This window comes from Cebidichthys violaceus, unplaced genomic scaffold (genome assembly GCF_023349555.1).
Source record: "Cebidichthys violaceus isolate CVI_PGR_0920_01 unplaced genomic scaffold, fCebVio1.0.p SCAF_22, whole genome shotgun sequence".
NCBI lineage: Eukaryota > Metazoa > Chordata > Actinopteri > Perciformes > Stichaeidae > Cebidichthys > Cebidichthys violaceus.
This window is the reverse complement of record NW_027176395.1, coordinates 8480658-8624836: the sequence shown is the minus strand read 5'-3', so window position 1 is coordinate 8624836 and position 144179 is coordinate 8480658. Positions and strand designations below refer to the sequence as shown.

Genomic DNA, 144179 nt, shown 5'->3' with positions numbered 1-144179 from the left:
TAAACATAATGGACTCGCCCTTTAAGAGTGAGGGGGTCTGCTTATTTCCCCACCAAAACTTTTGATATGCAAATAGTTATATATACCTTCAAGTATGTTTTACAATGCTCCCTGTTATACTACATAATTGAAGTGTTTTAAGAAAAAGCACAGAATCTTGAATTAACTGAAAGTAGTGTAGGAGTTAATAGAGCCATTACCCAATCCAATCTTCCAGGGTGGACATCATAAAAACAACTGATGGTGGGAAATCTGTTAATGAGAAATTCAGCAAAGCGGGATAAAGAACATCCATTCCAACAACAATTGATGTGAATATTGCCGGCAATTTCAAGATACTATATCACTGTCAAGCATTAGTGAGGCAGTAATGCAATAAAAATCTGTGATAAGCAATTACTTCAGTGGACTCTCTGTGCTGTTTTTATCCAGATAAGATAGCCATCCCTGACTTTGGTACTGGTGCCATGGAAAACTGGGGCCTCATCACCTACCGGGAGACCAACCTGCTGTACGATGTCAACCAGTCATCGTCCTACAACAAGCAACGAGTGGCCAGTGTCATCGCCCACGAGCTGGTTCACCAGGTATCGTTGTCTACTTTTATTACTCTACTTATTTTAGTTGTGTATGTTATCCATGCAGTAGTTTTAGAGCAGTTATACTTATGTTTCATAATTCAACCACATATGAAGATGTCACTCTTGCTTTGGCAATGGTATGATGTTTTTTTTAATCTTTATTTCACACAAAAGAAAAAAAGGGTTCACAGTTCAGAATTGTAAATGTTTAAAATCTTTTATGTGCTATTGTTCAATCTTTTTATGATGCACGTCTTTCGGAGATATCAGCTGTTTTCCTGTGATGGGAGATAAGAGGCCTTGGGGAAGTCAATAAAGTTTTATGATCTTCAAATAAGGGATCAGCATGTTTCATTTGTGTGAAGTAGTCTTCTGGGTGGCAAGCTGTTCAAGGCCCTCTAACAACAATTAACCTTAAACCTGTACATTATAGAGTTAAAAGTATGATATGTAGTCACATTGTCAGTTATTCTTTGTAAACACAGTATTAAAAATCAGCCCCTCCTCTCCAGCTCAAAGAGCAAGGGAGAGAGAGAGAGAGAGAGAGAGAGAGAGAGAGAGAGAGAGACAGAGAGAGAGAGAGCGAGAGAGAGAGCGAGAGAGAGAGCGAGAGAGAGACAGAGAGAGAGAGAGCGAGAGAGAGACAGAGCGAGAGAGAGAGAGAGAGAGAGAGAGAGAGAGAGAGAGAGAGAGCACAGCGGTGGTCGAGCGAGCTAAAGAGTGAATGAATAGAGGGAGCGGCGTCAGTAAGAACAAACTTGTGAATCAGAAAAATAATATGTTACTTTCTGACAAATAAGCACATCCACACTTCCTCACAAACCCGTCCAAGGCACACTTCATCCTTCTGTGGCCTGTCTGTGTCAGGCCTATGAGGTCTGCGAGCGTCGGTAAACTCAGGGGGAGCGCGACAAAAGCGACGTTTTGACCTGGGAAGGAGACTGAACTGGTGCTCTGAAAATGTACATTATATTGAATTTATCCAGACGACATAAACATGGAGGAAGTGTTGGGTTTGCAGGTCAGAAAACAAGGAGCCTTCCGACAAAAATATTATACAATGTGTTCTTGAAGGCCCGTCTCAAACAAAGGCCTGATTCTCTCTGCAGGCCGTCTTAAGTATGACCAATCAAAAGTAGCCCACGGCTCAGTTTTACACCTTGTAAACCCCTAGCAGGTTTTTTCCCAGCAAATTCCACATAATTTCCTTTGTTTGGACCCTCGAAAGCTCACATCAGTTATCTTTTTCCCAGTGGTTTGGGAACATTGTGACCATGGATTGGTGGGATGACCTCTGGCTTAATGAGGGCTTTGCCAGTTTCTTTGAGTACATCGGTGTGGAGAAAGCTGAACCCAGCTGGGGCATGGTGAGTTCTCCTAACGGTGCCACAATTCATCCCACTGTCAGTTGACAGGTTGGTCCTGAGGACTTTCCCTTGTGTCCCTCCTGTGGCCTACAGCGAGACATCATGATCATCAGTGACGTGCTTCCTGTCATGGTGGACGACGCCCTCCTCTCCTCTCACCCGATCATCGTGAACGTGTCGACCCCAGCAGAGATCACCTCCGTGTTCGATGCCATCTCCTACAGCAAGGTACGACTACTGGATGCAGACAATGAATTATCATGCAGCGAAAAATACTGTCTAATGAAAATTATCCAACTTCATACAGGGAGCGTCCATTCTCAGGATGCTGGAGGACTGGATGGGCAAAGACGTGTTCAGAGATGGCTGTCGAGTAAGTCAGAGGCGGCTGCAGGTTCATGGCAGATATTTAACAAATGGATGCAGCTCTTTTGATTCATGTTCATTAAAGTTTGTATTATCTTCTTCCACCAGAAATATTTGAAAGACTACTACTTCAAGAACGCCAAAACAGCCAACTTCTGGGCATCTCTCGCAAATGTATGTTTGAACTTTATCGCTTTTAAATCTTCCAAGGCTAGATTAAGTCCTCAGCTCTGATTGGATGTTTTTCTTCTGGCGCGGTGCCACAAGAAGCACTAAAAGGAGGAAGAGGAACCTGCTGTTTTCACAGATTATCTGACTCATGTACTGCTGTCAGATTATAGTACCAGTTTGAGCAAATATGCCAAAAAAAGTTGTCTTTATTTAAGATAGCGACTGCAGCTTTAAATCGAACCAAATGTGAAAAAGTGCATTTATTTTTATTATATATTTTCAAATGGACAGTGTCAGAATAGCTGTTTCCCTCTTTGTCCAGTCTTTATGCTAAACTAGTCTAATCACATCCTGACTAAATTTCTCTTATTAATTGATAGGCGTGAGATTGATTATGACCTCAGCATCTCACTCTCAGAAAGAAAACGTAAGCATATTTCTCCAAAATGGTGGAGCATTGCTTTAGGTTTTTTCTGTGAATCTTTCTGAGCAGTAGCCGGTTCCTCCTCTCTGTGACCAGGTGAGTGGGTTGCCGGTTGCAAACGTCATGGATACATGGACCAAACAGATGGGTTATCCTGTGCTGGACTTGTCTGTCTCGGAAATGGATGCCAAACTGAGCCAAAGGCGATTCCTCCTGGATCCTAAAGCTGATACCAGCCAGCCTCCTTCACCTCTAGGGTCAGTAATACGAAAAAGATAAAATTGTCACCTACTGTGTAGTTCCCCTCAGCTTTCACTTTACAGTTTTGTTTTTTACAGCTCTCAACTTCACTGTTCTTGTAACGGATTGTATATCAACCCAAATGCAGCACACAAGATTCCAGGTTAGCTTTTATTATGAACTTAGCAGGTAGAGAATGATACACAAAGTCCTTGGCAGAGCAGCAGACACAGCAGGCAGAATTAATCCAAATCAGGAACAGAAGGCTGGTGGGTTTACCGGGAGTCAAGCGAGACAGGTAGATCAGAGGTAGGCAGGGTCGATAACAAGAAATCAGTCTGTGATGCGCTGAATCAGTGCGCTGAAGAGTCTGACATTGAAAAGCTAAGACCATTCTGGCAATGTGTGTCTGAGAGGCAGGAGTCTATATAGTGGCTTGATTAGTGATCAGAGACAGGTGAGTGAACAGGTGTAGCGAGTTAGTCTGATGAGGAGGGAGTGGCTGACAGGTAGAGTGAGGAGGGTGTGGAACTGAACTGTGACAGTTCTGGCAGTCAGCTGTTTTCAGTGAAAAAGCTCCAATAAAGCCACAGTACACTTCCTGCTCAGCACCCATTCAAATCAACATAGGCCAAATCCCAATGTCCTCCCTAAACCCTAAGCCCTGAACCCTCAAGAACTTAATTGGCATCACCTGGTAAGTGGTTGAGTGTGAGAGGCTGCAAGGGCTCGAAATGGTAAAAATATGAATGGGACAGCACTTTGCTGCAACATCACGTTACCATGAAAATGACAAAAGATATGATGTATAATTGTGGGTATTTATTTTATACTTTGTACTCTCTGATTTGAACGTCTTCCAGGCTCTTTCCTCACAAGATGAGTGGTAACTTCATATAATCTATTTACTCGTTTTTGTCAAAACATCTTCGATGACAAAATCAAATATTTGATGGATAAATAAATAAATATCCTCTGATTACATGTTTATTTTTTGTTTCATCTTTAACCCTTAATGTTTCTGTGTAAATATAATAAGACAGGCTGAACGCACGTGAGCTGTCCTCTTTGTTTCCATGCGTCCACTGGTTACCCCGTGTTTAACGTCACATTACTATGACTTGTGGGTAATTCCCTTAGGCTAAGTCAGCATACCATGCTGACTTACGGAAAGGGTTCCTAAAGTGCTCAAAATGTCTGCAAGAGAGCCTCAAACACTTGACGATTTGACAGTGGGACATCCCTAAACCCTCATGGACTTTGCGGGAGCGCGCCTCAAAGTCCGTGAGTCCGTAAGGGGGGACATTGGGATTTGGCCATAGAAGGACAGTCAGAATGGCGGCCATTTTTATGTGTACTGCTGCCATTGCAAAGACCGTAGCGAGGCTAACTTTTGCAAAAAGCTTCTGTATAAACCGACTTGCGGGAAGTCGCAAATGCCAACGTGACGTGTAACACAACAGCATCGTTGTTTTATGTGTAGGTTTGGTACATCGGTGCATTAATAAGAAAGGATGTGTTTTTGTTCCAGGTACAAGTGGACAATTCCAGTCAAATGGCACTCTGTGAAGAACGACAAAGATATGTTGGCGATGTTTGACAAGAGCAGTGCAGGTAGTATGCTCAGCTTAAGTATATTGATATCATCTTGAAAACATTCAAAATGATAAAACATTTAATCAGTACAGACTTTAATTCAGCCATGGACTTCTGTCAAATTTAATCTATTTTCTCATTATGAGGATGAGAAAATGGATTGCATTTGCCAAAAAAACTACTCAAATCAGAATTTGTATTTTACAACAGAAATTGACAAGTGCAGCGATTTTTCCTTCCCACACTTATTCTCAAAATGACTGTTGGTTTTCAGAGCATGTCCTCAGTAACTACTCGGCCTCAGTGGACGGCCTGCTGAAGGTCAACAACGATCACATTGGATTCTACAGGGTCAACCATGACGACCACATGTGGAACGCCATCAGTCAACAGCTTCAGGACAACCACTTGGTGAGCTGTCGTCAGAGATCTAGAAGCACACTGCACATGTACACACTACCCGGCATATCTTCAGGTTTAGATGTGTGTATTTCAGAATCAGAATCAGAACCGTTTATTGCCATAGTATGTTGAACATACAAGTAATTTGACATGACGGGAGGTGCATAACATTTAACAATCAACAACAACCAACACAGTGCAAAGTATATAAACATATAAAAATGTACAGAGAAATATAAAATAAATTAAAGTATAAAATAAAGTGCACAAACGAACAGATAACAGGACTATAAACAAGTGAGATGTAGTTGTAGTGTAACAGTGTCAAGTGTATTTAAATAACAACCTAGAAGGGATGTGCAGGGGAGTGACCAATAGGAAAATTGTCCTGGGAATGACAGAGTCAGTGGGGGACCCGTGCTCTATTAATGAGCCAGAATGCGGATGGGAAGAAACTGTTCATGTGGCGTGAGGTCTTGGTCATGATGGATCGCAGCCTCCTGCCAGATGGAAGGGGCATGAACAGTTTGTGTCCAGGGTGAGAGGGGTCGGCTACAATCTTCCTTGCTCGCTTCAGGGTCCTTGAGGCAAACAAGTCCTGGAGAGATGGCAGATTGCAGCCAATCACCCTCTCAGCAGAGCGAATGATGCGCTGCAGTCTGCCCTTGTTCTTGGCAATGGCTGCAGCGTACCAGACCGTGATGGAGGAGCAGAGGATGGACTCAATGATGGCTGTGTAGAAGTGCACCATCATTGTCTTTGGCAGGTTGAATTTCTTCAGCTGCCTCAGGAAGTACATCCTCTGCTGAGCCTTCTTTGTGATGGAGCTGATGTTAAGCTCCCACTTGAGGTCCTGGGTTATGATGGAGCCCAGGAAGCGGAAGGACTCCACCGAGTTGATGGGGGAGTCACACAGGGTGATAGGGGCTGGTGGGGCTGCATTCTTCCTGGAATCCACAACCATCTGCACTGTCTTTAGAGCGTTGAGCTCTAAGTTGTCCAGACTGCACCAGGTCACCAGATGGTCAGTCTCTCACCTGTAGGCGGACTCATCGCCACCAGAGAAGAGTCCAATGAGGGTGGTGTCATCCGCGAACTTCAGGAGCTTGACGGACTGGTGACTGGAGGTGCAGCTGTTCGTGTACAGGAAGAAGAGCAGAGGGTAAAGAACGCAGCCTTGGGGGGGAAGCGGCGCTGATGGTCCAGGAAGCTGAGACGTGCTTTCCCAGCTTCACGTGCTGCTTCCTGTCAGACAGGAAGTCTGTGATCCACTTGCAGGTGGAATCGGGCACGTGCAGCTGGGAGAGCTGCAGGAGTGGTCCAGGAGTGGGTCAGTGAGGGTTTTAAAGTGTGACAAGACAAGGCGCTCAAAAGACTTCATGACCACAGAGATCATGGCGACGGGCCTGTAGTCATTAAGTCCTGTGATCCTTGTTTTTTTGGCACGGGGATGATTGTGGAGGCCTTGAAGCAGGCTGGTACGTGGCATGTCTCCAGGGAGGTGTTGAAGATGTCTGTAAACACCGGGAACAACTGATCAGCACAATGCTTCAGGGTGGAGGGGGAGACAGTGATCGGGCCGGCTGCTTTGCGGGGGTTTTGTTTTTTAAAAAGCCTGTTGACATCTCTCTCCAGAATAGAGAGAGTCGTCACTTGGGAGGGGGGTGGGGGAGGCACTGGGATAGGTGTTACAGAGGCGTCGGCCCCTGCTGGGCTGGGGGATGGGGACCTGGTGGTCTGGGGCTGGTAGATGGAGCTGTGGGGGATGGAGTCAGGGCTGTCCCATTGTCCATCAAAGCGACAGTAGAACTCGTTCAGCTCGTCTGCCAGGCGGAGGTCATTCATGGAGTGGGAAGCTTTTGGCTTGTAGTTGGTGATCTGTCTGAGGCCTCTCCAGACAAAGCAGAGTCACTTGCTGAGAGCCGGTGTTGCAGTTTCTCAGAGTACAGTCGTTTAGCATCTCTCACCGCCTTGCTAACCCTGTATTTTGACTCTTTATACAAGTCCTTGTCCCCACTCCTAAATGCCTGATCCTTGTGCAGCCTTAGCTGTATGAGTTCCGCTGTAAACCAGGGTTTGTCGTTGTTGTAACTCACCCTGGTGCTTGATGGAACACAGCTGTATTAATCTCTCAAACGTGGCAGGGGCATTGCAGAGGCCAAACGGAAGGACATTAAACTGCCACAAGCCCCCATTAGTGATAAAGGCAGTTTTGGCCCGAGCTTCAGGGCCGAGGGGGACCTACCAATACCTGCTCCGCAGGTCCAAAGAGGAGTACCAGGATGACCCTGCCACTGTTTCGAGGCCCTCGTCGATGCGTTGAAGGGGGTAGGGGTCCTTTTTGGTCACTTTGTTGAGGGGTCTGTAGTCCACACAGAAGCGCCACTTCTCCTGCTGCTTTTTGGGGACCATGACGACCGGGGAGGCCCAGGGGCTGGTGGAAGGCTCAATGATTCCAGCTCGCTCCCTTGCAGGACTTTGCCTGCTGGCGTCGAGGTCTCATTCTAATCGGCTGTGCATCTCCTGTTTTGATGTTATGCTGGATGAGATCTGTGCGGCCCACATCAGAACTTGATGTGGAGCTTGATAAAGCATCACCCATGAGGCACATCGCTAGCTAGAGAGCTTTTTCGTAGTGGACCATTTACTGGCCTGAGCTAACAGTTCAAATTGTGCATGTCCCTGCGCCGTCCCATCTTTGTCCGTCACTTTCTTCTTCCCGCTTAAGCTCGAGATGGTTCCCCGACCACATGTTTCTCACTGCTGATGAACGTTAGCCACTTAGCTTCTCCGCTGCTAGCCGGCGTGGCGATGTCGATGAATGGCGAACGTTTTAATTCTGACACCAAATGTAGCGACCCTTGGTAAGGAAAGCTACGAGACGTTATCTTACTTGTGTGTTTTATTAGCGGACAGTACACAGGCTACTGTGGGCCGTAGCCTACGCCAAAACAACAGTCAATCCGTTAAACGTTCTCTAACATCTTAACCCTCTGGTCCCGGTCATAGACTAAGGCTACATCCATACTACTCCGTTTGGAAACGGAGTTTTCAAACGAAAACGATCTCCATCCACACGGCGTTTCAGCCATCGTTTCCGAAATGATCTCCTCCACACCACACGCCTGAAAACGAATATCACGTGACTCTTCACGTACACTGGACATGCGCAGATGTAAACAGGAAGTATATTGTCGTATTTTGTAACTAGGCAACCAGAGTAATAAAGTAGTCTTTAATGATCGTAAGTACGTGTTTGATACTTAAGATCTTCTCTAAAATCTTCCTCTATAAACTCAAACAGATACAGTTCGTGGAAAGTTGTATAAGTTTTATTTTTCAGACTTAACGTTAGTTACAACGCTGCGGGTCTCTCTCTCCCTCTCTCCGCTCACTGATCTCTCTCTCTCACGCTGTTCACTGATCACTACAATAACAGCTGTTTCCTCCGCAGACATGCAGGCTTTAACTGGACAACAGCTGCTAGTAAAGACAACAAGGTCAGCAATGCCTGTAATCAGTTGTCCGCGTTAAATTAACCTGGTAGTCGATCGCGGGTGTCTACGTCATCGTTTCCAAACTTATGCGTTTCCGTCCGTCCACACGAATACGCTACCCGGAGTTTTCAAAGTTATCCGGCTTCGGGATCGTTTCTAAACTTCTCCGTTTACGGTGCTTGAAAACGCCGGAGTAGTGTGGACGCTCAGTGTAAACGTAGCAAAACATATGCGTTTCCAAACGAAAACGGAGTAGTGTGGATGTAGCCTAACTTTCAACAGGCTAGCAGCACAAACAACAACATCCCACCTCACTTTCTCTGCCAATCCCAGGTACGCTCATGTGTGCCACCCACCCCCATTGGTAGCTAGGATGATTGACAGGTTTTACAGCTTCACAGAGCATGAGGCCTTCACTGACCTCCGTAAATCCAATAACCAATCGTATCTAGAACTTCTTCCTGTAAACACAATAACACTTATAACATAACGTGTCACTCAGTCCGTTACAGTACTTTGGGATTGTTTGAATTTGAATACATCAGGAACACCAGTGGGAAGTTACAGAATGATGTAAAAATCTGGTGATTGTGTACTGTTAGTTGGCTTAGGTGTTTTGTAAGGGTGAACATTGACACCAAAATTATCCATTCACATCAGCATGTGCTGTGCTCTATTCTTGTAAAAGTTTGATTTCTTTCCTCAAGATATTACAACTTTATTCTTGAAATCTCTGTTGCACCATCTACATTCAGCCAGTATTACATTTAAAACTACCAGACACATGCGTGTTTTGAGCTGAATTTTCTACATTATGCTTTTTACCTTTGATGCCAACTTCTTAGCTTGAAGTGGAAGAGTAAGAACACTGAGAGCCAGAACCTTTAATGACACAATGATCTATCATCATAGACACCAAACTCACTGTTACTGTTATGGTAACCTTCTCTTTGACTCTGTCTTCAACAGGAGTTTGATGCAGCTGATCGCACAAGCTACATTGATGATGTTTTTGCTCTTGCAAGGTAAGATTTCAGCCCAAAACACACTGTATCAACATTGATGACATACTGTATATACAGAGATGCCAACGACTGTTTCATCCCACTGTTTCAGGGCAGATGTTATAAACTACGGTAATGCCTTTAATCTTACCAAGTATCTGACTAATGAGACTGACTACATAGTCTGGAACCGTGTGGCCTCCTCTATTGCATATGTCAGGGACATGCTGTCAGGCAATGCTGCACTCTACCCGTTGTTTCAGGTGAGGGAGCTGCTAATCCTTCAAGTTTAAAACCTCATTAACCTTGTTTATCTGTGATCAAAACAAGCCACCTCAGCAAAATAAACAGCAGCCTTTTTTTTACAGAGCCAGAGGAGGGGGTTTAATATTGGGTGAAAAAAATCTGAGATAAAGTCAATAAATTGCGTTAATAAAAAATCAGAAATTGTGCAAAAAAATGTGGTAACGTGAGCGATTGTATTTCATTCAAATTAGTAAGCAAGGAATATGGATGACCTCCGAGCAAGACAAAGGTCCTGAAAGATACATATAAGCGTTTCCTTTCATGTTCTTGTACCAATGCCTCCACAGACTGGGACAGGTAGCGTGTTCTACTAAACCTTATGTTGGTTAAAACCAAGATGATGACATTTTCAGAGTCATTAAGCCGACAAATACATTTATACATAAGATTTCTTAAAACATTTTTATTACATTTATTATTAATATTATTTTACCTACAATGGCCCTAATTGGTGTATGTAACAGCTACTGAAGTGGAGATTTCTGGCTCTGAGTCAGTCAAACTCATTTAGAGAAAACAGCCTTTAAAGATATGTTTTGTAAGTTTACATACATTTTGAAGACACTACAGGTGAATAGAGGAAACAAAATATGAAACTCACCCAGTTAATTACTTACATTAAGACAATTATTTTTGTTTTTAAGTTTTCTGAAATGTTGTGTTTTGATATGCAAATAATGTACTATCTAATGGTAACTTTAGGTGAATTTAGCAGAGATCTACAGACACGAAGGGGTAAAATAAACACCTAAATGTATGTTTTGGATGTTTTCCACTGGTCTAGGAGAAAACATGTTGTGAAAGCAAAATAGACCAAAATCTCAAAATTGACTAGTGCATGAAAACTGGTTCTGCCTGTAGTGTCTTGTCTTAACTAAGAACCATGTTGTTGTTTGTTTTTTCTAGAAACTGTTTCGTAACCATGTTAAAGCACTCACAACGCAACTTGGATGGACTGATAGCGGAACACAGACGCAGAGGTACAAACCGCAGTCACAATCCCGTTACTGTTACCAACACGTGTCCTTGTTCTTTTATGCTAACCCCATGCTAACCCATGTGCTAATTTACCCACCAATGTGAAATGGGTGTCATGTGTTCTGCTGGCTGTGTGTGGCAGGTTACTGAGGGAGACGGCGCTCAGCATCGCCTGTCAGATGGGAGATCAGGAAGCTTTGAACGAAGCCTCTCGCATTTTCGACCAGTGGATCAGTGGGGAAATTGGGTATCATTTTTCAAAATATCTTGTGTCATAATAGTCATTTTCACCCACACCTGACATTTTTCAAATAGCAAGAACATTTAAGCAGGGATGCCATGGCCACCCTGTAAACATTTCACCAGTTGTCTGTGAGAACAAGAAAAGCAACACCTCAAACAACATCTTTTAAACACAGCTGTTTGTTTCAGAACCTGACATTAACATTTGTTGGCTTTTTGACCTGCAGCAGCGTGGCAGTGAACCTGAGGCTGCTGGTCTATCGATATGGCATGAAGAACTCGGGCACCGAAGCAAAGTGGAACATAATGTTCCAGCGGTACGGAGACACTTCTTTGGCTCAAGAGAAGGACAAGCTGCTGTATGGACTGGCTTCTGTGGAGGATGTGGAACTCCTCTACAGGTGATTAATAACAGCTCATCATACAGAGTGGTTGACCTGATAACCTGAAAACACTTTGATCTCATCACTTTGGCTGTGATGAGATCAGGTGGCCACCTCCAGTGGCAATGCTGAAGTGTCTTAAAGCTGCATTGTCTCTAATGACCATCAGGGGGCGACTCCTCTGGCTGTATAGAAGTCTATGAGAAAATGTCTCTACTTCTCGTCAGACCTATGAAAGTAAAATCTGTGTTGTAATAAACCATGGTTTTCCGTTAACAATGCACTAGACTGGGTGGTGATGTGGTGAACGGATTCATCCTTGGGGACTCTCGCTTCCTCTGCATGGACTGTTTCAAACTGTTTTGCAGACACTTTTGGACTCCTCATGGAGTCTTATATTTTGCCCGCTCACCCTCAGTTAGATGAGAAAATCAATTCACTGCAATAGAGTGAGATGAAACTTATTCCTCATATATCAATGTATAGAATTTTTAACATGAAGGTTCATTCCTGAACTTGGGAACTGTAATGTTTCAACTGTATCTGATGTAAGTTTTAAACTTTTAGTTTCTAACGTTCTATTGGGACATTCCTTTGTGTTGTCGCACCGCTTTTACTTTTAGTCTCATAATATGACTGGATTTTACACACAAGATCATCTTTAAAATCATTATGAGGAGTATTTATGAGGAGAGAATAACCTTTGTTCGGTCCATCAGGCTCCTGGAGGCCTCTAAAAATGAGAGTGTGGTGAGGAGTCAGGATCTGTTCACTGTGGTGCGATACGTTTCCCTTAACCCACTGGGGCAGAACATGGCCTGGGACTGGACCACACTCAACTGGGACTACCTGGTCAACAGGTCAGTGCAACAAGGACCAGAAATGACGCTGCTGATGCTCGGAATGTGTGGGGAAGATACGATTAATTGATGCATCTTTTTGCCAGAGTATTATCGTCAAAATGGGCCTATCACAAATCCCTCTTTGACCTGTTAAACCTCTTAAACAGGGCTGACGGGTTCATGTAAAAATGCACTCATGCAAAATGCCCCAAAAATGCACTCATCAGGAATGAATATAATGATGTCGCATACCAGATTAAACAGCAGAGCCTGGGCTACAAGGCTCTGTAAGCCGTTTGTACACACTCCAAACACAACTCAAAAACTAACTAAAGTATTACCAAATATCAAAATCCATATAGCGCCACCTAGGCAACCCACTCGCCACTTTTGTGGCTCTACCGCTGTGGTATTTTATGCAATACGCACACACGTTACCTCAAAAGAAAGCAGATACAGATTCTGGACATGTGCATCAAATCCAGCTCGAGCAAAGCATCACCGAGATTTGAGCCAACAAACACCAGCAATACACATCGCTTCATCAAACGATTGTTGTAAAATTTCTCTTACCATAGTCGTTTATCCGTGATAAAATCATTTTGCCGGTAATTTTTTCACCAGATACGTTACAGCTACGTCCGGTCTTACATTTAAATGAGTCCGGGCGTCCCTAGGTGATTGGCAGAGAATGAGAGGTGGGATGGAATTTTCGTGACTCACAGCCAGTACGCGTCACAGAACGGCACTTTGCTGATTCTGATTGGCTAACAGTGCTGTCAATCATTTCCATGTGTGTATAGCTCAATTATATTGGCTCTAACGTGTCGAAAGAGGTGTTAATCACTGAAATCGACCAATGGGTTGCTGAGACAGGGCTCTGCGTAGTGGGGAGGGCTGGAATCTGAAAACAATCGAGTAAACAGAGAGACTCAGAGAGGATTCTGGCCCTTCAAATAAAGCCAAAACTGCTGTATTTGTATATAATGAACACCATTAGTGATATACAAGTGAAATATATACTTTGGTACATGAGAAAATTAAAATGACACACATTGTGCCAAAATGACCAATTTGGAGACCTGGTCTGAACTTTCTGTACTAAAACCTCTCTAATTTTGTTGTGCTTCACTTTATCAAAGTCACACTTTGCAGAGAGACTGTTCACATATTGTGCTATGATTTGGGAGAGGTTTAAACCTTCAGCTACATCATTCCAAAGAAATAATAATCCTGAAAGTGTTTTTTTTTCTTTTTTTAGGTGAACATTACATTTTTCAATTTGTGCTGTGTGCCATCTTCATTTACTCTTAACGAGTAACATATATACTGATATTTACACATCTGAACGACTCTTTTTAGTATGGGTACACAATTTTTGAGCAGAGGCCTAAAAATAGGGTTAGGGTTCAAGAGGTTAACCAATAGGGTGTCGCCGGTGTATGGTTCAGTGAGTGCAGACTGAAGATTGTTGCAGATACAGGAAGTTTCATGACTGGATGAAAACATTGCGTGAAACCATTGAACATGTACCTTAACAGGTGTACAGGGGTGCTTCGCTAGTCCGTCTGCAGGTGTGGTTGGGGTGTGGGGGGCAGCTATTCCTGGTGCAGGCACCAGACACCCTGGTAAAGAATTGGCCTTCTCTGTTTGCCACGGCTTTTTGGGAAAGGAACATAAATTGAAGGGCGTGTGTTGATGGGCTGAGGGTCGATGGGAGGAGGGGGTGCTGCTGGAGATAAACGGTTAAATACTGGCGAGATACTTGAGGAAGAGAGATTTGAGAGAGGTGGGTGAACAATTACTGTGCATGCTCTGGCGGGGTGGGAGGCGGCACTACAGGAGAGGGGTCACCGACCATAATTCATTTTCTTTCTCAACAGGTACACCATCAATGACAGGAACCTTGGTCGCCTACTGGGTCAGATTACCACCACCTACAACACAGAGCTCCAACTATGGAAGGTTGGCACTCACTGTCCTTTTTGTGCAACCATCTCCTACTTTGTTTATCATTCTTCAAATAATGGTATCTTTTTAGCTTATTGATTTGAACAATCTAGTTATTTTTACTGAAGAGCGGGTAGTTTATCTTCATACACAGTTCTAATGATTCTTTCTTAAAGAAATTCTCCACTAAAATCTTTCACAAAAGTAATAAATACTCCCAGTAGGCCTCAAAGGTGACTGTGCCCACTGACTGTAGTCAGCTTGTATCAAAGTCTTTCAAAGTGGATTACAATGGTGAAAGTTTATGCAGGCAAAATTAATGAAAAGATCTAGTGCTGGGCGGTATGACCAAAAATTTGTATCACGGTATTTTTTAAGATTCTGGTTTCACGGTATATCACGGTATGTTCTTCTCTCCCTTGACTGTGTTTTTATATAGGTTTATTGTGGCTTACTCTACTGTCAGTAGTACATAGAATATAAAAACATTTTAATGGCATCATGTATAAAGGCCCTCTATTACTAGAGGGTTTGCTTTACCCCACAAAATGTTAAAATATATGAAGGAATCAGAATGTATGAAACAGTTTCAGAATGTAAACAATTTTTATTTTGCAAACTGCAACGTAGTAAAAAACAGAACTTAAAGTTTTACAATTTTAAGATAGTTGTATAAACACTATAAACTGACCTACACTGTAGAAAAGTGGGAGACTGTACATAGCTCCGCTTCCAGCTTGCTTCGTGTTGTTTGTATAATGTTGGGATCGCAGTTTGGCTGAAGTATTTTCACCCCGGTAAGACGTACCTTGAATCCAGTGTTTTAATCATTGCTCTGAACCCGTATTTTTCGACTGTCTGTAGCGGGTCAAACACTTCCAAGCAGCAGACACAGCTCCTCTCTTGGGCACATTGTATTGGTGCATCTCCGGTCTCTCTTTGTTCATCCTGCAACACTCTTTTCTGTTCTTTAATGTAACGTTACTGTAGCGACGGAACCTCTCCCAGCTGTTAACAGACTGGCTAACGGGCTAGCTAGCGAGCTGTACCCAGCATGCCGTTCGGCGGTGTACTTTTATAAATGTACAATTATTAGTGTTACAAATTGTTTATGTGTCACAAACTGTTGTGTGCCGTGGTGTTTCCCTGTTAAAGAACGTTAGTTGTGGGTTATTAATTGTTGTGTTATAAAGTTATAACCTTAACTTCGGTGTCCCTCTCAATACAAAAGTAGCGTTAGCTCCGACCTCAACGCTTCCTGCGGTAAACAATATATTTAACTGCCTGTTGAAGAGTTACAGCAGTTGTTACGGCTATGTACCGGTATAACAGTGTATGAAAAATTCATATCATACAGGAAATTAAAACTGGTATACCGCCCAGCACTAAAAAGATCCCAAAACCCCTCACGGAATCTAACTCACTTCCCAACACAGATTTAGTTGGTTGGTTGAATACACTGCTTCTGTGCTATATCGTTTGCCTGCCTCAATGTTTATAAATTCTGCCAAAAGGTGTGTTTTGAGTCTTATTTTAGAGAAAATTATAGTTTCAAACCCACTGGGTGGATGGATGAGTTTCTATAGACATTTTGATACATTTTCCTCATTGTGAAAACCTGTCACCATTGTATTTATGAATTAAGTCCCCATAAGGATGGGGTATTTTCTACTGATGGCTGAAAAAGGGGATAAAATGTTTGATTTTGATTCAAAGCATGTAGAGGTTGACCTGTTTTCAGGCCTCTTGAAACACATTTCTCCGTGCCTCCCTTGCAGATGGACCACTTCTTCAGTTTAAATCCAAACGCTGGTGCCGGGGAGATGCCTCGGCAGCAGGCGCTGGAGACGGTGAGGAACAACATCGAATGGATCCGGGGGAATGAGAACGAGATCAGAGGCTGGCTGGAAAACAATGTCGCCTGAAGCGGCACCAGCGTGTGAAACACTTCAGGAAGTGCTACCCTGAGGCTTCCACTTAGCACTTATTGTATTCATACTAGCTTGTTGCACTTATTGCAGGGGTATACAATTAACATTCCAAAAGGTCCAGATTGAGAAAATCTCCTTGGGCAAAGGTCCGGAACATTACAATAATATCTAACTTGCGCTATTTAGTGCCATATATATATATATATATATTCAAGAAGCCTAGTATTAGTAACAACGTCTCTGTGTAGCCAACAACTGTCAAATCAAATAAAGAAAGTACACATCAATTATATTTTAACAATTATTATTCTCAGTTTTCAAATTTAAGTGGATGGACTATAAATAATACATAAAAATACATAAATAAATGTTCTTCTCATTTCAAGTAAAATTAAAGCTGCAAGCAGCATTGATCGGGCCCTCGCAACTTCACGCACGTCGAGGGTACTGGCAGGACTCTGGTTGACGCGGCCATGCATTTCTGTGACCATCATACATTGCGTGCACGAGTTAAACAGTATTTCCTGCCTCAACCAGCAGCGTAGCAAGATCATGTTGCCAGGTCTTAAGCCTCAAATGTTTTGAGTGTACCTCCGATACAATCATAAATGTAAGCCTGTTAAGATCATTAAGAAAATGAATATGTGTGAATGTGTTTCAGTGTTTATAAAATAACAGACCGTCAGTTTACTGGGATGGGGTTCAACTCCCTGCAGTGTCCTGCTGATTGTATTTGAACTTACATGAAAGTTAACAGAACAGTATTGTCATTTGCTTTTACTTTAACACTTTAATTTAACACTGTTTTCATTTTAAGCTCTTCTATAACTTTAGATTGTAGTGTGAAGCATTCATTGTAACATTTAACGTGATTTTCATGTAGAAGCTCTGGACAGATCATTTATACTAATGCCCACTGACATGGTTTGAGAACCACTGTTGTCTAACTTTTGCTCTCCATGCATCTTAGTTTGCACATATTTAGATCAGAGAAGTCTTTTTCTCATGGTGTGCACACGAACCCTTTAAATAAATTCAGTGTTTGGGCTGCTGTAATTAAAGAATCCTGCTTACTTCTGTGGTTGCCAGTAGGTGGTGCTATGACTATGAGTTAATATTGGCATGCAAAAGTCCTAAAATCATGACGGTAATCAAGCATGTCAAGTTCGGGACAGTTTTGTCAAAGTACAGTTGAGTTACAACAGCTTGGTGGATGATGGCGAACCATGTAAAATAGCTGCTACACCAAGTCCATGTTGTTTGATGAAACCTCAAGCTTTTAGTAACTTTTAATCGCTACGGTCTTTAGATTGTTCTGACCAAATTCTAAGTTGATCGGATTAATTCCCTAGGAGGAGTTTGTAGTACAGCACATGGAAATGGAAAAAAACAGGAGAAATTCATACAAAATTCAAAATGGCTGACTTCCGGTTGGGTTTAGAGCATAAACCCCTAGACTTTTTGTTAAGTCTACATGTGATACATCTGCTTACCAAATTTTATACAGCTAGGTGAAACGTACTGCGAGGGCTGCATCGTCAAAAAATTGTAGGGGGCGCTATCGAGCCAACTTGCCGCTCTGAAGCATTAAAATCACATCAGATAACAACATTCAGGATTTTAAATGTGTTTGACAAGTTTGGTTACCTTTTGAGCATTTTTAGCCCCTCAAAAACACTTTTGTTTTTCGTGGCGAAGAATGCGTCGCCACGGCAACGGCCTTTCACGAAACAACAACCTTTGAGTAACTTTTCATCACAAAGATCTTTAGATTGTACTGACCAAATTTGAAGTCGATCTGATTAATTCCCTAGGAGGAGTTCGTTAAAGTAGAGCCCCTGGAAATGTCTAAAACGACACTAGAAATTCATACAAAATTCAAAATGGCTGACTTCCGGTTGGGTTTAGGGCATGGCCCCAAGAGACTTTTATTTAAGTCCACATGTGATACATGTGCCTACCAAATTTTGTTAATCTATGTGAAACGTACTGCGAGGGCTGCTTCGTCGAAATTTTGTAGGGGGCGCTATTGAGCCGATTTAACACTCTGATTGAATAAAATCATATTATAGAACTACATTTTGGCCTTGTGATCTGTGTGTCAAGTTTGCTTGTGTTTTAAGCTTTTTTAACCTCTCCAAATGACCATCGTTTTTCACGCCGAAGACTGCGTTACCACGGCAACGGCGTTCAACGAAACATCAAAAGCTTAGAGAACTGGCATTATGAACTTCTTACATTTGTGTGGAACAAATTTGATGTTGATCTGATTTTCCAACTTAGAGAAACAAGCCAAAGTATAAAGACTTTAACTTACTGTTGCCAGTAGGTGGCGCTATGACTATGATTCAAAATTGGCTTGCAGATGTCTTCAGGCCTGGAGTTTAATCAAACATGTGAAATCTGGTAAAGATCTGATGATGCAGAGTCGAGTTACATCAGTTTATTCGTTCATGGCGAAGGATCGAAATTCGCAGAGCCGCCACGTCGCCATGCTTCGACAACTTCCTACAATTTTCACAATGAAGCATTAACAAGGTCTTAAGGCTTTTGTGACAAAATTTGAGAGGGATCCGATTAATCTGTGAGCAGTAGGGTGTCAAAGTACACAACCTATGACTTCCTGTTGCCACTAGGTGGCGCTATTACTATGATTCTAAATTGTCATATACATGTGTTCAGGGTCAGGATGTTATGACATATGAGAAATTTGGAGCAGATTACGCAATGTACAGCCGAGTTACAACAACTTCCTGTTTCATGGCGAATGGTGTTTTTTTGCCGCCACGCCACGGACACATAGTTCGATAACTTTTTGATCTTTGAGTATCGTTTCACTGCCAAGGTCTCAAGAGCATACTGACCAAATCTGAAGGCAATCGGGTTTAATCTCTAGGAGGAGTTCGTTAAAGTACGGCGCCTTGAAACGGTCCAAAAACGTCATAAAATTCAAAATGGCCGACTTCCTGTTTGGTTTAGGATATACCTCCTTTTGACTTTTTTGTACGTCCCATCACGTTCCACATACCTACCAAATTTCATACAGCTAGGTGAAACCCAAAGTTGGGGCTACTCTGTAGGGGGCGCTATCGAGCCAAAATGTCATGCCGCAGCTGGACACCCCAATAATACTGGAATTTTCACCACGATTGAATTTTGTGCCAAATTTCAAAAGATTCCCAGTATCCCAAGCACCTCCTTTTTGCGATGAAACTGGTACGATAATAATAATAATAATAATAATAATAATAATAATAATAATAATAATAAAAAACATTAGAATAACAATAGGTCCTCCGCTCCGACTACGTCGGTGCTCGGGCCCTAATAATAATAAAAAACATTAGAATAACAATAGGTCCTCCGCTCCGACTACGTCGGTGCTCGGGCCCTAATAATAATAATAATAAAAAACATTAGAATAACAATAGGTCCTCTGCTCCGACTACGTCGGTGCTCGGGCCCTAATAAGTACTTAATTTTAGAAAAATGAATTTCACTGAATTGCGTTGCAGCTTTAAATTCAGTTCATTCAGGTGTGAAGTGAATCAAAAAAGTCTCATCTTCTAACAAGAGAAATGTGTGTGCATGGACTTTATCTGTGGTTATTAAACTACTTGTTTCAGCTCTATTCTCTCAGTTAACATCATTGTTGGTCAGTGAATTAATGTGTTAGGATTCTGATCATATTGGGCTCTTAGGTTTATTTTCTGTGTCTTCATTTCAGATGTGAGTGGGTACGTTTGCTCAAAAGGGTTGTGCTTTGTCTCGTAGTGGCGCTTCACATTACCGCTTTTAATAATCGTCACGGTCTCTGAACATATGAGACACACTGGTTTTAAACTGTCCGTGGGAAGAATTAACATATAAGAGTCTGTTCATTATTGGTTAAAGACTCTGGTCTCTCTGGTCTCTCTGACCACTTTTCTCTTTTTGGAAAACGTCAAGTGAAATACCTTCTCTGACTCACGAAATAATTCTTCCACTCTTCATTCTCTTTCCTCGTCTCCCCGGTGTGTGTACATCTCACTCGAGTCAGGAAACCTGTCAGAATACCCATATTTGATTGGCTGAGCTGCATCACGTGATGTGATTTACGCCGCTGAACAAGTGGCGTAAAGGCTGAAAAAGCTGCGCCGGTTAAAATCAAAGCGCACCGTCAAAATGTAATAATTCTCAATTATCTATCGGTTTTAGGTCCTGGGTCCGGATACAACGGCGTCTGGGTCCGGATCCGGACCTGCAGTCCGCCTATTAGTGACCCCTGACTTATTGTATTCATATTACTTATTGCACTAACTGTTTTTCTTGTTTCTGCACTGTACTTTGGCTCTGAGTTATGCTCTGCTTCATGCTCTTAGATGCTTGTCTGGAAAAGGAAATGTACTTATGACTTCTGGTGACTAGTAGTTCTTTTGATTACCAATGTTGAATGCACTTATTGTAAGTCACTTTGGATAAAAGCGTCTGCTAAATGACTGTAATGTAATGTAATGTAATACCGTACCTGTACAAGACCAGAGCATCCACAGTCCCCTGTAGATACGTAAGGCCTTTTCCTATTCAGCACATTCAGGATGAGGCTCGGTCGAGTTTGTGGTCTTTTTGAAGGGCTAACGCAGGCGGCTGCTGATCTGAATCGACATTGCAGATGATCAAATAATCACATTCTTACTTGTAATCAAAATTCTCATGTCACCTGATCAACTAAGTGTAAATCCCATTTTGCAGATTACTGTAGTCCTCAAAAGTCTGCATTCCAGTGTCGGCTCATTTAGCAGAGTGTTGTTCTAGGCTTTAAAGAGATCTTTTCTTAAGTATCCAAAACATCCACTCCACTGCCACGCACACAGTGAGTCATTTAGGAATTGAGTTATGAACGGGTAAAGTTCCTGTCTATCTACTGTAAACTGACTCTTACAGTTCAACATCACCGCTGTTCTACAATCATGGGGCTAGTTCTACTGACAATCATTTTCACTTTATTTCTGATCTGGTGCTCATCACATGAAGGATATTTATGCAGCTGCCTTCTTCTTCCAGTAAACATTTATTACAAATTCTTTAATATACTTTTGTAAATGTAACTTGTTGCACAATGAGTTTTCTATCGCCAGCACAGTGCAGCCATGATGATCAGACCCACGCTTATAATATGATGATGCATTCTGCCTTTGTGTATGTTTGTATTTGTGAGCAATAATGGAAGTGTTGGATGGGTAACTTGCTGGAGGTGAAGAGTTGAATGAATAAATATTTACTGAAATTACTTTATGTGCACCATGACTTTTATTTCATGTTATTTTGACCCCAGCAGCAGCAAAGCAGCAGTGTAAGAACTTTACTTCACTACTATAGTCAATATTTATATTGGAGATTAACATTTTGCATTCAAAACATGAACAGAAATGAAATGTAAATACTTCTTGATGTAAAATTGATAATACTTAAATGATATGATAGTGACTATTATGCCACCCAATACTTTGTACTTTATATACTTGTCCTACTCTAGATTTCATAGGGAAATGTACCGTAATTATCTGACTGCTACTTTGCAGATAAATATACAAAACATATGATCAGTTTATATGATTTGTTTTCATTGTTATATAATTGTTATAGTTATTAAACTACCCAACACTATATAAAACTTGTAAAGTTAAAGTTAAAACTCCACCTCAATCATCTAAAATATAAAAATACTGCTATATTAATGCATCAACAATAACAAATAAATATGACATAATATTAAAACACTAACAAAGGACATTCTGAAGTGGTGTCCTGGGCCACATTGAAGGACTGCCTACTCAACTGATGTCTTTGTGTGTGTGAAGGTCACTTTTTTATGCCTTCGCGGCGGTGACAGATGTGTCCAGAGGCGTTATGTTTTCAGGTTGTTCGTCCATCCGTCTATTCTCAGGAATAGACGAGATATTTCAGGAACACCTGGAGGGAATTTCTTCAAATTTTTGCACAAACATGGGGTCCAATCACAAGCGATCCCTGGAGACGCATTCTAATACCAGGTGTAAACAGGGCCTAAGAATACAGGTAGTGACACAGAATCTAAATTAATTTCTATCTACGGCAAGTGGAATGTACACAGTAAACACCACAGTGCATTAGATTATTAGGGAGGGAAACACTGATTCATGTTAATTCACCGTAGCAATCTTCTATAAATGGTTTTAATGCCAGGATACTTTAATACAATGGGATTTCACCTCACTGGGTCAGGGGTTGTTGGGAGGTTGTCATGGGAACCTGGGTATTGATGGTGATTCTCTGCCTGGTTTGACATCGAACCATACCTATGATGGCTCTTCTGAACCTGGAGGAAGAGATCATCCACTCATTATCAATTTAAAATACAGTACATCATTAAAACATTACTCAATAATTACTGAACAGGAGTACTGCCCTTTTTGTATGTCTGTGCCAAGGGACACACAGTCTCATTATGGGCCCATGATCCCCTCTCTATCCTCACAACTGCCTTTCAAGTACATCTACATACACATGAACTATTATCAAAGCATAATGACGAGAAAAACACTCACTTTTTGTTGGCAATGACATAAATGCAGGGGTTGTAAAAGGTCGAGGACTTGGCAAAGAGTGGAGCGATGATAGCCATGGGGGCAGGGATGGTCTTGGGGTCACCAAAGGAGGCCCAGAGACATACCATGGAGTATGGAGACCAGGCCACCAGGAACATGACAATCATCACCATGGACATCTGCCGGCCACAAACACAGAAACACAGCTTTCATATAATACAGGCAAAAATATTGTATATAATATAAAGGAGAGAGTAAATTGAATGATTCCACATTTTTGCTCACAGTCCAATAGCATAACTACATGTGTAAGATGAAACAGAATATAATTGTCCTTTTAAGAACTTTAAGACACCAAGTCTGTATTTTTCATCCAAAATTGTTGCACGTTTGAAAATAAATGCAACCTCATGTTGTGAAAATCCCATTTACACATCGTCCACCATTAAAGTTTTCTCAATAAATTAGATTTTTCTGGGTTATTTTGCATCTGTCAGAGTTGTTTGACCGCTCAGAGCTGCCCTAAATGAAAACTTCAGCATTCAAAATGGCATCTGAGCTGATTCAGTGGATTCATTCGTCTCCCACCACAAAGCACTTTACGACAAACAGAGTCATGCAGAATTTAAAAAACAGATTGTAGAAGCTGAACAGAACAGCTTGGAATCGGAGATGGTCAAAAAACAAAGGACGTAGGAAAGGTTAGATGGTAATCATTGTGCTCTAGGCAGCTAAACGATAGCTTCTTGCTAATGTCATTCATTCATAATTAACATAATTAATTAAGTATTAATCAATTCAGTTTTGTCTTGTATTGTGAAATAAAAAAACAAATAGCATTCAAAAAAACGCATCGGACTCAGTGAGCAAGGTTTCTGTTTGTGAAAACAAAAATATGGACCTGGCGTGCAAAGGCCTTAAAAAACATTTTGGGTCATCGTTACGCTGATAAAGTGTGAGTTAATACATGGTCCATAAAGACTATATTGATTCAAATTCAATACAGATGCATGTGAGACAGACAACCAAAAAATGCCTTTTAGCAGTTTGTTTAACTGCTAAAAAGATGGGCTAACTAAGCAGAGTAGAGGAAAGAAGAGTGAGCTTGATGGCTCAGTGTGGTTCAGCTTTCACCTTGGTGACATCCATCTGATCTGACCAGTCGACGTTGATGCTGTCCAGGCAGTTGCTGGCTTTGTATCTCCTCACAGTGACCGACACGTTGTAGTAGCAGTAAAACATGGCGGACAGAGGCAACACAAAGTTCACAGCGATCACAGCCATAGTGTAAGAGATGAAGGAGCTGTGGAGGAAAAGTTGGTTAGTGTCTGCTCAAACATTGATATACTGGATTATGTTTCATCTTTGGTCTGGGTGACTATTAAAAATCAGAGTTTAAAATCCTAATCCTTTCCAATCAATTTAAAGTTGCCTTACAGCATAATTACTGTTGTAATAGTAATAGCATAACATAGTAGTAGCAGTATAATATTCTCTTCTGGCTTCAATCACTGGAGCCAAACCATTTAAAATGTTCTAAATATGGCCAGTGTATTTTGTTCCAGCACTATCCAGAATTCCTGGACTATCTTACTGTAAACTGCATCAATATTTGTTCAATGCTTGTGAAACATAAATTGGTCTGAAACTTTCCTGCTCATAAACAGAGATATCCGTTTGTTCAGTTGAAACTGTCGTTTCTGTGAGTTTAGTTGTACCTCATGATGCTGCTGTGACTGCTCCATGTCTGAAGGCCCCTAGTAATCAGATGAACTTATGAAGGGCTTAAGCTAAGACATTCTTTACATTTCAGCAGTGTAACCTGATGTACTGTTGTAAATGTTGATGTTAGTATCATTTGTTTGCTAAAGAGCTTAATTTCTGCAATAAACCAATATCCAATGGAAAACTCCCTTTGGTTTTTTGTCGAAGAAACCAGGGCGATGTTTGCTTCTGGCCTTCAAAAATACGTCATCCCTGGAGCACTCTATGATCCAGCGAGTGTCACATTGAAAATTATGTCACGGCAATTTCATGCAGGAGCTGCTACGGCTAAAATCCCGCCTACAGAGAGGGTACTACCTGCAGTGCAAAACGAGACAAAATACCTGGTACCAAAAGTGAGGACTCAGCAGAGCTGTACCAGGCCGTGGAAGTGAGGCATTAGTGTGCTTTTGTATTGTTTTTAGGGTGGATCTTCTTCACAGATATATTTAGTATAGTTTTATGTTTTATGTTTGTTTTTTTATGGTTTTAGTCTGTGAAAAGGACGTACTGTTTTTATGGATAAATAAGTTGAGACACAATAACTGTGACAACTCAATATCATCACAGTAGCAGCAGTATTGGTAGTGGCAGAAGTATTTAATTGTCATTATAAGTGGGCAATTTTCTCAGTAGTTTTAAAACAAAACAATATAGTTTCTGCCAGGTGTAAAGTATGCAGTAACACCTGCAGTCTGCTGATAACTCACGCGTCATTCTGTCTCCAGTTGATGGTGCATGTAGCTCCGGTGGGGTCGGGGGCATAACCAGCCCAGCCCACCACGGGCATGGAGGACCAGAACACAGCATTCAGCCATGCTGCCAGGATGAGAAGGTTGTATGATTGCATCGTCATTTTCTGCCCTGTAGAGACAAAAGACATGTCCATTCACAATGAAAGTTCAGGAGGGTCAGTGTGGAGATACTGGTTTGATTTGGTTTTGATTACAAGTGAAAAGGTTTATCCCATCAGAAACATGAAGGTGTTCTGGTAATCCCCCCGTTACAATTGATTTTGATGTGTACAAGTAAGATCTCTTTTTGTCTGGATGGCGGCTCTAAAAGAAAGGCCAAGGGTCACAAATAACCCTGGGGATCAGGAATTATTTGATGAGTCACCAGTTTATAAGGTACACCAAGCTAAAAGTAATGTACTCCAAATTAAGGGTCTTGCTATAAATGCCAGTGAGGGTAAAGGCTAAACAAAGCACCACTCTAAATGATAAGTTACAGTTAAACTACATCATAATCTACATCCTCCGAAATGATCACACAGTTGGATCAACATCTCTCTAAAATTGTAACCTTCATCAAGGGAGAATACACTGCCAACTATAGAAATAGGAAGTGAGGGGGATATGTACACCATCCCCAGTTGAAATTCCACCCTTGCATGGCGAGCAGAAGAGCAGGAAATAGATACCTATGTCTGGTCTGCAGATGGTGAGGTATCGGTCGATGGCCACCACCGTAAGCAGGCCGATGCTGGCCATGCCGAAGAAGATGTTGAGAGCTGCATAGATCTGGTCGCAAAAACACAAATATTACAAATAATAGCTAGTTAATGATAATGTTAGTGTAGTTATAATGGGCCTTGATGTTTCCTTGAGGTTTAATGATTAAAACTAGTTGCATATTTTTTCTTCTTTTAGGTTTTTAGGTTTTCCGTAGCAGCCGGGGGCTGATACGCCAGGCCAACCTAACCAGCATGTTAACTAATCCTTTAGTTGAAGTAAAGTATTTTTATCTTTCAACATATTCTAACCACCTTAAACAAAGCCATTGGTTATCAAAACTTTAACTAGGTCAGCAACCAACGATTATTTTTCATTACCGATTAATCTCACGATTATCTCGGATTAATCAAATACACGCTTGGTCAATAAAATAATTTGAATCGTGAAAATATTCAGAAAAGGTGCCCATCCAAATTTCCAAAAGTCAAAAACACAAAGATATTAAATTGATGTTGATTCATGACAAAAAAAAGCAGCATGTCCTCATATTTGAGAAATTACAACGAGCAAATGTTTAGACGATTAATGAATTATGTAAATATTTGCCAATTTCTTTCTGTCAGCTCTCATTTTAAATCTGCTATAACAAATGAACTTGTGCAGAATCTAAACTCATTCCAACGTTGCTGAGTAGAATCCATCAACTATTTTTTGGGCAAAGTTACAGTATTATTGCATACAAATCCAAATGGAATGTTTGAAAGGTTTGCAATGAACCACACAATGCTATCAAACTGGTACATATTGATATGTAACTAAGGCAACATTAAATACAGATAAGTATGTTCACTGTGATGGAAGTCAAACAAGTCTCAGGTTTCCCATCGTTGATTTTACAGCGCAAATAAACTGGACCACTGTCTACCTGGAAGATAGAGACACATCCAGCAAGCTACTGGTTTATTGTAGCAGTATTGTTCAGCATACCTGATTTCCAGTGGATGGATACAATTATTGTATCATCCGTTGTGCTTTGAGGAAAACTGACATTGATCAGTACAATCTGACCCACTGGAGGGCATTGTATTGATTGACTGAATAGATGTAAACATTTGGAAAATCAGTTGTAGTAAAGGTACACAGTAGGCACTACATAGGATCCCCCCACTGCCCAGTTAAAACTCTCTGCTTTCCCTGCTCTGCTTCTCACTGTAGAATAACATCTATGGCACAATATAGCTGTGCAATAACAAAGGCTGAGGGGAAACATAATCTGCCAAAAGAATCCAAACTCGTGGCCTTGTGCAGTGTAGCAGCTGATGAGAACGTGCCTCAGCCTCGCAAGTAGATTGTTATGTTAGGCTCAGAATAAGTCACGTTAGTTAGTGTGACATTTTAAAGGTTGTAGAAAGCATGACGACATGGAGAACTACAAGGCTGGTGAACCTTCTGACTGGGTCTTATGAATCATTCCCATATATCTACCGAGACCGTGGCTAAGTAGATAGCTGTCTTTCAATCAGAGGGTCAGATGTTCGATACCCGGCTCCTGCTCCACTAGTCTCATGTCAATGTGTCCTTGAGCAAGACACTTAACCCCAAAAATTGCCCAAAGCTGTGCCTATGGTATATAGATAGATACTGAATTGTAAGTCGCTTTGGATACAAGCGTCTGCTAAATGACTGTAATGTAATCTACACACATTTTGGAAAAATATGTAGAATATATGGCATTTTCAACAGTTTTTTCACACCAGGAAAAGAAAAACAGATAATTACCCTGTTATGATGTGAAAAGTTTCTTGTTATAACAAAATGTTTTCATGTTATTACAACATACAAACTTATCACGTTATAACGAGACACTTTTCTTGTTTTAACAATTAACTAGTTATCTTTTTAACATTTAACATTTCACATAAAAAAGTGATAATTTATTGTATAAAACGTTTAACACAATAACATATTGTTATAACATGATAACTTATTGTTATAACGTAGAACCTTCCACGTTATAATGTGATCACTTGTTGTTATAGTGTAAAACGTTTCACGTTAGAACTTTATATGTCTCAAGCACAAAGTGAAACTTACTCAAATTGTGTAAATGAGCCATATTTGTTATAACATTACAACGTGAAACAATATAAGTGATCATGTTATAACATGAGACTATCTTATTGTAACATGAACATATATTGTTAAAATCTAAAAAACATCTTGTTATAACCTTAAACTTCACATTATAATGTGATACTGATCTGTTTTTCTATTTCTGGCGTGGCAGCAATACACTGCCATAGAAATTAAACAAAACAATAAAGAGTCTGTTTTTTTATGGAATAATTAAAAACTATCATTCCATTTTTAATGCTGCTGAAGCAGTTCACGTAAGAGGGGTCGGTAGAACCTGTTCACACAGTTAACCAGTCTGCAAGGGTTACCTAGGCATCATTCAGTGTAGACTAGTCATATAGTATGGGTCCTTGAAGAAGAAAAAAAATTGGCAGAACATTCACCTCCCGTAATCTCAACATTAAATGTGGTTCCATTTGCATTACTTTTTTATTGTATATGTAGGTTGCTCTATAAGTAAAATAATATATATGTGAAGACAAATTCCACCAACCTGACAACCAACGTAGCCAAATTTCCAGCTGCCGTGGATGTCTGAGGCAGCTGACATGGGATAGCCGATACCAGCCACACCAATGTCAGTAAAAGCAAGATTGATTATAATAAAGTTGGTGGCAGTGCGCAGCTCCTTAAACTTCACAAACATGAGCAGCACAACAATGTTGCTTAATAAACTTATGACACCTGTGAAGAGAAAGAAAAAAAATGGGCAAAGTGTGAGGTAAAAGTCAAACTTGCAGCACCTCTAATCCTATATTTATTAAGTCACATTAACAGAAGGGTAAAGAAAACACAAGCATTTTAAGCTACATCTCCTCTGATGGCTCCAAGACTGTATTCAAGTCAAGTAACTCAATGATCAATTGATTTTCCGTTGTTATGGTTATTCGTTAACATTTGTTGTAATAATTATATGATCTGCTGCAAGTAGTTGACCACATATGAAAACCGTCAGATGCATTACATTATGATAATGATTTTTTGCGCCGAGCTATCATCAGTGTCACTAATTCCACCTGTGCTTTTCTCTCTATGACAAGTCAACCTAGTCACCAGAAAACATGTTGGCATTGTACTTTTTTGCAAATCACAGAATACGTTGAATGTGGATGTTTGTGAATCAAAAATACGTTTCATATATGTTTCATATTAGCTTTGTATCAGAAACGTGCAATGACACATGGTTAACACTGTGAAACGATTGGGTAGGTTTAAGCCATAAAACTACTTGGTTATGGTAAAGAAGATCATGATTTCTGTTGTTATAGCGTAAATATATAACAACCACACTTAGCACACTTTCATGCAATGTTATGTAACAAGCGTTACAATATTACTCAAGAAGCATAAAGTCAATGGTAACTTTTGGTTTCACACAGGACTCAAACAGTGGTCTACTAGGTGAAAGTGCTGTGTTTGTTTGACCTATATGCACACTTAGTGGACTTTCTCACTTGTTAAACTCTTTATTACACAACGTAACTTTCATACCACGCAACTTCTAATAACGGTTGCTCTATATACTACTTCACTTGATCTGATCAATGCTCATTGTACTCTGACCGAATGCAGAAAAATCGACATTCAACATATAGCAACATATAGCAATAGGATACTGTATCCTATTGCTGCTTGCAACTAAATAATTTCCCCTCGCGGGATCAATAAAGTTACTATCTATCTAGCTATCTATCTATATCCGTGGTTTGCAGAAACGTAAAATGCCAACATGTTTTCCTAGCAACTTGGCCGGAAAAAAGTCAAATATCTGCTGTGAAAAACTTCTGTGAATCTGATTCATTTTGGGAATGTAAACAAAAAAGGGTGCTCTGATGCGAGCAAGGCTAAAAAAATGCAGGCAAGAAAGACTTATGCACACAGCAAAACAATACAATGCAAGATGGACAGAATCTTAAAAGAGAAGACAGAAAAGAAATGGTAATGCTAATTAAGAAAAACATGTCAGTCACTTTCAGTCTTAATGAAGTTGCCATGAGAGAAATGCAAAGTAGGAATTCAGAAACAGGTCTTGGAATACAGTGCCAATACCTGGATCAGTTACATAATGCTATCAGAACACTTTTTCAAAGGGTAACAATGGACTAGTTTCCTTTCACCATCAATGGCCTGGCAACAGTCATGTTTTCTTTACCCCTCATGTTTTTAAAACTGAGTTTTCATAAAAATCTCATTCTTTACGATGAATGAATTTGTCACACAGCCAATAATACTCCAAATTCCCATTTACTCCCAGCTTACTATTGATGGTTTGACACTTAACTGTAAGATGTGATGAAAGTTAGAATAAAGACTGAATGCAGGCTCCTGAAATGCCATTGACTCCAGAGAGTTACACACTTTGACTTTCTACAGAAGAACATTGATCAGAGAATTCACAACATTCACATTATTCATCCTTTATTTCTACTGCCGTCGGTGGCCTCATCTTTGTTACCTGCAGTGATAAGATATCCAGCCACTATGTTGTGCTCCAGTTGGGTAAAGGCACTTTTTCCCCCGTAAAGTGCAACATCATCTGAAACATTGACTCCAGAGTCAATCCCCATTTTTCGAGGTGTTAAATAAGACCAAAGCTAAAATGTCCCTTAATTGAAGTAAACGGTCTTCCCACTAATGGTGTCGGAAGGAAAATTACACGGAGAGGCAATAAAAAAGAGAGAAGAGATGTAGAGAGTCGGTATAGCAAAATGCTTCGTCAAACTAAAATCTGTTGGGTATTGTTGTGGAGTTGGGGGGGGGGGGGGGGGGGGGGGATTATTACATACCACTGGTCCCCTGTCCCCAGTTAGCAGAATGGCAGGGCTGACCAAGAGAGGATTAACACTCACGTGGAGTTGCATGGCTCTGGCCAATAAGCTTTGCCATTACAAAACTGTAGTTGAGTTAATGCCTGAGCCCCAAACTGAAGACTGTACACTTCACATACTGTAGATATAACCAAGGCTGGATTATCAACTGGCAAAGAGGGGCACCTGGGACCCCCAAGGCCCCAGGTTCACTGTGTGGCAATTACTTTGATTAATCAATAATGATTAATTAATACAAACTGTAATGGAAAGGGCCTTAAGGTGATTCTGCATTTTTACCTAAGCCCTCGCTTGTTAATGTCGAAATCTAGTTTTAGAGAGTACTAACACCCAAAGCAGTAAACGTTTACAGCTACTGATACTACTGTACTACTAGGCTGACAGGTGAAAACCCACTGCATCGGACCCCCGCGAAGGGGAGTATCTAATGGTGTGAAGGCGTTTTGGCCAGGTGGACACTCATGACCCTCGCAGACGCACCAAACACAAATCGGGCATTGTTTGTCACACATACAATATGACTAGTTGTTTAGTCAAGAGTTGAGCACAAGTTTTGCCTCAACATCCGCCTCAGTGCTCTGCCCAGTGAATGAAACCTGTAGGAGGAGATCTGTCTGACACATTAACAGAAAAAAAGGGATGTACTCAAGCAGATTGATAAAGACGTGGCTAACTGTTGGTGATCTACTTTCATTTCAACTTTCACTCGGAGCATCTGAGCAGGAGACTTGACCTGCCTACAATTTCAATAATTATTGTTCAGTTCATCATTTATCACTTTTGACTGCCGGTTTAACAGTTGCTGTATATATGTATGTATATATATATATATATATATATATATATATATATATATATATATATATATATATATATATAAATAGTATAGTTACTATTTTATTTTATTTTATTTTAAATATAGTTGTTAAGAACATATATATATATATATATATATATACACACACACACACAAGTAAAGGACAAAAACCTCAACATTTTATAGAAGAACAGTTGTTAAATCTACTTTCCACCACTGAAGAAGACGGACCGTCACACCTCGATGTACATCCACATCCAGGACAGTAGGTGGCACCGTACGACACGCTAGTAATCTCTTGTAAAGAGAAGAAGAGTAACGACCTTTGCATTGATCCATTTCCGCTTTACATCATCGTCGCTTTTCCATTCGAGAAGACATCGCTTCAGCCTAGCAGAGAAACATGTCGGGACTCCTGAGGACCATTGCTAACCGCGTTGCTCCCGTCCTGCGGGGACACACCGTCACTCAGCGGGCTAATCTCTACGCTGGCCCGGCCAAGGAAAAGATTGGCACAGTTGTAAGTCTTATCGCTGGACCACTTTGGGCTCATGTTAACTCCATTGCGAGCTAGCAGCCATTAGCTTAGCTGTCCTTGGCTGGCGAGGTCAACATTGGTATCGGTAAAGTCAGCTGTGTTAGGTGTACGTGTGTGTTTCGCTATAAAAGCCAACGTATCTAATTAACCCAAATAACTGAATTTAAACTGCTGCATGTCCGGTTAAGTATTTGAAGTCTTTGCTCATTATACGGAGCATAGCTCAGCACTGTATGCTGTTCTACAGGAGAGCAGGGCTGCAGTATTAGCATGCTGAAATGGACTAAACAAAGTAAAGAACAGTATTAATAGGATCAGCGTGCAGGTGGCTGTGTTTTAGCCAGTAGAATGTCTTGTAGATAGTGGAACGGTCGGTAAGCAACTTTAAGGGTTCATTGTGTTCCTCGGTTTTGTACATTTATGTTAAGTGCAACTATCCGGTCCACTTTGAGAGCAAAATGAAGAGACTAGATCTATGAAGATCTCAGTGCTCTTTTTCTAATGCTGCTGAAATTAATCTTAATACATTTACTCAAGTGCTGTACTTAAGTCCAATTTGTAGGTACTTGTAGCCCTCTTTACTTATATATGTATTACTTATTTTATGTAACTTTATACTTCTAGTCCACTACTTCTCAGGAAAATATTGTACTTTTAACTTCACTACGTTTATTTGTTATCAATGTCAATATTGGTTACTAGTTAGGCTAGACTAAGTTTGCAGATTGTTAATCTGAAATATATATCAACTATTAGACTATGATGTATTAATAAGTAGTATATAGCCTAATTATTAAATATAGTAAAGTAGTAAAAATTAGCTTGACCTTTACCAGCTGCAACACTAAAGTGACAAACGCATTAATGTATCAATAATTATTATCCAGTGATATGGTAAATACTACTGTAAATACTCGTCGCCCTGTCTGTCTTTGTCTCGTCTGTTTATTGAAAAGCAACAAATGCAGCATGTCCAAAAACATGTGCATGTTATAGATTATAATGTTATAGATGATAAAGCACACGTGTCGCTCCTCTTGTATGAGAGCAAAGACCGATGGGACCGCAAACATGGCTGAGTGACAGCTTTTTAAGATAAGCACATTTAAAAGGAAAAATAGTTCAAACTAATACAAAACTATGGTGTAAAATATATATATATATATATATATATATATATATATATATATATATATATATATTTATTTATTTATTTATTTATTTATTTTTAATTTTTTTTTTTGAGTTATGTGACAGCTGACTGAATCTTCTCTGTCTGTTGTCCAGGAAACTGTCATTGGATTGAGCCTTTTCTCCCTGGCCATTCTGGGACCATCAGGATGGATCCTGGCCCACCTGGAGGACTACAAGAACAAAGAGTAAAATGGATGTTTTAACAGTCTTAACTGCACCCAAGTCTCCCGTCTCCAATGACAACCTGGGACCATCCTGTTCTGCTGCAGAGAAGAATCTGGAACACGTTTTACCTTCACTCTTCTACCTCTGACAGTTCCACTCCACATCCCAGATGGAAACCAGCTGTTTCCCAACACTGACTCTGATACATTGAAAAGTGTACTGTGGATCTTCCCTCTTAAACAATGTTACAAGATTAAATTTTAAACACAACTATGTTGCTAAATGTGTATATTCAATGTGTGTATATGCTTTGGCTACAGCTTTTTATTTAAACATTACAGATTCTTGTTTTTAAATTTAAAGGTGAATTTCAACTTGATTTTTAGGGTGGATTTGATGTCCCCATGTTTCAGGGTTTCATGCTGCCAGAAGACTCTGTTTAACGGGTCCGCTGGTGGTCAGAAGAGCCTAAAACTAATGCTGCTCATAGAGAGGGAAAAAGGATCAAAAAGGGAGAGTAATGGGCAAAGACTTGCTGATAATTCTGCAGGTTAACCACACCTGGATAAAGTGAGGACACTCAGCAGTGGTGAAAGCAGATCTTTACTTAAATAGAAGTAGCAATGACACAATGTAAAGAGAAACACAAGTAAAAGTCACGCATTTATAATCCACAGAACAAAAAGATTAAGAGCAAAATGTACTCAACGGTGAAAATAGTCTTGCAGAAGAGCCGCTTTCACCATGTTTCATATTACACGTGTTTCATATTTGAATTTAGAAAACTGGATGTTTTCTAAATTTAAAGCGGTAAGGCATATTGCATCTGTGTGATGTCTTTTATTTGTGTGTTGTCATATCATTTATTTGACTAAAAACTGATCTTGGTGTCATGTAGAGTAGACCAACAAGAGAAGTCCATTGTCAGAGTGCTGGTAGGCTTTCTTTGTCCACTTCAAGGAACCAAACAAAAGAACAAAGAAATCATCACTCCTGCTGCCTCTCTTGGTCAGATTATAAAAAGACACAGCCCTCCAAGGTGCATGCTGGTCCTGTACCTGCCTTAACAACAATCTTAGGTGCCTATTGCCCAATTTTTATAAAGAAAACAAACAAACAATATAAATAGCCCTACACTGGTTAATTCTGGTGGGGGTTTTTGCCCATAAATAGTGTGATGCATTTTCTGCAAAATTACAACATTACTAACATTAGAAAATAAAATTGCATGTCTTGATAAAGGGGGAAAGCGCTGTATAAATGCAGTCCGTCTAAGATTCAGGTCTGCAAAATTCATACAAGAAAACATGAGTGCAGGATGGAGGGGAGAAAATAATATCCCCTCACACAATACTCTTACAACACCCCTCCCTTTTCAGGTGTGTTGTAAAACTTTGGTGGACTTCAGGTCACATTAAAACATGAAAGTCTCTCTAGAGCCAGTGTTTGGTTTGTTTCAAGGCTACTGTAGAAACACTGCAGTCAGTAGAATATACACTAATAAGAATATAGTTATGAAAATTATTTTTCCATTTCTGTTAATAAATCGTTTTAAATCCTGCGAGCATTGGCCTCCAAAAAATGAGAACGGGCAAGCTCAAATCGTGGCAGCGGCAGCTAGTAGAGGCACTTTCTGTGTCAAGCTCAGCTGCCAAAGTTGTGGCAGCTGCCACGACTTTGTGGCAACATTGGTTTATCTGTATGTATGGCAGCTGCCACAACTTGTAGCACATATACTGTGTGTATATATATATATCCAAGTCAATAGGTTATATGGGTTGTCATCATTGTAAACAGTACAATGCATCTTATCCATATTTACAATTTGCATTTCTTCAGTCTGCTGACTGAAGGTCTTTATCGTTGCCATGGGCAACAAGTACCAACTGACGTTAGCCTATATTAGCTTAGTTTAATAAAAACGAGTAGCGATACTATTACAATTCGGCATTTGTTTTATTAAACCAATTACAACTACCAACAGTCATACCTTCAAAGACCTTAATGTATTGTCACATATTGTCAAATTACGAAAAATAAAGGCTAAACTGTCGCGGCACCTCTCCCAAAAAGTGGCAGCTGCCGCGGCAAGCTTGCCACAGGAAGTGCCTCTACTAGCTGCCGCTGCCACGATTTGAGCCAGCTCCTACTGAAAAAAATTCTGATCGGTCAAAAAATGATCGTCTTTTGTTTTTCAGTACAGGGCTACATAGTTGTCGGATAATATGACAGTAAATACAGACTGAAGGCCTCTATGCATGGCTTTCTGTCACTTGAAGGCATTTTCTAAGTGCACATTATGGCGGTTTTACAAAAATGTAAGCACTAGAAAATTAGCAGAACATGGCTGCTGGACATGCCTCATTTTGTCCTAGACTAATGTCCCCACTCTGGAATGAATTAAGTGACCCAGACCTTAGATGTCCAAATCATTCCAGATGTACCTGGCTGCTGGAGAAAGACCAAGCATGCCAGAAATAAAGCGTGGATCCCCTAATTATAAAACCCATCATCCCACCATCACATCTATGTCACAAAACACCGGACTATTAAAAAAAGAAATGTTTTAATTCTTTAAACATGTATTAAATAATGGAAAGCTACAATTTTTTTCATAATATGATGATAGTAACATTATTTCAGGGATAATTTGCTTTAAAGGTGTGGTGTGTAGGAATTGGCGGTACCTAGCGCTGAGGTTGTAGATGGCTACCAATCGTTTGGGACAAATATTGTGGCTAATGCAAAAATACGTAAACACAAATTGCCCTATTCAGTGCCAGTGTTTGGTTTCTCCCTTCTGTGCTACTGTAGGAACATGGCAGTTTTCTCCGTGATGAAATATATAAACTACTCATTCTAAGGTGACAAATACACAACAATTCTCATTTTCAGGTGATTATACACTTAAGAAAACACATTTGATAATATTATATTTCATGTCTGATTCTACGACACACTGTACCTTTAAGTAAAGTATTCATTGATTGTTTCCTAAGAAAATTGCACTTTGTTGCGGATGAGAGACATAGCCACATGAAAGGACAATGTTAATAAGAATGCTGATACAACAGTTAATCAGTTGACTTTTTATTTATGTATACATATGTTTACGATTTGAGTCATACCATTATGACTGATTTCATTAAATGTATCTCTATAAATCATAAAGTACTATGACTCCAATACAGTAGGTGGCGGAAATGCACCTTTCACTGGATGTCATCCGCCATAATACTTAAAATAAGAAGAAGAATAATGTACTACTATTATTATTTATTTTATTTTGGCCCACACGGACTTCCATACCTTCACCGGCAAAATCACTTGACCGGAAGTGTTTCACGTGACCAAACAGACGTCGTGAGACACGTGACTACTCTTCTAACAAACAGCGTATTTCTTTGCAGGTAAAAACGCATAACTGATTAACTGTGTAGTCAATGCTAACAACTAACTAACTAATAGTTGCAGATGATCTGAGTGACATCAACCGACTTGTCAGTAGTAACTGTACAACTTGGAACTAAACTTGGCAGAATCTGCTCCTGTTCACGTTGCTTCGCTTGCTAATAATAGCAACTGCCTTAAGAGCAACAAGTATGGACAATGTTCGCTAACTGTGACGGGACATCTGTTTCTGCCTCAATAGTAGATAACAGCCAGCTATATTTGAGAAGGTATTTTAGAGAAATGACGCATTGTGCCACAATAACTTTGATAAGCAGCTAACGTTAGCATAGAACACATCTACACATCATAGAACGTTGGCTGTTTTTTGAAGGGAGTTTGGTGTGGTGTTTTTCTCTGTGACTCCTGTAAAGATAGAACTTTGTTATGTTCTTCACATTAATTTAGCGAGCCAACACAATGAGGCTGGTCATTCTGGACGACTTTGACCTGGCCAGTGAGTGGGCAGCTAAATACATCCGCAACCGAATCATCCAGTTCAAGCCCTCTGATGAAAGATACTTCACTCTGGGCTTACCTACAGGTGAGCACCGTTCACACAAACCATATTGTTCCTCTGTGTGCCCATTATTTCTGTAACTTTTATCAACATTAATGTGTCTCATTGCTTTCAGGAAGCACTCCCTATGGATGTTACCAGAAGTTAATAGAATACTACAGAAGTGGCGATATATCATTCAAATATGTGAAGACCTTCAACATGGATGAATATGTAGGTGAGTTAAAAGCTCACTAATTAAGGGTAGGGTAGGTAGTCTTCTTCAATTTCATCTCATTACATCCTGGCAGCAATCAATGGATCAAATGCTCTGTCCAAAATAATAATGCAATAAATGAGATCTGTGGCAGTTGGAGGAGGACAAAATACAGCTTACTTGTATTTTAAGGTTATTTAAGGAGTTGAAGAGAAAGTGCTCTGGATTTAAAGTTGAGGCAGGTTATCACCTTCACATCCTCTTACAACGAGCAATATTATCACTCTTGTGTTGTTCCATACACGATTCAACTAAGGCTTTTAACCCTCCTGTTATGTTGGTTTTTTAGGTACAGCCATAATGTTCGCGGGTCAATTTGACCCGGTGCATGTTTAATCATCCAAAAGTGGTCAGAAACCAAAAAATCCTAATAAATATATTTTGTACCTCATCACCAACTCAATTACTATCAATTCAATCAGTATTTAGTGGAATGGAGTTATTCACCCCTCCATAGATCATAGTTCAATTAGGATAACTCACTCGTTTTCATGAAAAATACATGTTCAAACATTTTTTTTGGTACTTTGGAAAAACCTAGATATAAATTGCATTAAACTACCATAACATGTATTTATTTCTAAATTTTTTGTACATTTTGAAACTTTCTTTTTTTCATGGGGCGATGTAGATAAATAGAGATGAGACACCTCTGCTGTTCAGGATCATATTGACCCGCTCACTCAAAATAAAAATACAAAAGGATTTGTATTGAAAGTAAACTCCATTTATGTTCATTTATAGTGTTAAGAAACAGACATTTACAAAAATTAACAAGAGATGAGCACAATGAACGAGGTGTGTGTCTGTGTGTCTGTGTATCTGTGTCTACATAGCACACGAGTGACATGTCACAGTGTGCTTTGTTCAAATACATTTTGTCTTTATAATATTTTCGGCAGGCAGTCTTGGCTGACATGTATTGGGTGAGGATGACCACTGTATTTTACAATTTATGACACAAATGTCTCGCTTGGAGGAACACGTATATCAGTTTCCTCATCTGATGGTTCATAATCAGTACCATTATAATCTGAATGGACCGCAAGATGGTCTTCATCTTCAGACACATCCTCCTCTATTTCACTGTTGTGATCAAGGATGTGCTCCAGAGCCTCGAGGGCGGTCATCCTTTTGTTTCTGTTGCTCATGTTGTCCTACAGTAAGCTGCTCTGTTGTATGCATCTGCAGAGTGTAATGTTGGTAGGACTCTCAAGCAACCCTCCCCTGCTAAGTGTGGACGGAGTTTTCTTGCGGGAAAATAAAAGGTTCCCGTCAAAATAGTATCTGTATTTCTCGCACAGGTGGGGTTGTGTGTGTGTGTGTGTGTGTGTGTGTGTGTGTGTGTGTGTGTGTGTGTGTGTGTGTGTGTGGTGAAACATGGTGGGAGGGAGTAAGAAATACTTTGTCTCACGTTTTCAAAGAAAGAAATGGTCTAAACTAGACACTTCTGACCCCTTATAGCCTCCATTTTCAAATTGCCTTTCAAACTGACCCGAACAACATCTCTGTTATATAAACCTGCAGGGGGTTGTTGCAAATGCATTTTTTTTTTTTTTTTTAAACGTTGATTTCACTAATTAAGGCAAGCAGAAGAAGTTTCATACAGAAAAAGTACTTTAAAATATTTTTTCTAGATTTTCAAACTTTGAAATGGGTCAATTTGACCCGGAACATAACCGGAGGGTTAAAGGAAGTGCTTGATATTTTGGTATTTCAATGGCCGGAGAATATTTAGAGACGAGGGTGGCCTATGGCCGATATATAATGCCAACATGTTGTTTTTTGTTTGTTTTGCATCTGATTGAAAAAAACAACAATTAAATAATAATACGAAATTATAAATTGCAGGTCATACTTTATCCAAGAAAACATTTTCCCCATCAAACCTGTTCATGAAACACCTATATGATTATAAAGACTAGGTGGAAACCTAGTATGTGTCTGGACTGTGCTAAATTGTGGAAAGCTGTTGCAGACGGCAACCTCCGGTTCTGCCGAGTAAAGCTGACGCGGAAGGGTCTTAACTTGCATTCTCTCTACTGTCCATCAGGGGGCGACTCCTCTGGTTGTATAGAAGTCTATGAGAAAATGACTCTACTTCTCTCTTGATTTATTACCTCAGTAAACATTGTAAATCTCTAGTTTAAAGTCTTCTTCAATACAGCATGATGTTCATTTAGTAAATGATGGTCAATTTAGGACGGGGCTACTGTGATTGACAGGTCACAGCCGCTACCAGAGCCGTATATGTCATCTTTACGTCACTGCTTCGCATTCCAAATATGGTAACTTCTATTCATTGGTTGTGAAAAAACATCCCGTTGACTACGTCTACTTCTTATAGACAGGCTATGGTCTTTAGTCTTCAGATAGTAGTGTCCTAGGCCAGCAGGGTAATCTGAATTAGCCTACCACGGTCACTGAGTGGAACCTGCTTTAAAAGAGGATGTAATTGAGGACTCTCCACCCTGCGCTGTAAAAGTCTCCTGAGGACACAGTTGAGGACGGTTCACACCTATCGGTGAAACTCCCAACACTGGTCTGACTGGTTGTGTAACTTCCTCAATCACTCAGTAAGTCAGGTGCAGTCTTTTGTGCTCATAGGGCTGCTGTGTTCACAATCCGATATGACTCTTTGTATTATTGATATTTGACAAAAACAAACACAGCCACTTTATTATATCCCATAGGAGGAAAGTGTCTTGGATAAAGGGAGTTGATGCATCATAGCTGAACGTCCCAATAAAAAACACATTCAATAGAATAAAAAGATATGTTACAATATGGCAATTGGCATAGAAGCAGCTTTCATCTGACTGCAAAAGTAACATTTAGATGAATCAACACAGCAATCCTGTATTGAGTTGAGAGGTTCATGCAGTGTGTGTTTTATTTTTAGCCTTATTCGTAATTGTGTACCTTCCACATCCTTGTGGCCCCAAAGCACTAGTGTCTATCTGGCCCTTAAGACGGAACCAAAGATCTGCCGTCTTCCTCTGAAGGCTGGATTCATGGCACTGCAGCACTTTAGTAAACATAAAAAGTTGATCCTCTTGTTCCCCAGGTCTACCTCGTGCTCATCCCGAGAGCTACCACTCCTACATGTGGAACAACTTCTTCAAGCACATCGACATTGATCCGGCCAACGCTCACATCCTGGATGGAAACGCAGAGGATCTGGATGCAGAGTGTCAGGCCTACGAGCAGAAGATTGCAGAGGCTGGAGGAATCGAGCTGTTCGTAGGAGGTCAGACACATGGGTCATGGGTAAAGACAGGTGGAGGGTCGGTCAGTCCGTCTGCAATAAGAATGATTGAAGTGACATGAACCGCGTAAAAAAACAGACAAACTGCATAATTTGTAGCTGAAAAAAGGTAATAAATCACAATAGATTGCAATACTCGACATATTGCAAAATGTTTAACCACGCAATTCGGATTGTATCATGACTTTGTCTGCCGATTACCACCCCTAATTTCATCTCTTGGGTGACTTAAAGCTTCTCTTTAGTTCTGTCTTTGACCGGTTTCTTCTCATGTATCTTTCTGTAGGTATTGGACCTGATGGTCACATAGCATTCAATGAGCCAGGCTCCAGCCTTGTTTCCAGGACTCGAGTGAAAACCCTGGCGAAGGATACCATCGTGGCCAACGCTCGCTTCTTTGGCAACGACCTCTCCAGAGTTCCCACCATGGCCCTGACTGTGGGTGTCGGAACGGTCATGAACGCCAACGAGGTCAGATTAACAGGCAGTTCATGTATCCCTCTGTTGTCCTGCAGTAACATAATCATATGTAACCACGTTAAGATATTCTAAACCGTACATGCACTATATATACTCTTAATGTTCCTTCTTTCCTGGATCCATGTTCTCTGCTCAGGTAATGATTCTGATCACCGGAGCACACAAAGCCTTTGCTCTGTATAAAGCCATAGAGGAGGGAGTGAACCACATGTGGACCGTATCTGCATTCCAGCAGCACCCACGCACCATCTTCGTCTGTGATGAGGACGCCACCCTGGAGCTACGAGTCAAAACGGTGAAATACTTCAAAGGTACCAACACCTTTGAAGTGTGTGTGTGTGTGTGTGTGTGTGTGTGTGTGTGTGTGTGTGTGTGTGTGTGTGTGTGTGTGTGTGTGTGTGTGTGTCTGTGTGTGTGTGTTCTCTCTGAGACTCACCTGACATCGATATATTCGGCAGTACAATTAAACTGGACTTGGCTTAACTCAATTGTCAATGAAACATAAGACTTTAACACAGGACACCGGTGTCCGCATCCCATTTCCAACAGACAGTCAACAATGTTTTTGTTGAAGCATGAACACAATCCTTCCATAACCTGAACCACTTGGGTATTATTTTAACCACGATGAAGAAGCTCCCTTAATAAAGTAGTCATTTTAACCCAAACCTAAAGAAGGTTGTTTTTGTGTCTTTACCTAACCAAACCATAACCATAGTGGTGTCACATTATAAAACAGATTTATTGTTCAACAGGGATTTGTAATGGTTTTGGAAGTCACAGACAGATGGTGTGGTCCTGCTGATGGGGGTTTCAGATCAGGACACCTCCAATACAATAAAGGAGGATGTAACTCCATTTATGGTGGTCACAGCATCGAATGTTGCTGGTCACAAAATATGAATATGACTTTGGTATGCGCCAACAGCTATCCAGTCGCCCAAGGCATAATATCTTGGATGCAGGTGATACTAATCTTTATGTTTTGTTGATGATCAAGACATCTGTTGTGCAAACAGACCCAACAAAACAAGCTACATTTAAAGCAGCAGTCTGGATTTTCTACCTGTGAGGGATCAATGACTCCCGATTCATCACACTGATGTAGTAAAAAAAGTGGAAACAGACAGATGCTGTTGTTTTAGCGGAGACCTTGGTTAGTGTGATGTTATAGGTGGCATTCAAAATAATAACTGTTGTGGTGCTCACTTAATATCTACAGTAATAAATCATTTCTACTGTTCATGCTGCTTCCAGCAAACTCATTCTTCATGTGGACTGGAGAGTAAATGGCCTTTTGTTCTGACCCCCATCAACATCCACCCAGAGTGTAACAGAGACTCTGAGTTCTGGATTTAATAAAGTCTTTCAAACACATGAGTTTATTTGGGATAATTGGAAGGAGGTTAAACCGTGTATGAACGCAAAACTGTTTTGTTTTTTTGTCAAAATATATGTCCCCGTCCACTGATAGCATGATCATGTATTAAGCCAACAAATGCTTATTTATAATGGTGCTGTGCTTGTGGCAGCCAGTTACTGCAGCCCTGTTTTTCTTTCTGAATTTTATTGTGTATTTTATGTTTGTTTGTGCCTCTTTCTAACCCTAATCTCCCTTGTTTGTATGTAACTATGGATGTGCAACTGGTGAGATTACTGGTATGCCTTTTGCTTATTTTTGACTACTTAAAACCGTACCAGCAGACCCATCTAACCACGACTCAATTGTTTACACCCGAGAACAGCTGTTGCTGCTGCGCCACACAAGGACACTCTGAGTAGAGAGAGTGTCCTTCGCATATCTCGAGAATGGTTCATCCGGTCTACTTTGCTCTTGGTAGGGGTATTGATGGGGACCCAAGGACAGTGCGACACATTCAGTATTAAAAAGCTTTGAATAAACAAGCGATAGCGCTCTGTGCAGGGGCGGGGCATCAGGGCTCTGCAGACCAGCATGTCGCCTGCAGTCTTTACAGACTCATTGACTGCAGTTCACTTTTGCTGCTGGATGTACTAATGTAACAACCAAACTCTTCTTCACTTCCCTGAAGTCAGTGAAAATGTTGTGAACATGTCATTGGTGTAACTAAATCAGACTTATTATATAGTAATTCATTCCCATCATGCTGCTCAGAGTAATCACAGTATCACTCGTCTGCTGAAAGCACGGTGTCTCACCCCAACACAGTCCTGCTTATAACGGAGCTAATGGCTAATGTTAAAAGGTTGCATTGACTCGGAATATGATACGTTCAATATATTAAGTAAAAATGAGTGTTGGGCGACGGTAAATTATAACGCTATACTATGTTGAAGTGTAATCTTGTAAAATGTAGTTTTTTGGAGAGAAACCTGAATAAATCCAGGTGTTTGAAGGAGAGGTTTTCACACCATAGAAAAAAAGGTGAATTATGACCTGTTTAACTTCAAGTAAGTCTGGAGTGTTGTTGCCGCTTTTTAGTTTTTAGGGAAAAAAATTAAATTGGCTGGTCAGAATTTAAAACATTGGAATTGGTCAAGAAAATAGCAATCGGAGCATCCACAGCAAGCGGCTCTTCTGGGGGCCAAGCAATCATCCCGCTGTGGACAGAGCGACGACTGACTGAACGGGTTCAGCATGGGTCGAATGGGATGCGGGCGGGACATTGAGTGAGGCTACAGAATGGTGACTACAGTCAGAGAAAGGCAAAGAAGCACATTTTTAACATGTTCAATCTTATCAGCCATCGTACTAAAAGAAGGAATGATTCCAGTAAACGTAAAATGCTTAGAATTGCAGCTGTTGTTTGGTCGATCCTTGGTCTCATTCTGGTTCTGAGCAGACTCCGGTGCAGTTTGTAAAAGCAAAACAGACCAGTCACAGGATTCTGTGATTGGAAATATGTGACTTTTAGAATGAATTTAAAAGAAAAACTAATAACTCCTGCGCTCTGTAAAAGTGATGCACATATTTATGCAAGATATGTGGTAACCATCGGCATGTGATAGCTGGGCTTTTCAGAAAGGGTCAAGCAGTTTGAACTGAGGTGTGTTGTGATTTTTACAGTTCCTTGTTAAGTGAATGAAACAGAGCGACCACACAGTAACTATCCTCACTATGGGATCTAATAGTTTCCTCCTGTTTCTACCGGTTAGTCAATAAGATGAATCTGATGAGGAGCAGTTACAGTCTGGACTAGTGATGCCAGTAATAGTCCGTTATCTCAGTGAGTTCTTTGTAGAACCAGAGGAGATATATAAGCACATCAGGTTCAGTACAGTGCTGCTAAACCACAATTTGATTTTCCTCTGTGGGTCCAGAAAGCACTGGTGATGCAGGATGACCTCACCAATGAAAGAGTCCTATGACTTGATGTTTGTGCCTCTTACTTTGTTTGTAATAATTCAGTGTGTATAGGAAACCGACCCAAACTAGTCTGGGCTGCGCAAAGTGAACCACATTACAGTTTCCTGGGCTTTTTTCCCAGCATCCTGGAGAGAAGGCCAGAGTTTACGAATCAGCCTGTTGTCCATTACATCAAATGTGACTACAAACAAGCAGAATGCTGCCTGAATCTCACAGATCACAGTTGATATTGAACATGTGTCATCATTTCTGATCATTATCTAAAACTGATCAGTGCTCTGAAGGGGTCTTCAATTTTATGAAACACTTTGTTATCTCTGTACACTTTCCTATTCTCAACTACAGTCAACGCTTTACTAATGGTGTCATAACATACAAGTGACGTTTTTTGTAGGCCAACCAGGAGTTAGCATCACACTGGTTCTATCAACAAAAAGCCAATGGGAGTATTGCAGAAAATAACAAACATTTATGATACATGTTTTGTTACACAAGATAATCTTCAAATGAACACCACTTGATTTTAGCAACCGCCTTTTGTAAGACACATAAAAGCTTCTAAATTCACCAGAGGATTATTTACTGACATATTTGATATCATAGAACAAAAACATTAAAATACCTTCAGCTTGTGTTAACCACAGAGCTTTTTTTATACATCCTTCAAGAAAAACCTCACTGTCTTTGAGACGGGGAACCAGAAGTGCAAAAATGCTGACTCATTTCCTGGTTTTAGGACTCATTCCTGCAGAACTCTATAATGCAAACAATATTAGTAATTATCTGTTTGTGTGTATCTGACATGCTGACGTTATCCTTTTTGTTTTCCATTGCAGGTTTATTGCATGTTCATAATAGACTGGTGGACCCAGTGCTCAGCATAAAGGACCAGTGAAGGAAGAGAAGTGAAGATGATATCCCTGCATACAACATGAGTGGGCAGCCTTATTCTTCTGGTACTGTGTCTGTGAATCTGTTGAGCCGGTGTTTGAGTGTATGAATGTCCTGGCCTGTGCATTTAGTTCATGCCTAGCCTTGAACTGCCTTTGGATAGTGTCAACAGATAATGAATGAGAAGTAAACGATAAAAGGACATATTCCCTCAGAGGTTCTTTGTTTAGCAGTTTCCATTTAAAGGGATAGCACCAGTTAGCTGGGTCTAATCACTGCTGGTGGTCTTGTTTGAGGACTAGATTTAAAGTCATGACGGTAAACAGGAAGCCTTCATTCTGTTTGGTACGGGAGGAGAACACAGACTGAATGAAACTGTACAGTATATATTTGATAACTCTTCTTTATGTTAGCTTTGTTTTCATCTCCCTGTTACTGATTGGACAGATGAATATATAAGATAAAAATACTGCGTGTATGTTGGTAATATCTATTAAACCAACACAAATAAACATGTCAGAGGTGACCATTGACTCTGGTCATACTGTTGCTGTCGTATAGTTTGCATAGTCACACTAGTCACAGCCCCACAAATCTTCCAGTCTAATGTCACAGAATAATCACAACTCAAGGGCCACTTGTTAGCTTTGCCAGAGCTTTTAACCAAATCTAAGGGTCTTCATAGGTGAATGGAGTTTGCTCAGTTAGTGAGTGAAACTTCAGTCACATGATAACAGGCAGTTGTACATGGGGGGGGAGGTAGAGATGGTCTGCCGTGTCAGATCCTCCAGGATCTGCCTCCGGTCCTCGACCTTTGACCTCTTCCCAGTGGCTGCTGGTACTGGTTCTGGTCTGGTGGCTCTGAGGACTGTGAGATTTGGTTGAAAGCTACAAAAAAAAAGCTAGTTTGAGAATCTTGGGTTGAGATTATTTTTGTCACATACTGATGCCGACGTCAGGTCTGAACTTCTGACCTCAAAACGCCCCTTTAGTTTAGTATCCTAGCTAAGCAGCTGAGCTTCACATGATTTGTAAAATATATATGAATATTATTTTTTTCAAATGGCATTCAATTGATTGTTTTTCTGGACGTAGGTAAGCAGCTCCACTGCAGCAGGCTGTGGTCCGGTGCATGCTACGTGAATGTTTAACTACTGTCAGTACTGCTCTACTATCAGACAAAGTGTAATGTAGACATTTACTGTCAAATTCAACAGCATCTAGATTCACGATGCGTCTAAGGGAAAGGCTGCAAGAGTTGACGAGAGTACTGCTGTGATTCATTTCCATCTTTATAGTTACAGCATCCTGTTCTTGGTTTTCTTTCATTCTAATGTCACTCCTCGTGTTACAGGTATGTTTTCTAGTCAGTGTTCGTGCACACATACTGTAGTTTTTTTACTCCTTATTTTCTAATGACAATAAAAAGTTTGCTAAGAATTCTTTGTTTCATAATTGTCTTTTATGAAATGCATATCTAAAGGGAAAGGGGATAATGATCCTTTTTCCAACAGAAACAATTTTTCACAACTTCAGAAGTCACTTGATCCCAGTGGCAACCCATGTGTACTCCCATGAGATTATATACACTGCTCAAAAACATTAAAGGAACAATCTTTTATCAGGGTATGGCATGAATTCAATTGCACTTCTCTGATAATGATGTGGTCAGGTAAGTAGCAGAGGGGGTTGTTAATCAGTTTCAGCTGCATTGGTGTTGATGGAATTAACAACAGGTACACTAGAGGGGCAACAATGAGACAACCCCCAAAACAGGACTGGTTTTGCATGTGGAGGCCAATTCAAGTTTCTCCCTCTTGATCTGTTTGACTGGTTTTCCACAAGTGTTGGTTTTAGCTAGAGTCATTATCACTACTGGGAGCATAAGGCGATTTCTTAACCCTACAGAAGTTGCACAGATTGTCCAACTCCTCCAGGATGGCACATCCACGCGTGCCGTTGCAAGGAGATGTGATGTGTCTCCCAGCACAATCTCCAGAACATGGAGGAGATTCCAGGAGACAGGCAGTTACTCTAGGAGAGCTGGACAGGGCCGTAGAAGGTCCGCAACCCATCAGCAAGACCGATATCTGCTGCTTTGTGCAAGGAGGAACAGGTTGAGCACTGCCTGAGCCCTGCAGAATGACCTCCAGCAGGCCACTGGTGTGAATGTCTCTGCCCAAACAATCAGAAACAGACTTCATGAGGGTGGCCTCAGGGCGTGACGTGTGCCCTGTGCTCACTACCCAGCATCGTGGAGCTCGATTGGCATTTGCTATAGAACACCAGAATTGGCATGTCCACCACTGGCGCCCTGTGCTTTTCACAGATGAGAGCAGGTTCACTCTGAGCACCTGTGATAGAAGTGAAAGGGTCTGGAGAAGCCAAGGAGAATGCTATGCTGCCTGCAACATCGTTCAGCATGACCGGTTTGGTGGTGGGTCAGTGATGGTCTGGGGAGGCATATCCATGGTGGGACGCACAGACCTCTACAGGCTAGAGAACGGCAGTCTGACTGCCATTAGGTATCGGGATGAAATCCTTGAACCCATGGTCAGACCCTACGCTGGTGCAGTAGGTCCTGGGTTCCTCCTGATGCACGACAATGCCCTGCCTTACATGGCAAGAGTATGCAGGCAATACCTGGAGGATGAAGGAACTGATACAATTGAATGGCCCTCACGATCTCCTGACCTAAACCCGATAGAACACCTCTGGGACATCATGTTTCGGTCCATCAGACGCCGCCAGGTTGCTCCTCAGACTTTACAGGAGCTCACTCATGCCCTTAGACAGATCTGGGAAGACATCCCACAAGACACCATCCGTCATCTCATTAGGAGCATGCCGCGACGTTGTCAAGCATGCATACAAGCACGTGGGGGCCACACAAGATATTGAGAAGCATTTTGAGTTGCAGAAATTTAATTTTGGCAAAATGGACTAGTCTGCCACATCATTTTTTCACTTTGATTTTCGGGGTGTCTATAAAGTGAAGCCCTCTGTAGGCTGAAACTTTTATTTCCATCAAAAGATGTGGTATCCTTTCATTCCTAAGACTTTAAACTGTCCATATCAGTATAGATATCCAACATAATTTTTTTTCACATTGAGATCTGATGTGTTTTCAAAGTGTTCCTTTAATTTTTTTGAGCAGTGTATATTAATATTCACAGAATAATCAAATCAACTGTTCACTCTCTACCAGGGCAGAGAGTGAACAGTTAGCCTTTCCAAGTCGTGAAATTCACTGATTTAATTTTTTGAGGATTATTCCTCATTCCAGATTATTCTGTTGCAGTGTGTATTTATTAGGTGTTTTTGCTCTACTGCACTACAAAAGACCTTAACTCAGTGTAGAACTGAGAAAAATGACTTTAAAGTTGTTTTGGTGTCAAGTTAAATTAATTTGAAATGTGTTTTTTATTGAAGTTGTTTATCTACATAGAAATCTTTAATCCCGTATTCGTAAATGAAGGTACTCTGCCTTTGCATTGTCTGCAACATAATAAGGTGGTCCTGCCAGAGGCAAAAACGGCATTCACTTCCATTTGATCTCTCACTTTGTATTTAATTACAGTTGGCACTATACTGTTTGATAATACTTTGACTACTGTTAGCTTCTGCTGAGAAAACTTCTTTCATTTTCTATGGTTTACGATCATTACCTGGTTGCTTTGAACTCAGTTCTGATTTCATAAGTGAGCATGTTTCTAGTTCTGTCTCTTAGCTAACAGAGTTGGCTCACACAAGCTTTTCATTTCTGCTATGATCAGCTAATCTGGTTTTAGCGATCCTTCACTGTTCCAAAAATGACGAAAAAGTTATTTTGAACCACAATGAAGGTCTTTTGCTTTTTGTAGGGCAGTGCAGCTGTAGTAAGTGTTTTACAGGTGCTGATAAATGGCAGGGTTGAGATATGTAGTCCTTTGCATTGTTGTTGTTCAATAGAGAGTTGAACCACGTGGTGGGTGGATGGACTGGAATCCTTGAACAGAGGAAATTACATAAACTGATAGATGGAGTCACAGATGAGGCTTTGCTGATGAAGCCGTTTGTATCATTGAAGTCTGGTTTAATGTCTTATCGGCTATAGCCCCGTTCAAGGTAGAATCTTTGGAAAGAAGTGCTTTTGTATGTCTTCCCCAATTTTTTTTTAAGATGTAACAATTTGTCTTTTTTTTTTCTTTTGACAGAATTGATTTGCAAGACATTTCTCTGATTTATTATTATATTTAAAGTGGTCATGTCGTTTTTATTTGTCATCTCGTGCGTATCTTATTTATATTTTTTATATTCTCTCTTTGATTTGTAGTTTCCTCCATGTCCTGCCTCGTTTTTCTTCTTGTTGGATGAATATGACATTATTTGTTAGTCAAATTTATTTGTGAATCTTTCTGTTTGCATTTGTAAATCTTTCTGTGTGCATTTGCAATTATTGAGACTGATCTGACCCCATAGATAAGGCAGGGTATGCTAAATGCAGCCTCTGCTCCAAAGAGATCAACTCCAGCAACAATGGCCCACATGCCCTCTCATCACACTGCCAGACAGAAGTGCACCGGCAAAAGGTGTTCACTGTAATGACTACAGCCAGTGTACAGTTGCTCCCAAGGGCCCTGAAGTAATGAGAGAGGGTTAAGGTGCCTGTACCTTAATTTCAGTGGGTTGCTATTGCAGAGGTGTGTATAGATTGGAAGCTTGCAGTTAAATCACAGCTCTTATTTTACTCTTGGTAAGATACCTTAGCCAGAGTAGATTATCATTTTAATTTAAATAATTGACCTGGATTGAATGCATTTTAATTGCAAATAGAAGATAGGCTACAATTCTAAGAGCTTTACAGTAACAGTAGAAGTCCATTAATATTAAGCCATACAGTAACAGGGTTCAATGAAAACTAATCACTTTTTTGTTCTCGCTACTCTTGCTGTCTTTGTTTTTATATGACTAAAACTTTTGAAAATGAGACCTCGGTCTCAATGGATTTTGTCTAAATAAAGGTCAGTAATAATAATAATATTGATATTGATTGGAAAAAAAAGCTAGCTAGCCAGCTGTTCAACTAGAGCTGAAATACTGATTAATAACTGAATAGTAAATTAGTTTTTTGCTTAAAGTAAACTTAAACTTAATTTTCTTCTCAGAGTACACCAGAATGCTACATTTTAAAGCTCATATTTAAAATAAAATTTTCCCGGGGAATCATACTGTCAAAAGAGATATTTTTCCCAATAATAATTCACCATAATTAATAAAAAGAACATTTTACCAAAATAACTGTTGTAGTTTAACAAGGAGCCCATTGAGGTATGAAATGATTTTGGTCACACTACACTTCATAACAGTGAAGTTATTGAAAATGTTTTAGTGTGTCTTTTCGGCGTTGCACTTTGTAGACGGTCCCTGCTCACTCGCCTCACAGCCTGCTATCCTGTTATTGTCCAGCCCGGAGGAAGGGTTAGGGTTAGAGTTTGAACAACATATCGCTAACGAGTTATTGATCCAGGAAGTCCCAATCTGTGAATATCGTTCCAACTTTACCGAACTAGTCTGTCAGTTTATGTTCAAAATGATCGGTGCTCAGACGATCTTCTAAATAGCTCGACTACACACCCCGAATCAGTAGACGGCGGTATGCGATCCGCTGCGTAGAATCTCTAATTTTGGAAGCTTTCTGGCATCTCTCTCAAGGCTGCAAATAGCCTTGCTCCAGGACGTTGGACTTTGTAAGGTAAGAAAGTAAAGATTTAAGAGCCAATAACGACTTATGAGTTATTCCCCCAATGATGGCATTATATACCCATATCAGATATTATTTCTGCTTACCGACATTAATAACCACTAAATAGAATAAGTTTAGAATTATTTTTAAGCGCTATCACTTATCAAACAGACTTCATACAGAGCACTTCAGTGGCGTTTGAAGACTTTGAACATTCACATTTAGACCATATTTCACCCGGATTTACAATAGTGACATCCTTTACAATATACATAGTAGGATATTGTATATAACATGTCGTATTTTTAAGGGCTAGTAGTTTTAACCCTCCTGTCGTGTTCGGGTCAAATCTGACCAATTTACAACTTTAATCAATCATAAATATTGTGTTTTACATCTGATTGCCTCAAGGCTTTATGATATCCTCCACAGATTATGTCCATTCATCAGATGGAAAACAGCCCCATACACACACACACACACACACACACACACACACACACACACACACACACACACACTTGTGTGAACACCTGTTCACAGCCCCATATATAAAGTTGTACACATTTCAAACTTCAAACAAAAAAATCAGGTGTTTGTTATGGGAACCCATCTCTATCCCGCACTTATGGTCCGTCCCATCCCCCCACGTGAACCACACCTTTATAATGGTGGTTAACCTCTCCTCGCAGGAGGCCGCGGACCTCTCGCTCTGATGTAGTTTGAGTGACGAAGTCATGCCAAAAAGTCAGCTGGATCCGGTTTACAATGAAAAAGTATTTCATAATTCACAAAAGCTAAAAGACAGTTACAAACTGAATTACACTATCGATAGTAAGGATTCGCGAAACCGAGTTCTAACGCTCTCCTCCCCAACAGGCCGACAAACGCCAGTCTGCTGTAAAAGAGGAACGCCATGAAGAACTGAATTACGTCTCTCCGAAGAATGTTTTTATACCCGAAAGTCAGTAGTTTACTTTCAAAAGTCCATTATCAGCTTTGTGATTGGCTGAAATCCGATTGTCTTCTCCTGTACTCTGACAATGCTCTCCATTGGTCTAAGTGATCTGGATAATGTCTGAATAGTGTCCGCTGGTCTGACCTGTCCTCCTCGTAAAACTGCGTGCACCCGACCCCCGCGCTTTCTTAGGGCTGTATTCATCAACATCTCTGCTTGATCAATACATCTCCTTCCCCCACTGTTCACATCTCACATTCCTGAAGCTGGCTCTCCAAACTCATCTCATTACCATACAGTTGTTTTCGGATCTGAAAAGCCTGTCTCAAAGGTATCTCTCTTTCCCTCAAAACATTCAGTAACTGTATTTTATAGTTTAATACATATAATGATTATACTTTTATGATTTAACACTTCTTCAAATAAACATGTTATAACATTATATCCACCACTAGGTGTGCTTATTAAACACACTAACATTGCTTTTTAAAATTTAAATTCTTCACACCTTCCAGACTAAACAATGTTTCATATCTTCTCACTTTCACCCTATATAAACCTTTATTTGTGCCTTGCTCTCATTTTACTTTGTGAGCACAATGAGTAGACGAATGATGAGGGGATTTTCTGTCAGGGGCTCTGGACCTAATTTTTGAACCAGATGAAGAGGAGATTGAACCGGAGATAGAGGAAGATGTCTCAAAAAATTGAAGACAACATTGATCCTGATTTCGATCCGGACTTATATGAGACTGACCAGTCAACAGATGGCGAGGAAGTGGCACCAGAGGAACAGGCACCTGAGGTGACATTCCAGTCAAAGGGTGGCAACTTGCTCTGGTATTCATCCTCCCAGGACAGAGGAGGAAGAGCGAGAGTTGAAAACATAATAAGGATGATGCCAGGGCCAACACAATATGCAGCATCTCATGTGGATGACATCAATCCAGCTTCCTATTCTTTTTACCAGAGTCCATTGAGAGTATTATACTGGACATGACAAACCTGGAGGGGAGGCGTGTGTTTGGGGACACGTGGAGAGCGTTGGACCAGGTAGACCTCCAAGCCTACATGGGTCTGTTGATTCTAGCAGGAGTATATCGGTCAAACAATGAGGCTACAAAAAGTCTGTGGGATGCGGAGTCCGGGAGGCCTATATTCTGGTCAACAACGTCCTTAAAACAGTTTCATTTAATTTAGCGATATCTTTTCAGTGTCTATTCTTTGTATATTCACAGCAGTTATTTGTGTAAACCACTAGTCTGAGACATTGTTTACAGCTTAAAAAGGTTGTAGGAGCCAGGTATGGCCTGTGCCATTTTTGTACACCCTTTTTCGTCACTTCTGTTTGTTGAGTCACGTGGTGTTGGGGATAGCCACAATGGGGTTATCAGCTGTTCAGTGATGTTGGTCTGGTGGAAGGAATGGAAGGAGAGGGGGTGAGAGAGGGAGCCTTATTTTGTGTTGACCGCTTTATACACGCTATTTTTACACGCTACAAACAGTACTATTGTCATTGTTGGACTTATGACTGTATGCTATCCAGAATCTAAAGTAAGGGGGGAGAAACGAACATGACAGGCAGTTAAGGCAGTTATAACTACAAAAACACATTAAATGTCTCAGTTGAAGCCAGTAACCATAACCGCAGCAGTGAAGCTGTGTGGGCGCGTGTTGCTGTGGATCAGTGGATCACGCCTGTTACAGCCATGTGGGCTGTTGTTTTTGTGGTTGTTCTTGTCAAGTAGTGTCACTCTCTGGCCATACGAAAGTAGTTTTCATTTGCTGCCGCGTAAGCAGTTAACCGTTTTGTTAATAAATACTCCTTTGTTAAACCTCATCCGTTGCGCATTCTCTTTCCCTGGGAATTTAACACCGTTACTCCCCACATCCCTTAGATGCTTGTGGTGGAAAAAAATCCTATACCCGCTTTGCGTGAGTCTTCTAATGCTGAAATACATAATACCAAAAACCAGGTTGTCTTTTAAGTATTTATTCTCTGCGCAGAGAAGGTTCAATCATCACAACAGAATGCATACAGTCTCAGTGAGGAAGAACCTCGAAAAAAGTGAACAAGCTTTCTTTATACAGAATGAGCAAAGGTGGGGGCCGATGGCCAATGTTACAGACATCTCGGTCTCAGACTTTTGGTCTCAGACTGATAGGAACAACAAGTGAACAAGCAGCCCAAAGGCCTTGGCATGGAACATTCTCATACAACACAGTTAGTTATCTATGTGAACAGGCAAGGGAGAATTATTCTTTTGCACAACAGAGACACGGTGAAGTTCAACAAAGTCCAGAGCAAAATTACTTATGCATGAATACAATATACTGAATAGAAATATATACTACGTAAAAATGACCATTACATGCTACAAGGGAACGTAACACCAGCTTTGGGCACCTGCCCTTATTCCTTTGCGGGCTATACACCCAGACCAGCTCCTCGACTTTGAAATGTTGTCTTCTAACGTGCACATAGTAGTTCCTCTTTTGCCTTGCGCCTGCACTGCGCAGCTGGTTTCTGGCAAACTCGTGGGCAGACTTCAAGTGGTCCTGGAGTTTCCTAGCATAGTCGAGTCCCAGGGTACCTGAAGGGGCGTCAGGTTTCCCCACCATCATCTCAGCTGGCATCCGAATTTCCCTGCCTAGCATGAGAAGGGCAGGAGAGCAGGAAGTGGAGTCCTGTACAGCAGACCTGTAAGCCATCAGCACAAGAGGTACATGGTCATCCCAGTCACGTTGGTGTTTTGCTGTCACTATGGCCAGCTGCTGCGCCAGCGTAGGTTTAAATCTCTCGACCAGTCCATCGCTTTGTGGATGGAGGGGTGTGTTGCGGGTCTTGTGGGAGCCGAGTTTGTCACACATGGCAGCGAAGACCCTGGACTCAAAGTTTCTGCCCTGGTCTGTGTGGATGACTTCAGGGGCCCCGAATCTGTTGAACATCTCCCCCACCAGAGCGTCCACTATAGTCTCCACCTCCTGGTCTGGCAGGCAGTAAGCTTCAGGCCACTTAGTAAAATAGTCCATGGCAGTGAGGATGTAACGGTTACTGAGTGGGGAAAAGGTCCGAGAACATCAATCCCCACCCTCACTCTCTCTGCCAATCCCAGTTACACTCATGTGTGCTACCCACCCCCATAGGTAGCTAGGATGATTGACAAGTTACAGCTTCGCAGGGCATGAGACCTTCACTGACCTCAGTAAATTAAATAACCAATATTATTGAGAACAACTTCTTCCTGTAAACACAATAACACTTATAACATAACAGTTTAACATTACATGTCACTCAGTCCGTTACAATATATTTGGTTTTATTACGGAACAATTTCAATATGACATGAAGAATGTTCTTTGAATGAAATTATAATAAAATGGCAACAAAAACTAATAAAATAGAATTGTTAAAATTGTAATAAAACAATAACCAAATGATATGGGCAGACATGCATCAAATGAACTCCGGATCACAGAGTTTAGTCTGGTTCAGGTCTGTGTTTCAGGTGGTAGCAAACTGAAATCAGCTCCACCATGTGAGTGTAAACACAAAAGGGTGACATCACATTACCCAGAGGGCAGCAGTGATGGGGGAACACCTGGAGCTCAGATCTAAGTGAACCTGCAGCTACTTTATTGCAGGATGGTAAATGGTAAATGGACTTTTCATGTCCAGGACAGGACTATAAAGTACAGGGGTTCTTCTCGGTTCTTCACTGGTCTTCGAACCATCACAGATGATGGGTGATACGCGCCTATTTTGTGTTTGGGGTGTCCAGGTGACAGTCTGCTTCTCATTGAGTGGTAGTACCAGAGAACATTACAAGAAACATGTAACACAACCATTAAAATGTCTGCTGGCCAAACTGCCTGCTGACAGGATGTGCAGCCTACATTTCAAAATAAAGGTACCATTGCTGAAACAAGTAGGTAGTTAACCAATAGAAACTAATCCTACACCAACAATATGAATGAATGAATCAAAAGCGTCATGTAGGGAAACATAAGAACTCATTTTAACACATCCACACATGCTTACATGACTGAATACTGACTACTAACAATGCCATTTTACAGTTAAAATATCAGCTTGTCAGTTCTCTGGTAGACAAACTACATGATTTTGACACTCTTTCTAAATGACCTCAAATCTACTCTGTCATGTCTGTGCTGCAGTGTGTTGTTTTCTGTCTGCCGACACTGTGCAGTTACCATACAGACATAGTCTGACTACAGTAACTAGTCAGTAGACTTTAATTATAATCCCCAAAAATGTGGCAGAGAAATAAACACCACACTATTTCCTCAACACTATGAATCTGATAGCGTGTACTACCATGTGTTTGCATCCTATTTCTGTCCGTTCCTCTGCCCGGTGGTCACGTAGACATTGGGCAGCTTTCAGGAGCCGTGACCCCACTAACCTCATCTATCCTACTCTCTCAGCTCGGGGCGAGCAAGTGGTGGCAGGGGGGCTCTGGAACTGCCAGTCGGCAGTGCCGAAAGCTGAGTTCATCTCAGGTTACGCTTCCTTGCTCTCCCTTAACTTTCTTGCTCTAACTGAGACCTGGATCACACCAGAAAACACCACCACACCTGCAGCTCTGTCAGATGTGTACTCTTTCTCTCACACTCCCAGAGCTGCGAGGCGGGGTGGTGGTACTGGCCTGCTAATTTCCCCAAAATGGAAATACTCTCTTGTCTCTGTTCCTCAGTTCTCCCCGTGCTCTTTCGAATTTCATGCTGTTACTGTCACTTATCCAGTCAAGCTCACCATTGCTGTTGTGTATTGCCCACCAGGGCCTCTTGGTGAGTTCCTGGAGGAGCTCGACACATTAGTCTCGCACTTCCATGACGATGGCTCGGCACTCATCCTGCTCGGTGACATCCAGACCGATAAGTTTGAACCTCTTCTTTCCTTCCTCTCCTCCTTTGACCTTTACCACTCCTCTTCTCCTCCTACCCACAAGGCCGGCAACCAGCTGGATCGTATCTTCACTAGGCACTGTTCTACTGCTAACCTCTCTGTCACTCCCCTCCAGCTCTCTGACCACTATTTCATGTCCTACTCCCTCTCCCTATCCTCTCCCCCATCACTTCCTCCACCTACCCACATGGTTTCTACCCGGAGTCATCTCTGCTCCCTCTCCCCTGCTGATCTTTCCTCTTCTGTCACCTCTGCTCTCCCTGACCCTGAATCCTTCTCTCTCCTATCCCCTGATACTGCTACTGATCTTCTCCTCTCCACCCTTACTTCTTCTTTGGACAAACTCTGTCCCTTCACCTCCAGACCTGCACGGCCAACTCCACCTGCCCCGTGGCTGTCAGACTCAGTGCGTACTGATAGACGGAGCCTAAGAGAGGCTGAGCGTAAATGGAGAAAAGGCAAACTCCCGGAGGACCTTCTTAACTTCCAAGCTCTTCTTTCCACTTTTTCCTCCTTTCTATTTACTGCTAAAGCTGCGTTCTTCCGCTCTAAAATCCTAACCTCTGCTTCCAATCCTAAAAAACTCTTTGAAACTTTCACTTCACTCTTCCAACCCCCACCCCCTACTCCTACTTCCTCCCTTCTCCATTATGATTTCGCCAACTTCTTTGACAAGAAGGTAAACAATATCAGATCCTCCTTCTCTCAGCCCCTCTCTCCTTGTCCACCCTGTCCAATCCTGCCCCCACAGCTCTCCCTCCCATCTCCACGCCCCATCTTACCCTATCTGGCTCCTCTCTCCCCTAACGAGGTCCTCAACCTTGTTACGTCTAACCGCCTCACCACGTGCTCCCTTGACCCTATCCCTTCACCTCTTCTTCAGTCTATTGCGACTGAACTCCTTCCTTTCCTCACCCACCTCATCAACAAGTCTCTTGTTTCAGGATGCTTTCCCACGGCCTTCAAGACTGCCAGAGTCACCCCCCTTCTGAAGAAACCATCACTTGACCCCTCTGATGTCAAGAACTTCAGACCGGTTTCTCTTCTACCCTTTCTATCCAAAACACTTGAACATGCTGTCTATAACCAACTGTCTTCCTATCTCCACCAGAACAGCCTTTTGGACCCCCACCAGTCTGGGTTCAAAGTGGGTCACTCGACAGAGACGGCCCTCCTTGCAGTGACAGAGTCGCTTCACGCCGCGAGAGCTAACTCTCTCTCCTCTGTCCTGATTCTCCTGGACCTGTCTGCGGCGTTTGACACTGTGAACCATCAAATCCTCCTCTCCACCCTCGAGGGGATGGGCGTCTCAGGCTCTGCACTCTCCCTGTTTGCATCCTACCTGACAGGTCGATCCTACCAGGTGACCTGGAGGGGGGCCGTGTCGGAACCACGCATGCTGACTACGGGGGTTCCGCAAGGTTCAGTCCTTGGCCCCCTTCTCTTCTCGCTCTACACAACATCTCTGGGTTCTGTTATTCGCTCGTATGACTTCTCCTACCATTGTTATGCCGATGACACCCAGCTGGTCTTGTCATTTTCCCCCGGTGACACCCAAGTGGCGACGCGCATCGCTGCGTGCTTGGCTGACATCTCGAAGTGGATGACGACACACCACCTCAAGCTCAACCTAGACAAAACCAAGCCACTGTTCCTCCCGGGGAAGGGTTGCCCGCACCGGGACCTGTCCATCACCATTGATGATACCGTGGTGACACCAACTCGGACTGCGAGGAACCTGGGTGTGACCCTGGATGACCAACTGTCATTCTCAGCAAACATTTCATCCGTTACACGCTCATGCAGATTCCTGCTCTACAACATCAGGAGGATTCGTCCCTTCCTCACTGACGAGACAGCGCAGGTTCTCATCCAGGCTCTTGTCATCTCCCGCCTGGACTGTCATCTCCTGCCTGGACTACTGCAACTCTCTACTCGCCGGATCCCCGGCGACGGCCATCAGACCTCTGGAGCTTGTCCAGAAGGCCGCAGCTCACCTGGTGTTCAATCGCCCCAAGTTCTCCCACACAACTTCCTTTCTCCGTTCTCTACACTGGCTACCTGTAAGAGCTTGCATCCAGTTTAAGACTCTGGTGCTAGCCTACAGGGCAGTGAAAGGAACAGCTCCTTCCTATCTCCAGGCCATAGTCAAGCCCTACACCCCCGCTCGACCACTTCGCTCTGCTGCCTCGGGGCAATTGGTTGCCCCGTCGTTCAGAGGTCCTGGCGGCCGATCGACCCGGTCACGGCTGTTTTCTGTCCTGGCCCCACAGTGGTGGAATGAACTTCACACTGACGTCAGGACAGCAGAGTCGCTGCCCATCTTTCGGCACAGGCTGAAAACCCACCTCTTCAGGAAGTGCTACCCTGAGCCTTCCACTTAGCACTTATTGTATTCATACTAGCTTGTTGCACTTATTGTATTCGTATTACTTATAGCACTAACTGTTTTTCTTGTTTCTGCACTGTACTTTGGCTCTGAGTTATGCTCTGCTTCATGCTCTTAGATACTTGTTTGGAAAAGGAAATGTACTTATGACTTCTGGTGACTAGTTGTTCTTTTGATTACCAATGTTGAATGCACTTAGCGTCTGCTAAATGACTGTAATGTAATGTAATGTAATGTAATGATCCAACAGTCTTATATGCTGGGAATGCAAATTAAAAAAACATTCTGATAAAACGCTGCAACTGGCATAAATTTTTTTTCAATGGAATTGTCAGCCCACCAAAAAGTTATAACTGCACTAAAAGGTTGAAATCACTGATTCACTCAGACAGCTCTCTCTCTCGCTCTGCATTTTCTTTGCATCCTAAATTCCTTAAATATAGATTTAACTGACACTAATGTGAGTTTTGATTAGTGAAAAAAGAACAATTTCACATTTTGGATAACAAATGATTTAATGTTCTGTCTGTGTATGTGTGCTGATGTTTAGGTTCAGCATGCTGATTGCTGTCCGAGCCGCCAGGCGCTCCCTTGGATGTTTCAGGAGTCTCTCTAACTCTGCCATCGACTCAGGTAAAACATAAACACATTCATATATCATTGACGGCCCACCACTGCCTTCTCCTCACACTCAGGCTGCTTCTGCGTGCTTGTGAAACATTTGCTCTCAGGTTTCTCTTCTGCTCATGGATTTCTCCTATGCTCTTTGATTTCTTTTGTGCAACAAACCTGTTAAAATTCCCTTACCAATAGAATGCCTGACCGGCAGTCACTCTTTAACCTTCCTGTTAACCCAGGACATATAAAGAGCGCCCACAAAGATTCTAGAAGGAATAGTTGTGGAGAGGGGCCCATAGAGAATGCCATTGTTTAGGATCCAGAATTTTCTGCGACCACTGATTGCTACCATTAATTGAAACAAAAGATGTTACTGGGTGAATTGATCAATGGTTTGATTGTTGAATTCCTGAAGTTTCCCATGGCTGAACCATGTATGCTCTGATGAAGGTCCTTTTTAGACCAAAAGCTAAAAATACAGTATTCTCTGCATAGACTTAAGTGTGCAGATATCTATTCTACCATTTTGAGCTTTTTGATACTTCCACCACCTTATTGAGGATAAACCCGGGTGAAGCGGTGATTATTCTGCATTTACCCTGAGAAGTATCACAAAATGCAGCACATCATTAGAGACATAGAATAGTATGAAAAAAACAACTTTATTTGATGTTTCCAGATTAGGTAAAATTGGGGCGACTGTGGCTAACTGGAGAGCAGGGTCATCCTTCAATTAGAGGATTGGCGGTTTGATCCCAAAGTTGCTCCCATACCTGTGCCTACGGTGTGTGAATGAGTTAGTCTGATAGGCAGAGTGTAAATGGGTGAATGATGACAAGTAGTGTGAAAGCGCTTTGAGTGGTCGGAAACTGAAAGTAATGATAAATAGAAGGTTAAATGCTCATAGATTTCCCAAAGCATATGTAGAGTATTATAAATAAATATATTGTTTGTTTATGATTTGATTCATGATTAATCTTAGATTTTTTCAATTCAATTCATTCATTAAATCATATGAAAATTTTGTTTCACGCTCACAGTACCATCATATACAACATATGTAATAAAGATTAAGAATTGTTCATTATATATTTTACAAGGTGTGCTCATATTATATCTTGTTTTTAAACTTAGTCTAAAAACTTCTCTTCATTTACACCAATAGGGCCCATTGTATGTGTCAGTGCTAGCTGCACTATTAGGGGCTGCTGCATCAGAGGGTGAAGTAAATAGTGAAATAACCTACTTTTATGATAAGATAACAGTCTTTGGTACATTTAAATTACATTTTTGGGTGATTGGTTTCCTTACTGAAATAATGACAGACATATAATTACATACCTTTTGGATTTTTTATTTTATGTATATACAGTTGTGGTCAAAACTTTACATACACTTGTAAAGAACATAATGTCATGGCTCTCTTGAGTTTCCCCGTTATTTCTACAACTCTGATTTTTCTCTGATAGAGTGATTGGAACAGATACTTCTTTGTCACAAAAAACATTCATGAAGTTTGGTTCTTTCATGACTTTATTATGGGTTAACAGAAAAAGTGATCAAATCTGCTGGGTCAAAAATATACATACAGCAGTGCTAATATTTGGTTACATGTCCCTTGGCCATTTTCACTTCAATTAGGCGCTTTTGGTAGCCATCCACAAGCTTCTGGCAAGCTTCTCGTTGAATCTTTGACCACTCCTCTTGACAGAATTGGTGCAGTTCAGTTAAATTTGATGGCTTTCTGACATGGACTTGTTTCTTCAGCATTGTCCACATGTTCTCAATGGGATTTAAGTCAGGACTTTGGGAAGGCCATTCTAAAACCCTAATTCTAGCCTGATTTAGCCATTCCATTACCACTTTTGATGTGCGTTTGGGGTCATTGTCCTGTTGGAACACCCAACTGCGCCCAAGACCCAACCTTCGGGCTGATGATTTTAGGTTATCTTGAAGAATTTGAAGGTAATCCTCCTTCTTCATTATCCCATTTACTCTCTGTAAAGCACCAGTTCCATTGGCAGCAAAACAGCCCCACAGCATAATACTACCACCACTGTGCTTGACGGTAGGCATGGTGTTCTTGGGGTTAAAGGCCTCACCTTTTCTCCTCCAAACATATTGCTGGGCATTGTGGCCAAACAGCTCGATTTTTGTTTCGTCTGACCACAGAACTTTCCTCCAGAAGGTCTTATCTTTGTCCATGTGATCAGCAGCAAACTTCAGTCGAGCCTTAAGGTGTCGCTTTTGGAGCAAGGGCTTCCTTCTTGCACGGCAGCCTCTCAGTCCATGGAGATGCAAAACACGCTTGACTGTGGACACTGACACCTGTGTTCCAGCAGCTTCTAATTCTTGGCAGATCTGCTTTTTGGTGGTTCTCGGTTGACTCTTCACCCTCCTGACCAATTCTCTCTCAGCAGCAGGTGATAGCTTGCGTTTTCTTCCTGATCGTGGCAGTGACAAAACAGTGCCATGCACTTTATACTTACAAACAATTGTTTGCACTGTTGCTCTTGGGACCTGCAGCTGCTTTGAAATGGCTCCAAGTCACTTTCCTGACTTGTTCAAGTCAATGATTCGCTTTTTCAGATCCATGCTGAGCTCCTTTGACTTTCCCATTGTAGCGTTTGTGGGCGTTTGTATCCAATGAGCCCTATTTAAATGGCCTCAGAGAAGTCACCAGCTATAGTCACTCATAATCACTCACAAGAAGTTAAGAGGCCATGCTATGAAGCTCATTTCATTGACACAACTTTCTAAGTCACCAAAATTGCTAATTCATGTTGCTGTATGTATATTTTTGACCCAGCAGATTTTGATCACTTTTTCTGTTAACCCATAATAAAGTCATGAAAGAACCAAACTTCATGAATGTTTTTTGTGACAAAGAAGTATCTGTTCCAATCACTCTATCAGAGAAAAATCAGAGTTGTAGAAATAACTGGAAACTCAAGAGAGCCATGACATTATGTTCTTTACAAGTGTATGTAAACTTTTGACCACAACTGTATATATATAAAATAAATATATACTGTATATATATTATTATTTCCAGAGATACATGTGATATTTACATACCACTACAACAGTGGTATTAGTGGAGTCTTTTAATTCATTGTTTGTGAACAGCTCCACACTTTATAATTGATGACATTACAAGTTTTACACTTCCTTCTCTGTTTTCTGGCTTTGAGAGAGCTCATGTCCACAAACATTGATTGGACTTTACTCGGTAATGGAAATAATATATTGGAATTCATTCATTGAGATGGTGTTCCCCTTTAAGTCATATGAGCCCAAAATACTGGAAACAAAATAAAAAGTTGCATCGAGACCAGCTTTTGAATTACAAAACAAATGTGGTGTTTCATTCTGTGTACTATATTTGTGGCAGAGAAATGGAGGTGAGTTGATGTAATGACTGGTTGGATTGTGTTGCACGTGCCCTATCACCTGTAAAATATAGAAAACTAAAATAATAAAATTGCAGTTCAAGAAACAACTTAGGAGCAACTAGTTAATGGCATGTCTAAGAGTGCCAAGACAACAAACAGTGAACAGTGATTTAGTTGCTAATTTGAGATTCCTGTACCTTTTACAACTGTCGAAAAAAGCAAACCAACAGTGTCAACTGTCTCTTCCTCTCATTCTCTCTACATAAAGCTTTTGTTTTCATATATTTTCTTCTGTCTCTCTTTATACACATGTCATAATCCTCTCCGTTAATAGTTCTCCCTTTACCCCATTCCTGCCCCCTTTTCATCTTGAGCCATTCATTTAAATGATTCACCACATTCTCCACTTAAACATTAACCCGAGTGAAGTGGGTGAGAGTTGACCAGTCCTTGAAAGGCGGAGTTCTTCCCCCACTGCATGGCTTCCACTGCCGTCTGCATTGACTGTGTCTGTGTATCTTACTTGGTCCTGAGGCAAGAACCTGAGATTAGCAGATCCCAGTTTGTCCATGGAATAGGAGGAAGTAATTGCCGTAGCAGTCGGAGTATCTAACAGAAGCACGTGTTCTGTAATGGAGCAGTCAAATCATTTAAATTCCCTGAGTCCTGCTGAGTTGAGGCTGCTAATCAGGCAGGAAGATCCCAGAATAAGCACCACGACTGGATTAGCTAACGGTAAGAACCAGTGTATCACCAAGTTATTTGTGGTTTACTAGTATAACCTTAACCTAGAATTGAACAATTAGAGGGAACTATGATACGAATAGCTATGATTACACCCAGCATAACAGTAGCTTCTAGGATCCTTTGTATCCAGTCAGTTAGAGAAAAGTATGACTTTCTACAGATAGATGTACTATTGGGCTCATATTTATTAAGATATTCCATTAGTGGTATATTTTACATTTCTGTATAATCATGACATTCAAAATTTGAATTTGTTATTTTAATTGAAAACAATTTAAAAACTTTAAAAAAATAAAATGAAAAATTCTAAAAATTATAGTAAGAATAGTCACATCGGACAATGCTTGTGGCTATTTGTCAAAGAGAAATAATCAAAAACAAAACTTAGATCAAAAGGCCACTGATGCACCATTTCAGTCGGATTGTAACTCAAGAAGTCCGATGTCCAGTAGAGATTTGCTGCAAACATTCGTCCTGCAGTCTCTCTCTTGCTCTGGTAAAAAAAAATGTCTCTTCCTGGTGCATCACCTGACACTGACCCACCTACTACCTATATCTCTTCACCTAGACACATGCCCGGCCTAATGCTCCGTGCCCCTAGTGTCCACAAAAATAAATACAATAATAACAAATAACAAAATCATCAAACTAATGAACTAGCAGTTGCACTGACAGCAACACAAGTTAAAAGCTTTATATGTAGCTGCTCAGTTAGCCTGACAAACCGACAACTCTGTTCACCAACTGTCTCCTATTTACACTCAACTGCTGGCTACCTGCTATCCACCTGTCTGATTGAGCCAATCTTGTTGTCTGATTTGTTTCTGTTATAACATGCATAAACTGTCCTTGTCTGTGTCAGGCTACCAGCAAGCTAACGTCGTCATCCTGCCCAATCATCTGGCCAATGACTTTGAAGTGTTCTGTCGCAGAAATCCCGCCCCCTTGCCACTCCTTTATCGCAGCCAATCAGGGGAAACTTCCTGTCCGCCTCTTGCGAGAAATGCTGACATAAGGTAGAACACACACGCACTACACCGCACAGTGAGCAACTATCCAAAAGAGCTGATACCAATAGCAGTATCAGGACGGCCTCAGGATACAGCCTATTATGCTGGATCGGGTATTAGATTACCAAAGTCTATGCACTGATCTGATATTAAAAATGATCATACCATTCATCAGCTCATTTACGCTGCACAGGATCAACAGCACGTGTCACTCGCTACTCGATCTGTATGCTGCCCAATTCGTAATGAGATTGGTCGCGTATGTGCATGCGTGAGTGATCATCTCTGTGTCTGTCCACGGCTAATCTCTCCTTCTGTTGCAGTAAACTGCATAATATTTTTGGTGGCCAGTTATGGCTGCATGCTCAAGAACCTCTTGTGGTTGCGGTGACTCATACTTTCTCAAAATACCTTTTATTACCTGCTTTATAATGACATTGCCTGCCTGTTGACTCCTCACTCACTACTCTTAACCGCAAGAGATAAATGGACTGTACTTATACGTATAGATAACACAGCTGAGTGCATTTGCGACCCCCAGCCGCTACCCTGGGCCAAGAGACACAATGGGGACACACAGTTTGCTCAGTAGACTTGAAGCCAAAATAAACGCTGTAATTTCCGGTCACAGCCTCATGCCCGTCTGCACAGAGCTAGTGCAGACATCTGCATAGATGAAAATGAGTTCCTAATAAGCGATGGGAACGATTCCCTCTATATGAACAAATTGATGTTCGTTAGCTCTCTTTAACTGGTAATGAATGTTCAAAGTAAAACATTGATGTGCAACTTCAGACACACCACTCAGCATGCTGCTCTATGCAGACAGCCGTAGAGAGGTATTCCAGAAGTGTTTACTGATCCTCAACCCATCACATGGTGATGGACAAACAAACAAACAAATTTGACAAATAGTCAAATGGGCTTTTAAAATGTCCACAACTAGTAATTTGCCATACAAATTTCAGACAGTTTTTCAAGTATAGAAATCAGTGACATGAAACCTCTCTGGTTGGATCTGGTCTTTATAGAATACAGGCTACTAAATGTATTTACTGAATACTTATTGGCATTTTACAATCACTTGTTCTTTAAATGTTATAAAACAAATAAAACTGAAATTTACACAGGAATGTCTTTTCATGGAAAAAGTATAGATGAGAGTTAGGGCCACATCTGTTGTTTTTGAGTTTTAAATTTAAAGTCGGTATTCTGGGAATAAAGTCAGAAGTCTGACTTAAATCTTAGAGGAAAAAGAAAAATTTTAAGTTCAGAATTTTGAGAATGAAGTCAGAATTAAATCACTGGCTGTGTCCAAAATCATTCACTCATACACTACTCCCTCTTCACTATCTACAGTTGTGGTCAAAAGTTTACATACACTTGTAAAGAACATAATGTCATGGCTCTCTTGAGTTTCCCCGTTATTCCTACAACTCTGATTTTTCTCTGATAGAGTGATTGGAACAGATACTTCTTTGTCACAAAAAACATTCATGAAGTTTGGTTCTTTCATGACTTTATTATGGGTTAACAGAAAAAGTGATCAAATCTGCTGGGTCAAAAATATACATACAGCAGTGCTAATATTTGGTTACATGTCCCTTGGCCATTTTCACTTCAATTAGGCGCTTTTGGTAGCCATCCACAAGCTTCTGGCAAGCTTCTTGTTGAATCTTTGACCACTCCTCTTGACAGAATTGGTGCAGTTCAGTTAAATTTGATGGCTTTCTGACATGGACTTGTTTCTTCAGCATTGTCCACATGTTCTCAATGGGATTTAAGTCAGGACTTTGGGAAGGCCATTCTAAAACCCTAATTCTAGCCTGATTTAGCCATTCCATTACCACTTTTGATGTGCGTTTGGGGTCATTGTCCTGTCGGAACACCCAACTGCGCCCAAGACCCAACCTTCGGGCTGATGATTTTAGGTTATCTTGAAGAATTTGAAGGTAATCCTCCTTCTTCATTATCCCATTTACTCTCTGTAAAGCACCAGTTCCATTGGCAGCAAAACAGCCCCACAGCATAATACTACCACCACTGTGCTTGACGGTAGGCATGGTGTTCTTGGGGTTAAAGGCCTCACCTTTTCTCCTCCAAACATATTGCTGGACATTGTGGCCAAACAGCTTGATTTTTGTTTCGTCTGACCACAGAACTTTCCTCCAGAAGGTCTTATCTTTGTCCATGTGATCAGCAGCAAACTTCAGTCGAGCCTTAAGGTGCCGCTTTTGGAGCAAGGGCTTCCTTCTTGCACGGCAGCCTCTCAGTCCATGGAGATGCAAAACACGCTTGACTGTGGACACTGACACCTGTGTTCCAGCAGCTTCTAATTCTTGGCAGATCTGCTTTTTGGTGGTTCTCGGTTGACTCTTCACCCTCCTGACCAATTTTCTCTCAGCAGCAGGTGATAGCTTGCGTTTTCTTCCTGATCGTGGCAGTGACAAAACAGTGCCATGCACTTTATACTTACAAACAATTGTTTGCACTGTTGCTCTTGGGACCTGCAGCTGCTTTGAAATGGCTCCAAGTGACTTTCCTGACTTGTTCAAGTCAATGATTCGCTTTTTCAGATCCATGCTGAGCTCCTTTGACTTTCCCATTGTAGCGTTTGTGGGCATTTGTATCCAATGAGCCCTATTTAAATGGCCTCAGAGAAGTCACCAGCTGTAGTCACTCATAATCACTCACAAGAAGTTAAGAGGCCATGCTATGAAGCTCATTTCATTGACACAACTTTCTAAGTCACCAAAATTGCTAATTCATGTTGCTGTATGTATATTTTTGACCCAGCAGATTTTGTCACTTTTTCTGTTAACCCATAATAAAGTCATGAAAGAACCAAACTTCGTGAATGTTTTTTGTGACAAAGAAGTATCTGTTCCAATCACTCTATCAGAGAAAAATCAGAGTTGTAGAAATAACTGGAAACTCAAGAGAGCCATGACATTATGTTCTTTACAAGTGTATGTAAACTTTTGACCACAACTGTATCTAGTTATATGTAGAGGACTATATAAAGGACTATGCTGCAAAATGAAAAAAACACTGCGCTGTTAACTACGTTATTGCAGTCAATAACTTTCCAGATCAACGGTGGCTGGTTGACCATCCATTAAATTAAATGCAAACATTATGCTAAACTAATTTTGTGGCTAAATGTATTTATAATTTGTTCAGGCATAATAGAATCCATTACATTTCTCTTCTACCTCACATCTCTGTGCTTCGCTTTAATCTATGCAGACTTTACACCTCACAAATTGTTTGTGCCTTTCTGTGTCTTCAGGACAGATATTTCTCAATACTATGTGTATGAAGCGGGTTGCCTGGTGAAATCAGTCTCAAGTCTGCAGAGTTACAGCGCTGAGCCAAGGTATTTTAAAAATGACGGACAGACCACTGCACTAAAAGGAGTTTGGTTGAGTTCAAACCCCGGGTGCCCCCATGCTTGAAGGCCAAAATATAAAAATGTATGAATATTGTTAAAATTAGGTTAAGACAGACAATCATGTTTTAATGAAAAAGTGTTACCTATGCAAATGTTTTAAGCCTAATTTATATTTTGCATGTTTAAAAAACAGCACCATTGTTTGCAAGCAATAAAGCTATTTTCTTTCTGTTGAATTACATTCCTTAACAAATCACTGATTCATAATGTACAGCCGGCCATTGTCACACTCCCAAAGCAATCAAAGAAAATCTCTCAAATTGACTTTGTAATCCTACCTGCCTCACTCCTCCTTTTTTAATTTTGCTCCCAGGACTGCATCAGAGCAGCAGGCTGCACATCATGGCTCATGGTCAGACATGGTTTGTTTCTATCTGGGCTGCAGTTTTGGCTTTGAGGGCCAACTGAAGAAAGCTGGAATCCCAGTCAGGAACGTGGAGCAGGGCACAAATGTCAGCATGTATAGGGTATGACGCAAATATCTACCAAGCTGTATGTGCATTGAAACACCTTTTGTATAATTTACCTGTTGCAGTGTGGTGAATAAAGGTGACAAGGATAGGACCCAAGTGCAGATTAAACAAGCAAACAGGATCAATGCAGGGATTTATTGCAGCTATATAGGCTTACTGGCAGTGCTGCTAGATTGGGCTGGTTTCCGCCCAGTTGGGCTACTTTTGATTAAGCTTGGCTAGAAAAAATAGCATTGGGCTGGTAGATGAAATTTTAACAAACAATTCTATGGTCAAAAACACATGTACTTAATTTAGTAATTTAGTTGTATTCAATCTTTGTTAGGGATAAAGGAGGACCGACTTATCTTGACGTCACCATGTCATTGACATTGACAAAGCAATTTATGTATTTGGTTGTCTGACTATTTGTGGGTTATGATAGCATATTTAGGGCCCGAGCACCGACGTAGTCGGAGCGGAGGACCTATTGTTATTCTAATGTTTTTTATTATTATTATTATTATTATTATTAGGGCCCGAGCACCGACGTAGTTGGAGCGGAGGACCTATTGTTATTCTAATGTTTTTTATTATTATTATTATCGTACCAGTTTCATCGCAAAAAGGAGGTACTTGGGATACTGGGAATCTTTTGAAATTTGGCACAAAATTCAATCGTGGTGAAAATTCCAGTATTATTGGGGTGTCCAGCTGCGGCATGACATTTTGGCTCGATAGCGCCCCCTACAGAGTAGCCCCAACTTTGGGTTTCACCTAGCTGTATGAAATTTGGTAGGTATGTGGAACGTGATGGGACGTACAAAAAAGTCAAAAGGAGGTATATCCTAAACCAAACAGGAAGTCGGCCATTTTTAATTTGATGACGTTTTTGGACCGTTTCAAGGCGCCGTACTTTAACGAACTCCTCCTAGAGATTAAACCCGATTGCCTTCAGATTTGGTCAGTATGCTCTTGAGACCTTGGCAGTGAAACGATACTCAAAGATCAAAAAGTTATCGAACTATGTGTCCGTGGCGTGGCGGCAAAAAAACACCATTCGCCATGAAACAGGAAGTTGTTGTAACTCGGCTGTACATTGCGTAATCTGCTCCAAATTTCTCATATGTCATAACATCCTGACCCTGAACACATGTATATGACAATTTTGAATCATAGTAATAGCGCCACCTAGTGGCAACAGGAAGTCATAGGTTGTGTACTTTGACACCCTACTGCTCACAGATTAATCGGATCCCTCTCAAATTTTGTCACAAAAGCCTTAAGACCTTGTTAATGCTTCATTGTGAAAATTGTAGGAAGTTGTCGAAGCGTGGCGACATGGCGGCTCTGCGAATTTCGATCCTTCGCCATGAACGAATAAACTGATGTAACTCGACTCTGCATCATCAGATCTTTACCAGATTTCACATGTTTGATTAAACTCCAGGCCTGAAGACATCTGCAAGCCAATTTTGAATCATAGTCATAGCGCCACCTACTGGCAACAGTAAGTTAAAGTCTTTATACTTTGGCATGTTTCTCTAAGTTGGAAAATCAGATCAACATCAAATTTGTTCCACACAAATGTAAGAAGTTCATAATGCCAGTTCTCTAAGCTTTTGATGTTTCGTTGAACGCCGTTGCCGTGGTAACGCAGTCTTCGGCGTGAAAAACGATGGTCATTTGGAGAGGTTAAAAAAGCTTGAAACACAAGCAAACTTGACACACAGATCACAAGGCCAAAATGTAGTTCTATAATATGATTTTATTCAATCAGAGTGTTAAATTGGCTCAATAGCGCCCCCTACAAAATTTCGACGAAGCAGCCCTCGCAGTACGTTTCACATAGATTAACAAAATTTGGTAGGCACATGTATCACATGTGGACTTAAATAAAAGTCTCTTGGGGCCATGCCCTAAACCCAACCGGAAGTCAGCCATTTTGAATTTTGTATGAATTTCTAGTGTCGTTTTAGACATTTCCAGGGGCTCTACTTTAACGAACTCCTCCTAGGGAATTAATCAGATCGACTTCAAATTTGGTCAGTACAATCTAAAGATCTTTGTGATGAAAAGTTACTCAAAGGTTGTTGTTTCGTGAAAGGCCGTTGCCGTGGCGACGCATTCTTCGCCACGAAAAACAAAAGTGTTTTTGAGGGGCTAAAAATGCTCAAAAGGTAACCAAACTTGTCAAACACATTTAAAATCCTGAATGTAGTTATCTGATGTGATTTTAATGCTTCAGAGCGGCAAGTTGGCTCGATAGCGCCCCCTACAATTTTTTGACGATGCAGCCCTCGCAGTACGTTTCACCTAGCTGTATAAAATTTGGTAAGCAGATGTATCACATGTAGACTTAACAAAAAGTCTTAGGGGTTCATGCTCTAAACCCAACCGGAAGTCAGCCATTTTGAATTTTGTATGAATTTCTCCTGTTTTTTTCCATTTCCATGTGCTGTACTACAAACTCCTCCTAGGGAATTAATCCGATCAACTTAGAATTTGGTCAGAACAATCTAAAGACCGTAGCGATTAAAAGTTACTAAAAGCTTGAGGTTTCATCAAACAACATGGACTTGGTGTAGCAGCTATTTTACATGGTTCGCCATCATCCACCAAGCTGTTGTAACTCAACTGTACTTTGACAAAACTGTCCCAAACTTGACATGCTTGATTACCGTCATGATTTTAGGACTTTTGCATGCCAATATTAACTCATAGTCATAGCACCACCTACTGGCAACCACAGAAGTAAGCAGGATTCTTTAATTACAGCAGCCCAAACACTGAATTTATTTAAAGGGTTCGTGTGCACACCATGAGCAAAAGACTTCTCTGATCTAAATATGTGCAAACTAAGATGCATGGGGAGCAAAAGTTAGACAACAGTGGTTCTCAAACCATGTCAGTGGGCATTAGTATAAATGATCTGTCCAGAGCTTCTACATGAAAATCACGTTAAATGTTACAATGAATGCTTCACACTACAATCTAAAGTTATAGAAGAGCTTAAAATGAAAACGGTGTTAAATTAAAGTGTTAAAGTAAAAGCAAATGACAATACTGTTCTGTTAACTTTCATGTAAGTTCAAATACAATCAGCAGGACACTGCAGGGAGTTGAACCCCATCCCAGTAAACTGACGGTCTGTTATTTTATAAACACTGAAACACATTCACACATATTCATTTTCTTAATGATCTTAACAGGCTTACATTTATGATTGTATCGGAGGTACACTCAAAACATTTGAGGCTTAAGACCTGGCAACATGATCTTGCTACGCTGCTGGTTGAGGCAGGAAATACTGTTTAACTCGTGCACGCAATGTATGATTGTCACAGAAATGCATGGCCGCGTCAACCAGAGTCCCGCCAGTACCCTCGACGTGCGTGAAGTTGCAAGGGCCCGATCAATGCTGCTTGCAGCTTTAATTATCTAATTATAATTTCTTTATAGAGCTGAGGTCTACACCAGAGCGGCAACTAAAGATGTATTTAAATTTTCATTATTGATTAATGCATTTTGGGATTTGTTCCAAATATGCCAGAAAATTACACCACCATTTTGTAAAGCCCAAGGTGATATTTCTAGATGCCTTGTTATGTCTAAAAAACAAAGATATACACTGTTTAATGTAATAAAACAGCAGATAAAATAAAATACTATCTTTTGAAACCTGAAATCCCAATCATCAAAATAGTTGCTGATTATTTTTCTGTCAATCAATTGTTTATTTATCAACTTGTTTCAGGTTTGTTAACATTATTTAAAACAATGTATTTAAATGGAATACAATCTATCAGGACATACAGTTTTTCCCAAAGCAAAATGCATGTATTATATTCTCTCTCTCTTCATATTTGTATATATATATATATATATATATATATATATATATAGAGAGAGAGAGAGAGAGAGAGAGAGAGAGAGAGAGAGAGAGAGAGAGAATATAATATGTATATTTTGCTGGCAATATATATACATTATATATTATAAATAATATAGTATTTGATCATTTGGACAGCACACTGCTTATGATTTTATCTGTTGCACTTTACGATACTTGTGTGTGTGTCCAGACTGCAGTTCCATGTATTCCTGCTGGAGTGTTCAGCTGCCCTCTAGTGGTCACTATGCGTCCTGTTCCAGCTGGCATGCTGGATGCAGCAGTAGAGGTTACTCACCTCAACCCGCTTGCACATGGCGCTCCTGTACACATAGGAGACCCAGGTATACACACACACACGCACACGCTTTACTCCTCCTCAGCCGCTGACACACTCATCCTCACCTTCATCACCTCTCGACTGGACTACTGCTGTACGGCGCATCCACCAAAATTATCAACAAACTACAATACATCCAGAACTCAGCTGCCCATCTGCTCTCCTACTCCCGTACCAGAGATCACATCACCCCAGTCCTTCAAAACCTCCACTGGCTCTCCATAGAGCAGAGAATCCAGTTCAAGATTCTTCTCATGACATACAAAGCCCTTCACAAACTCGCCCCTTCATACCTTTCTGACCTGCATCGACACGCTCCCAACGTGATTCGTGATCCGCTGACACCAACCTCCTTACCCCCCCTACTCTGTCCAAACATCGGACCTGGGGGGACAGGGCCTTCTTCATTGCTGCCCCCTCCCTCTGGAACTCCCTCCCCCAGCACCTCAGACATTCTCCATCACTTGCCACTTTCAAAACTGTACTTAAAACTCATCTATTTAAATCTGCGTTTAACCTGTGAAGTTAGTTATGAATGTTTTTGTTTTGTTTATCACAGATACAATGGCATCTCTCTGCCTTGTTTATATTGTTATTGCCTTTATTCGTTCTGTCTTTACCATGTAAAGTGTCTTTGAGTACTTTTTAAAGTGCTATACAAATATAATGTATTATTACTATTTACACAGGATAATAACCTTTATTTGCCAGAACATAACTTGGCTTTATTTGTGTGTGGAGCTCTCCTCGGAATACAGGACCTGTCTAGACCAAACTATGGGGGGCAAGTACAGCTGCAGCCTGGCGATGTCCCAGTGTTCTGGGCCTGTGGAGTGACCGCTATAGAAGCAATAATCAGCAGCAGTGAGCAATATGATGGATTCACTCTGTACCATTCTCATAATTTCTTCAAGAAATGTATTAAGACCTCATTTTCCGTCTCTATCCAGAGCCTTCTTTGGCATTCAGTCATTCACCAGGCTGTATGTTCCTGACTGACATCCCAGACTCGTCCCCTTCTTCTCCCACACCTCCACCCTCTGAGGGCTCCACGGATCACAATCGTGAACTGATTCCCTTCTGCTTTCTGGTATCCCACAATCCCTTGCTGTACAGTTTGGCATCTCAGAGGGCTGTGGCAAAGATCAGACAGCTGGAGACGATTATTGGAGAGGACCCAGGTAAACAAGTGCAAAGACACATCACAGCTATTTGCATGAGTTGACAATGACGTAGCTACTCTGGTGACTAATGGAGGTCCATTAATTCTCCCTCAAAACAATATGCGGTGCGGTGCGGTGTGGTGAAAAGATTTTTTTCCACCACAGTATACATTAGGATGTTCAGTCCTGCAGTCTTGAAGGGCTTCACTATATCTGTCCACGGACTGTTGTTCTCCTCCGTGTTGTCCTCCATAGCTCTCTGCTAGTTGCAGCATGGAGCGAGTGACGCAAAAGACACTTTGAAATCCAATTGGGGTGGCAAGAGCGTCTGGAATTAGACGCCTCTGTAGAAATCCGCTTGGAATCACATTTCAAACCACCTCCAGATGTGGTTTGGATCCGATTTGCTATTTGTTTTTTTTCTGTCCAATCTGGATATGTCCAAAAATAATTTGGTCTTGCAGTCTGAACAAGGCCTCAGTCTTGTAACAATAATTACACTCAAAAGTTAAGGTGTGATTGACTACCACTCTTGAAACTTTGCCCAGAAAGCCATCTGTACTTCTGTTAGTCCCTATGCAAGAGATTCAGTGTTGCTCATAACATATGAACACAATGCACACGGCTCCATCTAGCCATTGTGTTTAGTGTGGCACTGCAGGAAAAATCTCATCATGAGCAGCTAATCCATTAAAGCTCCTTTGTGTGTTTTCAATGCTAAAATACATGAAAAGAATAAACCAACAATAATTGAAGTACTCTGCTCACATTCCCAGTTAAACCAAATTGTTTTCAGATGAAAAAGACGGATATGAAGGGGGTGATGGACTATTTGGCAACATTCCTAAAATACCCAATTCAATAGCCAAACAAGTATGTGTTGTGTTAATATTCATACTGCAGTTGGCGTATGCTAAGGATGACGTGACATAGATAGATTTATCTCTGGCTCTCTATAGAGCTGCCGTGTTTGCCAAACAGTCTCCTCCCCTTATCTTATAGGATAATGAAATTCATAAGCAGAAGGGTGGCCTTAAAACAAGATTTATAACAAAACACCAGTCTTTATATTACAAACCAAACTAGTAAATTAAGAACCCAGATAATCTGGATCAAATGTGAAAAATAACAGACATGAACTGATAATGTAATATATTATGTAACATAATATTTCTCACCTTATACTTGGTAGATAACTCTGACAGCCTCTGTTAGCAGTGGGGATGATGGAGAGTTCAGTGGCTGCGTCTCAGTACCAGGTTTGCTGGATGTGATGATGCGAGTTTGTTCCTTTTCTCTCAACCAGGTCAACGAGGAATCGGAGCTTTATTTGTTCAGGATGAACTTCTGCGCTCCTGTCTGGCACTCTCCCACGCATTCTCTGTTGCCATAACTACCGGCTTTCCAACACACTACATGCACAGGTAGGTACCTGCAAACATACATATGCACTTGACACACAGGTATATTTATATACAAAGGCATGCAGTGGTTCTCACACTCCTTTTTAAAGTGTTCTTTCAACACATTATCCTAGTCCCCATTTATTTGAATTGCTTGCATCCTGAAGCATAGTTAATTGTTCAGTATGTAACTTGTGCCACGGTTCTGTTTGGTATCACGCCCATGGTGCATAACACAACAGGTGATTGCTGGCTGATGAGAGCGCAACAGGCAATTAGCAGTGAGTCCGACATGTCTTGTCAGCTCAAACTGCCCCAACCAGAGGTGGAAACAGGCTTGAGTGGCAGACCTTTACATAAAAATGAACGTCCATTACGTTCAAGCCCTTGCCAAAGGGATTGACGCATTGCTACTTAAGCCTATCGCTGCCAAGGAGATCTCTCTGTATTTCGAAAGTCACTACGGTGTCCGTAGTGACTTTCGCACTTGTGCCTGCAGGTGATTGGCCTCAGGAGCGCTCTCTTCAAGTCTTCCCATGCAATTTTAACGCAGAGTTTCTTTTTTATCTGGAGCATCCACTCCAGATAGCTGCTTCTCCGTCGTTATGGTTTCTCCCATATAGTAATTACTATCACTGCCAGAAGGGGGAGACAAATGTTCTGCTCTCCAGCTTTAAAGTCTCAATCTCAAAGATCTCCATTTGTTTTCATTAGCTACACCCATGGCGGTAAGTGGTAATTGCAGTCATGTTTTTTGATCAACCTTCCCAGAGAGAGCCGCTTGTGATTTTTGCCCGGGTTGTCGCCACAGACACCCAGTTTGGAAAGCTGCAGAAGCAAAGGCTTTATCAGTGGGCTTTATGCTCAATCCCCATTGTGTTACCTCATTAGCAACAGATAGTGACTGAACAGATATTTATTTAAATTAAAATCTTTCCCCTTCACCTTTAGTCCCCCTGACGAGACTGACGGCCCCCCTGGAGCCATTGCCATGGCGACCATGCTGCTGTCGCTAGGGAAGCGGGTGACAATGGTGACGGACAGTAGAGCCTTGGAGATGAACCGGGCCATCATTGATGAAGCTGTGAGGACAGGTGGGGAAGAGATGGACCTCGACCCGCCTCCTGAATCTGTTAACGCCACTGAAATGTCATTGTCCTTCATCATTGCTTTTGAATTGAAATGGTTTTGTCTTGGTTTAATAGTCTGTGATACCACCCTTAGGTGTGCTGAAAACTGCAATCCCATTGGTCACATTTGAAGACAGCGGCCCAGACTCTGCACTACACTTCCTGTGTCACCATGGAGACCCCAGCAAGCCCAGGTGAGCTGACCTGTCATATGTGTTTGCAGTAAGGACGAGGACACAATAAAAGACCCTTTATTGTGAAAGAAAGAAATGAAGTAAACCCTTACTATATGTGAAAATTCAATGTTTTCACTCTGTTGTTATTTATACACATTACACTTACTGGCACAAATATATGGAGCAGGGGGGGGGGGGCATGAACAGATGCCCCGAGCAGTTGGGGTTTGGGTGCTTACTGGCATCAGCTGCCAGTCCACTCTCCATACTTGGTCCATACAGGGACTTGATTTGGCGACCCTCCAGTTCCCAAGCTGACTTGCGTTACTACCAACCCAAAAACTACTTCACATCAGGACTGCTTTTCTAGAGTAATCTGGGTTGGTTCAATTAGTGTCCTTGGTATAGAAAGTTGTTAGTGATCACACTGACATCTGGTGTAGTCGGCATTATTTAAAACATTGAATCTTTCAGCTTCAAGAGTGTAAATGCAGTGTGCTTGTCATGTTTAATACCAGGTATGACCACCTTGTGGCGATAGAGCGCACTGGACGTGCTGGAGATGGAAATTACTACAACATGAGAGGAGTAAACATCAAACATCTGGTGGATCCCATTGATGACTTGTTTATTGCTGCCAAGGATATACCAGGAATAATCACTACAGGTAGGTAACACTTATTATTGTTAGTCGTCTTCATAATGCATACCTTTTTTTACTCTAATTTCGGGATTCGAACTGCAAGTAATAATGGAACAATCATGTTGATGATTTCATAGCCTTTCAAAGAAAAAAAACAGACTGCTTGTTTTTCCATTGTTAAAGCTCAATGTACATATTTTACTAGCACACAAAAAACAGAATTATAGCCCAACATATGTGTGAATTGTTCTCAAATTTATTGTCACATATTAGTATTAAATATGAACATTGAAAAATCTCATAATACTGTTTAATTTGTTGAAATTATTGTTATTAAAACCAAAAACCCACTTACTGTTCTCCTGGTTAAATGATAAAGTCCATCATATTCTTGGAGTGAGCAACGGGTTGTTACTAAAATCACCTCTTTGGAAAATCCAACTCATACCAATGATCTTTGGTAATAAATGTTTTAAACTTTGGCACGATAGAGGGATAAGGTAAAGTAATGGCATCTTTTTCATGTCATTTGAACAGCTAACAGAGAAACATGATAAATTCAACAAACACCTCTTTTGTTATTTGCTCTATGTGACATACTGACTAAAGTTATTGATGCGCCAATCCAATTAGATTAGGAGCTTTGTCTCCTAGGAGATGTAACAAACTTGAAACTAAGACAAAGTTCCAGGAAATGTGTTGATACAAATCTCTTGCTGTTTCCAGAAAGTGTATTGCATTAACTTAGACATCAGACTCAGTCAAGCTCTCACACAGTTGGTATATTCTTCTAGAAATGATTATGCATATGTCTGTTGCTCACCTCTGAATTTCCCTATATAGCTCATCAGATGTTCCTCTCTCTGAGCCTGCAGGAATCGGTGATGGTGGTAATGAGTTGGGGATGGGCAAACTGAAGGAAAAGGTGGAGACTATGATGCCCAATGGGAGTCTCATAGCCTGTGATGTTCCTGCTGATTATGCCATCACTGCTGGTATGGACTTGCCATCATTATTCTCATGCAAAGTTACCACTGCAGATTATACGGCTGCTGTTGTTATGGGTGCATTACCACAGCACAGATATGCTTTTAATACATGTAATGACTGTAGCATCATTGTTACACTGCTCCTGCAGGTATGGATACATAATATGCACTCTGAAATTCAGGTACACACCAACAGGTCTACATGCAGAATGCATATACAGTCTGTCAAACATACACCTGGCCTCTCCTTAATCTCCTTGTATGTGGTCTGAGAAAAAGCCCATGTCAAGTTCCACAGTGGAGTAATTATATTATCTCTACACTAATCCTTTATTAAATGGAGACGTGAAACCAAAAAGAGGAAATAATCAGGAAATAACACACAACCTTTTTTTGGGCACAAGTAAGGTCATGTACTGATTATGAGACATACAAAAAGCCCAACCACGTGTGAGCAAAAGACAGACTTGCCAGATATTTAGCCTCTTTTTGTAGTTGTTTTGTGTCACTTTGTTGTCATTAGGCATCTCTCTGTGATTTTGTGTCTCTTTGTGGTAATTGTGTAGTTGTTTAGTGTCACTTTGGAATTGTTTTAGTCTTTTTGTAGTTTTTTTGTCTCTAGTTTTTCCCATTTTCGTAGTCGTTTTGCGTCTCTTTGTATTTGTTTTGTGTCACTTTGTATTTGTTTTGGTGTTTCTTTCTTTTTGTCTGAGGTTGTTTTGCTCCTTTTAGTTGATTTGCATCTCTATGAAGGTGCTCTGTGTCTCTTTGTAGTAATTTTGTGTCTGTTGTTGTCGGTTTGTGTTACTTTGAAATAGTTTTGGTCTTTTTGTTGTTTTATATCATTACTCATTGAGAACCACCAATTAGGCTTTCAGAAAGCAGTAAAAGGCCTTTTCAACTTAAAAAAGTTATTTTATATTATTAAGAGTTATTCTTTTTTTTTGGCCAATGTCTGTGGTTTACCGGCATTCTCCCACTCTCACCAACGTACTTCCCTCCTGAAGGGGTGTCTAACTGGGGAGGATATGCTGTGGTCTGTGGGCTCTATCTGCTCCACACCTGCCCCTCCCACCAGCGATACAGAAAAAAAGGACTGGGTTTGGAGAACACAATCCCCCAAGAACAGCTCCAGGACTGGACTGCTAACCTGCCATCTGTGGACAAGGTGACACACACACACATGCCTTTCTAAATAATCTCTTGAATAAAATGTCTTTTTTAGATTTCCATCTGCTTTCTCACATCCTCTTTATAATCAATGTTATCTGTTTTTAAAATGTAAATCGTGTGGAAAGCAAAAAATATGTCTTCTTGATTTACATAATACTTTTTAAAGCTGAGAGTACTAAATTAATCTACAGTAACTGAATTCCACAGGAACTATTTAAATTTGATTTACTCTGAAGTAGTAAACTACAAATAATATCTATCATTCATGTGTGTTTCCCTGCCTGTTCTCAGTTTGAGAATGAATTATTAAGATGATGAAAGTTGTACTGAAGCATCACAGAAGACACCACAAATTCATAAAAAACAGATAACTATTACAGTGCATATACTGTATTTTATAATGCAGTCCTTTTATTGCTTCTGAAATGTATTCATTAAAGTTAGCTATAAACAGTATTTTTTGGAACAATTTAATATGTTTAATTTGAAAAGTAATGCCCAAAGTGACGAACCCACAGAACATTATCACAACTCTGCAGTTCCCATCAGCTCTACAGAGCGTTAAAGCCTCGTATACCATATTTTTTTTGGGGGGGGGGGGTTCTGGCCTGCATACTCTTATCAGCCTCATGTCCAGCAGTAGCAGGCAGCTGTTTTGAGTAAAGCCCACCGTATACTACCTGCCCAACACCAAACAGTAGACAATCTAACTTAGGCTAGCTGGTGTACATAAGTGGCTATTTCCCTCAGAAGTCGGTGGAGAAAAGGAGAGGGAATACTGGACATTTGCCAAAAGGCAAGGGACACAGCTCCAAATGAATGCTAATATAATGCACCATTTCCACTGGACGTGTAAGCAGGAAAGTGTTTGCTTACACATTCGCCATGAATGTTGTGTTGTCAATAAAAAACAATTGTACCTATGGTACATCTCTAGGACTGGCTTTTACACACACAAACACGCTCTCTTTCTCCTCCAGGAGGAGTCCATCCTTTCCACTCTGGTGCGTTTTGGGATAAGAAGTGGAAAAACTGGTCATCTGGCCATGGAGGTGGATGGTTTGACCTTTCACCCCACACACTCCGACATCATCACCAGACTCCTGGAAGTCACATTAGGCTGCACCACTCCAAACCTCTAATCAACGTTTCCTGCTTATTCTCAGTAATATTTTTTAAAAGAGGCACAGATCAAAAAGTGAATTATCTGTGTCTGTGATTGAGTATTAACATCACCTTGATACAAGTAGCCATTTACGCTCAGAGAGACACACCTGAGCATGCACATACACTCATATACAGACGCACAGCCTATCAATGTGCCAGGGGGTGGCATTCTGTTTCCTCTCTATTCAGATTGCCATAAGAAAGTGAGAGAGAAAGGACTGAATGAAAAAGAGAGTTGTGGTTGTGTGTGTGTGTGTGTGTGTGTGGGTGTGTGATTTTCGATGCTGCCTTGGTTACCTTTCAGCCCTCTTCCTTGACTACCGGTGACAAAGCAAACTTCTCTCTCCCTCCCTCTGTCTGGCTCAGGCATGAACGAATGAATCAGAGCTCTGACACTATTCTCATGCTTTAAGAACAACATTTTTATAAAATATACTTTGTAGGGGTATAGTTGATTCATTGGCAGTAACTGGACAGTGGTGTGTGAATAACTGCGATGTTATGGATCTTTAGCACAGATTTTCCAACTATTAGATGTTGTGTCACTTAAATGGGCTGTGATGTTTGTGTTTTACCTTGCCTTTTAATGTAATGTAATTTAAATAAAAATATATGCCACTCATCTGAAATCAGTCTAATAAATGTTTCGTTTTTTTTGCTTATTTGCGCTACGGTGATCTGTTATGCACCTTTTATAGCAGTTGAGCTGGTTGGAACTTTTGCCAAGTAGTACCTTTATTAGTGTATGATCAAGCAGAGGCCCATTTTAAAATGCTCAACTTTTTAGTAGAAATAAGCACATTTACAGCCTGCTAAAAAGATAACCTTGGTATCTATAGCTAATTTCCTCATAGCCGCTAGCTCAGGTGTGTTTGTGGTGTCAGTGCCTTTTGAAGGATTTTTCATGCAAATATTGGACAAAAAATGCCTTGCTGTGAGGTAGCTGTACACCATCCAAGAGGTCTGTGCTCCAGTTTTTTTGGAGAGTGAAATTTAAGTTTTATTTTATTTGTTTGTTAGCACTAATTAGCGGGTATTGGTGTCTGTGCTCACCATACATGGCTTGTTAACTTAGCTCGCTGTACGAAGAGACACTCTCAGAGTTACAAACAAGCCTGTTTTTGCTAGCCAAAATTTGTATCCCAATTAATAACCCAGTTAATGTGAATTACAGATGCACCTTGGTAACCAAGCTAGCCTTGGCATGACAAACTCTAGCTAATGGTACCTGGCCCCGTCGGTCCTCCCTCTTTCCCAGCTCCACCCTCCAAAATGTCAAATTCAAGGCTTCAAATAGTCCACAAACCAATGGGTCACAGTGACTACGCCCACTTATAAACAGTCTATGTGTATGATGGAAATGAAAATACCTTTGTTTGTCTGATAGGGAACTAGCTTTCTCAACAAGGCAATGAGCAATGAAGCGCATTTGTCAACTATCACCACAGGATGTATACAGTTCATATTAAAACAAGGTGCAAAATGGGACTCAATATTGAGCCTCAGGGCACTCCCTTAGTTTTGTTTAGTAACATTGGCATAATGCCACTTGTTAAACACTACACATAACTTACATGTTTAGAGTTTTTTCCACTTCTGACTAAACAAGACATTTCTTTTCTTTATGTCATGGCAGTGCAAGTACAAGAGTAACTACAAATGCAATAATATTTGTTCAAGAAATTACATTAATTATAGTCTTCAGAATATGCTGTGTGTGTCACAACCAAAGGGCACAAAGGGTCATCCAGAGGTTATCCATTTTGAAAAAAACTGATCTGCCCTGTCCACCCCAATCAATTCCCCTCGTCATTGTCAACATCAGATAATTTTCAGGGTTAACACAAGAACTACATCCGTGCAGTGTGTCCACAGTAATATTCTCATTTTATTTCCACCCTGCCTGGAGGGGCAAATGGATCTCCTGGTCATCTTTGCTGCAGTTGCTGTTTCATTTCTTGGCTGAAATAGTGTTAAGAATTTAGATTGTGGTATGTTCAGATGGATTCAAGTAGAGGGCAACTCGTAATGGGGAAAGAGAAAAACACATTGGGTAATAAAATGGCATGACATGAAAAGGTATGACATGTCACTTTATCATTTTAACACAGAAAACACTAGAATTTGAATACATAAAGTGATTTATACAGAGGCTTGGTTTTTTGCTTGTGCTGAACATATTGTTGTCATTGTTTACCAGCCTCACACAAATGTACCATCCTGTTCTTATCTACGTTGGCAGAATGTAGTAGTATCATAACTTTCATTCTAAACTTATTTATTTTAGCAAATCAACAATTTAAAAATAATTAAATGAGTAAAAAAAATATTTAATTAATAAAAAGCGTTCAAAAGGAAGTTTAGAGTGATTTCAGGACTTGTATAACATATTTCTGTGCCTATCACATTTTCTAAATGTGATATTTCTCTTTTTCATGTTTGACTTTCTTTTTTTTGTCAGCTGAAAATCCAAACACACACTTCCTATCATGATGTTGTGCCGCTAGTGTGAAAGTAATCTTTTGTTGAAGAAAACTTCACTCAGTTTCCAAATGTGTGTAGAATTTAGGGGGATCAATTGGCAGAGATATAATATAATATTAATAAGTATATCTTCTTTAGTGTATAATCACCTGAAACTAAGAATCGTGTTCCCGTTATATCAGAATGAACAGTCTATATCTACATATGGACCAGTCCTCTCTACAGAGCTGGCCGCCATGTTTCTAGCCAAAAAAGGACAAACCTAACTGCCTCAAGATGGGGCCATTTGTGTTTTTGTGTCGGCCACGTGGTTCTCCTATACACTTGGCACATGGGAGCACTTTCAGTTGGTTGCAATCTGCAACCTCATTGCTAGATGCTGCCAAATCCTACATTCTGCACCTTTGAGTGGGTGAAGTAGGTGGGGAAGTGAGTGAATGATCTGGCGAGGAAGGCTGTGGATCCAGATGGCATCAGCTCAAGGCTTCTCAAAACCTGTGCAGACCAACCGTGCAGGATTGTTGAGCATATCTTTAACCTGAAGCTGGGGAGAGTGGAAAACATCCTGCGTGGTGCCAGTGCCGAAAACCCCGCACTCTAAGGACGTCAACAGCCAGAGGCCGGTGGCACTGGAATCGCACCTGATGAAGACCCTGGAGAGCCCTTGTCCATCTTCACCCCCTTGTGAGTCCAATAAACCTAGCAACTTCTATGCCTTTTTCACCTGGAAAAAGCTGGAAGCACTGAGAACCATGTTTTTTGAGTTCTCCAGTGCCTACAGCACCATACAGTCCATGAAAACAAACAAGCCGGTGGTGTACTTCCACAGGTGCAACCACTCTCCTACTGTACCAGTAAACATTGAGATGGTGGATACGTAGGTCTTTTGGAGTTCAGGGAGCTCTCCTGATGACCTTTTTCGACTCTGTGGTGGCATCAGCCATCTTTTATGGCATGGTCTGCTGGGGCAGCAGTATCTCGACTGCCGACAGGAAGAGACTCACCACACTAGTGAAGAAGGCCAGCTGTGAACACGTCCCACCCCATGCAGAACACACTGAAAGCACTGGGCAACTCCTTCAGTGACAGGCTGCTTCAGCCTGAAGGAGGAGGTGTGAAGGAGAGATACTGCAGGTCCTTCCCTTTCTGTTGCTGTCAGACTGCATAATTAACAACTTTTTACTTTTTTTTGTATTAACTACTCATTCATTCATTCATTCATCATGTGCAATATAAATGTGTACCACTGTGCAATATTAATACTCTGTGCAATATCAACATAGCATTTTTCCTATTTTATATGTGCAATAACCATTCAGTTCGATTTTATCTTATTTTAGTTGTTAATAATAATACCGTAACTGTTTGATCACTTATTATACTTTTGATTAGATTTATTTTACTGATGCATCTTGTTGTTGCATTATCCACTTTGCTGCTGTAATACTGCTAATTCCCTTGCTGCGAGACTAATAAGGGATAATCTTGTCTTAATCTTATTTTAACAGAAGATTATGGTCGAGCATTTCATGCAGCCGGGAGGAAGTAGTCTCTGCACCTTTCTGGGTTTTTATACCCATTTGCCTATCGTAACCAGAAGGTGAGACAGAGGCAGAGGTTGTCAGGTAAGTTTGTTGTACTTTTGATTATCAGCGTTAAGAAAGCTGCACTCTCATATTTGGAGTTGTAAAAAAGTAAAGGCAAAAGACTTGTTGTTGTACTACAACCCTTAAAGGTACTAAATTGATTGAATTATGATCAGAGGGATTGCCTCGCCACAGCTCTCAACATGGTAGCTCACGGTTTAGTCACAAGCGCGTTGCATCTCATACACATGCTGAAGAGTGCCTCAGTGCATTGTTGTCAAACACAGAGGAGCACTGACCAAGCTGCAGTATTTAACGCAAAAGAATGGCTACTGCCTTGGCTGTAGTGTCAACTGTGAAGAATTTAAGTTTAGAAAGCATTCCTAGTATGTTTAATAGCACCCCTAGTGGTGGATATCTTATGCCAATGTTTATTTATAAGTTAAATAAATTATAAATGTCAAAACATGTTTAATTGTAGAAGTGTTAAACCATAACAGCATAACCATTGAATATGTTAAACTAAAGGTATAGTGTTGAGCCGTGAGGGAGAGACAGGGACCTTTGAGATAAGTTTTTCAGATTCAAAAGCGCCCATATGGTGATGAGTTTGGAGAGGCTGGCTTCAGGAATGTGAGAAGGTGTGAACAGCAGGGGAAGGAGATGTGTTGATCAAGCAGAGATGTTGATGAATACAGCCATATGGAACGAGGGGGGTTCACTCCAGATGAGGATGGGCGGACCAGGCCAAGGAGGTCAGCCGAGAGTGGACACTGTGTGAAGCCAGGAGGGGACAATTGGATTTCAGCCAATCACAAAGCTGATAATGGACTTTTAAAGTTTCAGGCAGGGACTTTAAAGTATAAGGCATTGTTGCCAAGGATTTCTCTTCAGTTTTCGTTGCTGGCCACCTTACAGGTATCCAGAGAGGTGGGCTTCCCACTGATGTCAGGACAGCAGAGTCGCTGCCCATCTTTCATCAGGCTGAAAACCCACCTCTTCAGGAAGTGCTACCCTGAGCCTTCCACTTAGCACTTATTGTATTCATACTAGCTTGTTGCACTTATTGTATTCATATTACTTATAGCACTAACTGTTTTTCTTTGTTTCTGCACTGTACTTTGGCTCTGAGTTATGCTCTGCTTCATGCTCTTAGATGCTTGTTTGGAAAAGGAAATGTACTTATGACTTCTGGTGACTAGTAGTTCTTTTGATTACCAAGGTTGAATGCACTTATTGTAAGTCGCTTTGGATAACAGCGTCTGCTAAATGACTGTAATGTAATGTAATATAATGGCTGTTGGGTGGGGGCGCATTAACTCTGATCCGCGGAACATATTCTATCAATAGTGTACTTCAGTTTGTAATTGTATAGCTTCTGTTTGTTATTAAATACTTTTTGATTGTAAGCCGGAACCAGCTGTTTTTTAGCACTGCTTTGCTGACGAAAGACGCAGCAGTAGGAGACATGCGGCCTCCCTTTGTCTGCGAGAGAGTTGAGACCCATAACACAACCCTATCATTTCTCAGAGACGTTGTATCAGAATTACCATTGCACGTGTGTGTCACATTTTATAATAGCATGTCTGCTAGCAAGTAAAACAGTCTCTAAAAGATTTTATATAAATAAAATTAAATAAAATTAAATTTGAGCTGCAGAAAAATTTGAAGATCGCAATGTTTCCACAATTCATTTGTTTCTAAACAAAGTTCCTCAACTCTTCTCTGTCCAGATTTCAGCATCAGCTTATTTGCTACTTATACACTTCATAGTCATGTCTGTGTTCTAACTGAGAGATACATCTCATACTGCTTTTTACATACTCATGTAAATGGCTCTCAAGAATAAAAAAATGTCCAGATCCAGGTACTAACATTTGTCATTAAAGGAATGTATAATGACATTTTGTTTAATTCACCTTGTATTTGGGTGGAAGCACAAATCTCAGAGACAGATTTGTGAAAATAAAACTACAATTATCAACATGGTAGACACCATCACAGGTTAGTAAGAAATATGTTCTTTTTCTGTCATTTTTGTTGACCTCACCTTTAACTGGAACTAACAGTCAAACTAGTTTTGACAACAAATTTTTCTAGTTTTTGCCTAAGTTATTCATGCTTTTATTACCTCTTGGTTAGACAACTATAATTATTTGTATGTGGGTGTACAACAGTCGTCTCGTCATTGTCTGCTGTTAGTATACATTGCACATATCATATTGGCCTCCCACTGGCTTCCTGTCCATTTCATGATTAACTGAGAATTGACACCAATTCAACTCCAGTTAGAGGACTGAGCTTAATCAATCAAATACCCTTGGATGTCCTCAGAACTGAATACAAAAACAGTGGTGGTCAAGCCTTTGTGGTGGCCTTGCTTGAACAGCCCACTTGTTTATATAAAAACTTCTCAGACTACAGAAAGCTTTAAGTAACTGCTGAAGACCTCTTTTCATTGGTGTTTGATTGACTTGAGCTATTCAAATTGTCTTCATCTTCTGTTGTGCTGCAATTCCTTTACTAGTATTATGTGTACATTATGTTTATTGTTTTCTTTGGTTCTTATTGTTGTGTTCATTTGTTTTGTGCTTGTTCAGCCCTTTGGTCAACTGTGGTTGTTTTTAAATGTGCAATATAAAATAAGTTTGACCTGACTTGACTTGATTTATTATTGGAAATCGATTAACAACACAACAGTTAGAAGGCTCACACTAACACATAGAACTGGAGTTACGTCCAGTAACTACAACTTTCCACTGCTGATGAAAATAATATATTGTCACCCCCAGGTAACTGTGATTGTTGAGTGGAGTCTCAGGTGAGTGTATCCGCTGTAGCCTATCCCAACTCCTCCGCTACTTGTGCGGTCTTCGTACAAATTAAGCTTCTTCGGTACAGTGATGGCTCTTGAAGGCAATTCATAAGTGTAGAAGTTATATTCAATCCAAATTTCACGTGGACCATCGTCTTCCACAATGTTTAATGGCACATCACAAGCTAGATGATTCAGGCCGTCTGGCAGGGCTTTGTAGCTGAACTTGCCATTCAAAATAAATTTTTCTTCGTTCATTGCTTGCTTGCCATCTAACTTTGGGCAAAGGGATATCACGAGAGAACCTGCGCTATTGAGTCAAAACAATTAGTAGCATTAAAATGAATTTGCGTTAACATGTTGTTATAACGTCAACTTTGACAGCCTTAGTCATTATCTTATGGTTTCCAAAATGTCATTGTTCAGCAAAAAAGTTACATGAGCTTACTTTAATGTTCCATAAAGAGGCTATTGTTCGCACTCACATTCACATGTGTGCGAACTATTATTGAATCATTTTAATTTGCATAAATAGTGTTAAGGACAAAATTATGGTAACGTGAAATCCACACAGGTCTTAGATTTCCTCTTGGTGATTTCCTTTGTGATGGAATTTCCAGCTCTTAAACAAACGTCCTTGTCAAAAACTTCTCCCAAGATTGCCTAACATCTCTATATTTTACAAATGCACTAAATGGTGCTATTTAGCCCTTATTTATTCCAATATAATCAAATGATTAGGTACAATTTGTTATTTTATATTTCTATTGTTACCCAGTTCTGCTTTGTTTAATTAAAACCTACTGGAGATATGAAATACATTACCCCCAGCTTTCTTGAATGGATCAGGAAATTACGAAGTATTAAAGAAGTAAATCTAGGAAAAGTTTTACGATGTAAAGCCTCAGAATGGGGGCCACTTTCAACACACTTCTCCTTTCCGCTTCTATTTTGTCTTCCTGTTCTTCTCATCTCTCCTCAGATCTTTTTCTACTGTGAACTACGACCCCAACCCGACCTAAGTTTGATGCAACTTCCTGTTGGAGAGCAGCAGCAGCCAGCAGCAGCTGATGCTGCCAAGATTAATACACACAATCACATGCATTTGCATATTCTGCTTTGCTCCCACACACACACTCGTCCCTTTTCTGCTTTTCTGTCTGGAGTATTTACACTACTGCTTTGAGTAGACACATATACACTTACAACATCATAAGTGCCTCCAGAGGAAGGTTTCTGTTACAAAAACAAATACAATGACACACAAACTCATTTTGATTTTCAGCTCTGTTTCACCTGAGAACTGTGTTTATTGATCTTCTAAAACCAATAAACACTAATAAGTCACATTCACTTCACCAAAGTAAAGAAACAGAATACTGCATTTTCTAGAAACCTTCAAAAGGGAAGTGCTACAACTTAAAACTTATAGCAACTGCACTCAAGCATTGTACTTAAAGAAAAAGTATGTCTTTTTATACGTGGGATTTGTAACATATCTACTGTATATTTTAGTGTTTCTGTTTGTACGGTCTGAGTGCATTTTGCTTGAATGGAAAATGCAATATTCCTGTCGTATAGTCTAATATGCTTAAAGAGATATCTTTTGAAGGGTTGCATTAGATACATAGTGTGTTACTTACAGTAGATGGTGGTTGGCACACCCTTCAGTCAGGAGAAACAGACAGGAGTACCAGCACGGGAGCAAAGTAATGTACTGCGTAGACCGGGGCTGCCCTACAAGGGCAAAATACCGTACTTTCATTTTAGTCAAAAATTGTATGGTATGACACTGAAAAGTCATTAAAAATGGATGGTATAGTATGTCAAAAAAAGTATGTCCAACAAAGCCAAGAATAAACCAGAGTGTAATATGTCACAAAAGTCATACAAAGACATAGTACATTTCATTCAAAAACTCCAACAAGCAAAAGCCATTGTATAGTATGTTTGAGAAAGTAAAACAAATACATACTTCATTTAATGTTTTTTTTTAAAGCCATAATATATAAAATGAAAAAGTCATTAAATAGTCATCGAATAGAATGTCAAAAAAAGTGAAAAAGTCATGTTAGAGCAAGTTGAAAAAACAAATAGTATAGCTCATTGAAAATGTAAAAAAGTTATAATAAATTGTATAGGAGGTCAAAAAGAGTCATGGTGTAGAATGTGAAAAAGTCATACATATCTCGAAAAAAGCCATGAAAAGCAACATAAAAGAAAAGCTATAAAAAAAGTCAAAAATGTTATGTCAAAAAAAAGTTGTTAAAAAGTGTATAGTATGTGGAAAAAGAGTCATAGAATAGAATGTTGTAAATGTTGAAAACCATAGTATAGTAGAAAGAAGTCACAAAAAAGTAATGGTGTGTATTATGTCAAAAAAGTGACAGTAGACCTATGTCAAAAAGTAATACAAAAATCATCTAAAAATCATAATATAGTAGGTCGAAAAATTCATCGAAGTATTTTATTTTAAAAAAAGGTCAGTATGTTGAAAAAAAGCATAATATATTACATTAATGCTTAATATAGTATGTCGAAAAAAGTCATACTATACTTATGATGAAGACATTTCTAAAAAGCCATATATTATGTCAAAATAATCATTTAAAAGTCATCATAAAGAATGTAAAAAAAAAGAATATTGAAAAAAGTCACAAGTCATAGTATAGCATGTCATATAAGTCATAAAAAGCTGTAGTACAGTCAGTAAAAAAAGTCATAAAAAAGCCACGATATATTATGTCAAAAAGGCATAATCTAGTATGTCATTTTATATGTCAAAAAACAATCATCACTGCTGTTAAGTTTGTTTAATGTATTGTATTGTTTGGTCTCTAGCTGCTAACTGCACCACTATGTTCACCAGCTAGTTTCTAATTGGCTGTCTGCAGTTTGGTGCTGGAGCTTTTACAGCTGCCTGCTGCTGCTGCTGGAAAGGAGGTTGATGAGAGCACCGACAATAACTGCATTACCACACATTAATAACGAAACATGTTGCAGATAGTTATCAAAAATATACGTATACATGACTTATTTATTCTCAAAAACTGCATCACACCCTGCACTCGTCAGACGTTCATCTCACTCTACCAGCGTCAGAAAGGGAAGATTGAGATCAGACTGAAACCACACAGAGACCACAGTGTCACAACTTCACACACACACATATAGTGTATACACACTGCACGGCTGCTGCATGTGCCTACACAGGGGCCGCACACACCATTTAAAAAGAAAAAGAGAAGCTGTCCTTTTTGGTATACAGTTTCAAAGATTTATGAAAATATTATTTATCACATTTGTCACTGTGAAATATGTAATTTCAACATTTATTATGACAAGATTCTTTGACCATAATGTTATAGTTCCATAACAAATGAGTTTCACCATAATGTTACCTCTGTACCAATTCAATATTGCACCATAAAGTCATGGTTAATTCATATTGTTGAAATTCTGACATTAATTCATACTTTTATAACAATTAAAGTAATGCTATACTTTGATAGAAACTAAAGTTTTACAATAACAACATGTATAGCTATTTGCATGCATGGAGGTGCAAATAGCATGCATTAGAGATTGTTTCCTTTGATACTTATTCTCTCTAAACACAGATGCATAACAATGTTAAAAACCACAGACTGGCCGCTTTAAAGCCTGTCACATGCTGCATTCACTGACACCAACGTGGAAATGTAAAGTCCCCCAAAGCTGTTTGCTTACAAATAGAATCATCTCTTAAAATTACTGGTATTTTTCAAAAATATTCAACAATCAATCGCAGTACTTTTAAAAACAAAAACAAATGTTGGGTATTACAAAGTTAAGGTTAAAGTTAAAGTTGTAAAACAAGCAAAATGATTTAGAGATTACTATTTAAAGCAAGACTGTGCAACTTTTGACAAAATACATAAGTAAACATCCTGTAACAAATAAGTTAAATTCATGAGCACTCTTGCACAATTAACATTAAGGCCATACCAGCCTTGTTGGTCTGGTATGACCACAAGCATATGGTTGCTAATGTTAGCTAGCCCGTAATGTTAGTCAACTTTAGGTAGCAATAGCTGTGTGACAGACGTTACTGGGTCAGTTAGCTGACTCGACGACTCTCCTCGACACATGCTGCTGTTTCACTTGCATGTTTTAGCATTCACCATTGTCCCTTATTTGTCAATTATTGACCATATTGGCTGTTACATAGTTACAAAAGTTACACAGTGCTGCTTTAAAGTCAATGATTTCCAATTCAATGCTACTATACTAAAGTCCATGGATGTTACATTATGCTGAACATAATACTGTAGAAGGTTGGTAGTTGGTAGATTTCTGTCATATTAATGGTCAACTTAAATATATTCAACCCTTACCCAGAGTTTCATTAGAAACTAAGATATTTTTTTTCTCATCAGACAAGACAGCAAACATGAGAAAATCCATACATATATTATGACAGGAAATGTATAGCTGCATTAGTATTCCTTACACCTTATATTTCTGATCAAAACAATTGACCACCATGCACAGGATGTGGTCTTATGCAGTGGTGGTGTGGCATCAGCACCACTTCTAGTTCGGTTGTTATCATGTTTGTTCTGATACTGAATGCTCTGTGCTGTTACTTTATCTACAGGGTCAATTTATTGTCAACGTCATTTTTTAGGGATTATATGGCAGGAAGAATTGTATACAGATTATGCTGCAAAATTAACAGATTTTGTATCAATATTAAAGGGTTTTTGCCTGCGGTTACATCATTATAAATATAAGAATAATTTCAATTTCCAACAGTACAATAGTAAGAGGAACATGTCCAAAATGTAAATTACACATTATAGATTGCTTCTAGGCCAATAATTGTGACCTCCTGATGCATTAAGACCTTCTGTTGATCTCAAACTGCACCTCCATTTTGCTCCCATTTCTACAAATCAGAGAAACGTAAACTGGGCATTTACGAAGATGTCATTGTAGGCGAATCCTGTTGTATTACAACTCAGTAAAGTCACTCCAGATAGAAAAGAAAATGTTTTCTGTCCAATGCCTTTGGATGATGGCGATGATGATGTAAACTCAGCTGAGTGGGCAGCAGGCTCTCTTTAGGGCCACTGCTAGATTGAGTCTTTGCGGGCAGTCTTGTTGTCTAAATCCCATTGCTCTGAGGCCTCTACTAGCTTGGTTCCTGACTGCTCACTGGATTGTTTTAGCTGGCGTTCAGTCTCTTGAGTCCTCTCTGTATCTTGGCTCTGCTCTTCAATGCCTATCACACAGCTGGGCTTTCCATCACTGTCCACACATTTGTCAGAGTGTCCATTATTCTGTACAATTAAGGGTATGTTAGTTTTTTCATCAGTCTGTGTGAGAAAAATTGTGTTTTTGGTGGGGGTGTTTGTTTTGAAGTTGTTGAGTGTGCTGGTGTGCGTGAGCAGCACCACGGCCGGGTGGCCGTTGTTGTCGTCGGTGGCGACCTCCTGGGAATCAGTGGCTGGGTTGGCAGGGTTGGCGTTGCCACGGCGACAGCAGCAGCATAGTATCCTAACAATAGGCCTGACTATGACTCTGTACAGGCCGCGGCGGGCACTTTCGCTTACGAAGCAGTAGAGAGCGGGGTCGGCCACGCAGTTCAGGGTGGTCAGCAACAATGACAGGTGGTAGTAGTTAAATATTTCTGTAAAATAACGATACAAGCTGCATGGTTAAGACAAAAAGTTTTCATCCTTAGGGCCTTTACACACTGGCGTGATGAATAAATGACACGAAAATGCGAAATACTCACCTGCGAATATTCTCCATCAAAACTTCATTCATACAGGCAGTGACAGCTGCAATACTTGTTCAATAAAAGGTTTGGATTTGCGTAAGCAGAGGACCAACTACAACTACAACTGATTTTTTAATTTCTGATGTCAGAAGTTACTGTATGGTCCGTGACCATGGGATGGGACAGTGAATCCTTAAAATTTGGAGTGAATTTTGAGTCCCAATCCCTGTAATAAAGTTTACCATCTTGGTTCAGACTACAGAGCCTCCGTGTTGTTGTACCCTATATTATACATTCGAATATGTCCGTTTTGTAAAACATGATTGATTGATTGATGCCTATATTTGTGGCGCTAAAGCTCAGAAAAATCAACCTTGTTTGGGAAAAACAAGATTTCTACGTTTATTGGCGTACGAACTAATCGCACAAATAAAAGACGCCCCCGGTGTGTAAAGGCTTTTAGTCATTGGATGACTTTGCAAAAAAATGTACTGTACCTGCGATAAAGTTGCAGTCTCGCTCCAGCAGGGTGCGTACTAACAGGAAGATGTGGTAGGGGGAGAAGCAGACAAGGAAGATGAGGATGGTGCTGCTGACTAACTGCCTGATCCTCGTCTTCTGATCCGGCTGAGTCCCAGCACTCTGACCCACGGCACGGAGAACACACAGGTAGCTGAGCTGGACAGAAAAAACACAAGTCATTTACTAATAGATGTTGTGCAGTAAAGCAAGACTGTGTCCCCTAACCTTTGCCAAATAGCTACCAACCTGGTCATTTCCTAACATTCTCTGTTGCTTGTTTATCAAAGACAATTTAGACCACAATCTTGCGTTTGTTACGTTTTACTTTTACAATGAAATCATTGAAATATTTATCTGTGACATGCCAAATTGTAGTTTAACAGAAGCAAAAGTAGAGAAGAGTCTCACTCTAACTGAGAAAAAGAGTCTTTTCAGAACTCAATCTGATTAACACAAACACACTGGAAGCATGGCTTATTAAAATACATCAGTTCTCTTTGGAGACACAGCCTTGTTATCCATCTTTATATCTGTTTTATTTACAGCCCAGCTATCAGTGGGTGGGAAAATGAAGTGTGGTGTTTTAAATATAGGCCAATCATCTGTCTCTCTGAATGTCCCTACACAAAGACTCTCTCGCCATGTTAGAGCTGAGTGGTGCTATGCTGAGTGTTACATGATATCACAAAACTCTATGGACTAGTAAGATTTAAAACAGGGTAAGTTGTCCCAACAGGAGACTCCACTCAAGTTTGTGCATGTCTACAGAACCTGTTCATCCTCCCAACTTGTCAAATACCGCCGCTTACACCGAGGCAGCCTTCAGCATCTGTATGAGATGCTCCAAGCTTTCAACCAACTCCGATGTGAACCCATCCACTTCATAATTAGTAAGAGCAACTGTAGTATAAAAAGTGAGAAAATTTGTGTAGGGTGGATAGGTCAAGATAGGTCAAGAGAGGTTGGATGGGTTGGATGGGTCAAACAAAAAAGTCACGTTTACTTATTTTACAGTAGTTTTTTCACATAACATCCGTACTTTACTAAGTCAGTTATGTAACAAACATACTTATTTTAACCCAAACCCCAATCTTTCGTTTTAAAAGACCAGTTTTATTTTGAAAAGAGACTGTATGCATGTAACAAGTAGGAACTGAAGCATTCAAAACTGACGCGATGGTGGTAGAAAGTCATAGTTTGAGGGGTAAGGACACTGACCAAGCTTCTGTATTTGACGACTTGTGAGTAAAAACAGCAATATTAAAGCAGAGATTTCAGGCACAAAAAAGGTCATTGTCATAAAATATACTGTATGTGTTCAAAATATCAATAAATCAACACAAATGTGATCAAATGCAGTAAAGTGCTACAGTATCAAAATCTTTTAAAACTAGATTATTGTAGTAAAACGGCTATCATACCGATAGAATAGCCAGCGGGAACATGAAGCCAATAATGAAGCGGTAATAGTTGATAGGATACTCCCACGGCTGCATGGGGTAGTGCTCGAAGCACACTGATTGGTTCTTGCGGTCTTTGCTCAGTTCTTTATGGCGGAAGAAAACCACACCGACGGCTATCTCTTTCAGCCAGATGATGACGCTGACAAGCCACGCTGCACTCATAGAGCGGAGAGAGGTGAACCTGGCGGAAAAGGGACAGAAAGGAGAAAACTGGTAATTAGCGTTAAATTAAAGCTCATATATTACAACTCTTATATTATATTATGAAAAGGTGGCGGTGACCTGCTGTTATAAATTACCTTAAAGGGTGGACCACAGCCAGGTAGCGATCCAGGCTGATACAGCACAGGAAACCAATGCTGATGTAGATGTTCTCATAGAGCAGGAAGCCACAGAGCTGACACAACCACTCCCTGTGACTCCAGTCATCATCCTGAAACAGCAACACACATACATGAAAGTACACTCTAGCTAGGTTTACGAGACAAGAGGCAGGTGACACTTGGTTAAAAGCAGATGGAGCTGGATTGTTAAATGGATAAATAAAAATGAAAGGTATAATTAGACTGACAGCGCATCCCATAATGAACAAATATCCAAATACTGTAAGTCTGCAATGTGTGTTCACACATTTTTGTTCAGATATTAGGAGTTGCATAAAAAAGTCCATAGACAGCGTTGTAATAACCTGCCTATAATGTAATGTGAAAAATCACAACACAGATTACATTTTTTATTTCGAAATTTTTGTAGATGAATGGTTGTACTTTACCTGAAAGAAATACTGAAGCCACAGTGGTAACGATGCCAGGTATAACAGATCAGACACGGTGAGGTTCATTAAATAAACTCCCAGCTCATTCTTCTGCTTCAGCTGCAGAGCAGCATGGTACAAAGAGTACAGGTTGGAGGGAACGCCAACCTAGAATCAAGAAGATCATTTAATGTGATTATTATGACACCAGGCAGTTTTTTTTTGATACTTGATTACTAAAAACACATATTTAGAATGTCCACATTGGATGATTCAACAAAACCCTGGATTATGTTCAACAGCCTATATAATCTATATTCACTGTTCAAACATTTTTATTTTCAATGCCTACATTTTTAAAATGCAGTCTTTCTAAAACATCTGCACATGGGAACTTTGGTATGATTAAGGAAACAAAACCCCTAACCCTAACCCCTAACCCCTAAACACAGTTAAGGAGTAGTGTAGTTTAAGTAACTGTCGGGAAAGAGCATGGTTATAGCCAATAAACTATGGCAGGTTTGACTTATGCAACAAAACATTGTGGTTTTGGTTTCTAAAAAGGCAAACGTTAATTACAGGTCTGAAAGATCTGACAGAACACAAACTCCTGTCTTCTGCATGAGAGCAGAACTCACTACACGTCCATCCGCCAAATTTTCTTAACAAGTTTTGGCTCAGATTTGCTGTCATAACTCCATCTATCCATCCATCCACTTTGTCTCCTTGCGTATTCTTTGCAGAGTTGCCGCAGAGGTATAAACCCAGCACACATTGGGAGAGGGTCACTGTACACCCTAGAGACCCATGTGTGACCTAAGCACATAACTCCTGGATTCAGTCACACATGCAAACCTTTAATGGTAAAAGCCAATGTAAATTCTTTACCTATTATCCAGCAGCAGGTTGTATCTCCAAAGTGAGTCCACAGATATCCCCCCATGACAATCACATTAATACTAATATTAATAATTTGAAGATGCAACTAGCTGCTGGATAACAATTACAAAAATACCACTTTGATTTTCCCCTACGGTTCAATAGGCACCGCTTCGTAGCCAAATCACAGAGTAATCTACAGGACACAGATGGGTGCACCTTTGACATGTCTCCATTACAGTGCTAACACAATAAAACATAAAACATCTGCAATTTGCACACATTAACTGAGCTTGTGCGTCATTGCTGCAATCTTGTGATCTCAAGGAGGAACTAGGCTTTCTAGAGCTTGAGACATGACAGTTTCCTGTGTCACACTGACCTCAATTTGGGGAAACTTTTCTAATTACTTATGCACTTTATAAAGAATTCAGACACCTAAACAGTTTTGTGCAAGTGTTGAAGATGTACACAAACTTACCAATAGTACAAGTATATACACACAGGAGAAGAGGTACTGGTGGATTTCATGCCTTATGGTGCAGTTCATCATGTCCTCAGACATGGTGTACACCATCACACCCCGCTCACACTCACACAACTTCACCTATGCATGCATGCATGTAACTATAATGTAACAACACACACACAAACACACAAATCTTCATGTTGATTGGAGCACTCAGCGATGGCTTAAACTTGTCTCATCTGGGTGAGTATTTGTCTTCTCTGATTGGGTAGTCCAGTTTCATTTGGCCACTGTGGAACACAGAAGAATTCATCTTTATTAGAGATTATAAACATTTTAGGGAAGGATTGCCCACACCAAGACCTGTCCATCACCATTGACGATACCGTGGTGATGCCAACTCGGACTGCAAGGAACCTGGGTGTGACCCATCCAGGGTCACACCCAGGTTCCTGACCAACTGTCATTCTCAGCAAACATTGCATCGGTTACACGCTCCTGCAGATTCCTGCTCTACAAAATCGGGAGGATTCGCCCCTTCCTCACTGACGAGCCGGCGCAGGCGCTAATCCAGGCTCTTGTCATCTCCCGCCTGGACTACTGCAACTCTCTACTCGCTGGAGCCCCGGCGACGGCCATCAGACCTCTGGAGCTTGTCCAGAAAGCCGCAGCTCGCCTGGTGTTCAATCGCCCCAAGTTCTCCCACACAACTTCCTTTCTCCGTTCTCTACACTGGCTACCTGTTATAGCTCGCATCCAGTTTAAGACTCTGGTGCTAGCTTACAGGGCAGTGAAAGGAACAGCTCCTTCCTATCTCCAGGCCATGGTCAAGCCCTACACCACTGCCCGACCACTTCGCTCTGCTGCCTCGGGGCGATTGGTTGCCCCGTCGCTCAGAGGTCCATGTCATGGCTTTTTTCTGTCCTGGCCCCACAGTGGTGGAATGAACTCCCCACTGACGTCAGGACAGCAAAGTCGCTGCCCATCTTTCGGCGCAGGCTGAAAAGTCACCTCTTCAAGAAGTACTACCCTGAGCTTTCCACTTAGCACTTATTGTATTCATATTTGTTTGTTGCACTTATTGTATTCATATTAGTTTGTTTCTGCTCTGTACTTTTGCTCTGGTTTATGCTCTTAGATGCTTGTTTAAGAAAGGCGATGCACTTATGACTTCTGGTGACTAGTAGTTCTCTTGAATACCTATGTTGAATACACTTATTGTAAATCGCTTTGGATAAAAGCATCTGCTAAATGACTGTAATTTAATGTAATATACATTTTACTAGATGTTCTCAGGAAGCCGCGGAGCTGACACAACCACTCTTTGTGACTCCAGTCATCATCCTGAAACAACTCAAAAATATGGTTACAGTAATGACTAGTTTTTGGATAATGTTAGATAAAACAGTAAGTCTTCACTTATGTGAGCAGATGTATAACCAAATACCAAATCTTTAAATGTAGTGGTTGAGACAAAACAGTGGAACTCCCCAATTTTGCCATTTCAATCAGGAGAGACTTGTTTTATAATTTAACAATGATTTAACATACAAGCAACAAATATGAAGTGCAAAGTCTTTGGTGATTGGACTCCATCCTGAAGTAATATCACCGAGGGTAGGGATACTGAGGTCCAATAGGCCTAATCCCCGCTGGAGTCCAGACACTGGTGGTGGTGGTGAAAGGCGTTGCTGCAACCTGATGATGAATCAGGAGCATGACTGTGATGCTGACTGGAGGTGACTGGGGTGGAGGAGGGTCGCATCTGCTTAACGCTGAAATGACAACTGACAGCAGCAGAGAGGAAAAGACTTTTTAAAGTTTGACAGCAACGATGTGATTGGCTTAAAGAAACCGTGAACAGAATCTGGTTGGTTACTTAACAGTGCACGCCCCCAATCAGCTGATAGAGTAATTACAAGGAGAGGAGAGACAGAGATTACGAATGTTTGTTTTCCTGACTGAATTTGCGCTTAAGCTTCATTTCTCAAGTTTCATTTCAGTTCCTCATCAGATCAGCTCACTTGACTTTGCCTAAAAGACTGCAAGTCCCATAATGCACCACCAGCAGGCCAGTGCAGGCTGCTCATTACTTTAAGTTGGAACAACTGCGAATGGAAGGTCTCTCTCAGCAAATATCTCAGCAAACATTTCAACAGAGAGAGAGGCAAGCAAGGATTCAACTCATGGTACAACCAAAGAAGCCACTGGTACTGTAACAAGACTTTTGTTGTGATGATTGTTTGGTATTGGGAGTGCTTCTATAGTCATTGATGGTGGGATGTATTGTTTCATGAATTGTACAGTGGTAACTAAGCAGCACACAGCCAGCATGCATATCGGTTTGCTGAATGCGTGTGAGTTTGGCTTTTTGTTTGAGTGTTGGTTGATAGTTCAATTTGTATTGATGGTTCGATGTGCTTTCTTGAAACACCTGTGCTGTATACTGTTTGCATTAATTTGTTGGATTGAAATTGTTTGAAGTTTATTTACATTTTTGTATAACTTTTGCTTTTTGTGTTTTGAAGGTTTTCAACCTGATGGACCAACCAGTCAACAACTAACAAATAAGGAAAAAATAAATATTGAACTGTGTTGGAAAGTGTTGTTCCGTGCATCCTTTGGGGTTCATGTACCAGGCCATTTCAAGTTGGGCAAGAGTTGAACAAAACACCTAGGAACTTGACAGTTGAAAACCACGCGAAGCAGTCTGGACCTGAGGATAAACGGCTTCAGACATCCAGAGACAAGCTGTTGACGCAAAGGGAATCAAGATGGCAGAAGACGCCCTGGGGAAGACGGTCAAGCAGCTCAAAAGAGAGAGGACCACTGCAAAAAGTAGCTTCACCAGACAGGCCAACTTCATGACCAGAGGGGTAGGCAGCATGCTTGAAGCAGAGCTAAAGGAGGAGTTCACTAAACTCTCAGACTGTTTTAGACAACTGCTTGATGCCAATGATGACTACAGGATTGGACTGCTGGCTGAGATGAAAAAGCCAGAGGAAGAAGAAGTTGTGCTTGAAAAGCAGCAAGAGGGCGACATTGAGGGGACAGACAATGAAGCTGAAACAAGATTTGGACAAGTAAAAGATACTGTCCAGACGAACCTGTGGTCAAGGTATGGCAAGAATGAACTCAAAATGTAAATTTTAAAAGCAGAAAATGCCTATGATCAAGCAGATGGTGTAGTTGTTGAAAGTACTAATTTGGAGTGCTATGAAGTGCACCTGACCCTATTGGAAAAGCAGATAAAGGAGCTCACCACAGTGATGTCAGCGTGGGAGCGATGGATCCTTGCGTTATCAAAGGATGAGCTAGATAACACAGTCATGGATCTGAGAACAGCTAGCAAGAGGTTTGAACATAGAAGAGCTGAATTCGTCACTGCACGCAGGATTGGAGAGGAAACGCTAACCACAGAAGGTTCAGGGGGTAGGAGGTGGGAGGTGGAGAGCACAGCCCACACCAGCAACACCAATCGTGAAGATCAAGCCAACCACACTGCTCATCTTCAATGGCTGCAAAAGAGAATATCACAGATGGAGGAAAGACTGGGAGAGCCTACAAAGGCAAGGAGAGCCAACTGGATCAGTTGAAGTCAAGAAAATTCAGCTCCTGGATAGTGTGGAGGACAATGTTTCAAAGGACCTCAGGCTTTCAACCTACTACACCGCTGAGGATATATTCAGAGTCATGGAGAACAGGTTTGGCAACAAGTCAACCATCGCCATAGAAATCCTTGAGGAGCAGATACCATATGTAAGATATGTAAGGGGGAACCAGCCAAGGAAAGTCATTGACCTCATACAGGCTGTGGAGAGGGCCCTAGCAGATCTCACAGAGCTGGGAAACTCCGGAGCCATAAAGAAGCCACTGGTAATTCAATTTATTGAGAGCAAGTTACCTGACTTCATAAAGAGAGACTGGCTAATGTTTATGGTCGATCCTGCAAATGATGTCACTTCAGACAACCACTTTGACATGCTCTTAAAATTCCTAAAAAAACAGGAAAAAATCCTTGAGAGGCTTGAACAGCTAAGGATTGTGGAGAAGATGGTGAAATCAGACCATCCAGGAAAGAAATATGAGCGGAAATATGCTTCAACAAGAACCACAAAGAAAGGAGACCTGGAGGATGTGTGTGGTGTGTGGTGATAGTGGACACAATAACATGATTTTCTTCTGTAGGAAATTCAAAAGGCTGAAGCTACCTGAAAAGAAATCTGCCTTAAAAAAGCTGGGAGCATGAGGAAAATGTCTTGGATGCCACGATGATGATGGATATTGCAGAGATACCTTCCTATGCAGAAATAAAGACTGTAAAAAGGGAGGAGGCACCCCAGACCACCATTACTTTCTCTGCCCAAAAGGAGAACTAAGAAGGGGTGAGGAGGAAGAGTGGAAAAGGCAGCAGAGGTAAAAGCAAGCTAACAGAGGAACAAGAGGATTTCTTGTCTGAACTTTCCCCAGACCTAGCAGAACGGTGCAAAGAAGCTTTCACCAACAAAACCGCAGTTACAAACAATGCTAAAGACCAGTCAGAGCTTTTAGAGAAAAAGGGGCTGTCTGAACTTCCTGTCATCATGATGCTGATGGAGGTCACTGCAAATGCAGGGCAGAAGATTGGGACTCTGGTTGACCTTGCATCTGACAGAAATTACATTACCCATAAGGCTGATGACAGGCTGAAGTTACAAAGTGAGAAGATAACCTTAGTTGTGCACGAGGTTGGTGAAATGACCACTGAAGGTGAACACTGAAAGATATGTCCTCAAAGTCAGAGTCAAAACTCCTCAAGGAACAAAGAGGGCACATGGACTTGTCTGCTATGGCTTGGATGAAATTGCCAAAGTGCACAAAGTAATTGAATCTGAGAAGTTGCAGAAATTCTTCCCAGAGGTCGAGCTTGAGGAATTGAGGAGGCCAGAAGAAGTTGAACTCATTAGCCACCGAGAGGGAAGACTCGCTCCGCAGAGGGTGAGAGTTGTAGGAGATCTTGTCTTATGGCAAAGTCCATTGGGTAAGACAGTGGGCGGAGCACACCCCGACTTGTTTGAGGAAGTAGAAGTGGCAGCACACGAGTCCAAAACACACTTTGCTCGCTCCATGAGGACAGCTGCTGTCAAGTATGAGAAAATCCTCAAGAGTTCAACACCTGAGGCAGCCCAATCACAACAGGAGGATGTGGCTCAGGCCAAGTTTACAGATGCTGGTAACCGCGACTTCCTGGGGTGGTGGAGGTGGGACAGCATCGGAGCTGCATGTGAACCAAGATGTGGAGGATGTTGATGCGGACACTGCCAACCAGGAGGAAAATAAATGACCTTGGCAGAGGAGAGGGAGCTTGAGATCATAAAAGAAGGCCTCACCTACATCAGAGAGGATGCTCACACAACATCTCCACATTGTGATGCAAGATATTCATGGACTGTAGATCCCACCTCTCTCCCCAACAACAGAGCTGCATTGCAGGCTACGTTCTTGAGGGAACTGAAGAGAGAACCAGAGTGGCAAGTTGCATATGCAACCCAAATCCATGAGATGGTTGAACAAGGGGCAGCCATAAAACTCACTGAAGAAATCATGAACAAGTGGAAAGGACCAGTGTGGTACGCAAGCCATCTGGTGGCACCAAACCCTCATTCAGTGACAACTCCAGTGAGAATTGTATGGAATAGCAGTCAGAAATTCAAAAGTGTAAGCATGAACGATCTTCTTCTAAATTGACCAGATGTTCTCAACCCTATCAGAGCTGTACTGCTGAGGTTCAGAGGGGGTGTGCATGGAGCTTTAGGGGACATTAAGAAAATGTACAACTCAGTATGGTTAGAGGAGCGTAAGATGCATTTGCACAGATTCAAGGATGAACAGCGAGTCCTTGAAGAGGACAGTTATGTGGATGACCTCTTAACCTCCCACAATGACCTGCAGAAGCTGAACAAAATCACAGCAGGAGTTGAGGAGATGGCAGCCAACCTCGCAAATGAGAGACCCATCGATGCCAGAACTCAAAGCAGGGAAGAATGTGTGGAGTATATCACCCCCAATTCTCTGTTGCTAGGACGGGCCAGTCCAAAGGGTGACCCAGGAGACTTCAAGTTTGTTGGCTACCCATACAAAAGACTCCAAAGTATTCAAGGAGAGGTCAGCAGATTATGGAAGAAGTGGTGCTAGTTGGCTGGTCCTGTACTGCTATTATCATATTTATGAGCAGTGATGTACAAGTTATGCTGTCCATGATTACACACAGATGACACATTCTCTTTCAGAATGTTTTCCAGACTATAGTATTATTATCAATAGCCATTAATCAGAGATAAAATGGGAAATGGCTTATGCTTTTCAAGATCATGAAACAACGGATAAAAAAAAAAGCATCTTTCAACTAAGCAGTTTTACTAGTGTGACCGGAAAAAAAGAGGAGACCAAAGTCAGAATTTACTGATACAGTATAGGCTGCCAGACCACGCTAAAAGAAGTGACACTCAACCATCCCTACTTGACAACTGTGACAAACTGATAATGGCCAAGAGAGAATGATGACTGATGAGGCATTTAGGATCTATATGATCCATATTTAGGACTCATCCTAGTTGGATTCATCCATCCTGCATCACTACTGTAATAACAGCTACTCATGCTGCACGCATCAGGATCACACAACTCACACAAAGTCCTGATACTGTTATGTACCGACTCTTCTCATACTCTGATTGTTGTATTGTTCACGCTCAGACTTGAACAAAAACAGTGAGAGAATTAATTTACTGTTCAACGTGAATAATCTGCTGTTTAATGGACCTTTTATTGTCCTATAAAAGACTCATTGCATATGTATTCTATCTATCTATCAATTAATCAATCAACCTACCTACCTACCTACCTAGTTCTGTAACCTCTGACCTAGGTAACAAACGTACCCCACACACTCTACACGCAAGATCATCTCAGCTTGCTTTGGGGGCAAAGTCAGCATATTTTATAACACTAGCTGCCGTTGTATCAGTTAGTTCAAGAAGTCGTCCTTCCCAACAGTCGGATACCAACGGATTGGGCATACAATAGGTGGTGGAGGACTGGAAGTACTCCCAGATGGACCTGTTTAAATGCATGACGGACTGTATCACAGAATACATAAAATTCTGTGAACAAACCACCATTACATCTCAGACTGTACACTGCTTCCCCAATAACAAGCCATGGATCACCAGTGACCTGAAAGCTCTTCTTAATAAGAAGAAAGCAGCTTTCAGGTCTGGGGACAGGGATGAGCTCAGGAGAGTCCAGCGCGACCTGAAGGTGAAGCTCAGGGAGTGCAAGGACTCCTACAGGAGGAAGCTGGAGGCCAAACTCCAGCAGAACAATGTGAGGGACGTGTGGACTGGAATGAAGCAGATAACTGGCGTGACGGTTGGAAGGAGACAACCAGGGGGCTCCCTGGAGAGGGCCAACAAGCTAAACTGTTTCTTCAATTGGTTTAGCTCACAGCCCTCATCTGTCTCCTCCACCCACCACACCTCCCGAACACCTCGGCTGCCTCCCCCCCTCCCCCCTCTGTCCCCCCCTGGTGAGCTGCATGGACACAGAGCCCTCTACTTCAAAGGGCTCTTCCACCACCCTCCCCCTTCTCTGTGACGACTGGCCAGGTTAGAAGACAGCTGGAGAAACTCCACCAAGGAAAGGCTGCGGGAAGACCTGCGCCATCCAGCTGTCTGATGTCCTGCAACACCTCTTCAACCTGAGCCTGAAGCAGGAGGATGTTCCGGTGCTGTGGAAGACATCGTGCCTGGTTCCAGTACCAAAAAAGCAGACACCATCTGGCCATCACTGGACCCTCTGAAATTTGCATACCAGCCTCATGTGGGAGTGGACAACGCCATCATCTACCTGCTGCAACGAGTTCAGTCGCACCTGGATGGAACCGGTGGCTCTGTGAGAATCACTTTCTTTGATTTCTCCAGTGCATTCAACACCCTCTCTCTCTCTCTCTCTCTCTCTCATCACATTTACTTTAAAATCAACACTTACACATAAAAGTTTACTCAATTATGGGTCTATAAATGTGGTCAACACACGTCTCTCACTCGTTTCCTCTCGGTTTTGTTGTCTGTTCTCACTCGTAACTCTACTGGTGGCTTAACTATCTATCCTACTGGAGAGCAATTACTGCTTTTGTTCCTTTACATTTTATCTGCGGACTTCACAATAGTTGTGCAGAACAAAATAATCATTAATAAGGATAGGAAACTCCTCTGTTTTGTGTCCATTGTCCTGAAAGCCTTCCTACTACTTAGTTAATTTAATACCATTCTATTTTATTTTATTGTATATACTGTGCATTTTGTATTACTTTATTTTCTTTAAAGTTAATAGGTTCTGCTAATTTTTTTGCTTATTTTATTGTATTGTATATATTGTCCATTTTCCATACTTAATATTTGTATTTTACTGTATAACTTTGTTTGCTGCTGCTACAGACACATTTCCCCCTGGGGATAAATAAAGTATCTATCTATCTATCTATCTATCTATCTATCTATCTATCTATCTATCTATCTATCTATCTATCTATCTATCTATCTATCTATCTTAAAGGGCCACCACTGGAGGAGGAACCCGGTGTGGTTGGGAACATCGCTCGAAGGGAGCTTCATGAAGGGCAGCTTCAGGACCCTGTTCCTATCACCCTCAATTTAGATGCCAATCTGACCCCTATTGCCTGTAATCACATGCAACACCATAATAAAGCAGCAGAGCATCAAAAAAGTATCTGAGCCAACCAAGTTAGTAAATCCCATAAAATTTGGTTTTACAATAAAAAAAACAAAAAAGATTTAAGGTTACACATATTTATAATGCAAAAAGTAAATAAAAGAAAAGACAAAAATGTCAAAAACCTTCAAATATAAGTTTCAATATATATAGTGCAAAATGTATGCAAGACTGGATGGACTACAACAATAAATCGTTATTAGTACATTCGACATTTGTATCCTAGTAACAGTCCAGCAAACAACTTCCTCAGACAAAATGGAGGAAGAACATGAAATTGAAACCTACTGTCTAACTGCTCGTTAGATTCTAATCATTATATTTTCTATGTAAAATGGTGACTTGCATTTATATAGCGCTTTTCTAATCTTCCGACCACTCAGGAGGCTGGACATTACATGTCAACATTCACCCATTCACGCATACAAATTACACACATACTTACAAAACAAAGTGATGGTAGAGGCTGCCATACTAGGTGCCACCTGCCTATCAGGATCTAAACTAATACACATTCACGCAGATTCACACTTCGGTATGTGGACTGAAGGAGCCGGGGATCGAACCACCAATTAGTGGACGACCCACTTTACTTCAGAGTCCCAGCCGCTCATCTATGCCTGCACTTTGATATACGTGTCAAAAATCACTCTTGGCAAGCATCTATTAATTTCCCCTTCCTATGTCATATATTTGGTCATATTTTTCTCACAAGCCAATCAGAGCAGACTGGGATTTTAGGGAGGATTTTTTTAAAGAGACAGGTGATAAAACAGAGCATTCCAGACAAAGGATGATACAGGTATATTCAGACAGACAGTATAAGAAAAAGAAGGTGTTTTTTTTTTTTTTTTACATTAAAGCATGTAAACAGGTTCTAGTAGAAATCCAAAATACAAGTATGAACCTGAAAATGAGCATGATATCTGTCCTTTAAGTAATTCTGTCATTTTGAACATCAACACCAGCACAATCAAGTCTAACGCCAGGCTATGCGTTATGCATTCATTTTAGCTGTCAGAGTTTTGCATGTGTCTCTGGTCATTCACTCCTCTGTGTGCTCTGCCTCTTATACCAAACATTAAAAAATCTATCATTTGTTAGAAAAAAACAAATTGGGACATGTGTTCTTCTTACTTTGTATTCCTGACTTTGATATTTAAATGTGAGGCAGAAGTAGCGTCTTGTCAGCGTTTCAGTTTAGCTGTTCTGGGTTTCATTGCCACCATTGGAAGAAACCAGTTAGTGAAAAAACGAGCATGGGAATAGCATCTAAATTCAGCATAGCTTCCTCTCTCCAGCTGCAGCGTAACACAGAGTCAACGGAAGGTGAAGCTTCTGAGTATAACCAATATATTTCTTTCCTTCGGCATCCCAGCTTCTTTAGAATGGCTCCATAATAACATACTATAAAACCACTTGAACGCAACACACTTCAACCACAAGCATCATCTTTCTCTCTTTCTCTCACTCAGTGTGTCCTTCTGGATGCCTCCCTCTGGTCTTCCTAAATAAACCACGGCACAGCTGGATATGCTGTACATTCTTCAAGTATCAAGCTAACCCATGCTTTAAAACCTTATTCTGCAAAGTAAATGGAATAAGTTTGAATTATACACATGCAGCAAAACGTATGTGAAATTTCCTGTCTTGTAAAAAAAAGGTATTCGCTCTGCAGGCCTGCACTACTTTACCTGTTGAGCCCACCACAATATACAGACTGTTGAACCTGAATTTAGTCTTATGTCAACATCACTGCATTTGTGTGTGTGTGTGTGTGTGTGTGTGTGTGTGTGTGTGTGTGTGTGTGTGTGTGTTCTCTCTGAGACTCAACTGACATCGATATATTTGGCAGTACAATTAAACTGGACTTGGCTTAACTCAATTGTCAAATTGTCAACTTTTTTTTTGTCAAAATATATGTCCACTGATAGCATGATCATGTATTAAGCCATCAAATGCTTATTTATAATGGTGCTGTGCTTGTGGCAGCCAGTTACTGCAGCCCTGTTCTTCTTTCTGAATTTTTTGTGTATTTTATGTTTGTCTGTGCCTCTTTCTAACCCTAATCTCCCTTGTTTGTATGTAACTATGGATGTGCAACTGGTGAGATTACTGGTATGCCTTTTGCTTATTTTTGACTACTTAAAACCGTACCAGCAGACCCATCCAACCACGACTCAATTGTTTACACCCGAGAACAGCTGTTGCCGCTGCGCCACATAAGGACACTCTGAGTAGAGAGACCAGAGATCTCTTCGAAAATAAGGAGAAGGGCGAGAGGATGCAAAGCTGTAGCAAAGTCCCGGGTGATGAAAGATGGTACAAACCATGCCTAGCGTCTGTCAATACGGGGAACGTAAGATGGAGGCGCTAATGGCGCGAACAGCGCTGCAGAGGGAGCTTCACAGAAACCTGGCTAAACAAACTCAAATGGGACTTACTAGTAACTGTGAATGGTTTTCAACTTGTGAGAGCGGACAGGAGAGCAAGAGAGTGTGGTATGAGGAAGGGTGGGGGAATAGCAAAGTTTGTGAATGATAGATGGAGCAACCCTGGGCACATTAGTGCCGCACAAAGGGCATTGAGCTGCTAGCCGTACTCATTGGGCCATACTATCTACATCGAGGAAGTTCTCTCACGTCGTCGCGATAGCAGTGTACATCCCCTACCTCGGCCAATGCAGTCCCTCCTCCTGATCTCCGGAGACTTTGACCATGCTTCCCTGTCACATTTGGTTCCAATCTACATACCCATGGTGAATAAACAAACCCCAACCACAAGATCTGTTAGGAAATGGTCTGAGGAGGCCAGTGAGACACTCAAACACAAAGACGAGTTGAGGAGGGTACAAAAGATACTTAAAAATAAAAAAGCAGGAGAAAAATGTGCTGCAAGAGATGTCTGGAGAGGACTGAGGATGATCTCAGGTCATCGCAAATGCAGTAGCAGGGGCCCAGAATCTGGAGACAGGGAGTGAGCAAATGTTCTTTAACAGATACGATTCTGGCCTCAATCACCCATGAACCCACCACACCCCCTTTCCCAGGGCATCCGGGACAATATCTGCACCCTACTAACACCAGCCCACAGTCTCTCCTTAACAACTGATCACTTGAGGAAGGAGCTAAGGAAGATTAAGACAAAAAAAGCCACAGGCCCAGATTGCATCAGCTCCAAAACACTCAAGGACGGTGCAGATTAGCTCTGTGACGTGGTTCTGCACATCTTGGTCTCGAGAGAGTTCCAGCCCTTTGGAAAATGGCCTGTGTGGTTCCAGTACCAATGACTGTGCACCCAAGGGAGCCCAACCACTTCAGACCGGTAGCGTCAACTTTTCACCTGATGAAGACCGCGGAGAGGATCGTTTTAAACCACATCCGACCCCTGGTGAGCCCAAAGCTGGACCCCCTGCACTTTGCTTATCAACCAGGTATTGAAGTGGGGGAAGCAGTCATCTACCTACTGCATAGATCCCTCTCATGCCTGGAGAACATTAGGAGCGCTTAGTTAGTCCTGATGGGCAGGCACCTTGCATGGTAGCCCCTGCCATTAGTGTATGAATGGCAGTGTATGAATGGGTGAATGAAGTGTACCCACAGTGCAAGAAGAAGCTTATATTATGAAATTTCTGTATCCTGTGCAATTATATTTATTTATAAACATATTTTTACTTATCACTCTTCTTTCTTGCTTATTTGACTATTGCCGTAACAACTGAATTCATCCCGTGTGGGATCAATAATGTTCTTATCTTATCAAAAGCCTTTTGCAAGATTTGAAAATATTGTTGCGTTTCGTGAGATGATTTCCATGATGATTTTTGTGTGAAATATTTTTTTAAACAATTTCAAAGTGTATAGTGTAACCATAATTGTAAAGACTACATGGCTATAACAAAAATATTGTAACATATAAATTGAATGTGTCCCCAGATGACCCGTGATTACGCCAGATTAGCGAAAGTCGGTCAGTCTACAGACCCACAACATAAACAATGTGGGTCCAATTTTTGCTAGCCTATCTAGTTCAAATCAATAAGCTTTATGCGTTATATTTTCATACAAGATGAAATGATGGTTGATGCCTAAAACCAAGAAGAGAGGCCAGCGGCAGAATAGAGCAAAGCAGCACTGAGTTCACCGAACAGTGTAAACTACAATGCTTATGGTTGAAAGGCTATTGTTCTTTTGTGTTGGGCTATCACACCGCAGTATGATCAGGCTATTTGTTCTTTAATCACCTCTGTGGATAGTGGGGGTTGCAAGTCTCTGGCATTGGTATTTTGGCAGTCACAGGCTAAACTAAAAACTAAAATATGATTGAACAAGTATTTTTTCGGGGAGGGGGAGCGAACGCTGCACTAACATAGTACACAGAATGTATGAATGTTGTATGTATGCATGTTCTTCAGGCATTACATCATATTATACACCAAATACAATACATTCTGGACACTTGCCATACACAGCTACAGCTGCCGCCAAACTGTATGCCAAACTGTGTGCACGTACACATGACTGCATGTCCACAGTGTGACGTACACAGTCCCAGTGCAGACGTCCAGTTCTCCCAGAAAACAAATCAGTTGAACATTGAAAACTCTAAACTTAATCTATCCATCAGACACCAGAAAGAATACATTAACAAATGACATACGTGAACAATACCTTGACTTCTTTCCCTAAGGCAGTTGGAATGCCATTGCTGCTCTTTGATCAGTGACCCTGACAGCAGTAACCAGGGCAACAGCAGTAAGTTGTAAATCAGGCACTAATGAGGGTCCTGTCACCGCTACAGGGAATATGCTGTTCCTCTTACTCACACATCTGGAATTATCACCCGTATCTTCATCCTGACCAATCAGTATCACCACCACTGTCATGCATGATTGTTATCTTCAGCCCCATTATATAATCATCTGTTAGAATATTGATGTAACGGGGTTAAACATTCTGATCTCATCGTGATAGACATACAAACACATTTCTTCCAAATCACAGGATGTTTGTGTGTCATTCTACATCGCAGTATCACTTTGTGTTACTTCCTTACTCCTTACTCGAAGAAAATCATCTATGTTTGTTTTAGTTTACCAGTCAGCACCAATTATGCCTAAATTCCTGGAATGAGACGTTCTGTAACAATAGATGCTGATGCACAATTTCTTCAGCTTTGGTCTGATGCAGCAGTAGTAATACAACTCCAATGTATCCTTTTTGCAGTGTCATAACAAATGAACATACGGAAAAGAGTGATTGTCATTAAAAACGGTGCAATAATATTTAATTTACTGCCTGTGGTGTGGTTTTGGCAGCACAAGCCCTCACCGCAATTACATTTTCATCCAATAGGTCTAATACATTGGATACTTAAAAGACTTTTTTCAATCAAACTCGTGTGAATATGTCTCTCCCTCCTCCCCTGCTGCTGAGGTCTCTCTGATCTGTCTCTCTGCTATCTGTCTACAAGGGCAGCACAGTTTTCGATTTATTCACCCGGTGGCTATGTTTGATTTACAACACACTCAGGGAGGAACCACAGACAGAAACAGAGGCAAACACAACTGGTCATGAACTGTTAGTAAATGTTAGCAGTAAGTTACTGGATGTTGTTAATGTAGAGCTCACATCAATGTAGGTGATGTTTAGCACTAGCTAACATCTTCTGTTGACTCCAAACACCATGTTCAAGTGAGGCTGACAGCTAAATCCTCATGCAAACAACATTCCCTGTAACATTCAGCACCAACAGTCTATTAATGATGACAATAGAAGTTGCTATTATTGTCACAGACATCATGCCTAAGGTCTTTGTATAGTCATTTGAAGGTGCAACGTGCAATACCTGATAGAGGCAGCATTTCACCTCGACTACTGGGTCCATACAATCTGAAGTTACAATCTGAAGTTAAAAAAAATCTCATAGTAATCCATCCAATTGTTGTTGAGACGCTTCACAAATGTCAACCTTAACGGTTGCTCTAGAGGGAAGGTAAGGGGTTCACATGAGCCATTAGGATTATGATTCATCCTCTGGAGGCCATGAACATGTTATGGCAATCCATCCAATATTTGTCCAGACATATTATTCTGGACAAGAGGGGCTAACAACCCTAGAAAACTATCATTAGCACTTCTAAAAATAAGCACAAAAATAGAGACCATCTTGTGATGGGATCCCACCAGCCGAGACGTCAAATTGGGCCAGGGGCGTAAAGTGGGAGGGACATTCCTACCCCTCTACTTCCGGCGCCTTTGCCTCGGACCACACGCATCTTCTAACTCGGCCTCCATTTTGATCTTAACTACACACCTGTAAAGTTTTGTGATTTCATTAGTTGTGACGCTACCGTGGTGACGAAAACACCTGGCAAATTACTTAAAACCTCTTCTGTGGTAGTTCACGACCCCCCCCCCCCCCCCCCCCCCCCCACACACACACACACACACACACACACACACACACATACATTTACAAGGTGAAAACAATACCAGCGTCCTAGTCGCTGCTGGTAATAGCAGCTACAGGTAGATTCTATTAAATAGTATTAGACTTAAGAGACTACTGGTCAAATTCTGCTTTGGACCACTAGGAATTTGAGGCTGACAGTTAGCATCACAATTGAATATAATAGAAGAAAATTTAGTTAAAATTGGGGGAAAGACATCACAGCCTTTGATGAGTCTGTTGCAATAGGTGATGTCCCTGTCAGTATTCAGTACGTGGCATTTTGCAAAACCCTCTATGGCCTTTTCATCTCCTAATTACTGTGTGTTTTTTGCACTGCATTTCCCAGCTACAAAACAGGACTGTGACATCTTTTCTTTTCAATTTAGTTGTCTTGTTTTTTCTCTGATCAGACAAGGTGCTTATCTTTGCTGTGTTTAAGATCCCGGATAGCTAGAACTATTTGAGTGCAATTGCTCTGCTCAAAGCTTTTTAGACACTACCAGCTGTGGATTTGCTTGGAGTTTTATTTAGTCCAGATTTATCGATCAATCTTTTCATTTTCATACTCAAGGCGATGAATGTATTAGCCCACTTTGGGGGTGTGGGGCAAAAATAAGCTATGGAACCAATGTTGATTCTCCCACCAAGCTTGGCTTTAGACCTCTGAATCACGTCCACATATCCAATGTGTTCACCATCCAAATAGCTCTGGTGCTCATCCAAGCTATTTCGGCCGTTTGGATAAGCAATCGAGGAATCCCAAATTTCTTCTGTCTTCATAAAAAAAACAAGATATGTTCTTAGCGACTACAGCTATGATGTGAACTAAAACGTTGGCCTGATCTTTCACTTGCTTCTGATTGGGTTGGGCAAAACAACATGTACCATGACAGCACAATACATAAGGAAGGTATTTAAACTAATTGACAAAGACAATTAGAGAGTGTTGAGACAGGGCCTTAAGTAGTAATGCAAGTCCTATTGAAAGGCCCTAATCATTTAAATTTCAGTTGAAAATGCAATATAGCGGTGCATAGTCACAAACAAATCTACAATTAATCAATTGCCCACAAGACATAATAAACAGTGAACCTGAGACTTTGCTTGTTTGGTAATCCAGCCCTAATCAATGTGATACACTATATGGCCACGTCACAGCAATAAGGAAATACAATACAGTATGTGGCTTTATTAGGTGTCAATCAAAGAGAGTAGAATACTAAATACATTATTCATATGCTCCATCTGTTTCCCAGTATCCCCACATCCAGTATCTGAATAAAAACATACAAAGCAGCATTACATATATTAAGGTGCATGCCTCAGTATCATTTCATTTCAGACAATCTTATCGGTGCTATTCTCTGTATGGGGATAACAGCCTGTGCAGCTGATTGTAAATAAGATATAAGCTTTACACCAGCCAGCTTCAGTTCATAATAGTCTAGTATCCTGAGTGACGTGAAAGCAACAGGATATATCAGTTACAACAGAGCTACGTTTGAGTCTACTGCTGGTTCCCCAATTATATAAAACACCTGCTACCAGTTAACACTCGCACAGAATAATGACTAAAGTATTCTTCCAAGATTAGCCAGAGACCTAATTGCTTGCTCCCTCTCACCCTCTGAACAACAAGCTTAGCAGACAGAAAGAGAAAGAGGCAGCGAGCGAGAGGAGAAAGAAGAAAAGTAATAAGAATCCATTCTTAATCCTCTTGTTAGCCCAAAGATTTTCATCTAGGGTACTATATGGGACTTACGTTGAACATTTATGGAATTACACTTTTAACTGTTAGCACTTCAGTATAAGCTAAATATAATAGTCGTTCTGTCAAATCATGTCATTTAAATCTTGTTCCTTATGTTGCAAAATGAGAAGTCACAAGGAAGCCCTAAATCCTACTAGATGGGCCCTGAAACCCCATTGAAGGGCCACTGCACTCAATGACAACCATGGGTCCACCAGGGCCAAAAGGAGTTCCAGTGTCTAGTGAGGTCCTGGGCCTAGTTGAGGGCCCTGGTATAGGTCTAACGGGTCCTCAAGAGTAACCGGTCCCTAGACCCAGTTCCGTCATCAATGACAAAAACACTTGCAACTAGAGTCCCCCTTAAGCATCTGGCAGAGGTCCCAGGGGGACCTTAACAAAATGTTAGGCTTTATTGCGGGCCTGGTGAAGGGCCACTTGTGGTCCTAATGGAGGTTTAAGGTGTCCTCAAGGAGTTACAAGTCACTAGAAATGCATCATCAATGGTCATTTTAGAGACCCTGAAACCCCCTAGAGGACACCGGGAGACCTCCGCCAGGGCCACTGGACTCCCTTGTGGGCCCCTGGCACAGTCACAAAGGCCCCTTGGACTCCCGTCGAGGCCCTTGGCAGTCCTTGATCCCCACATTTAGCACCACTGCCTGAGTTGTATTGTGTATGTAAAGCCACTGACACTACAAACAGAGTTTGGCTTTTACATTTCTGTTAATGTCTGCAGAGAGCTGAGATGGCCTTTTCATGGATGAATGAGGTTAGTGTAAACAAAGGGTCACTGCATTCTGTCCAACTGGTGCCCAATGTCTGGGCCTGGACCCAAGTGTGGGCTGTAAGGAGATTAAAAAAGATTGCCTGAATTAAGAATGAAGAGCAGAAGTCAAAAGGAATAAGACTGTGATCAACAGGTATTTGTGCAGTCGGAGGCGAGCTGCTGCAGAGTTCTGCTCTGACTGCTGATCTGAAAGACCTCAGTTTGAGGGAAAATCAATTACATTTGGGGTTTATGTCTTTGAGTGTTGCTGGTTACAACTTAATTGCCTTTATTTCCTGTTATCTGGCTATAGTTTGATTTCTTTATTACGTACTATGTGAAGTCTTGTATTCATTCTCTCTGTACTGTTACTAATGCTGTTAATGTTAATGGTGGGCACTAATGCTTTGCGGTGCATGGAAGTGCTTCGGAAATGCTGTTGCTCCTCCCTCCATGTCAGTCGGTACAACACAGCCGGACAAGAAGAAGAAAAAGAAGCCTCAGGATGAATTAGCAGAGCTGCTGGGCTGAGCCTCTGTTTTTGTGGGCAGGGAGTCAAGGTTTGGTTATGGGAAAATTAGAGTGAATCCCATATTAATCAGGAAGTAGAAAGACTGTATTGACTGTAGGCCAACCTTATCAAGTCCTTGTGATGTATACACTGCAGAACAATCATGCAACTAAAAACTAAACTAAATTCAGCTCATCAATAAATGTAATTTGATCACTTTAAAGTCGTTCAAACCCACAGAACTTCAATTTAAATTCTAGTGACTTCTCAAAATCTCCAAAGATGTCAAATTACGACGAATGTTGTGTGCACAAGATATAAGGCATTTGGAATATTTCCATTTGATTGAATGGTATAGCCATAAAAACATCCCTTTAAGTTTCAATAATCCAATCTCTGTAAATACACAGCTTGACGAAGAAAATTGTTATTATAATTTTTCCTGGAGCTTACAAGCACATCTCATGGATCACGGAATGCATTTCCCAAATAAAAAGACCAATCATATTCAGAATATTATGTGTCATATTTGTCCCTACAGGCCACCCCTTTCACGTTACACATAGTCCTTTGATATAATATAAAAAATATTGATTACTGCAGTTGTAAAGCTAGAGTCATATTTCCAACAGAGCTTCAGTCTCGTTTGATTTGATTCAATGATTAGAATTCCTCTCCACTGTTTGGTTTGCTGGCAGGAATCTCAGCAGTGAAGATCTCAAGACTACAGAACATCAAACTGCACGGTCGGACACTGAGTAGGGGTTACAAGCTTGTTATGTATTTTGGCTGAAGTGACCTTTTTTAATATTTCCAGTCATCCACTAGTTTGTGTAATCAGTCACTCAGTTACTGCTCTTGTCCTGTGAGAATCCAAACAGTCAGTGAGTGAAGCATCTCTTCCTCATAATCACAGCTGCACACAAACACAAAATCAACACAACAAGACTAAGGTCACTTTTGCTATTCTTATCGCCAACATCTTCATAATACTCATGATATTCCTTTATCTTACATAGGATCTGTATCGTTCAGAGGTAAAGTAGCCCACATGCTGTATCCCATCACTTGATAGCAGTCACACATGGAAACTCTGTCAATGTTACATGAAGCTCTACAGTCCATCAGCTGCTTCACGCAGTAAATTAAGTCCAGTCAGTGATGGACGATGTCTCTGTGTGACTCCACAAACACTGTTTGTCTCCCCCAACAGCCTGCCGACTGACTCGACTTGATACTTCAGATCAATAATTAACAACTCCGCACTGAAGAGCCTGTAGAGGCATTCTAAACGCATTTGAAGTAACACGTGATCGCTCCATAATAATCTATATTCAACAGGAGTCCGCTGATATGTGCATATCACTTCAGCTATACATAACGAATATCAAAGACTATCGCTGACTGATATGACTAATACAAAATACTCTTCTTAGGCACATAAATACACATTATCTCTACTGAGCTTGGTAAAAAAACAAAAACATAACTCAATGAAATAAGGTTATTAGCTTATTTCTTACCGAGTCTCTCCGCTCTGTTGCTCTGCATCACAATGACCGCCAGCTCGCTCTCGTGCTCTCTCGCTGACACACACAAACGTGGTCCGTCTTCCTGAAGCACACACTCTCTGCCCACACACACACACAACGCACTTGCCGAATATGTGAAGATGAAAGGAAAAGCTGTAAAATGTTATTTAGCCTATATATTTCTATTTTGTGTTTTGTTCTAGTGACTTCCAGGGATGAGCTCGCATGATATGAAAAATGATGTGCATTTTTTTTTTTTATATCCACCAAAATATACATATCTCAATATATCTGCAATAGCCTGACATCAGCAGATTCACCCTTTCACAGCAGTAACAATCTATTGAAATTCACTGCTTCAGTTTCAGGGTCCTGGTATTGTACGCGGTTCCTGGTATTGCTGTTGTGGTTTACAGGGACGAGAGACGTCATTAATAATAATAATAATAATAATAATAAATGGACACTTTCACTCTGAAAAAGGCCTATAAATCGTTAAACCAATTATTGATAAGCAACATCTTAGGTTCCTGTCTACTGCCATTCACATATACATACATATATGTATATATATATACATACATATACGTATATATATATATATATATATATATATATATATATATATATATATGTGTCTGTGATATATTCCTTGCACAGCAAAATGAAATAAACTGGGACACCGCTAAAATAAAGACACTAGGCACTGCTGACACAATGAGGTAGGAGCATCTGTTCAAGTTTGTAAATCTTTATTACCAAAAAGCTTCAACCTCAGTTTCTACTGAATCACACTAGTAGCCTTTTTAAAACAGTAGTCACATCACAGCAGAGTAGTCAGCAATAGTCATAAAGTGAAGTCAAGCAGCAGTTATTCCAGTGACAGCAGGAAATGTCAGTGACGTGGGCTCCGCTTCACCTTCCGCTTCACCTTCTGCTTTCACTTCTCTCTGCAGTGAGCTGGTGTCCTTCTGTGTGTCTCTGGTGCAGAGACCAGACGGAGGACACACGTTCTTTAGAGGACATCAGCCCGTTGGTCCACAGAGCAGGAAGCACCAGAGTCCCGCTGAGGATTTGTGGTGCTGTCGCTCTCAACATGGAGCAGGTAAAGCTGACTAATAGGAACAATTGCCCCCCCCCAAAAAAAACCAAAAAACAAAACTGGTGTGTTGTTAAGGGAATGATGGGACAGTAACACAGAGCGGGCAGACAGACAAGAAGACACACAGACAGACTAAGACACACACACACTGTCCACAGAGCCAATAACATAATGCACAAGTGTGTGTGATGGTCTTGTTTCAATAACAGAAAATATAAAATTGCTTTTGGGAATTCAATATGTTTCCTTTCGACGTCAGCAAACTGTCTCTCTCTCACACACACACACACACACACACACACACACACACACACACACACACACACACACACACACACACACACACACACACACACACACACACACACACACACACACACACACACTCTATAATCTACAACTCTTGGAACCGTATGACTTTTACCAGTGTACAGGAATTGATCTGAAAGTTTCTTTTTTTTGGTATCAACAAACATTTTCAAGGTGAAGTTCCAGAGGATTTTACAAAAAAGTATCCAAAAAGTATCTGGGAATATCTGCCCCGTTAATAAAAATCTAATGTCATGTACAAATGTTACAGGTAAAATAATTTAGCTCGTTGCATATTGACATGTGCTTTTTGTTCAACAGGTGAGCGGAACAGTTAGTGATGGATTCCAGTCAAATGTTCACTTTCTCCAGTGTTACATCTTCCTCCTCCTCTTCATCATTCTAGTGCTCTTAGGAAAGTCTTTGCAGTCAGTCGTCACTAATGCAGGAGGGACAGCTTTGTATGTACAAACAGCAGTACAGACAAAAGGTCAGTCAATCAGAATAATTAGCATAAGATTATTTTTTTCCACTGACATCATCATCCGTCTCTGAGGCATACTTCCATGTACTTCCCCCAACTCTTCATCCTCCTCCTCTCTCTGTTTGCTGGGCTTTAAAGGAAACTGTAAAATGTATTTGTAACAAGCAGTGTACCGAGCTTCTCCCTCCTCTGACTGTTAACTCTCTCTCTTTGTTCCTCTTCATCCGTATACTATGGCTCAAATAACTACAGCCAGCAATCCACACATAACATAACATAACATAATATAACATAACACATAATACATCAAAACGAGCCTTCTCCTCCAGCAAAACTCTTTCCGAAAAGTTGTCAGACACTTCTATTACAAAAGACAACAATTTAAAAAATGCTTTCCCGAGTTGATCACAGAGACACAAAGACATGGGAAAATAGGGTCCAGGTTCAAGAATACCAAGTTAAGTGTGAATCTTCTATAATTCCAGAGTGCTCTTAATGAGGTGAGTGTATTCAACCTTCTGCTGCTGTTCTCTTAATGGTGACTTAGTTATTATAAAAACTGAAATTCATCACATGCAAACTATAACTATCCAGATCACAGTGGGTCTGAATCTCCCTCTGTGTCTCTCCCTCTCTCTCCGCTGTGCAGTGCTCACAACTGTCTAGCTAACTTAGCGTGCATTAGTGCACCATACCAAAACACAGTGGTTTACCCAGTGGTGTGTGTGTGTGTGTGTGTGTGTGTGTGTGTGTGTGTGTAAATGAAGGCCAGCTGAATGGTTGGCGAAGCCACAACCGAGCCCCTCGAGGACAATTCCTCTGTGTCTGTATATATCATTATGTGTGTGTGTGTGTGTTTGTTTGTGAAGCTAGTGTTGGCTTGAGCTGTGCAACGTTTCCAGTAAAGTGTTAAGAGTGTTGCATGCTGGGACAGAATCTAAAGATGGAGGGAGAAGGACTGTAATTTAACTGGGAGGAGAGCCTCCTCCTTTCTCCTGTTTATCTATCCGTCCTCCTGCCACTCCGTCCATCTCTATATCTGTCCACCGCTCTCCTCCGTCCCAGCGTCCCTCCATTTATTCTCGCTCTCTATCTCTACACGCATTTCTGCTTTGCTTGCCTCAACACTCTTTGCTTGAATCTATCCCTTCTCTCGCTCCTCTTTTCCAGTGTTTGTTCTAGATAGCAGGTGAGAGGAGGAGGACAGAAATAGGAGGAGAAATCTGATACATTCAGTCGCTTCTGGTCAGTCGTCAGTCCAACCACTCCTCTCGGTGATGGCTAATTCCCAGCGGCCTCCAGGTAAACATTAGCAGGTCAAAAGAGTTCCAGCTCATAGACCAGGCCCGCCCTTAGTATTCTGGTCCTCAGCTCTGCATGTAGGACTTGTCCTCTGTTCCCGCAGGCTTTAAGTGTTGTGGATTATCAGGCTTCAGACATCTCAGCTCCCATCTCCATTTCTGGATGTGAAAAATAAAAAACAGCCAGTGGGCTCCGGTAAACAGGGCGATAATAAAACGGCAGAGGCCAATGACTTCCAGCATTCTCAGGGACCATCGATAGTGTTGTTCATGTCTAAATCCTTAGAAAGATCGTCAGGGATCTCATCATGTCTACATAGCATCCCCCTCTGAGAGATCCAGCTTGTGATGAAAAATGGTGAAATTGTTTCTACAGATCCAGTAGTTGAGGTGCTGCTGAAATCCCCGGCAGCTGCTTTGATTTGGAAAGCTTCCTTTCTGTGTTAATCAGCTGTATCGGCAGGTGGCATACGGAATCAGGTCTGCTTGTTAATCTACAAAAGTTAGTTCCAGAAAATACAAACGGAAGTCACGACTCCTTTATGTACAGAAATGTTTAAATTTGGCTTTTGCGTTCGAGGACTTAGACTTATTCCCAGTAGATGTCGTATTTGAGCAAAGCTCAGAATAACATTCATCCACAATACAAAGAGCACAGTCCAGAGACTGATTGCTTGTGACTGAGGGTTTGGATTCAGCCCCAGCAGACTGTAGTTTGAGTTTTTGGGTTTCTGTCTTTAGACACAGCCACACCCATGGACGTCCATCAGTGTCAGTGTTTAGACACAGCCGTACTCATACCACACGGTCTGAGGGTCGTTGTTGGGGTCAGGGGAAGAAGGCGTGCTCTTTGGGCGTTCAACGGAGCCACACCTGGCTTTCTCGCTTTCTTTCTTTAAGTGGGAGGAGTCACCCGACTGCCCCTCCCTTAACACCTCCCCGTGCTCCGAGGCCTCGTCGGGCCACGTGGCAGGAACAGCCCTGACGGGGGTTACCATGGCGACCTCTCCGCGGTGGTGGTAGGGGGAGGACGAGGTGGGGCCGTTCCGAGATACAGGGGTCCTCCCTCTCTCTCTTTCTCTCTCCGCGTGTCTCTCTGTTTGCAGGTTGAGAGAAGACGAATGGTGAATAGGCGGATTCAGGAAGCTGCCGTCTCCGTGCTGATTGGTCGGGCCAGCCAGCCGAGCGGAGAGAGGCCTCTCTCTCCCACTAGCCCCTCCCCCTTGTCTCCGAATGACCACATCCGATTGGCCTTCATTTCCACGGAAACTGTCTGGTCCGTTGGAGCGCAGCAAATCAGCTGAGGCCAGGCTGAAAGCTCTGCTCAGCGATTGGCTGCTTCTCTGGGTGACGGGCAGGCCTGAGGCCGGGGATTGGCCTACAGGCTGGCGGGGCGAGGGTTTGACACTCTGGCCCGGCCTCTGGTTGGATGACTGCACAGTGGGCGTGACGTAGCTGGTGGGAGTCACCTGATCTCTGCCAGCGGGACCCGAGGGGGCGGGACTTCTGGTGAAATAGTCCGTCATCAAATCCTCCTTGCTTCCTGTTGACACCTAGACAAAGGAAATACAAAACAAATTGACAGAATAAATAAGGAAAATTTTGTGTTTTAGGGTTTAGTAGTGATGGCGAGATGAAGCTTCATGAAGCATTGAAGCTTTCCATCCAATTGGTTCACTCGTGGGCCGAAGCTTCATGGTGCTTCATTTGCTCTACTGCGCCTTCAAGTGGACAATAAATGTAAAACAGGCAAAGTGATTATAACGACACCATGGTGTTGGGATGTGAAGCTTTGAATTGAATAAATTATGTTTGTGATGCTCGAATAGATTGCAAATAAACACGCAATAAAGTCCCAAGTCCACAAAATGTGAGGGGGGATTCATTGCGTTTCGCTGCCCCTTATATTTCGAATCGCACGCCAAACCCGCAAACCATTTCCTGAATCAGTCACATGGTACGGTCGGCTCGCGAGGCTTCGAACGTCACCACATACGTCATCAACACAAGCCTCGATACACGCTTCACCAAAATCTTCCTGGATGACGCGACACACGCTTCGAAGCCTCGACGCGGAAGGACACATCACTCGGGTTTAGCTAGATTTTCCAAGTGACTCTAACAACATGGCATGTGACATGTGAACGGCATGTCACTCACCACTCCCCATCAGGATATACTGATTGATTACTGACATACGCAATCTGCTGCTGTGTGACACATTAATATCGTATGTGTCAGCTCTCTATAGAAACTATAATAATTAAGGCCTTAGAGCTAAGTTCACAGAGTCTACGAGATGAGCCCCCAGTATTAATACACTATTATACATATCTTTAGCTCTTTCAGTGTAGATCCGCCCATGAGATTTAGCTCAAAAGCTAGCAAAACATTTAGATTCGCAAAACACACACACACACAAAAAAAATGGGATTCTCATCAACACATTTTAACACACAAATTTATTTGACTTTCAATAAAACATTATTTGATTGCAGGGTCAATAGCTAACACCCTCAAAACTATGTTTTGGTCTCAAACCTATTGGACATGCTGGAGATCCCACATTCATATTTCACTATTATTATTGCTGTGTTCCTGTTATGCGCTTTGTGAGCAAGTGTTGTAGAAACGATCACTTCTGATAGAAAGAAAGAACATGTGTCTGGCCTACATTAATATGTCTGATGTCAATGACCGTGAAACCTTTGATGTAAGGGTGGGAATCCCTGTTTATCATATTCTTTTATTATACTGATTGAAATGATATCAGAATCACCCTGGATTTTATATTTTTTTGTCATAAGGAAAGCGTGTTGTTTTAGAGGCAGCTCTGAAGGCCTCTCCCTCTCTGTGGGACCATCAATAAGAATTATTATGGGTGTTGCAGTTCTTTTAGTGACTGTACATGGATGACAGGCTGGAATGACACATCTGATTTGTAGGCAGGAATCTACCTCACAGCTGTTAGATTAGAGGTGAAAAGTACTACTTCAGAAATTTGGACAATGACTAATACACGAGCGTCTGCTGCTCAGTCAGAAACGTCCTTTCTTTGGCCGGCTGTCTTCTCTGCAGTGATGCAGATTAAACTGTTTATTAACTGATCAAAGGCCGGCACAACCTCAAATAGGTAGCTCTGTGACGAGATAACAACACGTGCCATGGTTTCTTTCTTTGTGTGAGGTGTTTGATGGAACTGAGAGAGTTCAGAGAGTTTAAAGTCATTTTCCTCAATGTTGGAAGTCATCATCTTTAAAGAATTTGTCTTTTTTCAAATGTAAAATGACCATACAGGGGACAGGTTCCCCCTCAGTCAGAGAAGGTTATCCTAAAACTCAACAGAATACTACTAATAATATAAATAAATGCATTCAAGGATTGATTGTAGAGTTGATGCATAGCTCCTGAACTTCCAATAGATCATTTAGTTTGTCCCAAGCAGTCTGTTCAGCTGTGAATACATATGAAAACTGTAGCATCTCTTTTATTATTCATAGTGACAATAGTCCTATAGTCTGTCCTTGAAAGGTCTCCACAGCCAAACCTGCATAAATATACAGCAATATCTGGAGCCAAGAAAAAATGCTTCACTGGCTCTTTTCTTTACTTTAATGTAATAAATAATAACCACATCAAGAAAATGACTGCTTTTCTGTCTGTTTTGAGATTAACTGCACGATTTGCACCATACAGTAATTTCCACTTTCACTATTGCTATTGGTTTTGTTGACACCACGAACACAAGGTACCAGGAGGTTATTGAGGGAAAATTGCATTACTTTCAGTTTGTTTTAATGGTTAGTCTTTACGCTGTATCTCAGAACCAAACAGCAGCAGACTTCAGGGGCTAGAGGCTCTGAGGAGAAGTCATCAAAAGCTTGTTTCTATAACAACGTTTCTAGAGTTTCTGCCTCCAGTCTGCTTTGAGATTAATCCGAACATTGACTACAACAACCATTATCTTCAGGAAGGGAATTTTTCAAGCATTAAAGAAACCTGCATTACATTTTTTTTTCAGTTTATCATGCACACAGTACATTATTCAAAGTGTTCCACCAACTGATCTGAAATGTTCATGGGTTTGAGGCTGACTCAGAATCATTCTGTGACCTAACAATTTAAATTGTTAATGTCTTTTTTTAGTGGATGACCACTCACACAAAAAACGATCTAACGCAATGAATTTGTGATTTGTTGATTTCTTAACATCCCCCCATATCATGTATTGTGTAGCCTGAGATGACCTGTACAGATAACCCTCTGTAGAAATCACAGACCAAAGGGAGCTCTGCAATAATGATTTGTCTCGTCTTACTGGTGAGTGTCTGTTACTCACTGTGAGGCCGTTGTCTTTATGCCCTTTTGCCCTAAAAGCCACCACAGAAGACGTTGTGGGTGTTCACTGTGTCTGTATTATGATGTTTTATTGTAGGTAACTCACTGTCTCCAGGGATGAGATGTGTAGACAGGGAGGTGTCCATAATAAAGTGAATACTGAGTCAATGTTCCTATTTTAAGAGCTAACTATGTTTCTTATGTGTGTACATACATATTAGCATCATAGTAAACTTCTTTTTCACCATACATGCATATATTTCCTACCATAGGAGGTGACTTTTGGTTGCTCTCTTGTAGAAACTCCTCCAGCGTCACCATCTCACTTCCAGGAGACGACGGGCGGGTCTTAGTTCGAACTCCGCCTCCACGCTGCGGTTGGGCCCTCTGGGGTGCGTGGTCGTATGGAAGGGTGGAGCTACGTGACAGAGTCTGTTGTGATTGGCTCAGACCCATGACATCGTCACTAGAGAGGCTGGCTGAACGAGCTTGACGATCTGATGAGTCTAAGACGGTTAGAAATATCGAGTTAGTACTGACTGAAACTGGATACCACTTCAGTCCACCTGATGTTTTTAGGACAGAATATTGTATATAAAACATGTATGAGCTGTATATAGACTGGGTCATTTCACTTTATTATTTATCTAATGTTATACATTATCAGTAATAGATAATAGCAATTTCTTTTTTATTCATATAAATATTCTGCCTGCTGCCCAATTGTGGGCCTCAGAGCGCTATCTAGAGGGTTCCGAGCTACAGCCAAAAGGTTAGAATGAATCAAAAAAGCTAGCTAGCTGTTATTAGTATCTGTTCATATTATGTCTTTTCTTTTTATATATGCTCAAGAATTCCCATAATAAATGACTCCGCTTAAACTTGGAGATCTACTGTTCACTGATATGTCTCTTGGAGATTGTGTCAAAAAATGTGGTCAAATTTTTGTCCAAGCAGTGAAGGTGCGGCAACATATAAAGAAATTGTGTAACTGGGAAGAAGACTGGCATAATAAGACTGGAACATATTATAACACAAAAATTGGAACATGTTGGGACCCGTCGTGTTACCGCGGGATACATAACCTTTCAATTATAAAGATGGGAATATAATATTCATAACTATGTTTTCATGGTGTGTAATCACCTGAAACTACTTGTTTTGGTTAGCTTACAATAAGCCCTTCATATCTACATAGCGAGCGGGTTCTCTTCATGGAGTCCACCATGATACACCACCATGTTTCTACAGTAGCCCAGAATGGACAAACCAAACACAAGCTCTAGAGAGACTTTCATGTTTTTACGTCACCGAAAGACTACCTTAGTCCTCATGCATATAGAATAGATGCAATGGAAATGACTTGGATACATTGGCATTACTGCTGTATGAAATGAAAAATTGTAAAATTATGGACATCTTATCTATTGGAAGAGAATATGGAAGAACATTTCTCCTCCATCAGGTAGTGATAATCACCAACTGATACAAAATGCTACACAGCTATTATCTGTCAACAAGGTAATGCTGTCGGCTGAGGATGAGCCCAAGCCCAACATGCTTTCTGTGTAATATCATTGGGGTTCAGATATCATGCCTCCCAAACATTGTATTACTGAATAAGGATTTTTCTCGTAATATATTAAGGAGAGGGTTCATCACAAGATAGATACCTCACATATTGAATCTATGAATCAATAGATATCTTTCTTTCATAATGTATTCATCTTAGAACTGTCAAATGCATCTGTAAAGAAGCTAAAAGGAGAATCCTAAGAGGCCATTAGAAGAGCTGCTGATATCCTCCATGTAAAATATAATTGTAGCTATATTTTTACTTTGAAGTGTGAGATTGAGTGTTCACATACCTTGCTTTAGTGTACAATGATGATATGCCATATTAATATTATATAATATTAATATATCTATATTAATATATTAATAATAGATAAATTATAATTGCAAACAAACAACATAACCTGTATTATCTGTGAAACATAGTGGGCAATAGGATGACTCATTGCTCCTTTTTTGTACCTAAGTATGCATAATGAATCAAAAATTGGTCACAAAAAAAATAATTCACATGAATAAAGAACATCAAATTAAAATGCATAATTTCAATGACCAGTTATGTTTGAATATCACCTCCCATTTCACAACACATTTCCAGGTAGAGACAGACCTGTTTTGCTACTGTTAGCTAGCTAACGTTCCCTCGGCTGCAGTGACACAAAATGGTTTGGATTTTTTTAAACAAAAAATTGATGCGAGAGACAACCCAGGATGACCTGCTCTACCACTGAGCCACTGTGTGTGTGTGTGTGTGTGTGTGTGTGTGTGTGTGTGTGTGTGTGTGTGTGTGTGTGTGTGTACCTCTGCCGTTGACAGGCGAGTTGGAGCTGGAGGTGTGGTGGCTGAAGTCTGCTGACCCTGGGCGACCTCCCGTGTTGCCATGTTGACCAAACATAGAGTCAGAGGAGTTGTGGCGGGAGTCTTCATCAAATAATAGACCTGTAAATTTGTACGCACCATTACAAAACAAACACTCTTGCTGCCTCCTGAATAAGGGTTATTAATATTAGTATTAATAGTCTGGCTTACCTCTGGGCCTGCGGCTGAGACCTTGTCCCAGTCTGGAGCTGGTAGTCAGGCCCAATGAGGGTGACTGATGGCTGGGAGTTGAGCTCAGAGCTTTATGTGTCTGACCTGGAAGGCAGCAAAACAATATATTATCATAAATTAAAGAATTTATATTATACTGAAAATATCTTTTACCTTTTATAATACATACATTGTCCTTATATACTGCATTTAATATAAACAATAATACTAGACATATCTCATTTTACCTTAAATTTCAAAGCATTTCTCAAAGCCACAAGTATTGGTAAAAGGAAGCCGCATAATATAATAGTATAATTCTCTTCCCCTTCCTTCCCAGTGACTCAATTTAGGTTTTCAAGCAAGAACGATAAGACCAAACAGCCACTAGCAGCAATAAATGTGCACAAGACCTGGTTAAGTAACAGGTTGGAATTTGTGGCCTAAATTAAAAATATGATTCCAGCTGCTGATCAATCCAAGCAGCTGGCTCACTGAGTGAACACTGTGTAGGCTAACAGTCCTGTTCCTTTACAATAATTAGACCGCCTCAAAATTATTTACCTTCCATCCTAATCGACAAGCTCAGTTTTCCTGCTGGATTTACAACATGTTGGCAGAATGTTAAACATCATTAAACATCAACACGACCATTACCTTGGCCGTGTCCATCCTCTCCATTGACACTCTCACTGCTGCCTCCTGGAGTACTGCTACGGTAAACACCACGGCCTCTGTCAGCCAAACCTGCAGACCAGTGACAGTGTTGTAAGGGAAACTGCACGCCATGGTATGACCATGAGACGTGTTGTGTGCGTCACATAAAGTAGCAAGAAAGCCAAGCAAGACATCAGCAATCCATTCATTGATTCAGGCCCACTGGACATTGTGACTGGATATTTCTGACCAATGTCAAGGGATGGGGGTCACTGACATCACTGGATGGAACATATAACACTTGCTCCCTGGCGTTTTGCTCTCGTTGTTCTTATGGGCACTTTTCAACAGTAACAAAATAGTCAGTTTGGCCAAAGTGGCGGAATCGATAATCGTAATAATACCTAGCAACTATGAGAATTATAATAGAGTTCTGCAGGAATGAGTCCAAAACCAGGAAATGAGTCAGCTTTCTTGCACTCCCTGTTCCCTCGTCTCAAGAGTCAATGTTAAATGTCAGAAAAAAGGTCTGTGGTTTAACTGTTTAGAAGCTTTTAAAAACAGCGGTTCTCCTTTATCTTGGTGGAGGTGACGTTAAGTCAAGTGACCGTGGTGTAGTTCCTTTATAGCCTAACGTTAGCGTTTTCCTCCACCGATAGCATTTACCCTTCAAAAATCATGAAAGTGGTGTTCATTAGCTTGCGTAACAAAACGTGTAAGTATCATAAACGTTTGTTTGCCACAGAGATTATTTTCTGCAATAATCAGAAATCCAATAAAAAAAATCCCATTGGCTTTCTGTAGAGGCAACCAGTGTGAGGCTAACTTCCTGTTGGACTACAAAAATATGTCATCCCTGCATCGCTCTATGCACTATGATCATTGCAAATAAGTCAGGGAGTGACCAGCAATTATGAAATATTATGATAATTGACCTTATAAGTCATAAAATGCTTTATAATTTGTGATTAGGTTATAAATCATTATGAAGATTCATGAGTGCTTATAACTACAATTATACAGTGTTAAGCAGATTATACCACATTATAAAAATGTTTATAATGCATTTTAGACATAGGCGTCATAGAAAAGCAGCCTGACTGAGATCCAATGGTGACAACAACCAGGCCTTGATGTGTTTACTTCTTGTTTTACGTCATTGAAATGTTTATCTAGGACATGCTAAAATGTAACAGTAACAGTAAGAAAGGTAGAGAAGACTCAATGTCAGCTAACTGCTTAATCTAAGCCACCACAATCTAACGGTCATACCAGACCAACTAAGGCTGTGGAGACAAAACCCCTGAGTGAATTTTGCATGTTTTATGTGTGTGTGTGTTAAATTGCTTAAATTTTTCACTTGTAGGAGGAAGACAGTATTGTTTCTTCTTTTAAAAGTGACGCAGTTTCTCTTTAAGCTGATATGGTGTCGTGATTCTTATCTTAGCTGCCTTAAAGACAAAACATTGGTGTTTTCAAAACCCATGTAGGCTTCTGATGCTTAAAAAGCTTATTTCAGACAGAGGACAGACAGACAAAGGGTTAAAGCAAATAGACAGGCAGAGAAAAAAGTTGAAAGAAGAGGTGCTGGGTGATAGAGTTTGCAGTAGTAGTAGCTCACAGCTCAGACCCAGACTGAGGTGAGATCTGCTCCCAATGCAGAAATGTGTCCTCACCAAGACAACAGATTCAAAACATTAAGTGAGCAGACAGCACACAAACACACACAAACATCATTCACACAGATACCTATGAGAAATAAAACAACTCTTCAAGGACATGCAGACGTATGCAGGCGTGCCTGGCGTGCAGGGAAACATGGCACGCACACGTTCTCACACATAAACCATCTCCACATGTGTGTGCTTACTACTTACTAGTAATACTGGCTGGCTCACACCTGCAACGCGCACCTGTTTGTGTGTGTATTGAATGTTTATCTGTAGGCTCGGGGAGTGTGACTGCATTAGTGTTTATGAAGTGCATGGTATGTGCATTATTGTGTGAAGTACTAAGAGTCACAGCGATGAGTGTTGCTGAGCATCATGACGTGGAGGTGACAGTGATGATGATGATGATGATGTGCATGGTTAAAGAAAAGGAGGAGGGGGGGGTTAGAATACTCCGTTGGCTGAGAATGGCTGGCTAGTGATGACGTCAGCTGTGATGTCAGTGGAAGACCAGAATCGCAGTCTTCTGGTGAGAGAGAGGGAGGGACGGGAGGAGGAGGAAGACGAGGAGGACGAGGAGGAGGGTGGGGAGGAGGGGAGGAGTTTCTCTTGACTTTTACTGCGGAAGAAACTGAAGCGTTTTGGGGTGAGGGGAGCTGAGATGTAGAGAGTGGAGAGAGACAGGAGGGAGAGATGGAGAAACGTAAAGCAAACGGTGAAATAATGACAGTGAGTAAATCAAAGGAAACAGTTGATTCAGAAGTTATTGGCAGAATGCTAAATAATAGACATCATGCAAGAAGATCCATGAGAATAAAAAAATCATGCATTAGACTCAAAGAGACTGACCTCAACTCACTCTGAATTCAAACACGTAGGACTAGTATCGCAACGCATGGTGTAGGAATATGTTGGGGAGTCATTTATGCAGACAAACAAAGTGAATTGAGCTCAGCCATGAGGAGAACTCCATTTAAGAGTAGAGCTCTAAAAAAATAAATAACATTGAAATAGAAACATAAACAAAGTTTGGACCATGCATTAGCACCCACGTATATTATTAGGACAGAAAGATGAAAAGTCAGTTTGCTACAGCGTGAAGTGGTCCCATACCTTTTTTTGTATGTGTAAATACAAAGCAATGTCTACTTGTGAGCCCTTGTCACAAGCTGGATTAAAGATGTGGGGTTAGTTAGTGGCTTGTAGGAGATCAGTACAAATGTTATAAGATCCATAGTTTGATCAAATCCAAGGCAAACGTGGAATGAAGTCATTTCACTGTACTTCAGCTCTAAAAGTATTATTTCAGAAACGTTTAATAAACATTGAGATAATACCGTTTATCTGTAATATTTGCATCTGCTATGATCATTTCATGAAAAGTTGTTAGATGTTGATGAATTTAGAGTAGTTTAATAGTGATTTACCCTTTTTAGAATGTTTCGCAAAGCACATATTTAGTCTGACAATAATAGTAACATAAATGGCTAATAATAATAATAATGTAATTATTTGTATAGCACTAACAGTTACTTTTAATAGCACTTCACTTTAGAGTATGGAGTATTACGAAGGTACAACACACTTGTTTTAAATTGACTGAATCAAACTTGTAACTTTTGTTTGTTTGTTTATTTGAAAGATGTGTAAATTATAAAGTATCAGGAAGCACCTGGAAGTGTAAAATATAATGATACATTACACAGATTCCAAAAGAAAGTTTGGAAAGAATGCAGTAGAAACCTAGTTTAGAACATTCCATAACACCTCTGTGTGCTATTAAAATTCTTCTGCACGAGCAGAGTCTTGTTAATATGGAAACCCAGTAAAGTACAGGTACAGTGGATGATAATAGACGTGAGAAACGGTCACTGATATTATGTGGTGTTCAACAGCGCCCTCTACGGGTGAAGATATGAAAGTGTACCAGATCAGAAGTCACCATGTTCCATCAGCTATGAGGTTTTTTGGAACCAAAATATTAGCAAAGAATGTACTTGATACATGCTGATTGTGCATTTCAAAATAAAACACTTCAAACAGTTTTCCACTCTCTCATGTTCCATAAAGACGACATCATAGACATGAATTTCTCCGCTGATGTCAATATGAAACTTGTGATCTTTGACGGATAATTAATAGTGTATGGAGACGGAGTGTGCTTACCTCGGCCGATTGGCGTGAGTGCTGGACTCTGGGGTCCCAGGCTGGTGCTGCTGGTGTGGTTGTTATGGTTACTGTGGGCATGGCCGCTGTCCTGTGTGTCACTTCCTGTGCGCTGAGGAAGAGGTGGTGGGGTTTCAGGAGGGAGGAGGGGGGGCGGGGAAGGCAGCGGGATGTCTGGGGCACTCTTTGCTCTCTCTCTCTCTTTGCCTCCCTCCTTGTCTCGGTCGGCCCCTCTCTCCCTGCTGCTCTCCTTTCGGGGTTTAATCAGTTTGGCTAAAGCTTTGGCTCCAGCCCACTGACTCCTCCTGACGAGACAACATGAACTGTTATGTGGGGCTGGTTCTACACTGAACACAGCACACAGATATTCCATATTTTCTGTAAAAAAGAAAATTAAACGTGTCTATAAAAGCATTACTTTTTAGGTGTGGGGTCGTAGAACTTGTACTGGTCCATGATCTTCTCCTCTAGTTTCTCTTTCTGGCGACGGAGAGCGTTCAGCTTATCACTGGAAATAAAAAAACACAAAAACACGTTGTATTCATTGCCATGGTACACATCTTATTTTCAGAGACACCCAGTGGACGTTTCAATAGACAACAGTTATTACTGAATTTACTACTATATCCTTCCTATTCGTTGAGATCGAATAGGAAAGATATATGATTTAGGTCATGTGATTCAAACCAGGAAGTGTATTCCACTTGTGACGGGACTCCCTGGAAACATTGGGGCGTGTTCCAATCACGGACTGTACATAAGAAGTGGACATAGTCACCATGCTGTCAACTTGGCTTTTTGCAACCAGTGAACTGATGTGACCATATTTGGACTGCTGGCGACTGACGTAGAGACGCCGTATACGGCTCTGGTAGTGAACTGTCAATCACAAGGTATCCCCGCTCTAAAGCATACCCTGCTTTATGGTCTATTTGACTCTAAATAGGAGGATTATCGGACTTTTGCTTCACTTTTCAGAACCGGAGGTTGCCGCCTGGCTCCAACTGTCCCAATAAATAGTATGTAGTGATGGTGAGATGAAGCTCTATGAAACAATAAAGCTTTCCAGCTAATTGGTTTGTAAAAAGGGTGAATTTGTTTTGGTTTCATGCTCACACAAAACCACAGATGAGCTCATCCATCCATGTAATTTGTGATAAAGACTATTTATCTTTACAATTTCAACATAAAAGTACACACATGTCATTTCTTTAAAAGCAGTCCTGGATAATTCCCTCTTAGTGGTGGTGTCTGCTCTATAGTTACATGTATGGTCTGTTTACTGCTGGTGTTGTTTTATGGTGCACAGTTTGTGTTGCAGGAGTTGCGGTGCAGTTACATGTATAGTTTCTGCTCCTGGTGATACAGGTCTTTGCTCTCCATGCTCCTCTCTAGTAGAGTGTGGTTCTGCTGACTCAGCAGGTTGATCTGACTCAGGAGGTGGTGGTTCTCCTCCTCCAGGTTCCCTTTCAGTCGGCTCAACAGCTAAAAAAAACACACATGCGCGGGTCAGGTCAGGAAAGTAACCGAGAGAAGGTGATGGTGATTACTCTGCTGTGCTTCAGGGCACACATGTCACTTATTCCTAATGTAAAAGGCCCGGCTCACCTCACAGTGGTTGTCTAGTTTGGTCATGGTTAGATCCAGGCCTTGGTGTTGCTCCATTAGCAAATCGTATCGTGCCATCCATCGACTCTCTTCCAGCTGGGCGGAGCTTAATGAGCTCTTGCATTCATTCATGCGCTGCTGCAGCCCCTCACATTGCTCTGACTGCTGCGATTGGCTCTCTGTTAACCTAAGGGGGAGGGGGGGGGGGGGGGGGGGGGGGGGGGGGCAGAAGAGAAAGAATAACTTCACGAGGAAATTCAAGTAATGGATTCAGGTAGTTTATAATTTGGAGCCGACTGTGCTCTCTTTTTACCTTGCAGAACACGAGAGTTGCTGGTCTACTGCTCTTATAGAACTGGCAAAAATATTCCATATATAGTTTACATTTAAATTGATAAAGACTTTTTTAGGCATCTAAAATAGGTTTTAGCAGCTGTTCCCGTCCACAGCAGAACATCGCTTTGCTCCTGCGCTGGTACTCCTGTCTGTTTCTCCACACTGGTGGCATGCCGACTGTTATCTACTGTATTACTTTAGGTACACTGACTGTGGATAAGTACCTCATACGACCCCACTTCTAAACTTCCTTTTCAAAGCTTAGACCTTAAGAAAACAACTTCTAATACAGTACCTGTCCACTTCTGTTTTGAGCTGTAGATTCTCTTGTTGTAGAAGACGACTCTTTTGGATCTCCTGGTTCAGTTCCTCCTTCTCTTTCCGACCATGCCTCTCCTGCTCCTCCCATTTCTCCTTCTGCTGTAGCAAAGTACAATACCTGCGGACGGACATGATATTGTCTGTCATTACAACTTGAGCATGGTTATATTTACATAAACATTTGATACCGTGTAGCACATTTCCCAAACACAAATATGGTGAAAAGAAAAAATTACAAGGTGAGATGCATCAATATTATGTTTCTTTAAAAGTACCTCTAAACTGTGATGTGACACATGAGTGAGGCTGGCAGTGTGAGGATGTTGGTTAAATATCAGTTATTGAGGACGAGCCAACACAGACGGAGTCACACTGAGGAGGTCGCTAAACTGAAAAAAAGAGTTTCCATTTCTTTGGCTAGTTGAACCTCGTCAGTCCTGTTTCGTGGGGCCAAGGCGGCCGAGTCATCTTGCGTTAACTTAAAGTGTAGTCAAGCAAGTGTAACAATAAAGAATACAAATATACAGTCAAATCCACCTTCTTTCTTTCATTAACGTTTGTACTTTGCGAACCATTTCTGCAACCTTTACTAAAGTGACAGGGAAGGTTCTCTGTATGAGCTCGGACTTCTGTACTAGTTCCATGCTGTTTGACATTGAAATGTCCCGAGCTGATCTTAACTATCGGTATCAGGGCCCATTTGCGGATTCTTTAATGGAATGGTATTGGCTAAAATGAAGCCGTCTTCTCTACAGCGAATCATTTCACATCAATTTCAGCCAATTTAAAATGTCCTTAATATCTTATTTGAATCATATTTGAACCAGGGCCTTCAGTATTTGGATCATGTAGCTCATGGAAAAGATGGCATTTCTGATTAAATAGGCTCCAGCTGTTTTATTAAATGTGGTAGGTTTAGATCAACATTGAGGTAAATATGAGTAAGAGATCAGTATGGGGACCTTAAAAACTTCAGGAAATCCCTGGTTTGGTATTACAGCAATAACAAATAAAAATAAAACCATGAAAACAAAATAGAACAAATAACTACAGCAACTTGTATGAGTTGAGGGTTGGAATGTGGTTGTATTTCTGAATTGTGTTGGTTGATGTCCCAATCAATAGTACTGTGTGACCTCCAGCCACTGGTGGTGGAGTGTACAAGTCAATAATCAACAAAGCAAGGTTGACTGAGAACGCTGTGTGTGTGCATATGTGTGACGCCATGCATCTGTTTACATACTGTACATTGAGCTCAAGTGAAGTTCTGTTACATTTAGTTACTTTGTTCAGTTACAACTACAGTAGAGCTACGAGACAGGCCATCTTAAGTTCTGACCTAAATAAAGATTAATATCTACTAAACATCAGCTAATGTCTGTTGTTTGGAACTACGAAGAAACAATGGTGCATATTAGGTAAAGTAAGTAATACTAACTTACATTTTTCTGCAAGCTTACAACTTTCTTCACTTTTAAACATTTTGTAATAAGCAGCAGCGCAACATCTCCACTGAAGTCACAGTGACATGAGAACTATTTATCTAAGTTCTAATCCTGTGTTCCGTATTACCCCCTGTTAATGCGTATCAGTATGTGTTTAAAACATTTATTGTTTTAGTATTTTTATCACAAAATCCCTCTTTCTGCAAAATGTAAAAATATTTTTGATGACTCATGCTAAACTTGGGGCGGTTCCATAAATGTATCCAATCAAATGTGATTTTGGTGACTAGATAACTCCGCCCATCATATCAAACCTCACTCCACCGTTATATCACAGGTGTATTTAGATTTCAGCTGGCAAAAACTCTGATTACATTTCCATAAGATGTGGATGAGGTGGTGCAGGTGAACAATCCTACAGCTCCATATCTTTCCACAGCTACATCGTACTATATCCATGAAGCCACACATTTCAAGGATTTGATTGAAATCCTTCTTGTAACTAAACTTAAATTACAGAAGCTAAATACGCTCTAATGGCATTTCACTGTGACTTTGACAGAGGACTACATTAATTTTTGCTTCCTCCATTAATTATTTACTAAAATGTTGTCACTGAGGCTTTTCTGCTCACAGTTTTTTAGAGGACTCTCTCTCTACTGTTGGCAGTAAGGTTCTTTGTCATCACTTACTTGCTGTGCAGCGTCCGGTGCTCACCCTCCAGTGCCCTCTGCTTGCCCTTCAGCGCGGCGTGCTGACTGATGAGCTGCTCGTACTCGTGCGCTTGCCTCTCGTGAACGCTCAGCAGGCGCTCGTGGTCGCTGAGCACTCCCTCTCTGGCTCGCCACGCCTCCTCGCGCTGCCTCTGCCACGTCTCCACCTCCGACTCCAAGGCAGTAACTTGGCCCTGCAGCACTGCATTCTGGGCCATGAGAGATGCACTCTGGGAGGAGAGCGTGGAGTTCTCCACCTGAAACACAGAAATCCATTAGAACTCAGTGGTTAAATACAGCATTATCTGGGAAATTATTGTACAACGGATGTTACTGGCGCTTATAGGCTCAGTTTTACAAAAACACTATGTGGCTGAATTGGACATTGTACCTGTAGTTTTGCAGTCTGTGTATGTAAAGCTGAATTCTGCTCCTGCAGGGTGGTGGTGTGTCGCTGCAGCCCCAAGATCTGGTTGTTAAGAGACGTGTTCTGGTTCTCCAGCTGTTTGAGCTGCCCCTTCAGTAGACTGCTCTCCATCTGCAGGGAGGCATTCTAGGGAAAGTAATGACACCAGAAAAATGAATAACCTACTAAAAAAAGAACATCTAAATAGTAATTCTAAAATAAAGAGGCACATCAAGGAATTCCTGATGGTCTAATAATTAAACAGATCAAATTAAATATGCTCATTAATTGTGCAAAAAAAGGTGAATTATGAATGAATGAATTATAGGAAAATAAACAGCAAATATTGTAAATATAAATATATGTGATAGAAACAGTAAAACAGATTGTAAAACACTCTGAGGCTAATTTGTGATTTTGGGCTATACAAAATAAACTGAATTGAATAAAAAACAACAACAACAACAACAGACAAATCATACCTTCTTTTCTATTTCAATGAGATGATCTTTGATCCGGAGCAGTTCAGCAGTGGCTGACCCTTGACCCCGGTCGCCTCCTGAGCACTGCTGGTAGTTGTGGTTTTCTTCCCCCTGGAAAAAAACGAAACAAATTGTAACACACTCTACAAAAAACAACATCCGATTTTTTTAGTAAGAGTTTGTGTGCATGTGCTTACGGTGGCTAGCTTAGCACGTAGCGTGGTGTTGAGTGTGTTGCTGTCTTCCAGTTTCTTTTCCAGACAGGAGATTTTCTCCTCTTTAAACTTCATCGTCTGTTGGACGGTTTCCTCAAGCCGAGACTCCAGCAGCCTGTACTTGCTGCCGTGTGCACAAGAGAAATCGGTCAATCAACTTCCCATCCGACATTCATTTCTACACATGAAATCATCTCAATGTGATTAGCAAGCCTAGCATGGAAACAGCCTAGCATGGGTACAGCATAGCAGTGTATTAGAGCAGACTACCTGTCCTCCAGTGTGTGCTCTTGCTGTAATAGTTTTTCTCTGTTGAGCCCGATCTTCTCCAGTTCTTGGTTGAGTCTCTCTAACTCTACACTCTGCTGCTGAACGCTCAGCTTCTCGGACACCAACTCCTGCACACATAAAGGTACACGAGCCGCAGCTATGAAACTCATACATATCAACATTTCCACACAGATGATACAACGCACATCAGGGTTAAAACAAAGCAAACTGTAGGTTGTTCGGAATGTTAGGCCAATATTGAAGCCGTTTCACATCAAACAGTTTTCTGTTAAAAGAATGTGCCCTGAAATTTACAAAAAACAGATTTTGTGCATTCTTATGAACGCTTCAACACCCCTGCAGAACATTTGTGAGGGGGAAAAATATTCAGATGGACCTTGATTTCAGCAGATTTCCGCCCGTGTAAGTATATATTTGGCCAGGCGATGTCATACATCCAGGTAGCTTCCTGCCAAAATGGGGGAACGGCTTATCATATTGGTTTCTAAAACACCCAATAATGTATGAGAAACACTCCAACGACTATCTCAACAACCAAATGAAGGTCAATAGATGGCTTGACAAGCAGCTGGGATACGAGGAAGATAGTAATGTAGCTGATGTCCACTTACATAATATGTTGGTCACGGAACAGCCACTACAGCTAGCGTCAGCAGCAAATTTGGGGTCCAATTATTTTATGTATTGTGTAGCACACTGTCAATTGTCAAACTTGACTCAATTTTCTCTTCACAAAATAAGACTTTTTAATGTTTTTGTATTTTACAAAAATGGAAGACTGCAACGCGGATAATTTGCGCGCGCACCACGTGTACCTTGTTGCCATGCAAATATTCCGCATTCCTGCACAACATTTTGGGATCAGACTGGTGAGAAACGCTTTTAGTCTTGTATTAAAAACTGGATGTGGGGTTTATGGGTCAGTGTTATCTACTCGATATAGTGGACTATTTAATGTCAAGTTATTCAAAACTATTCTATTGAGACTGTGAGTTCATTCTACAACCACATGGTCAGTTTTTTTAGCTGTTCCGGAGCTTTTGATCACATGAGCGTACTCAGCAGACGGTATTCGCCCTGATTTTCAAGTTCAATTTATTGTATTTTATGGACTGCTGTGGGGAAAAGAGTGTCCAATATTGTTTTTCTTTGACAAAAACTCACAAGGGAAGAATTTAAAGTTTGTTCATCTCTTTGTTCAATATTTTACCTTGTGTAAGAAATGAATCATTACCACAGACTCTCACCTCTCTCAAAGTGACCAGAGTCCTCTTGTCAATAGTTGCCTGTTTCTGCAGCTCCTTGTTCTCCCTCTCCAACTCCTTGGCTTTGACCGACACCTCCTTCAGTCTATCCACTTCCTTAGCCAGAGTCGTGCCCTCTTTCTTCACAGTGGCCAATCGCCTGACTTTCTCCTCCAGCTCTGTCTCCTTCCCCTCCAGCAGCGTTCTGATCCTCCAGCTCTCCTTCTCCAGGTGCTTCCTGCCCTTCTCTGACTGCTCCAAGTCCAGTTGGAGCTTCCTCCTCTCCTCTTCAACTTCCTCCCTCCTTCTCCGCTCCTCCTTCAGCTCTCCTACTTCCCTTCTCAGTTCCTCCTCTCTGGCCTGGGTGTCCTGCCTCTTTCTCTCCTCGTCCTCCCTCTCCTCTCTGCTCCTCTGTACTTCGTCCTCTAAGCGATGCTTCTCCTGGTTCAGGGCTACCACGTTCAGCTCGAGCCTCTCCGCCCTCTTCCTTTCTCCTTGTGCCTCCTCTCTGGTCTCCTCCAGCCTCCTCTGCAGATCCTGCGTCTCTCTCTGGGCCTCTTTATGCTCCTCCTGGAGGGTGGCCAGGCGGGCGGATGAGGAGCGCAGGTTTTCCAGGGAACAGCGCAAATCCAGGTTCTCTTTCGACAGTAGGCTGTTCTCCGCCTCGTGCCTCCCCAGTCGCTGCTGCTCCCGCTGGGCCTCCTCTGCCTCCCGCTTCAGCCTGTGCACCTCCTGCTCCAGGGAGGACGTCTGCTTCTCTAGAGCCTCGGACCGCTCGCTGCATGCACGCAGAGAGGCCACCTAGAAGTAAAATATAGAAGTACGTTTAATATACTAATTTTTGTATGAATTAAGTTAGCTTTTAAGAATACATAAAACATATATATATTTTTGTATTACTACCTCTCTGTGCAGGGCGTCCCTGCTCCTCTCCAGCCTCGCCGCCTCACGCTCCACCTCCTCACACCGACCCGCCCTCTCCCTCAGCCTCTCTGCATCTTCACTGGCTAGCTTGAGTTGGGTTTCTAAGCTGGCCAATCGGGAGCTGGTGTCGGTGATGCTCTGGTGCAGGAGGCGGTTCTCCGTCTCCACCTCACGAACCCGCGCCTCGTTGTTTGACTGAGCGCGCTCCTGAAGGGACGCCACCGCGTCAGAAAGGTGCTGCTTCTCGCTCTCCAACTCTGAGATCTGATTGGACAGGAAGAGTGTGAACGAACAATGCATTCTGGTCTCTTTTGGTGAACGTTAACAATGTCTTACCTGTGTGTGTGTGTGTGTGTGTGTGTGTGTGTGCGCGCATTAACTACCTGTCTATCTTTCTCTGCCCTCAGAGTATGCATATCTCTCTCCAGACTCTGTTTTTCCTTCAATATTTCCTCGCCCAGAGACTCCATGTCCTGATTGGTCAGTCTCTCCTGGTCCAATAAACCCTGGAGACGGTCCAACTAACAAACACACAAGATAAACATACTGTAGATTAGTAAGATGCAAATGGGTAACAAGTAACAGAAAAAGAATGAATCTGTCCTCCTACCTTCTTGCTGAGGCCTTGGTTCTCCCTGCCTAGCTCCTGGGTGTGGAGCTGCTGCTCCTGCAGGAGGTGGTTGTCCTCTTTCAATCTCTCTATGGAGGCCTGAAGCTCCCGGTTCTCCTTCTCCAGCTTCAACACCCGACTGGAAACACACTCATTCAGCTCATGGACCAACGACTTACGAGCTGCGGCACAGGAGAAAGTAATTTGGTTTGGACAAAATATAATAAACAACATGTGTGGACATACAAATAGAACTAGGTAGAACAGAATATAAAAGCATGTCTTACTCTCTGTGTTAGTGTTGTCATGGTTCTTGGTCAGCTGCTCCAGCTCCCAGCCCAGATGAGCAGACTCGTTCATACTCTGTTTCTGTCCGATCTCCAGCAGCATGTTCTCCTCCACCAGCTCCTCCAACCGTAGACGTTCATTGTCCCTCTCCTGCTCCACACACACACACACACACACACACACACACACACACACACACACACACACACACACACACACTTTAATAAGGGATAATAGGCAATCATTTTGGTCTGATATCTGGGGCTGGTAATGTGAAAAACTGCCTAATAAACCCGTAGATTTAAAAAAAAAAAAAAAAATTCTGAATATGTTTACGCCACAAATGAGTTTCAGTTTAATGTGTACAAACCTTTAAAGCAGCAGAAACATATAATTTTGACTCATAAATTGTTGATAATGACATTGTGTCATACCATTTCCAGGTCGTGTATTTTAGCTCGAAGTAACAGGTTGTCTTTCTCCAGCGTGTGCAGTTTATCACAGCGCCCCCTGGAGGCGGAGAGCTGCTCCTCCAACAGCACCTTCGTCTCAATCAGAGTCAGGTTGTCATCGCGAAGCTCCTGTATGACCGCACACGCGCACACACACACACACACACACACACACACACACACACACACACACACACACACACACACACACACACACACAGTGGACTCAGTCATTTCAACTGTAGCAGTAAATGATCATTTAACATAACACTCAACATTGGAAGATGTGAAAATATACCAAAACTATCAAACATGAAAATAAGTTTTTCCAATGAACCTTCACAGATCCAGAGTCTCTCACAGTGTCTTCAGACAGGATAGCTGAACATGATGGTAACATATTGATGTGCAGCGTGAAGCTGTGTGTGTACCTCCATTCTGGTCTTGTAGAAGTGAACATCATTGAGCTTCTCTTTACACCTGGTCAGTTCAGTCTCCAGTCGGTCGACCCGCGCTGCTCTTTCCCTAAGTGAGTCCACCTCGTCCCGGTACACTCGGACTGACCGAGCCTCACAAGACAACGACTGGTTCTGAGCCACACACACACATTTGCGTCAATATCATTTTGAATTTGAATGCATTAGTTTGACATGACAGAAAGACACAGTGCACACATATCTTCACATCCAAAAAAAACAAAAACATTCTAAGTATTAGATAGGACTGGATGGAAGAGGGGGCGAGGCATTTGGGGGGGATGGGGGGTTACGAGAAGAATATATATATATAAAAAAACCTGTGCGAAAAGGCCTTTAGACAGAAACCCTGCAGTCCAAACCGATAGCGATCTACTCAATCTATCTCTAACGGGTCCTGACCTCTTGTTTCTGTCTCTGTAACTCCTGATCCAGTCGCTCCACTTCATGTTTTGAATCCATCAGCTGCTCTGTCTTCTCCTCCCTGCACACGCACACACAAGCACACACACGCACACACACACACTAAATGAATAGTTCAGCTTCGATAATTTTTTTTACAATCCTTAATTATGTTGTGTAATCAGCCCCACGCCCTGGTAATGTCTAGAAAGCTTGATGGTAATTGAAGCGTTTGAAAACTAACAGTAATGACATTGTAGAAACACACAGTAGACTTACAGCAAGTCTTTAATATAGCTATGTGAATGAATCCAGACAGTTTATTCTGCAGAATGACTTCCAGTTGCTGTGTGTAAAGTGGGAGTGTATAGTTTACCTGCAAATAGATGGATCCCCTATGTGATTACATTGCACATCTATCAGAACTAGACAGCATAATAAGCTATGTTGCATTTATAATGACTACCAGCTGCTTTTGTATCACCACAGTTTAAACCAGCGATACCCACAGAACCCTTTAGGACAGCTGTGTAATACTAAGCAATGAGCTGCTGCTTTAGCCACATGGGGTTGTCACTATGAGTGACACCTTCCACGATACGAGCAGCCATGTGACCCACACTCACAGTTCTTGTCTGTATCTGCGTAGCTTGGCTTTGGTGTCAGCGAGCTCCACAGACAGATGCTGCTTCTCCTCTTTGGTCAGCCCTGGCACAGTCAAGGCCGATCCACCGTTATTTACTCCCACTCCCCCAGATCTCTGCCCACGCTCTGGGCTGCTCATGCCCAGGTTCCTGCACCCTTCCTGGGGCTGTTGACTGGACAGGTAGTCCCTCTCCTGGGTCAGATCCACAATCACCTGGAAAGCAGAAGTGTTTTTGCTCAATTCACGTTTCATTCTTGTTTTCCCATTGAAATGTTACAGGCAGACTTCTGCCGACTTTCTTCTTTAAATTTGAAATCCTCTGAGACAGCATTTCACTATGTAACATTACAAATTGGACTCGAACCCCAAAACCCACCAACAGAGTTTTTCTTTGAAGAAAATGCAAAAATTACACAATTGATCATAGCCGGAAACTGTAAAGACAGAAAGTATCA

At 41.2% G+C, this 144179-nt stretch overlaps 7 protein-coding genes across 13 annotated transcripts in view; 4 read left to right on the top strand and 3 right to left on the bottom strand.

The window, feature by feature from the left end:
* Positions 1 to 16973, top strand: part of enpep (glutamyl aminopeptidase) — a 21985-nt gene extending 5012 nt beyond the window's left edge. The window contains exons 5-20 of the mRNA XM_068717992.1: positions 433 to 587; positions 1835 to 1948; positions 2042 to 2176; positions 2256 to 2321; positions 2423 to 2488; positions 3006 to 3166; positions 4681 to 4763; positions 5020 to 5156; positions 9614 to 9669; positions 9761 to 9911; positions 10861 to 10934; positions 11075 to 11179; positions 11403 to 11576; positions 12278 to 12418; positions 14284 to 14365; positions 16129 to 16973. Coding sequence (XP_068574093.1) covers positions 433 to 587; positions 1835 to 1948; positions 2042 to 2176; positions 2256 to 2321; positions 2423 to 2488; positions 3006 to 3166; positions 4681 to 4763; positions 5020 to 5156; positions 9614 to 9669; positions 9761 to 9911; positions 10861 to 10934; positions 11075 to 11179; positions 11403 to 11576; positions 12278 to 12418; positions 14284 to 14365; positions 16129 to 16275 — 1847 coding nt within the window. The 3' untranslated portion in view covers positions 16276 to 16973. The remainder of the gene's footprint in view (positions 1 to 432; positions 588 to 1834; positions 1949 to 2041; positions 2177 to 2255; positions 2322 to 2422; positions 2489 to 3005; positions 3167 to 4680; positions 4764 to 5019; positions 5157 to 9613; positions 9670 to 9760; positions 9912 to 10860; positions 10935 to 11074; positions 11180 to 11402; positions 11577 to 12277; positions 12419 to 14283; positions 14366 to 16128) is intronic.
* Positions 16974 to 22512: 5539 nt separating this feature from the next.
* rrh (retinal pigment epithelium-derived rhodopsin homolog) lies at positions 22513 to 30771 on the bottom strand. The gene is made up of 7 exons (XM_068718019.1): positions 30660 to 30771; positions 28698 to 28888; positions 26035 to 26134; positions 25322 to 25475; positions 23982 to 24150; positions 22848 to 23026; positions 22513 to 22618 (listed from the first exon to the last, which is right to left on the bottom strand). The coding sequence occupies exons 1-7, from the start codon at positions 30769 to 30771 to the stop codon at positions 22513 to 22515; spliced, it is 1011 nt and encodes a 336-aa protein (XP_068574120.1).
* A 1426-nt stretch (positions 30772 to 32197) lies between these two features.
* Positions 32198 to 34016, top strand: cox8a (cytochrome c oxidase subunit 8A). Its single transcript, XM_068717774.1, has 2 exons — positions 32198 to 32369; positions 33675 to 34016. Exons 1-2 carry the CDS (start codon positions 32253 to 32255, stop codon positions 33768 to 33770), a joined length of 213 nt encoding a protein of 70 aa, XP_068573875.1. The 5' UTR covers positions 32198 to 32252; the 3' UTR covers positions 33771 to 34016.
* A 3049-nt stretch (positions 34017 to 37065) lies between these two features.
* On the top strand, positions 37066 to 47397 carry LOC137877890 (glucosamine-6-phosphate isomerase 2). 2 transcript variants are annotated; one of them, XM_068718055.1, is made up of 7 exons: positions 37066 to 37156; positions 37605 to 37740; positions 37832 to 37933; positions 41040 to 41222; positions 41527 to 41711; positions 41857 to 42031; positions 45903 to 47397. In XM_068718055.1, exons 2-7 carry the CDS (start codon positions 37617 to 37619, stop codon positions 45959 to 45961), a joined length of 828 nt encoding a protein of 275 aa, XP_068574156.1. In that variant the 5' UTR covers positions 37066 to 37156; positions 37605 to 37616; the 3' UTR covers positions 45962 to 47397. The 2 variants fall into 2 exon arrangements, with proteins under 2 accessions (XP_068574156.1, XP_068574157.1); XM_068718056.1 differs by lacking the exon at positions 37066 to 37156 and adding an exon at positions 37269 to 37426.
* Positions 47398 to 51399: 4002 nt separating this feature from the next.
* Positions 51400 to 82340, top strand: dglucy (D-glutamate cyclase). Of its 5 annotated transcripts, XM_068717752.1 has the most exons (16): positions 51400 to 51691; positions 52562 to 52646; positions 60510 to 60592; positions 65582 to 65735; positions 69022 to 69108; positions 69497 to 69650; positions 73721 to 73871; positions 74609 to 74731; positions 74818 to 75048; positions 76337 to 76454; positions 77385 to 77527; positions 77658 to 77757; positions 78258 to 78406; positions 79258 to 79377; positions 80379 to 80539; positions 81525 to 82340. In XM_068717752.1, the coding sequence occupies exons 3-16, from the start codon at positions 60517 to 60519 to the stop codon at positions 81684 to 81686; spliced, it is 1929 nt and encodes a 642-aa protein (XP_068573853.1). In that variant the 5' UTR covers positions 51400 to 51691; positions 52562 to 52646; positions 60510 to 60516; the 3' UTR covers positions 81687 to 82340. The 5 variants fall into 5 exon arrangements, with proteins under 5 accessions (XP_068573853.1, XP_068573852.1, XP_068573855.1 ...); XM_068717751.1 differs by lacking the exon at positions 52562 to 52646; XM_068717750.1 differs by lacking the exons at positions 51400 to 51691; positions 52562 to 52646; positions 60510 to 60592 and adding an exon at positions 64397 to 64707.
* A 9263-nt stretch (positions 82341 to 91603) lies between these two features.
* Positions 91604 to 98717, bottom strand: LOC137877700 (ovarian cancer G-protein coupled receptor 1). Its single transcript, XM_068717756.1, has 6 exons — positions 98463 to 98717; positions 97121 to 97270; positions 96648 to 96781; positions 96307 to 96529; positions 94861 to 95041; positions 91604 to 94270 (listed from the first exon to the last, which is right to left on the bottom strand). The coding sequence occupies exons 1-6, from the start codon at positions 98556 to 98558 to the stop codon at positions 93714 to 93716; spliced, it is 1341 nt and encodes a 446-aa protein (XP_068573857.1). The 5' UTR covers positions 98559 to 98717; the 3' UTR covers positions 91604 to 93713.
* Positions 98718 to 118969: 20252 nt separating this feature from the next.
* The window catches only part of ccdc88c (coiled-coil domain containing 88C), a 45721-nt gene continuing 20511 nt past the window's right edge, over positions 118970 to 144179 (bottom strand). Inside the window, exons 8-31 of one of the 2 annotated variants that reach the window (XM_068717738.1) lie at positions 143705 to 143937; positions 143079 to 143160; positions 142632 to 142790; positions 142183 to 142329; positions 141748 to 141898; positions 141461 to 141642; positions 141234 to 141371; positions 140830 to 141114; positions 139930 to 140727; positions 138662 to 138789; positions 138374 to 138515; positions 138177 to 138287; positions 137680 to 137841; positions 137268 to 137545; positions 135105 to 135248; positions 134474 to 134660; positions 134205 to 134350; positions 133284 to 133373; positions 132866 to 133170; positions 129030 to 129119; positions 128373 to 128477; positions 128145 to 128282; positions 126036 to 126274; positions 118970 to 122983 (exon numbers count right to left, since the gene is read on the bottom strand). In XM_068717738.1, coding sequence (XP_068573839.1) covers positions 122210 to 122983; positions 126036 to 126274; positions 128145 to 128282; positions 128373 to 128477; positions 129030 to 129119; positions 132866 to 133170; positions 133284 to 133373; positions 134205 to 134350; positions 134474 to 134660; positions 135105 to 135248; positions 137268 to 137545; positions 137680 to 137841; positions 138177 to 138287; positions 138374 to 138515; positions 138662 to 138789; positions 139930 to 140727; positions 140830 to 141114; positions 141234 to 141371; positions 141461 to 141642; positions 141748 to 141898; positions 142183 to 142329; positions 142632 to 142790; positions 143079 to 143160; positions 143705 to 143937 — 5214 coding nt within the window. In that variant the 3' untranslated portion in view covers positions 118970 to 122209. Of the gene's footprint in view, positions 122984 to 126035; positions 126275 to 128144; positions 128283 to 128372; positions 128478 to 129029; positions 129120 to 131021; positions 131356 to 132865; positions 133171 to 133283; positions 133374 to 134204; positions 134351 to 134473; positions 134661 to 135104; positions 135249 to 137267; positions 137546 to 137679; positions 137842 to 138176; positions 138288 to 138373; positions 138516 to 138661; positions 138790 to 139929; positions 140728 to 140829; positions 141115 to 141233; positions 141372 to 141460; positions 141643 to 141747; positions 141899 to 142182; positions 142330 to 142631; positions 142791 to 143078; positions 143161 to 143704; positions 143938 to 144179 lie in introns of those variants that run through there. The other variant, XM_068717739.1, reaches the window with a different exon arrangement.

Excerpts from the sequence above, each read along its gene's own strand:
- rrh (XM_068718019.1), bottom strand. The coding sequence starts at position 30,771 with ATGGGGATTGACTCTGGAGTCAATGTTTCAGATGATGTTGCACTTTAC. Across the intron at positions 28,889-30,659 it reads TGGATATCTTATCACTGCAG|GTGTCATAAGTTTATTAAGC; the intron begins GTAACAAAGATG and ends TTCTCTTCACAG. Across the intron at positions 24,151-25,321 it reads AACTGGAGACAGAATGACGC|CTCCTTCATCTCTTACACTA; the intron begins GTGAGTTATCAG and ends TTTCCTCCACAG.
- cox8a (XM_068717774.1), top strand. The coding sequence starts at position 32,253 with ATGTCGGGACTCCTGAGGACCATTGCTAACCGCGTTGCTCCCGTCCTG. Across the intron at positions 32,370-33,674 it reads AGGAAAAGATTGGCACAGTT|GAAACTGTCATTGGATTGAG; the intron begins GTAAGTCTTATC and ends TCTGTTGTCCAG.
- LOC137877890 (XM_068718055.1), top strand. The coding sequence starts at position 37,617 with ATGAGGCTGGTCATTCTGGACGACTTTGACCTGGCCAGTGAGTGGGCA. Across the intron at positions 37,741-37,831 it reads CACTCTGGGCTTACCTACAG|GAAGCACTCCCTATGGATGT; the intron begins GTGAGCACCGTT and ends CATTGCTTTCAG. Across the intron at positions 42,032-45,902 it reads AACGGTGAAATACTTCAAAG|GTTTATTGCATGTTCATAAT; the intron begins GTACCAACACCT and ends TTTCCATTGCAG.
- dglucy (XM_068717750.1), top strand. The coding sequence starts at position 64,605 with ATGGAGCAGTCAAATCATTTAAATTCCCTGAGTCCTGCTGAGTTGAGG. Across the intron at positions 69,109-69,496 it reads AGTTACAGCGCTGAGCCAAG|GACTGCATCAGAGCAGCAGG; the intron begins GTATTTTAAAAA and ends TTTTGCTCCCAG. Across the intron at positions 75,049-76,336 it reads GATTATTGGAGAGGACCCAG|GTCAACGAGGAATCGGAGCT; the intron begins GTAAACAAGTGC and ends TCTCTCAACCAG.
- LOC137877700 (XM_068717756.1), bottom strand. The coding sequence starts at position 98,558 with ATGGTGTACACCATGTCTGAGGACATGATGAACTGCACCATAAGGCAT. Across the intron at positions 97,271-98,462 it reads TGTATATACTTGTACTATTG|GTTGGCGTTCCCTCCAACCT; the intron begins GTAAGTTTGTGT and ends TCTTGATTCTAG. Across the intron at positions 94,271-94,860 it reads AGACTGCAACTTTATCGCAG|AAATATTTAACTACTACCAC; the intron begins GTACAGTACATT and ends GTTATTTTACAG.